At 39.7% G+C, this 144,179-nt stretch overlaps 3 protein-coding genes across 4 annotated transcripts in view; all 3 read right to left on the bottom strand.

Moving 5' to 3' along the window:
* Window positions 1-44,416: 44,416 nt before the first annotated feature.
* Window positions 44,417-121,689, bottom strand: elfn2b (extracellular leucine-rich repeat and fibronectin type III domain containing 2b). Of its 2 annotated transcripts, XM_004558474.4 has the most exons (4): window positions 121,595-121,689; window positions 98,734-98,904; window positions 56,556-57,210; window positions 44,417-55,573 (listed from the first exon to the last, which is right to left on the bottom strand). In XM_004558474.4, exons 3-4 carry the CDS (start codon window positions 56,892-56,894, stop codon window positions 53,045-53,047), a joined length of 2,868 nt encoding a protein of 955 aa, XP_004558531.1. In that variant the 5' UTR covers window positions 56,895-57,210; window positions 98,734-98,904; window positions 121,595-121,689; the 3' UTR covers window positions 44,417-53,044. The 2 variants fall into 2 exon arrangements, with proteins under 2 accessions (XP_004558531.1, XP_004558532.1); XM_004558475.4 differs by lacking the exon at window positions 98,734-98,904 and having other exon boundaries at window positions 121,595-121,682.
* Window positions 121,690-132,916: 11,227 nt separating this feature from the next.
* Window positions 132,917-142,608, bottom strand: LOC101488134 (adhesion G protein-coupled receptor E3). Its single transcript, XM_076883588.1, has 23 exons — window positions 142,548-142,608; window positions 142,184-142,222; window positions 141,718-142,077; window positions 139,482-139,613; window positions 139,085-139,231; window positions 138,880-139,005; window positions 138,535-138,678; window positions 137,746-137,907; window positions 137,459-137,608; window positions 137,327-137,364; window positions 137,068-137,148; window positions 136,882-136,911; window positions 136,625-136,787; window positions 136,426-136,539; window positions 136,155-136,327; window positions 135,898-136,074; window positions 135,201-135,404; window positions 134,866-135,107; window positions 134,691-134,757; window positions 134,273-134,364; window positions 133,863-134,022; window positions 133,528-133,584; window positions 132,917-133,433 (listed from the first exon to the last, which is right to left on the bottom strand). Exons 1-23 carry the CDS (start codon window positions 142,573-142,575, stop codon window positions 133,356-133,358), a joined length of 2,964 nt encoding a protein of 987 aa, XP_076739703.1. The 5' UTR covers window positions 142,576-142,608; the 3' UTR covers window positions 132,917-133,355.
* Window positions 142,609-143,500: 892 nt separating this feature from the next.
* Window positions 143,501-144,179, bottom strand: part of LOC101463852 (adhesion G protein-coupled receptor E1) — a 6,006-nt gene continuing 5,327 nt past the window's right edge. The window contains exon 10 of the mRNA XM_076882789.1: window positions 143,501-144,168. Within this exon, the coding sequence (XP_076738904.1) occupies window positions 144,112-144,168 (57 nt within the window). The 3' untranslated portion in view covers window positions 143,501-144,111. The remainder of the gene's footprint in view (window positions 144,169-144,179) is intronic.

The following is a 144,179-nucleotide window of genomic DNA, read 5'->3' as shown; positions in this document are numbered from 1 at the left end:
TGTAATTGGACTGTTACCTCAGGTTATAAGAAGTCCCACATGCATGAAATTTCACAGTGATTTAATTTGTGAATGGGACAGTCCTTGTGGCCATTTACTTTGTTATGGTAGATTTAACATGAGCATATTTGTTCAGGCAATATTTCATTTTTTTAAATAATAACTACTATAACTATTCCATTTCAAACAATGAAATCATAACTAATACTGTTTATTAACCCATTAAAAACCTACTTTGTAATCCATCCAAAAAATGTTACTCAATGGGTTTTTTTTAAAGTTGTACCTGACTGTTTTAAACAGTAGGCAGGTGATTCTTCGCCCTCAAGAAAAATTAAGCAGTAATTTTATAGTAAAATCCAACTGAGGTTTGTTGTATTCAAATTAAATATTAATCATTAAGTAAAATGTGCTTGGTATAAACTCAGAGTATAACAATAAAGTAAATTTCATTTGACCAAATCTCATTAAATGTAGCATGTTTACATTTTGTACCTAAACAAAATTACATGTAAAATTGTTAAAGTCAGGTTGTTAAAGTTTTTCATCATTATTTGTTTAGGTCATCATTTGGATTAACCAGTCTCAGAATTATTGACAAAGGGCATTTCCTGTTGCAAATATGCAGTAGATTACAAATAGATATCCTTAGAATGAGGACAGGCTCACTGACCAGTGGCGAAACCTTGCTAAAAAAAACACAAAAAATGCAATGGCTCAGGAATACAGTTTGTTGCGCCATCCACACATGCGAGTTAAAACCATGTTCTTCTCTGGGCCACAACTCATTTAAAATGGGCTGAGCCAAAATAGGAAGTTGTTCTGTGTTCTGTGTTGGCAACTTCGACATGTGGACAGAGACTATCAATAAGTACTCTCATCTGCAGACGAGACATTGGAGGGGTTATGAGAAGTTATCATTCAAAAGATCTGAATGACCATTACAAGTTTAACATGAGTGTCCATGTGTGCTTAACTCTCCTTAATATCTCATTTCAGTTACCTCAACAATTGTTTCTGCTCAAAGGCAACCCTGGCCTTATCATAATTTTTATAATGATCACTATCGGTCATCTCTGTCAGAATTCGTACTACTACATATTAAATATTAGTATCATTTGGCTGTTTACATTCTATGTCTTTTAGCAGTTAAATTGACAGTTTGATAAATAAAACAGCGAGAAAAAGGGAGCATTGAATATTTGTGTGTCAGTGCCTATTTGTGCGTCTATCTCAGATCCTCTTAGGCTTCCATCTAATTACAGTGAAAAGGAGTTGAAACCTTTACAATGCCCCTTGAATAGTTGGAGTCATCATAATCATGTCAGGCTTCTTTCTTCCCTCCGTTATGCTCGCTCTTTCCTCCACTCCACTCCCCTTCCCTCTCTTTTTCGACTGGTGTTTTTGCAGCAGTAAGGTAATCACAGTCTGCGTACACACACGCTAGAGGTCTCTCATGGAGAAATAGAGCACATTCAACATTTATGAGGGCACTCTGAGAGGTTATTCCTCCTTGAAATTTTAATGTTTTTTCCCTGGTAGCACCCTGAGAACATATATACATATCTCACTTCAACCTGAGGGCAGGTGAAAGGTGCTTTGAGAATATGCTTTGCGACACGCTGTCCCTTAATCTGATGCTGGGACTCGAGAGCCCAAACCACTGCAGATTGACAAAACATGCAAATACATAAAACACAAGCAAATTTGGAAAACATCCTCAATTTGACAACACAGTATACAGGTGCTGCGCTTTGGGAAAGAAAGCTCTGAAGGCAGAAACAACGTAAAAAAAGCACTAGAATAAAAACAACAGTCCAGGGGATAGTTCTATAGTAAAATGGTTGCTGAATCAAAAAGTTACAGAAATCTGTCAGTCAGATTTTCCAAAATATCAATGTTTTCTGTGTTTGCCACATTTTGTTTTCTCAATTTCCATCAGATTTGGACATTTTTTTGCTTGATTTGTCATTTAGTTGAGTATTTAGCTTTCAGAGCCACTGTAACCACATATTTCTGGCACTGACTAATCTTTGGTGTCTTTACAGTGATGGACCTCATGCCCAGATTGGCCAGGTTTAAAGTTTAAAAGATTTCAAATTTCATATCTAACTTGAAGTAGTAGAACTACAAAATTAGCCCAAATCAGAATTGTTGTTGTTTTGTTTTTTTGTTTTTTTAACTTTTAAAATACACAGAATTGACTTTTGGTTTTTGAGTTTGTTTTAGAGAACAGTGTCGAGTGAATATTAAAGTATGATAAGAATACAGATAAAATAATGAAATAAATTCATTCATTCAAACAATAACATAACAATTAAATTCAGTAAGATCTCTGTGAATGCTTCTTCATCCCACTTTGTTATTCCTGATTCATCTTTTATTTATAATACCATGTTTTAGAAAAGAAAATGCATATGAAGGACGTTGTTTAAAAAAGCTGTCATAAAAATTGTGCTATTTTTTGGTGATTTTGTGGACGTGCAGCAGAACAAATGCCTTTTTAATGAACACCTTCATGTCCCACTAGAGGGCAAAAAGATCTGCAGCCGTGACAGGCTGTCAGTTGGGGTCCGTAGCGTGATGAGCTCCAAGTGGAGCATGACAGGCCTGGCAGTAGGCTGATGGTGCACAGCCTTCTGGGAAGGTCAGTTCTACAGGCAGGGGGAGAGAAGTAAAGGTTAGTCATAATGCAACAGGAAGCATTAGGGTTAGGGAGAGAGGTTTAAGCAGCTCATGGAATGCAAATCTAGAGGACAGTGTAAAAATCCAGCATTGTAGTAAGATTATCCATCCATCCATCCATTCACTTCCGCTTATCCTTTTCAGGGTCGCAGGGGGCGCTGGAGCCTATCCCAGCTGTCATAGTGCGAGAGGCGGGGTACACCCTGGACAGGTCGCCAGTCTGTCGCAAGGCTAACACACAGGGACAAACAACCATTCGCACTCACATTCATTTGCACATTCACACCTAGTGACAATTTGGGTTATCCAATTAACCTATCCCCACAAGCTGCATGTCTTTGGACGGTGGGAGGAAGCCGGAGTACCCGGAGGGAACCCACGCAGACACGGGGAGAACATGCAAACTCCACACAGAAAGACCCCGGCCTGATGTTGGAATTGAACTCAGGACCTTCTTGCTGTGCGGCAACAGTGCTAACCACCGTGCCACCGTGCTGCCCATAGTAGTAGTAGTAGTAAGATTAGTCAAGCCAAAACAGCACGGGTAAACAACACAATAAACTAATGTTACTGTGACAAAATGTGCATATATGAGGCTGCAGGTGTTTATTGTTTATTTATAAGATGTTAAAAGGTCTGGTGTCTGATAAATGGTCACTTTATACTCATTTGAGTGCTCAAAGCTATATCTTCCTACAAATCGTATTCACCCAAACACACAGACGCTCATTCATAAAGTAGATTGAGGGCAACTCTGGCAGACTGGAGGAGTCAGAAATGAATCCACCGACCTTCCAACTGGTAGACACCACAGTCAACCACTTGTACCAGTATGGGTAGTTAGCATCACACTTTAATGTAAAGCATTTCAGATCTGTTTGACTTCCATTAAAGGAGCATTTTTACATACATGTGATAAAAAAATCTTTCTGTACTTGCACACTGCTGAGAATATTCCATCCATCTTCATCCGCTTTGTCCGGGGCCGGGTCGCGGGGGCAGCAGCCTAAGCAAAGAGGCCCAGACCTCCCTCTCCCCAGCCACCTCCTCCAGCTTATCCGGGGGAATACCAAGGCGTTCCCAGGCCAGCCGAGAGATATAATCTCTCCAGCGTGTCCTGGGTCTGCCCCGGGGCCTCCTCCCGGTGGGACATGCCTGGAACACCTCACCCAGGAGGCGCCCAGGGGGCATCCTTGTCAGATGCCCGAACCACCTCAGCTGGCTCCTTTCGATGTGGAGCAGCAGCTGCTCTACTCTGAGCCCCTCCCGGATGGCTGAACTTCTCACCCTATCTCTAAGGGAGAGGCCAGCCACCCTTCGGAGGAAGCTCATTTCTGCCGCTTGTATCCGCGATCTCGTTCTTTCGGTCACTACCCACAGCTCGTGGCCATAGGTGAGGGTAGGGACGTAGATCGACTGGTAAATTGAGAGCTTCGCTTTTACACTCAGCTCCCTCTTCACCACGACGGACCGGTGCAGCGTCCGCATTACTGCAGCTGCAGCCCCAATCCGTCTGTCGATCTCCGGCTCCCTTCTCCCATCACTCGCGAACAAGACCCCGAGATACTTGAACTCCTCCACTTGGGGCAGGAACTCATCCCCGACCCGGAGTGGGCACTCCACCCTTTTCCGGCTGAGAACCATGGCCTCAGATTTGGAGGTGCTGATCCTCATTCCCGCTGCTTCACACTCGGCTGCGAACCGTTCCAGTGCGAGCTGGAGGCCCTCACCCGATGAAGCCAACAGAACCACATCATCTGCAAAAATCAGAGATGAGATTCTGAGGCCACCAAAGCGAAAGCCCTCCGCCACTTGGCTGCGCCTAGAAATCCTGTCCATAAAAATTATGAACAGAACCGGAGACAAAGGGCAGCCCTGGCGGAGCCCATCACCCACCAGGAATGAGTCCGACTTATTGCCGGCAATGCGAACCAAGCTCTTGCAACGGTTGTATAGGGATCGAATGGCCCGTAGCAATGGGCCAGACACCCCATATTCCCGCAACACCTCCCACAGGACACGGTCGAATGCCTTCTCCAAGTCCACAAAACACATGTAGACTGGTTGGGCAAACTCCCATGCACCCTCAAGTATCCTGGAGAGGATAAAGAGCTGGTCCAGTGTTCCGCGACCAGGACGAAAACCGCATTGTTCCTCCTGTATCTGAGGTTCGACTAATGGACGAACTCTCCTTTCCAGCACCCTGGCATAGACTTTCCCAGGGAGGCTGAGGAGTGTGATCCCCCTGTAGTTGGAACACACCCTCCGGTCCCCTTTCTTAAAGATGGGGACCACCACCCCGGTCTGCCAGTCCACAGGTACTGCCCCTGATCTCCACGCAACATTGCAGAGGCGTGTCAACCAGGACAGCCCTACAACGTCCAGAGCCTTCAGGAACTCAGGGCGGACCTCATCAACACCAGGGGCTCTGCCACCAAGGAGTTGTTTAACTGCCTCAGTGACCTCGCCCCCGGAAATTGGCGGGTCATTCCCCTCATCCCCAGACTCTGCTTCCTCCTCGGAAGACGTGTCAGTGGGATTAAGGAGGTCCTCGAAGTATTCCTTCCACCACTCGACAATTTTCTCAGTCGACGTCAGCAGCGCTCCGCCAGCACTATACACAGTGCAGGTAGAGCACCGCTTTCCCCTCCTGAGACGTCTGACGGTTTGCCAGAATCTCTTCGAGGCAGTCCGAAAGTCTTTTTCCATGGCCTCTCCGAACTCCTCCCACACCCGAGTTTTTGCTTCAGCCACTGCCCGAGCCGCATTCCGCTTGGCCTGTCGATACCTGTCGGCTGCCTCCGGAGTCCCACAGGCTAACCAAGCCCGATAGGACTCCTTCTTCAGCCTGGTGGCTCCCTTCACCTCTGGTGTCCACCATTTGGTTCGGGGATTACCACCACGGCAGGCACCAACCACCTTGCGGCCGCAGCTCAATGCAGCAGCTTCGGCAATGGAGACTCTGAACATGGTCCATTCGGACTCAATGTCCCCAGTCTCCCTCGGAATGCTGTTGAAGCTCTGCCGGAGGTGTGCGTTGAAGATCTCGCGGACTGGGGCCTCTGCTAGACGTTCCCAGCACACCCTCACTACGCGTTTAGGTGCACCAGGTCTGTCCAGCGTCCTCCCCCGCCACCTGATCCAACTCACCACCAGGTGGTGATCAGTTGACAGCTCAGCCCCTCTCTTTACCCGAGTGTCCAGAACATATGGTCGCAGGTCTGCTGATACGATTACAAAATCGATCATCGACCTACGGCCTAGAGTGTCCTGGTGCCACGTGCACTTATGGGCACTCTTATGTTCGAACAGGGCGTTCGTTATGGCCAAACTGTGATTAGCACAGAAGTCCAATAACAGAGCACCGCTCGGGTTCAGATCAGGGAGGCCGTTCCTCCCAATCACGCCCCTCCAGGTCTCGCTGTCGTTACCCACGTGAGCATTGAAGTCTCCCAGCAGGACAACAGAGTCTCCAGGTGGAGCACCCTCCAGCACCCCCCCCCCCCCCCCCCAGGGACTCTAAGAAGGCTGGGTACTCTGAACTGCCACTCGGCGCATAAGCGCAGATGACAGTCAGGACCCGTTCCCCGACCCTAAGGCGCAGGGAACAAACCCTCTCGTCCACCGGGAAAAACCCCAACGTACCGGCAGCAAGCCGAGGGGATATTAGGATACCCACCCCAGCCCGCCGCCTCTCACCAGGGGCAACTCCAGACTGAGACAGAGTCCAGCCCCTCTCCAGGAGACTGGTTCCAGAGCCCAAGCCATGTGTAGAGGTGAGCCCGACCATATCTAGCCGGTACCTCTCAACCTCGCGCACTAACTCAGGCTCCTTCCCCACCTGAGAATATTTTTTTTTATTTTTTTATTTTAAACCAATTTCTGTGTAGAAATGTGACTAAAAATGTAAAACACAGCAAATGGAACAGCATCATTGTAAAAACCAACTTGGCTCCCAATAATATGAAAAGTAAACTGCATAATACAAGACACATACAAGGTCATAAGGGCTTCAGTTGACTGCAACTGGAATTCTTTTTTACGTTCTTAAAGACATTTCATCTCTCATCCAAACTGCGTATTCAAGGTCGGACAGCTGATGGGAAGTCTGTGGTATTGAACCTGTAGTGACATTGTGACCTTGTGCGCAGCCCTGAGATTCTTTCCGATGCTCCCCTTCCCTCAGACATTCCACATTCTGTTCAGTTTAAACTGAGGACCAGAAATATATGATGCTAGATGCTAAACATGCAGGGTGAGATTTCACACGGAAGCTTTGGCTCTACATACTTCAAATATTTCAAATAAATCAACTGTCCTGTTTAAAAAAAGATTTAAAAAAAGACATACTTCGTTTCAGGGTGATGTTCAGAGCAATTAAACCTTAGTAAATCTAAGTAAATTATGACAGATTGCATGACTCATTTACTCTCCTCCACAAATTCTGTGCTCTGAAAGGGAAACTCCTACAGTCACATCTGCAGTAAGGCCAGCTGCAACATAACTGTGTCACAAAATAGACAGCATCAGCATCAAAAGAGGCTTTTGTTCAGATGTGAACCAATAATAAATCTGACTCTGTGTTTTCCCATTTCCAGTAAATTAAGCAACATTCTGTGAAGTTACTGTTCAACAAAGAAGGAACAAATAACAATCAAACCAGCCTGCTATTTAAGCTCATTGTGACTCAAATCATGACTTATATTAATGATAACTTCATTTTAAATAATGCTGATAAAAGAAAAAAAATTCCTTAACCCTCTCGAGGCAGGCGTTGCTGATTTGCAACAGTTAAAAACTAACAACCTGATTACCCCACATACATATTTTATGAGTTTATTTTGCTCAGAAGTACCACTGCAGGACTTGGTTGTGAATTAGCAACAAAAAGTTCAATTTGAGCCTGAGAGGGTTAAATATTCACAAAGTGATGGCTGGATTTAACTTCTCCATTGATTCTTTCCTGCATTCTCCCCATTAGTTTCCATAAGAGTTGAATCCAGATTATTAGTTAAACTAATTTATTTTGGTGAGTGATTGGTTTACTTCATGAATAGTAATCTGAACTTTCTACTAACTTGGCTCAAATGGGCATTATACCAGGTTTCCAGCAACAAAGCAATGGGTGGTTCAGTTAATGTTATACTTGTTTATAGTTTTTATGTTTTTATGTGTATCAATGAATTATTTCTGTGTTTTGCCAAATTTAACAAAACCTGTGTTGAACGCTGTGAAAACATTCTGCAAAGAGCAAATGGACTGAAAGACTTTATATAAAAACAAGGTTATTGCTTTTAAATTTATCTGCACGAGTATAGACATAGGCTGTTATCACATCACAAATCAGAAAGTGGGCACAATTTAAGTCTGTGACTGTGAGATGCAAACACACATTTCTCAGGAAAAGGCAATAAAACTGACTGCTCAAAATAGAATTACCCATGCACAAACACAGTTCTGATACTAGCTACAGACATTAATTCTTCAGTTTTTAAGTACCTCATAGAATTCATCTTTCTGCACAGCCACCATTCAGTATTGGTATACACATTGTTGTGCTGTGACGTACATTTACATTTCACAGCAGCTTGAAATGACACTAGTGGCCTGGAGAATTGAAATTGAGAGTTTACAGCCAATGCTCCCTGCACAGTACATGTCTGTTAGGACACTGATTCTAGTGTAATTTGGGTCTCAAACTGTGTCTTCATCTGTCTGCCAGACTGTGATGTTGACTGGTTCTGTCAGGGTCCCTGTGCCTACCCGGTCGGCTCAGTACGGCTACATATGTTTTGTATTCCTTTTTTTATTTTTTTCCTGCTCTCTCCTTTCCCCTCTTTCCCTCCTCCCTCTGCCTGGGCGGAGCTCACCTGCGGGCTCCTGCCCTTGGCCCACGCACCTGTGGCTCATCACGAGTGATCCAGCCCCTTTATAAGACGGCAGCCCTGTGTTTCTCGTCGCTGGACCGTTGCCGACCCTCGTCAGTGTAACCCCAGCTCAATGACTTCAGAAGTGTTTCATAGCGATTTACCTAACTACCCATTCGTGTCTCTGTGTACAGATTCCCTGGACCTACCCCTGTGTTACCCGAGTGAGTGGAGTGTGAGGAGGAGTGGACGGAGAGTGTGCGAGTGTGAAGAGGAGTGGACGGAGAGTGTGCGTGTCTTTCCCGTTCGTGTGTGGACCCCCGGAGCCCGGCTTTCCCCTCACTTTTGTAAATAATCACCTGGTGCATCATAATAAAGACTCTTGTGCTTTCAAGACCTAGAGCCTGCACGTGAGTCCGTTCAGTCCCGTTGGGACAGAACGGTCCAGCCACAATGGACTCAGCAGGCTCGGCGTCACCCGCCCCAGCCCCGGTCTCGTTGGATGAGCTGTTGCAGCGACACGAGCATATGTTGATGCGGCTCAGTGGAGACGTTGCCGCTTTGTCTCTGGCTCTCGCCCAGCGGACCCCGTTGACTGACTCTCCGCCCCCGCCAGCCTCTCCGGCAGACAAACCCATCCCGGGCGCGAGCGCGTCTTAGCCCGCAAGCGCGGCCCAAACTACACCTGTGGTCGTCGGGCATCAGCCTCCCTCTCCTGAACTGTTTCATGGTGAGTTGGATAAGTGTGCAGGATTTCTCACACAACTCACTTATTTTTTTTGTCAGCAAATTCACTGGTACCCTGGCGATGGAGATAAGATTTCCTTCTTTGTGCAACTGTTACGTGATCGCGCTCTACAGTGGGCCCAGGCAGTGCTACGATCCCACCCCGACATCTCCTACCCCGAGTTTTTGTCTAAGTTTAAGAGCGTTTTTGACAAAGGATCCGAGGCTGCCGCCGCCGCTCAACGCCTGTTAAATCTTAAACAAGGTAGACGCAGGATGTCGGATTATTCTGTCAATTTCTGGGTTTTGGCTGAGCAAACGGGGTGGGGGCAGGAGGCGCTAAAGAGTGCCTTGCTTAATAACATCTGTGATGAATTAAAAGGCGAACTAATAATGCATGACCTGCCTGCCTCTCTTGACTCTCTAATGACTCTGTGCATTAAGTCAGATGATCGCCTTCAGGCTCGCAGAGACCTCCGGGGGCGGGCCTTTCAGGAGCCACGGGCGCTCTTGGGCCCACCAGCGGGGGAATGGAGGGCTAAACCCAGTGCTGCCCACAGTGGCGAGCTAAGCGAGGAAGGCGAGCAGCCCATGCAGCTGGGTCGCTCACGGCTAACACCCGCGGAACGTCAGCAACGCATGGTCTCTGGTGAGTGCCTGTACTGCGGCCGTAAGGGCCACTTCATTGCCACCTGTCCATCTCGACCAAAAGGGGGCGCCCGCCCGTAGTTAAGGGAGTACTGGTGGGCGACCTGTCTAGTAAAAGCTCCCTTCCGCGCTTAATGTTACCGGCCAAGTTAACAGTTCACACAAAAACCCATTCTGTGATGGCGTTAATTGACTCTGGCGCGGAACAGAGCTTTATCGATTCAGCCCTCGCGGAAAAATTAGGGGTTGGGTCTGACCCTCTACCTCATCGTTTACATGTCACCGCCTTATCTGGGCAGCGGCTGCCTGATATAACCCATGTCTCAGAGCCCGTGTCACTCACACTCTCCGGCAACCACACCGAGGTTCTAAGCCTATTCGTGTTTAAAGCTCCTCAAACACCGCTTGTCTTAGGTCACCCCTGGTTGCGACAGCATAACCCTCATATCGACTGGAAATCTGAATGCGTGGTGGGCTGGGGAGTGGATTGTCACATGAATTGCCTCCGGGCTGCAACTCCGCCCTCCGCGTCTCCTCCAAATAACCTGTCTGAGCCTCCGGATCTCACCTCTGTTCCACCTGTGTATCACGACTTGGCTGAAGTTTTTCGTAAAGATCATGCACAATCGTTACCACCTCATCAGCCGTATGACTGCGCCATTGATCTTCTCCCAGGCGCCACACTCCCCACCTGTCGCCTTTATAGTCTCTCCCAACCTGAGAGAGCGTCTATGGAGAAATACATCACGGACTCACTGGCAGCAGGCATAATCCGGCCGTCCTCTTCCCCTGTGGCAGCCGGCTTCTTCTTTGTAGAAAAGAAGGACAAGTCTCTCCGGCCTTGCATTGATTACCGCGGCCTTAATAACATTACGGTTAAGAACAAATACCCCCTACCGCTCCTTTCCTCGGCTTTTGAACTTCTGCACGAGACAACGATCTTCAGTAAATTAGACCTCCGCAATGCCTACCATCTAGTTCGGATCAGGGAAGGCGACGAATGGAAAACAGCTTTTAACACCCATCTGGGGCATTTTGAGTACCTGGTGATGCCCTTTGGGCTGACTAACGCCCCAGCAGTTTTCCAGGCCCTCGTGAATGACGTCCTCCGGGACTTTATCAATCGGTGCGCATTTGTCTACTTGGATGATATCCTTATCTTCTCTAAAACAGTGGCGGAGCACGAGACACACGTCAGACAGATTCTGCAGCGTTTGCTGGAAAACAGACTGTTTGTGAAAAGCGAAAAGTGTGACTTTCACGTGGACTCCGTGGCCTTTCTCGGATACATAATAGAGCGGGGTGATCTGAAACCCGACCCGGCGAAGGTCCAAACAGTGCTTACCTGGCCCGAACCCCCAAACCGTCGACAGCTCCAGCGCTTTTTAGGCTTTGCCAACTTCTACCGCCGCTTCATCCGAGATTTCAGTAAACTCGCTCTGCCTTTAACCAGACTCACTTCTCCTAAAGTGTCTTTTCAGTGGGACCAATCCGCGCAGGAGGCCTTCCTACGTCTCAAAGAACGGTTCGCTACAGCACCTATCCTCTGCCAACCCGACCTCCAGCAACAGTTCGTCGTTGAAGTGGACGCATCGGATTCCGGGGTCGGGGCGGTGTTGTCCCAACGGAGGGAGGGTAAGCTCCACCCATGTGCCTTTTTCTCTCACCGTCTCTCCCCAGCAGAGCGCAATTATGATGTTGGAGACTGGGAACTTCTGGCTATCAAGTTAGCACTGGAGGAATGGAGACATTGGCTAGAGGGAGCCACTCAACCATTCATCGTGTGGACAGACCACAGAAACCTTGAGTATCTCCGAGCCGCAAAGCGACTCAATCCCCGGCAAGCGAGGTGGGCTCTCTTTTTCACGAGATTCAACTTTTCAATTACGTACAGGCCCGGGAGCCGCAATGTGAAGCAGGGGCGGAGCGTGGGGGTGGCTTACGGGGCTTAAGCCCGGGTTGTTTTGTCAGAAGCCCGGGGTATTTTGGAGTGTAATTTTTTCATAGTTAGATGCCTGGCTGACAACTGTATAAAACAAAAAGTACACACAATATTCGAAGCACATAGTGCACACTGTGGGAATTTACGACTGTGCGTGAATCCCCCCCTGATATTGGTATGATCCAAGCTCAGGCACTAAGCGACTGAGCGAGGGGGCGGGGGGAGCTGCTGCCCGTGAGTGCGCTGTTGGAGAGACGGAGCCAGCCATACTAAGGAGAGCTTAAGTTTGAACAGGTACCAAAGCAAATCATTCGTACCGTACAAATAATGTAAATATGACGGTGCATCACGAAAGATTGATATGAAACTGATCACTTGACCAATATTATTTTACTTGCTCTTCAAGTGAATCAACAAATGGCGAAATGAAAAGCCGAACAAATGCTATTTTTTTAGAGAGTCTTAGCTTACGTGTGTTTATTTCATATTTTCAGTTCTTACCCTCCCCGACTAATTCGGTTTCAGTTATGTACTGAAATATAAGAATGGACATTAGAGGGTTCTTTCAAAGAAAAAACTCAGGTAAATGTTATTTTATATATTATGCTTTGTATGTTGTTCAGTATATTTCTATGCAAAACAAGAGGGGTTTCAGTACACAGCAGGATATTCACATTTGTAACCAGATATTTACACTTTAGGGAGAAAACATAAAACATTTTTACTGTACAACATCAATTTAGAGTAAACTTTTGTTTTAGATAAATATTGAAATATATTTTGAATTAGTTAAATGTCAGAATAAAGAGAGACAGAGCTGTCTATTTTTTATCACTTTCATTAAATTTAGGAGTACATGTACACTAAGTTTATTGTTAATTAATAAGAAAACTCCAGACGATTCCATTCTGAGCTGAAGAAGCTTCTGATAGGTTAGTAGAGTCCATGTGAGTAAATTGGTGGCACAGCTGTGGATGCATATAAGGCAAAACACAGAGCCTGTTTCTTTGACATGGGAAAATCAAGAGATGTCAACCAAAACACCAGGAAAAGAATCGTGGAGCTCCATAAGTGTGGCTCAGTTTGAATACAATTTGGTGCCATTTGCAATTAAAAAACTAGTTTAAGGTGTCCTGCATGTGTGATATATATATTTCCCTATATGAAGTCATTCTTTTTTGAACAAAACTCAAAACAGAGCCTATTAATCTTTCAGTCATTTCTACACCCCCCCCCCCCCCTCAAAAAAAAAAAAAAAAATCCCACATGCATACGACCCTTTAGGGCTAAGCCCCGGGTGTTTCAAATGTCTGGCTCCTCCTCTGATGTGAAGCCAGACGCCCTCTCCCGACTGTATGACTCCTCTGAAGCGGAACCCGAGCCAGGTCCGATTTATCCTGCCTCCTGCTCCATCGGCACGGTGACCTGGGAAATCGAATCTCAGATTAAAGAAGCTCAGAAAACAGAACCAGATCCCGGGACCGGGCCCCCAGGTCAGTTGTTTGTGCCCTCCTCTGTTCGTTCTCAGGTACTGCAATGGGCACACGCCGCCCGGTTCACCTGTCACCCGGGAGTACACCGCACCATACGATTCCTCCAGCGTTACTTCTGGTGGCCCACTTTGGCTCGGGATGCACGGGAATACGTCGCCGCCTGCACGACCTGCGCCCGTAACAAGTCGTCCAACCAACCTCCCTCCGGTTTGCTACAACCGCTGCCCACTCCGGGACGGCCTTGGTCCCACATAGCCTTGGATTTCGTCATTACCGGCTTCAAAAGGTAACACAGTCATTCTAACCGTTGTGGACAGGTTTTCTAAAGCTGTCCATTTCGTTGCCTTGCCCAAGCTGCCTACGGCCCTGGAAACCGCTCACCTCCTCACCACGCATGTATTCCGCCTCCATGGAATTCCGGAGGACATTGTGTCAGACCGTGGCCCCCAGTTCACTTCACAGGTCTGGAGGGAGTTTTGCTCCGCCCTCGGCGCTAAGGTTAGTCTGTCCTCTGGCTTCCACCCTCAGACCAACGGGCAGGCTGAGCGGGCGAACCAAGAACTGGAGGCTGCTCTGCGGTGTGTGGTGTCCACAAATCAAACGACCTGGAGTGACCAGCTGCCATGGATTGAGTACGCCCACAATTGCCTGACTTCCTCAGCCACTGGAGTTTCACCTTTTGAGGCGTCATTAGGATTTCAGCCTCCGCTCTTTCCGGCCGTTGAGGGTGACCTCTCTGTGCCATCCGTCCAACACCACCTGCGTAGATGTCGCCGGGTGTGGAGAGCCACCCGAGCTGCCCTCCTCCGGACGACGGCACGTAACAAACAGCTCGCAGACCGCCATCGGACACCGGCTCCTGAGTATGCGGTCGGACAAAAGGTATGGCTGTCCACCCGCTATGTGCCCCTCCGGGCGGAGTCCAAGAAACTGTCTCCTACTTTTATTGGGCCATTCGAAATCGGTGCGCTTGTGAACCCTGTGTCTGTTCGGTTGAACCTTCCGCGCAACATGCGTGTCCACGACGTTTTCCATGTCTCCCAGATTAAGCCCGTGCTCTCCAGTCCTTTGTGCCCTCCTTCCGGGCCCCCGCCTCCCGCCCGGATCGTTGATGGGCTGCCGGCGTATGGGGTCTCCCGCATTATGGACTCTCGGCGCCGGGGGCGGGGGGTCCAGTATTTGGTCGATTGGGAGGGCTACGGGCCGGAGGAGCGCTCCTGGGTGCCTCGCTCGGCTGTTTTGTGTCGGCGCCTGCTCCGTGACTTCCATCGCCGGCACCCTGGTAAGCCCGGTGGGTCGCCGGGTGGCTCCCGTTGAGGGGGGGGGGGGTACTGTCAGGGTCCCTGTGCCTACCCGGTCGGCTCAGTACGGCTACATATGTTTGTATTCCTTTTTTTATTTTTTTCCTGCTCTCTCCTTTCCCCTCTTTCCCTCCTCCCTCTGCCTGGGCGGAGCTCACCTGCGGGCTCCTGCCCTTGGCCCACGCACCTGTGGCTCATCACGAGTGATCCAGCCCCTTTATAAGACGGCAGCCCTGTGTTTCTCGTCGCTGGACCATTGCCGACCCTCGTCAGTGTAACCCCAGCTCAATGACTTCAGAAGTGTTTCATAGCGATTTACCTAACTACCCATTCGTGTCTCTGTGTACAGATTCCCTGGACCTACCCCTGTGTTACCCGAGTGAGTGGAGTGTGAGGAGGAGTGGACGGAGAGTGTGCGAGTGTGAAGAGGAGTGGACGGAGAGTGTGCGTGTCTTTCCCGTTCGTGTGTGGACCCCCGGAGCCCGGCTTTCCCCTCACTTTTGTAAATAATCACCTGGTGCATCATAATAAAGACTCTTGTGCTTTCAAGACCTAGAGCCTGCGCGTGAGTCCGTTCAGTCCCGTTGTGACAGGTTCTTGTTCTGAGAGGTTGCTGTGGTCTGCTCTCAGGTCCACCAATGACTTGGTGTTGGTATTGTGTAAGAACTTTTTCTCCCAAATGTTTTTCCAGTATTCTTGAGTCTCAGACTGGGTGGATCTGCCCATACTATTTTTTTCCCTGTAGCTGAGATTACACCTGGAATGTATCTTTGAGGAACAGATCATTTATTCTCCTGGTGTCTGCTTCTCTGGTATATCTCTTCAGCCTAGTGGCCAAAGCGGTGCACCTTTGTTTGGCAGTTTCTAGAGCCTCAGTTATGGACCTGTCACTCATGATGCCTTTCTTCACCTCTTTTGGCCAACTGCCATCCTTCAGGGCTTCCCTCCACACATATCAACCTCTTGGGTTATGCTATGGTGCTCTATCATAGGCCTGGGAGTTTGAGGGTTCTGTGCAGTACCTTAGCTGTTCCATGGACAGCACTCTTCTGGACAGACACCTCGGATGCGGTGTCTGGAATTTGCTGGAGCCACTTTTTTAGTTCCAGGGTTACAGCTCTAGATGCTTCTGTTACCACTGGGACCACTTTATCTTCCATATTTGATTCAGTTTTTCCTTCAGCCCCTATCTATTTTCTTGAGCTCCTCCTTCCTGATAATGTTGTCCACTGAAATTGGTACATCCATTAAAACTACAGTCTTCTGCACCTAGTCAGTCACTACTGTGTCTGCTTGGTTGGTCAGCAGCTGTCTGGAGTCCAAAGTCCCGCAAGACCTTAAACACCAGTGGGACTTGGGAACTTCTACTCTGTATGCAGCACAGAGGTTCCTGGACACTATCCCAACCTCTTGATTGTTTCTTTCAGTGTATGCAGTCCTGGCTTGCATATTATATCCTGTTACTGTGTATTGGCTAGTCTCCTGGGCACCTTTGCACAGTCTGCAACTTGGGTGCTGTCAGCTGTGGTCAGTCCTGCCTTTATGGACTAGTGCTTAGAGCCTGTTCTTGTGCTGCCCAGATCAGAGCCTCTGTGGTGTCCTTTCAGCCAGCCTTCTCTAGCCACTGGTAGGGTTTCTTGATGTCAACCAGTTAGATAGCATATGCAGACACTCCGTGATAGTTCCTTTTCGTTGTGTCATATCACTTTCTTTTTTCAGCTGCACTTGCAAGTTATATCGGAGGCCCATCTCCCGGTGTATTTACGGATTTTCCACATTTCATCCTGGTCTGTTACTCAGTAATCTTCACCTTCCCTGTTTCCATTGCTCATAGAGCTTCAGATTTCTGGACTCTTGGTGGAGACCACCATCCAATGTGATGAGTGTTCATGTCTTAACATCAAATGGTGCCTATGTCTTTTGGCAATGGAAATAACACGAGAGGGCTAAGCATCAGCTCCTGGTTGATAAAGCAGTATACCAGGCAGTATGCAGGTGGATTAATCTGAACACTACAAGAAAGCCTATAACCCAATGCATAGACCTGGAATCTGGAATGCTTGACATGCTCTAAGGCTAATAGTGTACTAATAACATCCATCAGGAACTCTATGGGACTGGGACACTGGAGGCCAAAGAGGCTGTCGCACAAGTTACCAAGAGGTGCAGGATATATCAAGGTTATGCACTGTCTGCGCTGCTGTTCTTCATAAACCTCAAATCCCTAAGCCATGTCATCCTTAAGAGCAGATACAGAAAAAGATTCATGAGTGGAGTAACCATCAGCCACCTCCATGGACATAGATGACATCAACCTGTATGTTAGGAGTCCGTAAGACATCACCTGACTGATCCATCTTACCACAATATACAGCAAGGACATTGGGATGTCATTCCAACTGGATAATTGTTGCTGAATGGTTGCAAAGAGGGGGACAGTGATCCAGATTGAAGGGGTTGAGCTACCAGAAGACAGTATAGTGGATATACAGGGCAGCTACAAGTACATGGGTATTCCACAGGCCCGTGGGATCGATGATAAACATGTATGAAGGTCAGCACCAGCCAAATGACATAATGTACAGGGTGGGCCATTTATATGGATACACTGTAATAAAATGGGAATGGTTGGTGATATTAAAGTCCTGTTTGTGGCACATTAGTATATGTGAGGGGGCAAACTCCTCAAGATGGGTGGTGACCAGAGATGGGCAGTAACGCGTTACTTGTATCTTCACACCATAGACAATTGCCTTCAGATGACCCCAAAGATAAAAGTCTAAGGGGATCAGATCGGGAGACCTTGCGGGCCACTCAACTAGCCCACTGCGTTACTTGTAACGCGTTACTGTAATCTGATTACTTTTTTCAGGTAACAAGTAAAGTAAGGGATTACTATTGCAAAAATGGTAATTAGATTACGTTAGGAACGCTGCGTTACTGCGTTACTAAAACCGTGATTTTTTTGCGAGAATGTCTCATGACAGTGACGTAAGTGAGTGCGACGTTTGTGACAACAGCTGTGTGCAGATCAACAATGGATCATATGAGTGCGGGAGACAGTATGAGCGTGCAGCATTTAAAGCGTGGAAGTACTGACCTTACTTTGAGTTTGATTCCATAAAAAGTGACAAAAACATTAGTGTCCGTTGTGCGTGGGAAGAAAACTTCTTTTTACAGCGAAAAAAACCCCCTAAACTTCCAAGCAAGCACCGAGTGCGCTATGACGTAATGGGAAACTCACAGAGAAACTGGCGGATTCTTCCACTGACCGCTGCGGCACACCTGCACCAGGGTAAACCTCCGCCTACGCCACTCCTGCTTTACAGGTGAAAATAGAACAACAGGACCCCTAGTCTTTGATATTATTTATTTCCTGCTGTGTTTTACTTGCATCTATTTGAAAGAGTGAGTGTAAACACACACAAAAAAAATATTTTATGTGCTGGAATGTGCAGAAAATAAGTTTAAATGTAAACAAATTTCTTCCAGTCAGAGAATGTTGCATATAATTAAATTTTTGCTTAATGCATAAAGTTAAAAGGTTAAAACTAATAAAACAAGTTTTAAAAAGAGACTTTTCCATTTGATTACATTTTGTATGATGGATTATGTAGAAAAAGTAGAATTGGGCTGAAAGATCTATCGCTTCATCACCTCTTCAGGTTGTAAATCGTGTTTTTAAAAAGTAAATAAGTAATTAATTACTTTTGAAAATAAGTAATCAGTAAAGTAACGGGATTACTTTTTTAGGGAAGTAATCAGTAATTAGTTACTGATTACTTTTTTCAAGTAACTTGACCAACACTGGTGGTGACCATGGTGGCCATTTAGAAGTCGGCCATCTTGGATACAACTTTTGTTTTTTCAATAGGAAGAGGGCCATGTGACAAATCAAACTTATTGGTAATGTCACAAGAAAAACAATGGTGTGCTTGGTTTCAACATAACTTTATTCTTTCATGAGTTACTTACACGTTTCTGACCACTTATAAAATGTGTTCAATGTGCTGCCCATTGTGTTGGATTGTCAATGCAACCCTCTTCTCCCACTCTTCACACACTGATAGCAACACGGCAGGAGAAATGCCAGCACAGACATCCAGTATCCATAATTTCAGGTGCTGCACATCTCGTATCTTCACACCATAGACAATTGCCTTCAGATGACCCCAAAGATAAAGGTCTAAGGGGATCAGATCGGGAGACCTTGCGGGCCACTCAACTAGCCCATGACGACCAATCCACTTTCCAGCAAACTGTTCATCTAGGAATGCTCAGACCTGGCACCCATAATGTGGTGGTGCACCATCTTGCTGGAAAAAGTCAGGGAATGTGCCAGCTTCAGTGCATAAAGAAGGAAACACATCATCATGTAGCAATTTCAAATATCCAGTGGCCTTGAGGTCTCCATTGATGAAGAATGGACCCACTATCGTTGTACCCCATATACCACACCAAACCATCACTTTTGTTGTTCCAACAGTTTTGGAGGGATCCATCCAATGTGGGTTAGTGTCAGACCAATAGCGGTGGTTTTGTTTGTTAACTTCACCATTCACATAAAAGTTGGCCTCATCACTGAACAAAATCTTCTGCGTGAACTGAGGGTCCTGTTCCAATTTTTGTTTTGCCCATTCTGCAAATTCTGTGCGCTGATCTGGGTCATCCTCGTTGAGATGCTGCAGTAGCTGGAGTTTGTAAGGGTGCCATTTGTGAGTAGCTAATATCTGCCAAAGGGATGTTCGACTAATGCCACTCTCCAGTGACATGCGGCGAGTGCTACGCTGTGAGCTCTCGCTGAATGAAGCTAGGACAGCCACTGATATTTCTTCATTAGTAACAGTTTTCTTGTGTCCACATTTTGGCAAATCCAACACTGAAAGAATAAAGCTACGTTGAAACCAAGCACACCATTGCTTTTCTTGTGACATTACCAATAAGTTTGATGTGTCACATGGCCCTCTTCCTATTGAAAAAACAAAAGTTGTATACAAGATGGCCGACTTCTAAATGGCCACCATGGTCACCACCCATCTTGAGGAGTTTGCCCCCTCACATATACTAATGTGCCACAAACAGGACTTTAATATCACCAACCATTCCCATTTTATTATGGTGTATCCATATAAATGGCCCACTCTGTATTAGTAATTTAAAGTACAAAGATACAGCTTGCACATAAAGCTTTTGTAAGATAAAAGTAATAGTCAATACAATTTTAACAATAACAGCAATCTTTTAAAAATATAATAAAGTTTGAAACTAAATCAGCAACAGATCAAGAAAATCGGAAGGCACTGGAGAGCTGAAGAGCTTCCCCTCTGAAATAAATAATTTTTTAGTTGGTTTAGACTTGTTACTCAGTGCCTCCTGGGTGGTGTCTGCATGCTGAAAACATGAAAAATGATGAATGGAAAAAGGAGGAAAGCAACAAGGCGTGAAGCCAGAAGAGTTTGAGAAAAAGTTATGTAGATCCCATTGCTGTAGCAGCAGATAATTTGGTCCCACTGCCTCTTCCACAGGCTCAGGTTGGTAAAGAAGAAGGTTCTGTGTATAGCTTGCTAGTCCAGCTCAGTGGTCTAGTTTTGTCACATGGCACATCTTTACATCTGATTATAGTGGGGCTTCAAAAACAAAAAAAAAAAAAAAATTTAAGGTAAGGTTTGATGTGTTTTTAAAAAATTGGTTCTATTTATGTATAAAAGAAATTCAGAAATATGTATTACTGTTTGTATCATTTATCAACATGAGAGAAAGAGCAACTGCAGAGGTGAAGATTAGGATTATGTACATATAAAGAAAAAGAACATATACATATTTCAGTACCACAATGTCTCAGATGTATTTTGAAAAACTGAAATATTTTGAAAAATTATTAGGTGTTATCTGATGTCTTGATCATCAGCCCTTCCACTAATCTCTAATAACTAATATGCATTCTGATATGCGGCTTATGTGTGAGCAACCAGGAATCATGGCAGACAAAGAATTGCCATTAAAACCTCAAAGAGAATACATGTGAAGGTTTAGTAACACAGTAACAAACTGTCACGGACCCAGCTCTGGAGGACTCGGGGTCCGTGAGCAGTTTTGACTGTTGATGTTGTTGTTGTTGTTATTATTGTTATTATTATTATTTTGGTGATGTGTGTGTTTTTCTGCACTGTGCTGTGTTAGTCTGTGTCCCACTCATATGTATAGGCTGGGTATGGGTGTGTGTGGCTGGAGGATGGAGCTCAGCCACCTGCAGGCCTGAGGGGTGTGGCCCTGCGGAAGGACTGGCCACACCTGAAGTTCATGCCACACCTGTTGGTGATCAGGGCTCGTCGGGGGAGCTACTTAGGAGAGAGTTGGAGCTCCCACCGGCGCAGGATCATTGAGTTATCTTACCAAGTCAATGTGTGTTAGCTTAGGTCTGTGCTGTGCGTATATGCCCGCCGAGGGTTAGTGTTGACGGCTGCGTCTCTGGTTTCCCTGCAGGAGGAGGAGTGGTCCGGAGAGGCAGCACGCACGGGGGTGCGGAAACACAACAGCGGGGAGCACGAGCACAGATATCGGAGGGAAGCACGCACACGGGGTTCGAGGGAGCAACGGGGAGTTATTGTATTTACAGCCTTTTCACTGTAAATAAAGAGCACTGTTTGCATCGCAGAGTCTGCGTTTTGGGTCCTCCTTTCCCCACATCCCCACGGTCTGCCAGCCAGACCGTGACACAAACACTGTATACCAGGGGTCGGCAACCCTAGGCACGGGGTTAACCCAAGGGTTAACTGATGGCACGGCCATAGCTGTGTTTTATTTATTTATTTATTTATTTTTGTAATGGTATAAACAATGAAAGGTGTTGGATTGGCCAGATGCTGGCCGGTGTGTAAAGACAACTCAGTTGTTTGGTGGTGGCATCGCGGAGCTTCCACAGATTCAGTTAAATTAGCAAGTGGTGGAGGCCAGCAGGTGGATGAGGGAGATCGGAGGCAGGACGAGGAGAGACCCGAGGCGGCCGCCGGTCCGAGTGTCAGGTGAACTGAACTTCAGGTAAGACGTTATGACCTGCAGTCTCTCTGGGTCAGATATAAACCAAGTTTAGGTGTAGTTTATTTTCGTTGTCCCGACTTTTTACAGCCAGTTACAATAACTCGTACTGCGTACTAGCTAGCATGATGGAGTTTCTATACAGCTGGGTGGGTGGTTTGATGTTACTGATGTTGAAATTTATTTAATTCATAAGGTTAGTTAGTAGAGTTGCCAACCGTCCCGTAAAAAGACGGAATCCTTCCGCATTCAGAGAAATTATTACGCGTTTCGTGTTGAGCTGAGAGGGGACGCAGTTTGTCCCGGACTTCAGCTAGAATGAAAAAAGACACAAAGGTGGAGTTATGCTTTGTCTTTGCTGCACAGCTGCCTCTTCTTCTCTCATTCTTTCCCCTCCCTCTCCTGTTGCTATTTTAATCATGAAACTAATCAATGATCGGCTTTTCTCTCTTGTTTGTTTATCGCCCACTTTGCGCCAGAAAGAGGAAACCGCCGGATGTCGCGCTAAACAACAGCAGTACATTTAAGCTTGATCAGCTGTTGTTAGAATTTTTTTAATATTACTTTCTATTATCAGCTGATGTTTGCTGGAGTCACAGCTGTAAAAGCTGTTGGTCATGATATCGGTTTGTATATCTGGTGAGAGGGAAACATAAAGATGAAACCAGGAGATGTCCTTACTGAATCATCAGAGCTGAACAGGTGATGGAGAAACAGGTTTACCCTTTAGGTGACATGAATGAGTTGAAGGGAAGTTATGAAATGTTTCTGAGGGACAAATAACACCAGGATCCTTTTCTAAGTAGCTGACAGCTGGTAACTGTTCAGGGGCGGGTCTAGCAAACTTTTGCCACGGGGGCCAAGTGAGGCATTAACAGGGAGAGGGGGGCACAAAGAAATGCTTTCTTATTTTCATTTAAAATGTCATGCTGTTATTAAATAATTATCTGAAGCTTACAACCAAAGTTTTTATCTGATGTAAAATGTATAGAAATCATACATATACCAACAAGACTGTACATCACTGTCACAACAGCGTTTGTTTTCATTCAAAGGCTTTATGGCTTTAATACCTGGTGGGCCGGTCTCTAGTCAAAATGCCCGGGCTGTTTTTTTCCCCCCAGTCCAGCCCTGGGCACGACACGCAGTGAATTAATCTGAGAGGGTGCATTAAAAAATAAATGGCCGCGCCAGCGGTGCACATCACAAATCAGCTCGCATAGACACATTAGTTGTGCCTCTTCTTAATAAAAGTATCTTAGCTAACAACCCCAACTAACAGATTCAACTTGTAATTGGATAAAAATAACTTAGCTTGCTGGTGAGAGCGACGTTGTTAGCTTTCCACATTCTGACACTTCAAAAGCTTCAGGAGGTTTCCACTCAGGACAGCATCAGCACCACGGAGATACACGGATACATCCGTAGACTCGAGGCACAATGCGTTTTTGGAACTTTCAGGCGTATGGACCAATGTTTTATTTTCTGATCAAACCAGAAAACTTTAATGAACAGCTGGATTGAGTTAATGCCAGTTAATGCAACATCGAAGCAGCTGGAATCCACAGCTTTGCGTGTTCATGGAGCTGCATTTTCACCTACTGGACATCACTACCTGACAAGTTTAACTGTCTTCAGAACATTGCAGAGGCCTTATTGACAGTATTTGGCTCTAATATCTGTGTGAGCATATTTTCTCTCACATGAGTCCTCAGGTAGCCGTCTGAATGCTGGACACTCGGAGACCTGTGTCTCTGAGTGGGAGACCAGAGATCACATTAACAGGTGTGTCTCTGTATTAACAGACATGCCATATTGGCTTGGTTTATTTTTCTTATCATTGTTGTGAGGAGACCATAAATAGCATTTGTATTTTCTGTTGTACAGTCCATTTGCTGTTATGGAGTTCTTGTTATGGATAAAAAGTGTCTTCTTTTGTTTCAAAATAGCTGATAACTATTCGCTGATAGCTGCCAACATCTGCGAACAAATATAATTCTATAAGGTGGTTCTATATAGTGTGTAACTGTTTATATAGAGCGTTATTAAATTTATTGCTAATGCAATCATATGGCACACTGACTTCTGAGGAAATTTTAAATGGCACTCGCCATCAGAAAGGTTGCCTACCCCTGCTGTATACACACAGTTATCACACAATGTTAGCCCAAGGAGTTTCTTCAAAACAATAAACCTCTATTTTAATGGTGTGACATACTATAGTCTACCAAATGTGATGAGGAATAAGCATTACTATTCTCTTGTGAGTGAATTAATTTAACATATTACACATTAAAATGTTTCATTAATATGATTTAATGAGTCCTAAGAATATTCATTAAAGGCTAAATAATAAAGTTCCAAAGGAAAAGCTCATGTAGGTATTCTGACTGTCTTTAGCAACAGCATCTTCACCTGTATTTCACTTGTATTATAAACTGGGTGAGGGAATCCCCTCTGTGCTCATTTATTTGGTATCTCTGCTGGAGACAAAGGGTATCTTCTCCATTTAGTGATTTTCAGTACTGCCACTTGAAACAGTCAATAGTGTAAACGGCAATGAACTCAGAAATGGATTTTGTGCTCCTGTGAAACTACAGTTCACACCGTTTTGATGGGATAATCCTTGTCCCTGGAAAAATCTGCATTTTATCCAAGCACATGCTAAATAAAAGAAACATGAAACAGATTCAGAGCAGTAAATGGTCATATTTTACAAAGCCTACACCTTTTTTTGTGTAAAAATATTTCACATCTGAGTTCTCTCAAAGCTTCAATCATCCGTTTTGTTTGTGTAGCTTTTCCTTCCACAGTTTTCCCTACCAATCAACTTTCCATTAATATCCTTTGCTAAAAGCCAGCTCCCTAAGCAAACTTTCTGTGACTTCCTCGCCTCATGGGGTGTGTTATGTCATCTGGGTGTAATCAAGTGAACAGTGTTTCCCCTTTTTGTGGTTGCGTGTAACATACAGTGATGAACAGCCATTTACTTGGACTCAAAATGAAACAATGCTATAATCTGATATTCTATATTTCCCATTCTTCATGCTCTTTGCACCAGAATCATTAAAATTTAAACACAAAAGGCTTGAACTCAACTTTATGAATGAACATAGTGTAGAAAAACAAATTTTAGACTTTTTATTTAAATTACGAAAAAAGTAAAGTTTTTCACTATATTACCACTGAACTTGTACAGTAAAATGCTCTACAAAGTTGCAACTTATTTCAGGATGTTGAACAGGAGTCATTCACTGGGGCTATTTGTTACTTTTCTTCAAAGAACCTTGATATGCTAGGCATCTCTGAAGAAATATGACTCTCACTTTTTGTTGTATTTCAGCTGATGACACAGCTTCTGTAATGGGTGGACATGGAGAATACAGACATGCAGGCACATCCTTACGCAAACCTATCAGGCCTTTATGCTGTAAAACATATTATGGAAGTGAGTCATTTTCAGATGTCTAGACCCTCTGTACTTAGTTCTTCAGAAAGTCCAAAAGTCTGCTGTTCATGTCACTAAATGGAAGAGGGGCCGCCTCCTTTTCTGTGTGAAGATTCGCAAAAATGTGGGAAGGCAAAAAGAGGAGAGAAATCTATCAACTTAATATTTTTTTTAGTCTAAGAAGAAGCTGTCTACTTATAGTTCAGTAGAGCTGAAAGGCTGTTCGGATTCAAACTTATATTATTAAAGTTTATTTATTGGTTTAATTGACTGACTGAATGTTGCAGCTTTGCATATTAATTTCTGATTTTATCCTAAAATTGCAAATCTCTGATGTGATTTCTGCTGAAGCCACTCTCTGAGTTTGGATGTCACTGCCCCAGGTGTTCTGGACCAATGTCGCCTCCACCCTCCTCTCTCAGGCCTTGGTATTTTTAGAGCTTCTCGTGTTTCTTCTTCCTGATTTTCTATCTCTTCATATAGCTACATCCAGAGGTGTGGACTCGAGTCACATGACTTGGACTCGAGTCAGACTCGAGTCATTAATTTTATGACTTTAGACTTGACTTGAAAAAATGTTCTAAGACTTGTGACTTGACTTGGACTTTTACACCAATGACTTGGGACTTGAATTGGACTTGAACCGGTTTACTTGAAAAGACTTGATATTTTACCCCAAATATAAAATTTAACATGCATATTATATAGAGATTGAAAATGTGACGTCATTCACGGGTAGAACCGCAAAGGATTCTGGGAACTCGTGGCAAGCGGTACTAGCGCACGCAGGCTTTCAATTAAAATCAGTTACACAGCGATAAAAAGAAACACAAAAATGGCAAGAAGCTGTTGTATCATTAACTGCAATAGCCGGTCGCATGACAGCCACGGGAAGCCGACGGGTAAAGAGATCGGTTGTTATCGGATTACGTCGTTGAAGAGAAATTGTTCGAGCCATGTTTCCGAAGTAACAAAGACGCGACTGGATTGCAGCCATTCTAAGACCAAATATAACGTCCCAGAACACTCCAGCTCACAGGTTAGTCTGCTCCAAGCATTTACACGAAGGTCAGTGTTTTTTAGTAGTTAATACGTCATTTTCATAACATAATTAGTGATATAGGTTACAAGCAAGTCTGGCGCTGAACAGAAATTGTCGCGCTATGCTCCTTTGTTTATTGTGCATAAATAGTGAATTGTCCTGACACAATATTGCGTTTCGCTTCTGTTATTATGGTACATTGACAAAAACATATACTTTTATTCACAGGATAAAACAGGTTTTTTGTATCACTAATTGTCCAGTACGATTACAGCATACAGTATTATTGTCACTGCTACATTTCTGTGATGCTACCAGAAATTATTTCCACTGCTAATTAATTACCGTTGAGCTCAAAGGTCCTATTAATAAACGGTTAATGAATGTGTATTTATGACGACAATTTGTGAGACTGGTAAACTTATGATACGTACGATGGTCTTTCGTTCTACACGGTGCATTTCAAGGTCCTGCACCCATCCGTCGGTAAACTGTACCTGGGCTTGTTGCAGTGACCTGAAGTTACTAAACTTCATGAGTGTATGCACTCACTCCAAGAAGCGTATAATTATAAATATGCATATAAATATGCTACGATGAGATAGCTGACTTCATCTAACTAGCAAATGTTGTCCAGGCTACGTTGGTGATACAGTTTTTTTTAATGTGTATGATATTTTTGTCATGCGATTTTAAAGCCGGTCCTACAACCGCATCCAAGAATAACATGCAGCTTATCTCAGAACTGTCGGTGAAAATTATTCTTGGAGCTAGGTTTAATTGAGCTGCATTTTAAAGAGGTGCAATTTCACAATTTGTGTATATTTTCTACGTTCACTTTTGTCATGTGTTGAGAAAAACACAGATTTAAAATTACATGGTCTAATATTTACATTTAGCATATAACTGCAACATTATTTTTTCTTTTTTTTTTTTTTTAAAGACTCGAAAGGACTTGAAATTCAAAGTTTCAGACTTGTGACTTGACTCGGACTTTTACATCAGTGACTTGAGACTCGACTCTGACTTGCCTGACATTACTTGAGACTTGACTTGAGACTTGAGGATAAAGACTTGAGACTTACTTGAGACTTGCAAAACAATGACTTGGTCCCACCTCTGGCTACATCTATCACTATGATCTGGGCTCTCCTTTCAGCTGCAGGCAAACCTTTACAGATCCACAATAGAAAACATCCCCTGTCTCCGAATGACAGTTTGGGATAGCAGCTGCACAAAACGAGACAGAAAGGACTTGGGTAGTAAGAACAAGACAGGTGACTGAAGAAATCCTCTCCCAGATGTAGTGGCCATGTCCATAAGAAGGCCAGCTGCATTGCTGCAGACTTCCCTCTCCTGGGTAATAAAATTTTTTTGCCCCTTTGCCTTGCCTGAAGGTATATAGACCCATAAAAACAAGACTAAGGGACCATAAAAACAAGACCATGCACCCGCCTTTAAGCTGAGGACTGCAGCACAGAATTTTGTTATGTATAATGACCATATATAATCTTTGAATACACCGGGGTAAGTGACCTTGGATGTATCTGGTAACTATTTGCTTTTTGGCTGGAAAGTATGAATCTCCAAGGGCAACCATGATCCGCCTCAGCTGCGCTGCTGGGTCTGGACGAGCCACTAATCACAAATGAAAGAACTCCTTTTCCTGTGCTTTGTGGGTTACTGCAGAAGTATCTGCAGGAACTTTTCCACAAAAGTAGCCTCACTTTGCTCAGAGAAGAGCTTGTTTGGTCCCGCATCTGCGTAAAAGTTTAAACAGGTAAACCACTCTGCACTGCTTTGCACATTCATCCTCCAGGCTATAGTGTTCACTCATCTACTCACATACCCTCTTTAATGACGATACTTACTTTCACACATGATGGCTTTTCAAAAATTAGTTTTATGTTAATTTCATGTTTTTCTTTAAAATAGATTGGTACCTTGTGAAAGCTGCTGAGCTTTTCAAGAACATGTAAACACTTGTAAAAAACCTGGGTGTTCACAAGCTTTTTTCTGGTGGTATTTCTTTACCTCCTCACATAATGATATCATAGACTTTAATAACAACATTTAGATGTCAGAGATTTAAATACAACAGGTTCTACTTGTTATTTTATGAGTTGAAGACATGGGTAACTGTCTGTTATTTTATTAAATTTGTTTAAGAATTACTAAAAAAACGTTTTGAGACAGTTTGAGTAATTTTTTGTAGTTCACTGGCATTATTAGCAGAGTCTCATAAATTTCATTGGATGTACTTGCAATTTTTTTTTTTCTTTAACAACTATAATGAATAGTGCCAGCTGTAGTATTGGTGCTTTGTTTTCTTTGATACAGCATCAAGGGATACCACCTGTTTGTGAAGGGTCTCATAGGTACATTTATATGCTTGCCTTTGGTAATCGCCTCTGTGTGCAAAGCCGTGACAAGAACACCTGCTCTGCTGGATAAACATACACAAGGATTCAAGCAAAGCTCCAGGTTATGTGCATGTTGGTGATTACTTAGGGGCTGGTGTTCATAAGCTGTGTTTCTGTAGAGGCTTAGCTGAGTTCTAACTTTTGCATACTTGAGTTAAAAACTATGAATCTCTAACACATGTTTGTGTGTTTTTTTATATGTTAATATTCTGTGGCTACAGTAAAATATGTGTTTTGCCACTGCAAAACACATGCCAAATGTCCTTGGGCAAGATACTAACCCCATGTTTGCCTACTGGTGGTGGTCAGAGGGCCCGGTGGCGCCAGTGTCCGGCAGCCTCGCCTCTGTCAGTGCGCCCCAGGGCAGCTGTGGCTACAATGTAGCTTGCCATCGCCAGTGTGTGTGAATGGGTGAATGACTGAATGTAGTGTGAAGCGCTTTGGGGTCCTTAGGAACTAGAAAAGTGCTATACAAATGCAGGCCATTTACCATTACTCATCAGTTCAGTTTAATTCAAACTTTTAATTAAGTTTCACTGATTTTAATGAATGATTAAGTCATCGTTTATCCTTTTATTTCTTTTTTTCAATTCTGTATTTTTTTGTTTTTCAGGGCCATGCTGCTTTGCATTGTCTTGCTTAAGTAAGCAAGGTCTACCCTGAAATACTAATGAGAATGAGTGCCAGAACATGTTGCTCTGAATCATCACCCTCATCCCCACAATCTGTTTTCCCTACAAAAGTTGGGTCAAAAGTTGGGTCAAAAGTCCTTGAAATATTCTTTCCACTGCCCAGCTATATTCTCAGTTACCGCTTTCACCTCCTGAATTGCTTGAAGACGTCTTTCTCACCCGAATGGTTCCTTTAACCTCCAATGTCCACTTTTTGGTTTGGGGATTAGCACTGCAACAGGCACAAACCATTGTTCCTGTTGTGCAGAAACTGACTATTCTACATTTGCCATCAAGGTGCAGAATACGGGCCATTCTGACTCTGCTCCCTTGGAACCCTTCTGAAATTCTGCAGGAGGTCAGAATGCAAGATCTCATGTTTAACAGTAGAGATGCTCTAATCCAGGAGTTACAGTTACAGCCTTCATAAACCCAATGGTTTATTCTCAGATGAATTAGGAACAATTCCTCATTTATTACAGAACCCTGAATACCTAAATTGTGTTTCAATTTAATACTTTGAAGAAACCGTCAAGATATTGTGGGAATATTGTGGGATAAGTATTGTCAGAATATGGCTTTTTATTATTATTAAGCAATTAAGACTGCTGGCACACTTCCATTTAAAAATCATTTATTGACTCTAGGTAGTATTTAAAAAATATTTTGATTAGTTAGCCTACAGTATTTTACCTGAAAACAAGTACAAAATACAACTCCCCCTGTATAATTTAGAAAAACGGAGTATAGCAAATGTTTGTTTAGACTGACGCAGCTACAACTGGATGTGTCAAGGTTTGAGAAAATCATGTTTGGTGTTAACAAAATGTAAAGAATACACTGATATTTAATGATTATTTGCATATGTGCTCCACTGACCATTGAACAGTTCTGCATATTGGATTTAATGTTTCTAGTGCATCCAATCGAGAAATACTGCAATAAAGTTATTCGACTGGTCTTTAGTTGATCTGCCCAGCTTTGGAATTCAGCTGCTTTGAATAGTCAATGATTTCCAATATCAAAGCAGATTTTAGTAAAATAAAGATCTAATGCTGAAAAAGATTTAGCAGACATATTATATCATCAGGCTGACTACTGAAAAGAAAGCTTTGAATATGTCAAAGAAATTCTATGAAAGTCTTGCTACCAAACGGATAAGGATTACAAATAAGAACACCAGTGCAATAGTTCACACTGTGAATAGCAGTCAGCTCTCGTGGAAATATGAAAATATACACATATACGCACACATTTACACACCTGAAATAATCATCGACGTTATTAACAAATACATCTAAAAAAAACATTCGTTGCGTGCCATTCATGTTCAGCCAGAATGAATTAAACATCAGGCAGAATCCTGAATGCTCACTGTACATTAAAAATGCAGAGGATCTTTCTAACAGGTATTAATGAGCCTGATTGGCAGAATGAGCCATGTGAGTGAATGCTCATTTGGGCCATGTTGTTTGGATGCCTCTGCTCTGTGAAGCGCTACCTGGATCGCACAATTAATATCTTTGTAGCATTATTGTCAGCAGAAGCAGGATGATTACCCCCCGAGAATAGACATCTAATTGTCAATATAGTGGATCACCATAAAACTGAAGCTGCTGTTCTCTTTTCTAATTGCAAGACAGAAAAAAATAGCAGGGCAACATGTGGGAGACCCTGTGGATCAGGGAAGCGCTTCAGATTTATTCCACTGATGATCACTGGTCATTACTTCAATAATATTTAATCCTTACTAAGCCTCATGGTTGTCTCAGATCACACTTCATCGAGTATGAGGTACGATCAAAAGGTTCTGAGAATAAGTTCATAAAAATTGAAAGCCTTACCTATAAATTTACTAATAAAAGTCAATAAAAATCCACTGCTACGCAGCTAATATTTTTAGATCTCTCCCTGGAAGGCCTGTTTTTACTACTGTGTTCTGCACCACAAACTTGCAGTAAATCTCTCTTTCAAACCGGCTTAAATTTCATATGAAGAGCATCATCACTGTTGATGAGAGATGGGGCTCTGGCTATGGATATGATGAGCAATTTTAACCAGGTTTCAGATGAAGAGTCCACAGTTTCCAAGACCGATGGCTGTGCGTCATGTGAGGAGTAAGTCCAGGAGCATGCGCATCATGTTTTGAATATTCATTGTGTTGTACAGTGTGAACTGGTACCCCAGGTTGAGACTGTCAACACTGTTCTGCTGTAATGTCCTGACAACTTTCCTCTGAATATCAGCGTGTCATCTATTACCAGGTCAGAGCACACTATTAAAGCAGGAATTTTCTGGTCACATCAGTGCAATAATTTCTCACTGCAGGCTCACTCATTAGATTTGCCTCCCCACAACTTCATCCACTTCTGAAAATGAAAATCAATTTGAAGGATCACCATTTTCACACACTGAAGGAGACACAGCAGCCAGGGATCCATAACAGGCCTTCTACACAGAGATTTTAATCTTAGTAGCTGCACTCTCTTTAAAGACAAGAACTTAAATATAAAGGTGGTCACACCATATACTGGCTTTCAAGCTTGTTAGAATGGTAAAATTCTGTCTTATATTCTTATACAGAATAAGATTATATTCTGTATGTGCATGCATTAATGCATGTTTTGACAAACTGAGTTCCTGGCGCAATATAAAGTTGCAGTATGAATGTTTTCATCTAACCTCCATCACTCTGCTTGTTTATGTGCTTGGTTAGGCAACTTGACCTTGTCTGCTCCTGACCTGTGTCCTGCACAGTCCTCTACGTATGTTTCAGTTCACTTATGGAAGAGCTATTTCATTCATATTTCTGTTTCAGAGGAAAAGACTTGATGAGTAAAAGACCATGCCTATGACCATGTAAATATAATATGACGGAATGGCCAATATTTACTAATTAGCAGTATATACTAAAGGCAGTTACTTTCTGGAGCTATTTTTTTTTAATGTATTGAATACAGTATATAATGTAAATAAAAAAATAAATGGATACAGCCACTTAAAATTGCCAGCTGATTCTCAGTCACTAATGTTGACACCACAGTCCTGACTAGTAACGGCCCTAAGCAGCATGTAATTATATACAAACAGCATGTTACACTGAACCGCTGTTTTGTCTGCTCATTGCTGTAGTACAATAATAATAATAATAATAATAATGATAATAATAATAAAGGGAAAAAAGGAAGGTGAAGAAAATAGGAGAAAATATTATAAAAGAAGCACAAGGAGAGCACAAATAAAAAAGTACGATGTATCACCAACTGCTGCACCTGCACCACCAAAGTCAGATGCCTCAAGTGCCCAAGAATTGTAACCTTGTAGAGCCCCTCCCCCAAAGGAAATAGTCAGCAAGAAAATGACCAATGTGGGAGTGTTTACCTGCTCTTTACTGTGTTGGCACATGGTAATGATGAGCGTATCAGTGGAGGAAATATTCCCTTACATTTAGTTACAGTACTTTTCCAAAGATGACGAGTTTAATGAAACACATTCCCCACTCCTGTGTAATCCATTATTAAATGTAAATGATATTAATAAATAATCAGACAAAAGAGGTTATTTTAGGGGGCACTATTAAATGTCAGAACAAGATCCAGAGTTTGAGTGAAGTGGACTCAGCCAATTGAGTCTAATAGTAGATTAAATGCCATGTTGAGGCTGTCATTTCCAGTATTTATATGGATGTTAAGATCACCCACAATAATAATTTTATGTGAAATGAATACTAAATCATTTAAAAAGTCTGAGAAATGAGATAGAGACTCTGAATAAGGGCCAGGTGGAGTAAGCAACAGCAAATAAAATAGTTTTTTGAGTTTTCCTGCTAGGGTGGAAAAGGTTAAGAGTCAGGCTTCTAAATGAATGAAAACTCTGTCTGGGTCTATGGTTGATTAATAAGCTGGACTGGAAGATTGCTGCCAGTCATCCTCCTCGGCCTGCACTTTGGGAAATCTGATAGTTTGTATTTACTAACCATCCTGCTGTAACCAGGTTTCTGTAAGGCAGACTAAATCAACATGTTTAAATCAATTATTAAATTATACACTAACAGGGACTTAAAAGAGAGAGACCTAATGTTTAATAAATCACATTTAACTGATTTTTACTCTTTGGTGCAGCTGAGGGTAGCTGCTATATTGTTCTTTATATTTAAATTGTGTTTTTAAATTGGCCCTGCGACAGACTGGCGACCTGTCCAGGGTGTACCCTGCCTCTCGCCCTATGACAGCTGGGATAGGCTCCAGCGCCCCCCGCGACCCTGAAAAGGATAAGCGGAAGCGAATGGATGGATGGATGGATGGATTGTGTTTTTCTGATTTTTGGCTTGGTCTGGGAGAAGACAGTTTCACTGGGGATGGGGTGCTAATAGGAGGAGAGAAGCTGTAGAGAGGCTTACATGCAAAACTGGCTGCATGCAAACCCAGTGAGGGAGCAAGTAATCTATTATTCACCATAATTTCCTGTATGCCTGTGTTTCTTGCTAGAAACATATGGAAATCATAATTCAGATCAAGGACAGACAGATGAAGTAGAATTAATATGTTTTGATTTTGGTGATAAATCTTCCATTAGGCATTGCCTGAAACAGTTTGTAGTATAGTATAGAGCAGATGTGCTGTGGATAACTTTGGATCATGTGGAATTCACCATTTTTAAGACATGACCAATTTGCAGGATTTAATAAAGTTAAACAAAGAAATTTGTTTGTCGCCCATCTGTTTGCAACAGTTTCTGCAAAATCTCAAATTACATTCAGTGATACCTCAGTGACTTATAGACATTATACATATTATATTATATCTCAGTAATGCGACTCTGGCGCTTCACATTACATCTAGACAGACAGACAGACAGACAGATAGATAGATAGATAGATAGATAGATAGATAGATAGATAGATAGATAGATAGATAGATAGATAGATAGATAGATAGATAGATAGATAGATAGATAGATAGATAGATAGATAGATAGATAGATAGATAGATAGATAGATAGATAGATAGATAGATTGATTGATTGATTGATTTACCACAATTACCACTGGGACCACTGTTGCCTTCATCCTCCACATCTTCTCAAGTTCTTATCTGAGCACTTGGTATTTCTTCACCTTCTCGTGTTCCTTCTTACTGATGCTGCTATCACTCGGTATCGCTATGTCTATCACTACGGCTATATTCTTCTGCTTGTTTGTTTCACCACTTTGACTTGGCTTGGTCATTCTCGACCACCCTGTCTCCCATTTTGACCAGACCATACTCGTCACAGATGTTTCTGTATACTATGCTGGCTGAACCCCCCCCCCCCCCCCCCCCCCCCCCCCACTGGGATCATGTCATGTTTTGGCTTTAAATTAGATTTAACACAGATTCAATAAACTGACAGCAGTTTTAAAGCATTTATTAAAAGGCTTGAGTTAAGTGAGAACAGGCGAGTGACTTGGAGAGTGGTCTTGCAATAGGAAGGCTACCGGGAACACTGCCAGAGACGGAGTTAAGCGCAGCCAAGGCGAGTTCAAAAGGATTTTGTAATTGTTGTGATCAGTTTCAATGGCCTCACTTGTTTGTTTCCTGAACAGGAGTTTTGGAGGGGTAACTGGCAGGCAGGCAGAAATCCAAAGCAGCTGGGTGAGTGGCATTGGAGAGTGAGTGGTGATGCAGAGTGAGCTGGCAGGTGAGCTTCTAGTAAATACTTCCTTTTGAATATATGTGGGGGAAAAGCTTGAGACAGAATGTCTGGCCATGATTGCAGAATTCCTAAGGAACACATGGATCCAGGAAAAAGGTTTTATAGTACTGATTTTTGTACAGGCAAATAAGAGGCAGACAGGGAAAAAGAGTTAACAGATGAAGACCACAAAAGCTAGCAGTTATTATGGAGAACCTGATTGCCACAATATGGATATTAATGACTTGACAGAGTTACAGCAGAACCATCCAGATGCAGGAAAGGCAGCCGAGAGGAAGAAACTTTGCCAAAGGACAGGCCAGTCAGGATGTGCCAACCCTCAACACCACCTAAGACTTACAATGAGAGGGACAAAAAGAGACACTAAACGTAAGCCAGGCTGGACCATAACAAACATATGTAATTTTAATTATATTGTGACACTGGGCACAATTCTCACATTGGTCATTTCCATTTGTGAGAGAGTTTAGTGCAACTGGTCAAATTGGTGCTGCACAACCAATCAAAAATGATAATGACTTTGGAATAAAAATAAAAAGGAGGTAAAAAAGGACTGCACTTTGTTTAACTGCTGAATACAAGAAAAGACCATGTAAGGAGCGATAAACTAAAGAGAGATATGAAAGGATTAAGGGATGGGAAGGTTTAAAGAAGTGAAAAGAGGGTGGAAAGGAGGGATGATGAGACATTCAAATGAGGGTTAATAGTTTTATAATCGCACAGGGTGATTCCTGACATGCTTTTAATGTAGGAGCTTGGATGACACACAATATTCAGGGTAATTACATGGTGCCATGGAAGGCTTTTAAATCCTTACCAGCAGAAGCTCGTGCTGTGCTATACTTGTTTGTCAGATAGAAAGAACATCGCAGCCTGATACTGTTCATCAAATCGCTGCCGCAAAGAAGGTGTAGCAAAGATTTTAAGAGCTGCATTACTTCAGACAGATTATTTCCGGCATTAATCAAGATATTTTATTTAAGAGATTAAATTGGCCGCCAGCGTTTCTCAGAAATCTGCCATACAAACTGCGTACAACAAATGAAACAAGTGCATTTGTATGCATTTGTGTCTTATAAATCATTCTAATAATACTCTAGGACTTTAAGTGCACTGAAGAAATTCTAGACAACATAACAAAAAAATTCTGTATGTGTTGATTAGTTTCAGAAATGTCCTTCCCACAGTCAGATAAGAGGTGTTGTGTCAGTCATTATCTTACTGTAACGTTGAGAAACTGACAAACTTTCACACCCGTTTAACACTATAATTTGCCAACTGTGTGGAGGTGAGAGAGAAGCCAGGCATTGCATTTCTCATGGACAACACACTGTAACACTATCAGTGTCGCTTTACACACTGATTGTTAAATGGCGAAGCCCCTTCGCCGTCTGTAAGCGAAACACTGGATTTTTCACATAGTCAGAAAAATGTATATCTAAAACTAGGCAAGAAGACAGAAGGGATCACGTTGTGATGTTGATAGCAGAGTTCCTGTCGAAGGTTCAGACATTTGCATCCTCAGCTAGGTTACACCCTTAAGCGGTTACTTTTAACCACCACGTGTCTTTTGAAGTTGCTTGAATTACACTTTTGGGGAAAAGCAGGGGCGATTTTAGGCCATTTTGGGGGGTGCTGAAGGACCCCCAAAATGAATCAAAGCACCCCCAAAGATTTCTTACTTTTTTTGACAATATTTGCTGTTTGTGTGACACACTACTAAAAATATAAAAAACATACAGTACTTGGTTGAGATGGAACATTTTAACAACAAAAGTATAGATACCCCCCCCCCCCCCCCAAATGGTTTGTTCCAGCTCACCTCTCCCCTGCTCTGGCTCTAGCACTGTTGCTGCCAGAGCGGTGGTGGCTGAGACGCAGCAGAGCAGAGGTGTAAGTGCCTGGCTTAAAACAGGAAATGTTTACTGCATTTAACCTTCAGTTACTCTTTATGTAGTTAGGTAGGAGTCAGACCATGTTTCTTTTTAGCTGAAAAACATTACACCCAGGTAACCTGCAGTGTTGAAAACGTGTTTTGCGACAATGTTTGCGACCCTACAATCCGTCCTACTGTGTAGTAAAATCAGCAACATTTGACTGTCTTGTTGCTCCCATTGAAATTTATACAGCCTATTTAAAATCTAAAACTTAAAATTGTCCGTAGCCTGCTGTTGTTACCACTGTCCTGTTTGAAATGGAATGAGAGAAGCTGCTTATTTTGTCACATGTGCATGTGCCGATATTGAACCCAGGAGCAACATTCAGGTAAGTGTAAGAACAAATGATCTCAATATTTATATATTTTATTAGATGTTCATGTGGTTTGGTTATTTGACTTTTGGTTGAAAGTAAACTGAGAGAGGACTTTTTTTTATTAGTGATCTTAATAATATGTTTTTTAATGAATGTAATTTTTTCATCTAATTGAATACAATCTATTTGTGTATGATTATCAGTCCAAAGAGGGAGAGAGGAAAGAGGGGAACATGAGGAGAAAGTGCAAGGTCAGGAAGAACCAGGTAAGAAAACAGACAAGGAACAGTGACAGGCAAAACAGAAACCGTTTAACTGCTTGAGAGAGTTGACTACCAAAAGTATTTGCCAACTTCAAGGTGGGGCGACACAGGTTAGAATGAAAGGAATAAATCTGCAGAGCCATAGTACAGGGTGGGCCATTTATATGGATACACTGTAATAAAATGGGAATGGTTGGTGATATTAAAGTCCTGTTTGTGGTAAATTACTATATGTGAGGGGGCAAACTCCTCAAGATGGGTGGTGACCATGGTGGCCATTTAGAAGTCGGCCATCTTGGATACAACTTTTGTTTTTTCAATAGGAAGAGGGCCATGTGACACATCAAACTTATTGGTAATGTCACAAGAAAAGCAATGGTGTGCTTGGTTTCAACGTAGCTTTATTCTTTCAGTGTTGGATTTGCCAAAATGTGGACGCAAGAAAACTGTTACTAATGAAGAAACAGCAGTGGCTGTCCTAGCTTCATTCAGCGAGAGCTCACAGCGTAGCACTCGCCGCATGTCACTGGAGAGTGGCATTAGTCGAACATCCCTTTGGCAGATATTAGCTACTCACAAATGGCACCCTTACAAACTCCAGCTACTGCAGCATCTCAACGAGGATGACCCAGATCAGCGCACAGAATTTGCAGAATGGGCAAAACAAAAATTGGAACAGGACCCTCAGTTCACGCAGAAGATTTTGTTCAGTGATGAGGTAAACTTTTATGTGAATGGTGAAGTTAACAAACAAAACCACTGCTATTGGTCTGACACTAACCCACATTGGATGGATCCCTCCAAGACTGTTGGAACAACAAAAGTGATGGTTTAGTGTGGTATATGGGGTACAACGATAGTGGGTCCGTTCTTCATCAATGGAGACCTCAAGGCCACTGGATATTTGAAATTGCTACATGATGATGTGTTTCCTTCTTTATGCACTGAAGCTGGCACGTTCCCTGAGTTTTTCCAGCAAGATGGTGCACCACCACATTATGGGTGCCAGGTCTGAGCATTCCTAGATGAACAGTTTGCTGGAAAGTGGATTGGTCATCGTGGGCCAGTTGAATGCCCCCCAAGGTCTCCCGATCTGATCCCCTTAGACCTTTATCTTTGGGGTCATCTGAAGGCAATTGTCTATGGTGTGAAGATACGAGATGTGCAGCACCTGAAACTACGGATACTGGATGTCTGTGCTGGCATTTCTCCTGCCGTGTTGCTATCAGTGTGTGAAGAGTGGGAGAAGAGGGTTGCATTGACAATCCAACACAATGGGCAGCACATTGAACACATTTTATAAGTGGTCAGAAACTTGTAAATAACTCATGAAAGAATAAAGTTACGTTGAAACCAAGCACACCATTGTTTTTCTTGTGACATTACCAATAAGTTTGATGTGTCACATGGCCCTCTTCCTATTGAAAAAACAAAAGTTGTATCCAAGATGGCCAACTTCTAAATGGCCACCATGGTCACCACCCATCTTGAGGAGTTTGCCCCCTCACATATAGTAATTTACCACAAACAGGACTTTAATATCACCAACCATTCCCATTTTATTACAGTGCATCCATATAAATGGCCCACCCTGTAGTATCTGCAGTAAAGATATTTTCATACATTGTACCATAGGCAAAGTTGCCTCCATTTATATATATTTTTTCAATAATGTGTACATTTCAAGGACTCTATTTTTGGAGTGTATTTTCATATATCTGTATTATATTATAAATACACATTAAAAGTGAATCTCTGTCCAAAAAATGCACTCAGTTTACTTCTTACTCACTATGATCACCATTCATCATTTTCCCCCAGTAAAGTAATTAAGGTTAGGATGTGTGTGTGTGTTTTTTAAATTCCAATCCATTCTTCTTTAGCAACATTTAAATAACCTTGATCAGATTTGATGGTTTTGTTACAGACTTTAAAAAAGTGTTTTGCTTTTCTTTCACAGATGTGGGGATTAAATTGTGTTAAAATGTACAAAACAATGATGTCATGTTTTGTGACGAGGACCCAGGCATTTAAGGATGCAGGGACTGACAGAGACAGGGAAGAAGTCTCATCGTGACGAGTAAAGTTTATCTTGCCTGGCTGAGCAGCTCTGGGTGCTCAGCACCCCCAAAGCTCTGATCCTAGAATCGCCCCTGGAGAAAAGCCTCTTTTAAGTCCAGGGTTGCTGACATAGACGGTAACCGTGGTTGCAAGGACCCTGCAAGGGTTCCTTAGTTAGCTGTCACCAACCGCAACTGGAAGATTTCTCTGTGCTGGCCATCTCGACTAAAATAACTCTCCTAAAACATGAAGATAGACGTGTGTTGATAAGCAAACCTAATCTGCAGTCTCCTCGTGCTGATTTTAAGCATTTTTCCTTCACATGTTTTATTGCATTGCACCTTTTTTTACTCACACCAGAAAGCAAAATAAATAAATGCATAAATAAATAAATAAATAAAAGATAAAAAGAAAAGAAAATGCTCCTTTCATCTCCTGAGAGAAATCTTTGTTGCAAATTACATATCAAATCTAACTTTGGGACTGGATGTTTGGTAATGGCGCTACACTAAAATAGCCTATCTATATTCAACTTTTTTGAAGGAAGCAACCATTTATGAGTCAAAATACAGGAATGTTCCCAGGGAGAATGGAGATGATTCATTATTAATAGGATGCTTTCCCCTCCTGGCTTTTTTTTTTGCTTGTTTTCTCTGGATACACTTCATGTCTTCTTTACATGTGCAATGCATAAAAGTTTTAATGGCAGTTGAACTGTTTCAGCAGGGGGTCTTTGCACGGTGAGAGCTGGTTTTAGTTCTCAAAGCTCGGACTATCAGATTCTTATGCTTAGTCTTCCTGTAAAAACCAAGCCCGATTCTCACAGGTTTTCATAAATGTGACCTGAATAACTGCTCTTGGTTGCTGTGCTGTTATGCAGTAAATGCAGCTTTCTACTGCTTTGAGCTTCTCAGAATGGCAGCCAATCAATGAACAGCCTTATTCAGTCCAGGCAGGACTGACAAATCAATGCGTTTTGGACTGTGTGATACTAATTATTTGAAGCATTCACGCTTTCTTTTCTGTACTTATTTAAATACAGTAGATGTGGTCACTGTAATTGACCAGGCATTAAATTGGCCTTAAAGAAAACATTTAAGAGATTGTTTATGCTAAGTACAGCCATATTGATCATTTTCTGATAAACTTTGGTTTTTGGGAAAACGGGGTGGACTCCACTGCCCAGATACCTCTGCAGCTGACACAGTCTTTTAAGGTACTCTAGTCAGTTTAGTCTGTTTATGTAATTATCCTTTGATTAATGTTAATGCAATACTGTGCTAAGGTTTTAATCCACCCCTCATTTCTTTATACTTTGCTTCCAGTTAGCCAGATTTTTTTGCTATTGGGCAATTGATTGTCACTTTCTGAAGATCTTTTAAAATTTTCCTTTGGATGTTTGTTATTATGATTTCAGAGGAAATGTTTTTAACTGTTAATCCACTTAACACTGACCTATGAATCATTCAAACTTAAGATAGGGCACCTAAGTGAAGGTGTTGTGTCTAGCAACACCTCAGAATGGTGTGCAGTGCGGTTAGCGTAAATTGGTAAAGTGGAGGACAAAAGAAGAAGCAGTAAGTCTAACAAACTATCTACAGCAGACAACACTAACTAAAACTTATGTACATAAGAAAGAGGGAGAAAAATCCAGCCAAGAATTGACCTCAGAGAAACATCTAAGCCTTCAGCTATAGCTTAATTAGAAAAGCTCTCAGTCAAAAGGACATTCTTAAGCAATGGAAATAGGGAGAAAAGGCTGAGGTTGGCCAAATTACATAAGAGCTGTAAATTACAAGAACCTACGTTTCATAACATTTAGTGCCACCGATCCTTTTTTTTCCTGCATGAGGAGGCTTCTCCAGTTTCATGTGTATCCATAGACAGACAGAGAGAGAAAACATGTGAGGTTAATAAAGGAGATACAGTAACACTTTCATTTTCTCATCACTACAGGCTGCAGAGTTCTCACAAAACTTTGGAGGTTATCTTTGTTCTCTTTTGTGCTGCGTGCTTGGATAATCTGCTTTTTCAGATCTTTACTTACTTTGTGTCTGTCTTCGCAGAATCCCCCTCTACCCCCCACCCCTCCAATCCTGTGGTGATAAAGAGCTTAACATGGATGGTTCAGGGTTATGGATATTTAGAAGTATGAGATACTTTTATGGCTGCAGATTTTGGTTTAAAAAAATCCACAGCAGGGAGGTTGAGGCAACAATGAAGAGGCTGAAGTGTTGGAGTAAGAATGTGAAAAAATGGAAAGGGATGTTGTGGAAGACGGGTAGGAGAACGGTTTTCACTGATAATAGTTAGGTATTGTTAAAATAACTGCATTAAAATCGTAATAATAAATGAATAATTTAACTCTGGTTAAATAGTAAATGTGTCTTCAACCTCCAAAGTGATCTTTAGATTGCTCCAATACATAAATAAATAAATAAATAAATGAACACTTTGAAAACACATCAGATGTCAATGGAAAAAAAAACCTGTTGGCTATATACTAATATGGACTGGGTAATGTGTTAAGGATTAAAGCATGCCACATCATTTGATGGCACTCCCCGAGAATCAAAGTGAAAAAATTATGTGGCAGGCTAGTTCCTCTAGCCCAAGTTTCACTGCAACATGTCAAAATGGAACTCAGTAGTTTGCATTGCAGTCAGGGTGCCGTTCCCTAGTCTGTAGTCTTTGTGTCCCTCTATTGAAATGCCTCTCTAGACCTTCATTTACTCACTTTAAGCTAGTCATGCTGAATGATGTTACAGGCATATCATGTTCTCCACATCTTCTCCAGACCCGTTCGTGTCTGTCACATGTACCCAGGTTGACCTTGGGCACATGTGTGAACACCACAGGGTGCCAGTGATGACAAAAGCCAGTTGGGTCCCACAGTGCCAAGCAGTGAACATAGGGCCTATTAGAAAATGTTGACTAAAAGCTGTTCCCTTAATTTTTTAAGCTGAGTATTATGAATGGTAAAACATTGGTTTTGGCCTTAGTGTGTTGCATTTGCATTGCATTTAAGTGTTCTCCTTGCTCTTGTGTGGGTTTGCATGTTAGTTTAACTGGTCATAGGTATGGATGTGAGAGTGTGTCATTACAAAAAAACAGAAAAAAAAGGAAACAAAGAAAAAAAAAAGAGAGTGTGTCATTGCACCGTAATGGATTGGTGACCTATTCAGCATATGTTGCACCTTTCAAAATATATCAGCTGGAATAGGCCCCACTGAAGTACTCTTCAGTGGTACTCTGATTGTAAATACTCTTGTACTCACTTGCTGCTACACTATCTGAACAATATACATTAAACAACAATATCTATAGACAGTTTTACACGGCTTGTGTTTGCAAAAACTACATCTAATATTATGTTTCACAATAAATAGGTAATGAGGCTAATATTTATCAAACATCCCGCTATAATTCTTGTTGCTGTTAATATTTTTGCTATCCTCCTTCAAATACTGGATCCTATTTAGGCTATAAACTGTGAAGATGAATTTAAAAAAAAATAATTGTGCCACACTGGTAAGTAGTGGGAGGTGGTGCACAAGAACCAGAGGCTGTTTGCAGAAACCAGGCAGTGGCCAGTCAGAAATGGCCTTTCATCACCTCTAAAAGTTTGTTTCAGACAGTGAATGAACCAAGTCTGCATCAATCCCCAGTATAAAAAATGAGGGTTTTATAGTGTGAATCACTATAATTAGTGATTCACACTATATTAAGTAGTTTTCAGGAACAGATTTCTTGAAGGACATTCAAAGCTCCTCTGTGGATCTTTGATGCTTTTTGTTCCTCTGTCTGTTAAGATAATCCCACACTGCTTCAGTAATTTTGAGGTCCAGGCTCTGAAGAGACCAATCCATGACTGATAGTCTCCCCCTGTCCGTTTTTCTATCCAGATGTGCTTCTACTGCAGTGAGCTCGTTGTCATACTGATAAATGAACCCTTTGTCAATTACAGTTTCCAGGTATAATTGACAATGGATTAAAATCTAACCGGACTTTTCTGTGTTCATAATTCCATCATTTTTGACAAGATCTTCTAAACCACTGACTGAAATGCCAGAGCCTCCACGTTTTTACAGATGGCTTTAGACACTAAGTGTTGTACCTTTCTCCTGATTTCATACAACTGAATCACTGAACTCAGTGTGATTTGAACCAGAAATGTTACACTTGTATGCCTCACTGTATTCATTCATAAGACCTGTTCACACTGATTTTCATACCAGTTCTTATGTCATTTGGAATACCACAGTCACGAGTGGCAAAGAAAAACTTGGAGGACTATTGCTCAAGATCACTTTGAAAATTTCTTTGAAGTTGTAGCTCTTTGGAAGTAAAATATCACGAAATGAGCATTGACTCAAGACCTTTTCACAGTACTGCAATCCTTAAGATTAGCACAGAGAATAAATAACTCCTCTGTGTTCCAAACCCAGCATTTTAAATGCTACTAGCAAACTCCCAAATCCCTGTCATTTTCTGCCTTCAGGCTCAGAAACCTCTCTGGCCGTTTTTCTCATTAAATTTATATCTTCACCTAAGTGTTGACTCACATTGGACTTAAAAATCCAACTCTCAATGGAACAGTGACTGAGGCGGACATTTTTGTTGTTTTCATGAGTCATCAGCTTTCAATTTTTTCAACACTTTGAGTGCTTATGTGTGCCAGTGGGTCCTCTAAACAAAGGACTCCACTTTTAATGGAGAGTACAAGAGGCTACTGGTGTGTATTGGTAGGGGAAATGATTTGTATTTAAAGAAAAAAAATATAATAATAAAGCTACAGAAGAATGTTACGCAATCAGTGTAACCATGAGGTAATTCAGCGAATTAAAGAGATCTCTCACAAGTGTTTCTTTTTAAATTACAAATTTATTGCAAATATAGAAATAGATCTTTTGTACAGAAATTGCAAAGGGAAATGTTAATATCAGCAACAAATATTTAAAGAAAGCGGAAAGCCAAGATTTGCTGCCATCAGTCAAAAAAATTCCAACCACAGGAAGTGGATCCTGCTGTGGCCATTTTCAACTCTTCATTTTAGACAAAGACCTCCTGATGCTGTCAGCTAGGCAAGACTCACATTTCGACATAAATTTTACACACATTTCCAAACAGGAACTAAAACCATATGATAATTGTGAGAATTTGCCTTAGACCTTGGCCTTACAGAAATCACACAGATGGTGGTCGCGCCTCAGCTCAGTAATTAAACTACATATTACATAGTTGTGACCACAAATACTGACACTTTTAGGGGGCTTTTCATGCTGCTTTACACTTATTTTCAGCTGGTACAACCTGCAAGAAAGCCAAATGCTTCTAATTTTTCTTTTGAGAGTTTAAAAAAATGAATGAAAAATGCTTCTGTAAAAAACAAAAAATATTTTATATACAGTAAACGAAAATAAAACATCACCATAACAAATGAAAAGCAATGATTTAAGGACTGAAAAATTACTGTACATCAGAAACCTGCACTGTACTTTTCTAAAACATGGCTTTATTGGTCACAGTGTGCATGTGGAATGTGGTATTGGTGCTCAGCAGAATTTCAATAATTGATCAGCAATTTTGATATTGCTAGTCGTCTTTTTCAATAGTAATTTCTATATATGGGTTCTTTCTCATTTCTCTCTAACACTAGATGTTTCGAAATTGTGTTTACTTGACGGCAAATATGAACAATTAATGCTTTTGTTGCTGTAAGGCAAGAATGGCACTATTAGCATTTGAACAGTCCACATTTATTTCCTCAGTGATTTGAGGAGGGCCCTTGATTCTGTGGACAACGGGCCATTTTTGCTGTAGAGTTTTCAATCTCTGGCACTGACAAGGCCAATCATTCTGGATTGGGGATTATTATAGCACTGGGCTGTGTGACGCAGCCTCTGCTGTTTGTGAGTACAGAAAACATTTCCACTGATCCTAATCATTGGCTCCAAGTACTGAACAGCATTTGGTCTCACCACATTGCAACCTTTTTTGCAATTTTCACAGCTTTTGGATCAGGGGTTAGAGAAATGGGAGCTCTGAGTTACAGATTACCCTCCAGTACCAATATAGAACTGATCTGATTACAGTGCCATTTCACCCAATTAAAACCAATCTCTATAAATTGGCTACCCAACATAGCCTGGGCCCTTTTGAAAAGCAGAGGACCCAACTTAGTCCTGGGTTAATGCATTCAATGTTCTCTGTGTAATTGACACAAGCAGCCCTCTTAAAGTTTTGGCAAAGACTGGGCCACAAAATGGGCAATGAATATCTCTGCGGGAGGCGCTCAGCGTTATCGCTGCAGAAAGTAAACATGGCTATGATTTATGGCTTGCTGCCATGCACAAACCCTATAGCAATAACTAACATAGCAGGAGAGCCACAGTGAGTGTTACTAACATGTTACAGGATGGGTAAGAAAATAAAATGCACCAGAGTCTTTGTGGTTTTCTTTTCTAAGCGTGCGCTCTGTTTTTTAAGTGCTGCAGAAGAATAAGTACAAGAACCTCAGTTTCAGTTTCAGCTCCTATAATGGCACAGCTATGTCTTTTCTTTGATTCAACTTCAGACCACCTGTTTTGCACATTCAAGAAGTTTTCCAGCAGAAGAACTACTTAATTAAATAGTCTATTATTCAAGGATGATGATAAATGGCTGATTTACAACTGGCCGGATACAGGGTGAATTTAATAAACTAGTTGGATAGAAAGCCAGCAGGCTCTCAGACCAGAGCAGGAGGAATGAAAATCATTCATTTGCCTAACAGCAAGGGGGCTGAGGCTGAGGGAGAAGCTGCTGAGGCTGCATTAATTTGCCAGTGAATGCTAACTGAATGATTGAGATTAGGTTAAGAATATCCACAGTGTGCTTGCATCACTACAAAAAGAAAAAAGAAAAAAAGGAAAACATTTTTTTTTTGCCATGGCTGACAGACAGAGTATGATCGGGTAACTCTCAAGCTTGAAAGATAGCTTTGCATGGAGAAGAAAGAAGAAGAACCGAGAGCAGATGGATGTAAACAACCAGCAGCTTATTATATATTTACCCTCTTTTTATACACCTGTTGCTAAAGATTAGCATATCTGCAGAGGTAACTGTCAGTACACTTTATAATACAACCACCCAAATGAAAACCAGTAGGCAAGAATCAAAAATGTAAGTATAACATCACCATTGTTTTAGAAAAAAAAAAACTAAGGCTAAAACCTAGATGTTCAAATCAAAGGTACTTGACAATATTTGAGCCCCTACAGTTTTTGTTTTCGATGTACGTCCACTCATTGTACACAACAATATATTTTGTCTCTCAAAAAATACAGGGAATCATGCAAATATAACAACTTTTTCTTTTATGTAGTACACTATGTTAAGTTTTCTCTGTTCTTAAACCTTTATAACATAAATCATCGCAAGTACTAAAAGTCAGTCTCTTTGTCCCCAATAATTTCCCAATAACCTCCCCCCTACACCAAGAAAAAACAAACAAACAAACAAAAAAGAAACTAAAAAAAGAAAAGAAGACAACTAAACTGAAAAATAGGTACACATAGACATATCAATAGATCAGGCTGAGTTATAAAAAACATCCATAGAAGCATTTTTAACCTTACTATATATTTTTTTCTTTTATCTAGTGTACAAAATTCACAGATATTTCACAGATTCTATTAGTCCTTTGTCCCTCTTTGGAAACTGGGTCCGATCAGCCCATTTGGGCTTACTGTTATAGGATAGAAATAGGATTTTCAAATGCTCTTCTGCTCAGAAACCACATTAGGGGTAACTTGTACATTCAGGTGAAGGATAGTAGTTGTCACTGAATGCTTTCCGCTTACAGATTTTTACAGTTAGATTTTCCAGAGAGCTTGGCAGATGGAAAGGAAGGGCTGGCGGTTCTCAGCCTGTCAGTTCTGTGTGAAGAGTGAGCAAGAAATTAGTCACACAAAGCCAGGTTTCATTTGTTTTTGCCGAATTCCTTTCACCGTTTTACGAAAATACAATTTCACATTAGGCTAACACACACACACACACACACACACACACAATGGCATGCATTCAGAAGCCCTTCTGCGGCTATCATGAGAAGACACACAGGGCAGTTTTTCATTTATCAACTGACTAACTGACTTGGTAGACTATTGGACAGAAGGTCTGAGGATACCAAAAGAAAGGATTTGTCAATGCAGATGCCTGCCTTCCTTGATGCTTTTGAAAGCTGAGAGCTGGTCTTAGCTGCCATCAATTTGGAATATTTAGTAATAACTGTTCCCACAAGAATCCCTGTTATAGATGTGCTATTGTTTGTTCCTGTAGCCATGTTTCCACACATGCCTTCTGCTCTCATCCAGCCTAGTGCCTTATTCTTTCAGGACCGTGTCTATTACCTGCCTTTCAAGAAAATACTCATTTAAGTTTCATCTCACTGTGACCCATCCTGACTCATGTGTTTCCTGGTGAGGGAAGGTAAAAGGAGAAGAAAGGGGAGGGAGAAAATGCTTAATAAACACACATAATAAACAAGTTGAAAAATTCAGTTTGATGATGGTCGTATGACACCATGTATTATTAAACATATATATATTAAACGTATTGCTAAACTTACTCAATATTTATCATTCAGTGTTGTGATTAGGTAATGATTATTATATCTTATACATATAGATATCCTCTATATTACAGTAGGAATGTATAAATTATGATGATTGCCAATTATGACAACCAATAGAGTGCATCAAGGATTAATTGTCTGGGTATAAAATTCAATTTTATGCAGTTCTCAAACAAAATTATTTATTTATTATTATTATTACCATTGATCATTGAATGAGACTAAGACATAAGGCATCAGAACTGAACCTAATTCAAGCCTGACTTGGAGAAAGTGTAAATCATAAAAGCCAGACTCTAAGAAAAGGTTCAAACATTAATAGTACACTGCATGGTTTTCTCATGTCTGACTTGCCGGTTGCTTTGAGACAAACAACATCGATGGAACTACAAAAACAACCATCCATCTCCAAGTGAGTCACCCTCCAGGGTTTCAGTGAGGACATGGGCAGGGAAGGAAGATTTTTTTCCTTTTTTTTTTTTTCCTTACTCTGTGAGACAAACAAAAAAGTAAAATCTCATTGCTAATGTTCTGAAAAATATTTAAAGTTTTGTCTCAATTTTGAATGAATAACCTAAAGGATTCTTTGACCAAATGGTTAGTCTCTATTGCATTGAATTGAAATCCTATGTATTTTATGGATTGAATTTGATAGACTACCATTCAATGTAGAGATCATGCCACAGTTGTCCTGAATTAACAGTACTGCCAATCACTAAAATCATTTTTTATGTTTCTGCAATGGTTAATCCACTAGTATGCAGAAGCTCTTTAAGTGAAATTATATTTTAATGCTTGTATTTTAGCATTTCATAATTACAATATTGTTCTTATCCATGAATTTTCAAATGTACTGTTTTACAAAAAAGTAGAAAAAACACTAACAAACATTTTTTATTTTGTTATTGAGACATCAAATTGCTTTACTTTCCTGAAAATGAAAAAAATAGTTTTAGTGGTTGATGGTGCAGCTGATCAATTTGTAACTTCCCAGAGAAGTCCAGCATGTTGCCTCAAATTTGGACATTTATGATTTGCAAAATAAAGACCAATATATATTTTTAGTTTGAAACAAATTTTGACAGATTTCTAAAATATTTGTTTTCTTGTTTTCATGACAGGTGGTCTAATCAATTTGTTAAGTATCTAATAAGTTTAAAACACCATCTGGTGCGTTTCAAACAAAAATAGACGGCAGACATTTATTTGAGAGGGCAAAAGTGGTTGCTCACCTTCTTCTGTTCACAATCATGCTCAATATTATCTGTGGCTGTGTTTTTTTGTGTTTTCTGAAAGCTGCTTCCAAGTTTTACTGTCTCACGATTCAAATTTAAATGTTAATTTTAATTATGCGTTTTAACTACATTTTTGGTAAAATGTAGTTTGTATTTTGGCAACAACTTAAAATTAACTGTAATGGTAAAACTCTGCTCAACTATAATAATAACAGTCATTTGAGGTTTAGTGAAGCTACTCAGAAATCATTAGAAATGTTGGCACTTCTCTCAAATGCAGTGAAAACTGAGATCTAAGCAAATGTTTCAAAATTGAGCAGAAGAGCACTTGACAACAGAAAGTTTATCTCCTGAAAATCACTGATGTATTAAAAGTGTTAAATAAAACAGAAAATGTATAGGGGAAAAGTCAGTGACAACATTAATAAAATCAAATTACTTATATAGTTTTCAGTGCCAAGCCACATAAGTTGAATGCTCAGGCCTTTTTATACATCTAAATGCAAATAGGATTGGGTTTTGCCATATTGGGCAAGCTATTCAGCTTGCTTGCAAGCCACTTTGCAACCTCACAGACTTTCTATCATTGATGTCTGTACTGTTCTGCCATGTTCTCTGGTCTTGCTGCCACCAGCTTTTCATGAATTCATGTGGAAAGGCACGGAAAACCCAGCACATAGCCCTATCACCAAATACAACTTCCTGCACACAATACTAAGAGCTACAGTGGTCCTTTTCACTGAACAGTAATGTCAAATGTTATTTTGTCAGGTAGATTAACAAAAACGGCAACTGAAATGAAAACCGTCCTGATATTCCTTAACATATGTTGCTTATGCTTAACCTTGCTGTCTATTTCTGTAAACTTGTTATGGCAGATGAAGAATGCACCAAGTTCTTTCTGTAGGATTAGATACTCTTAGTACATACAAGTAAACAAACTGGTAAAACTAAGTCAGTTACAGTAACATGTTACTTAGAAAAAAGCAGAAAAGACTTCCAGGACTGTATTATATGTTCATCACACGGTGCTTCATTGTAAAAACAAGGCAGATGAGGTGGTGCATCCCCGATACACTGTTGCTAAACGATTACAGTGGACCCAGACGCACATAGCTATGCACTGATCCAACGATTATGACCTCTGAATCTGACTCTATCCAAACATCTTGATAAACAAGAAGAAAAGAGAGGAAGAAGGAAATACAAAGATCAGTGTGGAAATACATTATAGTTTGCATATCATTCCTGTTCAACCTGCAGTTTTTTTAATAGAATCAATCCACTACTAAAAAGCAACATCACAAAGAAAAAAGAACAGAAAAGCAGCAGTGTTGGTACACGGTGCACCCCTCCTCCAAGTTCTGCCTGCAACAAACCTCATTTAATGAAACGGAGCAGGCCGTGTTCGGTACCCTGCTCACATCACACCTACTGTGTACATCATTAAACCTGTGGGAGCAGGGAAGGTGGTGGGAGGCGGACCAAGCGAACACTACTTGCAATATACAAGTGAGCGTAAGAAGAAAGAAAATATATACCTGACAGTAAACTTGTCATTAAAACTTACTGAAGGTAGCTGTGAACAAAGATATGGAGCGGTAACCGCTGATTTAGTTTTCACATTTTTAGGGTATTATGTCTCTGATTGTGTATGTTAGCTGATGATATGAAAATTTAACTGTTACACAGCACTTAAGGTAAGCAGGATGCCTTTTTGAGTCCCACGAAACAAAGGTGTCATTATTACAAGCAAGTCATTTCGGTAGAAAATTCAAGAAAAGGCCCGATAATCCTGTTTATGATTAGAGATTATGGGATGGCTGAGTTAGCAAGGGGAGAAAGATACCCTGGACATGTTTGACATCTCTACACTTACACATGCCGTTAATAATCTAGTTCAGACTCAGACAACCAGCCACGGGGCGAAATATTGACGAATATTAATTTTAATTAGTTGGGGAATATACAATATAATCGAACAAGGCATGCCAACACCTGCTTACAATGACCACTGTGTACCACACAGCCACACACACACAATCATGAGGCATAGAGTGCAAGCAGACATGCCTGTAACAAGATTTTTTTGTTTGTTTTTGTGGGTTTTTTTGTTTTTTTAATTATCAGTTATATACAACAGTAACATTAATTCCCAGAAAAGAACAGATACATTGGCAGTAATTAGAAGTGTCCTTTCCCTCTCTGCCTCAATGAGTTTTAATGTAAGAGAAAGGATTTGGAATGTACGGTCGTGCTAACACTAAATGATGAAAATAGATTTCCCCATAACCTGCCTGCTTGTCTACTTACATTCACTGTGGCTGCGGAAAAGGATTTGTAACCTGGGTTGAACCCTTCATTTCTTTTTTTGGCCTCTGCCATTAATGGATCACACGTCTTGTGACCCATATGATTAAAGTGATATCTATCGCTTTAATCAACCTATGTGTTACATGGTAAAGTTCCCTCATTGTACACCACATCCTACACCGTCAGGTAAGTAGTATTTAAGGGGATGTTAATGTGTCCTCTGTATTGCTTCAGACAAACACCATAATTCAGATCATTGCTCAGCGAAGTACGATTTAGGTCAGTGAGGATATTTTAGGGAACACGTTCTTTACTCATTAAACAATGCAAGATTGTTACTCGGAAGGATGTGGGTTTTAGATATCACCCTGGGTCAACACACCTGAATCAAATGATTAGTTCATCACCAGGCCTCTGAAGAACTTCAAGACATGTTAAAGCGGTCATTTAACCATTTAAATCAGCTGTGTTGGATCATCTAAAACCTGCAGGACACCGGCCCTTGAGCGTTCCCGCACCCTTGCTTTAGACGCATCCATGGCACTGTTTCCGGCCAATGTGCCAGTCTATCTTTTTCCTATGATTTTCCTAGAACCCACTTCACTATATTTTATCTTCATATGTTCATTTCTTTACAATTATTCCTTTTTTTAGTGTGCCAGATGCTTTTTGAAATGCAAATACCTCGGCCTCAAGAAGGATCTAAGAGAATAAAGTCAGAGCCTGAATTTGACATCTCTGTTCACTAATCTGCATGTTGTCAGTTGTACCACAGCACAGATCACACCCTATCAGATTCACCATTACTTAGAACGTCTAAATAATCCCAGGTGGAATGCTAAAAACGTATGCAGCACCCAATAAAAAAAAACAACTCAAAACATCTTGGATCACACTAAGCAGAAAATGAAGGGAATCAGCATTTACTCTGTGACAACCCACAGATGAAAACATGGCACTGTTAAAGATGGTCCTTTGCATCACAAAATGTGATCAGTCAAATAGAGTACTAAATTACACAGTTGGCATTTGCTCCCTGTACTATAAATGAAACCCACAAACACTGAATAAGAATGAACCATAGAAGTTGCTACAATGATGTGTAAAAAAAAAATGACTCAGATCCCAGGCACAGTTTTGCAGTCCTTGCTCTTAGCGCAATATTTATACACCTAGCATGCCAAAAGGAGAAAAAAAAACCTAAAGGCAAAATTTTGTCCTACATTTTTCTCCCTATGAAGTAAAACTGATTTCTCTGGCCCAGGGGTGCATCAGTAAAAGCAGTATCTGAACTCTATATCCTCCAGTGGTTAACTCTGGCCCCCAGTCACAGCTTTTGCTGTGCTGACACACCCTTCCAGTAATCAAGAATGTCATGCAGGTCCTCGCCTTTAGCAAACTGCACCTTTTTTCGAAGGGCATTTCCAGCGGTCACATAACAGGACTCATCACGTGGGCCTTTCCTGTAGGGACGAAAACGCTCCCAGATCCGCAGTGAGCTCTCTGAGCAGTACTCGGGGCTGGAGGAGTAGCCTGAGTAACTGGAATGATGGCGGGCAGGCGAAAGCTGGGAGTAAGAAGCTGCGTCCCTGCGGGACCGTGTCAGGGGCTTTAGGAATGAAACTCTTTGGGCTGGGGAACCCTGGTGGGAGCCTTCATAGTAGAGAGCGGGGACAGAGTGGCGGTGCTCCGAGCAGTGGTAGTCCTGCTGCACCTCCAACTGCTGCTGCTGCTGCTTCTGCTGCTGTTGATGTTGTATCTGTTGCTGCTGATGGTAATGGTGGGATTTTTGGTTGTCCTGATGTTGGGCACCAACACCACCACTGTCGCAACCACCACCACTCCCTCCACCACAGCTCCCACTTCCCACTAAAGGGAGTCTCTCCAGGGGCTCCCCACAGCCCACAGGACTGGCCCGGTCTGGGTACTGCTGCTGCTGTTGATTACAGGCATCTGGGCTCCTTGGCTCAGGGACATCCAGGCTGTACACCCTGGCTCCTCCGCGCTCCCTGTCTCGACCCATGGAGCCACAAGATGTGGTACTGCACTGTTTCTTGACAGAATTTACAATAACGACAGCTGCATCTGCACTCATTTGCCGCTGAATGGGACGTACAGCATTGGCTGGAGGAGGGGGCCTGTAGGGGGGAGTGACAACAAATCCCCCACCACTGATTCCAGGGCGCTCAGAGAGAGGGGCATTCAAGGCAGGGAGTGGAGGTGGAGGGGGTACTTTGTTGGGAGCGATGACCTGGCATGTCTCTGTCATCCCTTGAGAGAGTGGGATTAGGCCACGTGTTAGGGAGGACGTGCTGGTGGGCGGTGGGGAGGTGGGATTGGAGGAAGAAGGGTTTGTAGAGGCCCCTGAAGCAGCAACTGCAGCTGCATCCAGTTTCAGGGCATCAATGCAATTGTTAATGATCTGATTAACCTTGTCCACCTCCATGGCAATAGTTGAGATCTCAGATGCAGAACCATGCCCATCATCATCCGAGTCATCGCCAATATCAGTTCCATCATCGTCCCTCAAGTCTTCTCCCCTCATCACTCCATGCATACCATCTCCCATCCGCTCCACCCCTGCCCCTCCAGTTCTGATATCCATATAGTTCCCTTTGTTTGTAGCCATGGCCTCCGAAAAGGCAGTGGCCATCTTTTCCACTTGTGGGATAGAAGAAAGTCTTGAGGAAGTGGTGTTGGCTGAGTGGAGCATTCCCGAGCTTGAGGATGTCGACATGGGAAGTTTCCCTCCATGGTGATGCTGATACTGGTGATGTTCTCTGGACTGTTCCTGGAGTTTGTGGACTGCTGATGGATCATTTGCTACTGCTGCTGCCACCTCTGGTCCATAGCGCATTTCTAGTATAGTTTTCTTGACACAGATAGATTTCCTCTTCTCATCATGCATCCGTTTTTTACGAAGACAATAGTAGACAAGGCCTAAAATGATTAGCATGCCAAAAAGGCAGCCCACAATAGTCATTATATAGTGAGTAGTGGTGGAAGGTGTGGGGAGCATATCATCTTGACTTTGCCCCCGAGTGGAAAACTGGAGGCAGGTGTGGTTGTAACGTTGGGAGTTGCGGATGGATACCACACAGAAGGTGTAATTACTGCGTGGTTTTAGTTTGTTAAGGGTGATCATCTCCTTCTTGTTCTTCAAGTTCATGACATCAGACACAAATGTGTTGTTGTATTGTGTTAGAATATACATTTTACTGAAGGGCTTTGGAATCTTCACAAGGAGAGATGCTGATGACAAAGAGACATGATGGAGCTTTATGCTGGGACTGAAGCTGTCTTCAGTAGACGAGGAAGAGGTTGTAGGCTGGTGGTATGGTCCTATACCACCAAACATCTCTGGTCCGATCCCAGAAGGACCATCTAAATCTGGCGGTAGAGAGGTCATTCCTGGAATCATTACACCGTCTCGGCAGTGATGGTACAAAATGTTTTTAGCATTCCGACCAGAATGTCCAGCTGCAATAGGACTCAGTAAAGGATAGCCAAACATCTCCCGCGGCGTCTCGCATAGGAGGCGGTCATAAGTATGTGAGACATTGTTGAAGAACTCCAACCAGGTTAGAAAACTATAAAGATCGCAGCCACAATGGAATGGATTTGCTGCCAGTTCACAAACCATAAGCCGACTAAGAACTGTGAAAGTGGATGGGTCAATGCGGGCAAGTTTGTTGGATGACAGGTCAATGCTGCTCAGGCTCGGGCACTCCCAGAATGCATTGCTGGCAACAACCTCAATCAGGTTGTGCTGCAGGAACAGGCACTGCATACGGCCGAGCCCTCTCAGCATACCCTCAGTCAAATTTGTCAGTTTGTTGTAACCCAACTGAAGAACCTGAGAAAAACAAGAGCATTTTTAAAATGATGTATTTTTAAGCTGGGGTCCCAAACAAATTACCAAATAACTGTGATGCTGTAGCATATTCTACAATTTGCATAACAATTCTAAAATATGTCTGTAATAACTAAGCCACCAGTATATGCTTTAATAAAAATGATATTTTAAATGTAAACACATTATTATCTTTTTTTGACTAAGATATGAAATTACAGTTATTTACTTGCTTTCCTAAATAGAAAAATTTGTTTCAGCAGTTGAATATTGTTCTTGAATAAGAACGAAGACTAGAGCTCAATTTTGGGCATCAAAACATGAGGTCACTTTGTTATTTGCCTAATAAATACTGTAAGAGTATAATTAGTAATTAATTAGTAGTATAATTTGTAGCTGTAAAAAAATCCTTAAAATCCTTAAAAATTTAGTACTAAATATAGTCTGCTTGAATAAGGTACAACAAACAATTAATACAACCTAAATCCTATGCATGCACTTGTCAATTTGAAAATGTTATGGTCAAATTAAGATCTAATGCACAGGTGTCAAACCTCGAGGGCCAGTGTCCTTTTACATGTGTCCCTGCTGCAACACACCTGATAGAATTTAGTAGGTCATTAGCAAGACTATACAGAACTTGCCTGCATGCTGAGGTAGCAATTTAGCCATTTGATTCATGTTACAGAAGCTCAAGAGTGAATGAACATGTTGCAATAAAAGTAGATTTTAGAAGTAGATTTTTTTTAAACTTACACTTTTATTTAAATGTACTTAAGTAGGGTTACGGTTAGGGGTTGACACCTCAGCATGCAGTCAAGTCTTGCTAAAAGACTTGACTGCATGCTGAGGTCCTACAAATTTTATTAGGGTGTGTTGCAGCAGGGACACATGTAAAACTTTCAGAATACAGGACCTCGCGGACTGGAGTTCAACACCCGTGAACTAATGCATCGTGTGCATTTAACACCCATCTTCTTGTTACCTGTAAATTGGCCTGTCCTGCAAAGGCTCCATCCTCAATGTAGTTGATTTCATTCTTGGTGAGGTTGAGGTCAGTCAAGTTGGTAAATCGATACATGGAACTGAAGAGCACGGCTTTCAGCTTGTTCTCATTCAATCTCAAGTCATGCACTGTGTTGTTGATGTGCTGGGGGATAGTCTCATATGGAGGCTGATTCTGGCTACATATAGCTAGCCACACATAGCCTTTGTCCCCCTCAATGAGCCAGCAGTCCCCATTAGCCGTGTTAGGGAAATAAGAGAAAAATAGGAGGGAAGGAAGAATAAGAAGGAAAGCGGAGGTGGTAGAAGCACCCTGCATTATTCCAATATAAATCAAAGGGAAAAAATGAAACTATAATCAGGGAAATAGAGGGAAATGGGAAAGAAAGGTGTGTTTACAGGTAAAGGAAAGCAACAAAAGCTGCTGGTAGGGTTTCCAAAGAGGAGATGGGTCTGGGTTGGGAGCGGTAAAAGGGGAGAAGCCTTCACGATACCAGTCTCTGCTTCATGGGGATTAGCAGGGGACCCATGTTATGTCATATTTTGTTGGATAAAAGTTTGAGGTAACACAGTTTGTCTTCAGTTTTAGTTGTGACAGAGCCAAATAGATAAACCTTTGGAATGATCAGTGGGATCTGTAAATGAGAAGAGAAAAAGGAGAAACATTAGAAAAGGAACATTTCTGAATGATAGACATGATGAAAACAAAACTATTTGGTTTTGGTTTATTTTGGCTTTTTTTAAAAGAAATGTTGCTTGGAAGGGTTGTCAAAGAACACATGCTTAACAAAGAATGAAGGCTTTATTTGTGGACTTTAAAAGATTGAACTGAATTCAAACTTCACTAAATTCCTAATGTGGGCATCACAAAATCAGTCTGCTTTCAACTGGGCTTGTTCCAAGTTTTTTTTTCTTGTGCTGGCTTTTCTTTCTTATATATGTATTATATATTCATGCTGCACTCAAATGATGTTCTCTTAGCCAACTGCCTCTGCACTTAGTCATTACCTGCTGCTCCCCTCCCCAATTCATGAGGCTATGAGGTCATCAAGCTTTGGCTGATACCTACACTATGTGAACCTGCCAGTCTTTGTTGAGTCCTGAGAGGGCCTGTTTCAAACATGAAGTACAGCATTAATCATCCAAATGCTGACAGCACATTGTCTTCACAGACATTCCTTGTTATGACACTATCCTGCCAAAACCTAAGCTCTCTAACCCATCTGCATGTCATTTGAATAGCAGTCAAGCGTTTACATAAGGAGAGGATTAGCCGCCTGTTGCATCATGACAGACATTGTCCTCTTGCCGGCTCAGCAGCTGGGAAAAACATACTTACAATTACACATACGTTGCATATGCACACTAAAATGGACACGGAAAAATGTGGATGAGTACATGTGCACCCCGAAGCACATAGATGCCCTCATATAACAGCTCGCATGTATGCACACAGGATATCTAAAGGCAAACAAGTCAGGACAGATTCTGTACAGCGTTGAACGGTACAGTTTGTCTTTGTACTTGCCATTCTCCCTAAAAATCATCTCACATTCCCTCAGTTTTATATTCTCTTGATTCCCATCATCGTTTCATGAAAACAACAAGGAAAATCTCTCCCTGCTCCTCTGAGAAACAGACCAAATTTATTTCTTATGCTCTAAATTCTGCTTCTTTCTAAATCCGGCAAAGAATTGAACTCATTACAATTTATTCTGGTCCATGCTCCCCAGAGGTGTGAGCAGAATCAGGTCCATCTTCTCTTTTAATCTACTTATTACTGCAGAGAATGGTAACCCTGCAGTTCTTTGCATAATACTGCATTATCATGTATCTGATGACCTCGGGTACCTGTTAGGTATCTGGTCTTAAGATTTTATGGAGACACGGCACAAAGAAGACATTAAACATGTACTGGATAATGGATAAGACAAATAGATATGAAGACTAAATGTATGTTGTCTGTTTACAATTAATGCATTTAGTTCTGAATACTCAATTTATCAAATGTATACACAAGATTGTTGGTGAGGAGATTCAAATAAGTGCTTGACTTTCTGGCAAACTACAGAACAGTAAACATAACAAGAATATTACATTATTTTACTTGAACAGTGACTGAATGTGCAACATTTTTATGCCAGACTGGTCCAAAAGTCAGTTGTGAGAAACACCCAGGTATAAATAAATGCTCCTAAACTTAATTGATAATGTAAAATGAATAATCTCTTTTTTTATGTTTGATGATATCATTCCCGATGGCGGTTCAGTGCTTAGCACTGTCACGTCACTGCTCGATGGTACTAGGTTTGAACTGGCTGGGTTCTTGCTGTGTGGATTTTCTCCGTGTAACTGCATGAAGTTCTCTCCAGGTAGTCTGGCTTCCTCTCACAATCCAAAGGCATGCATGTTAAGTTAAATGGTAATTCAAAATTGCATCGGTAACCTGTTCAGAGTGTACCCCACCTCTCACCATATGACAGCTGGAATAGGCTCAGACCCCCTACGACCCTGAACTGGATAAAAGGAATAAAATGAATGGATGGATAGATGGAACCTTAAATCACTGAATGGGTCCTTTACACTCACACCTACACATAACATTTGTATACCTTATAAGCAATATATTGCAGTCTTCTTTTCATCTCTTTACATTCTGTCTAGTGGCACAAATATATTCTCTGTTGAACTCATGAGCACGCACTGGGACACTCCCTTGCAACTGAGTGTCTTGCTCTTCGTCTGAGGTTTATCCCCTCCACAGGAGACGTGATCTCATTTGGCGCTCCACATACTGAAACCCAGAGGGTTCATACAAGAGAGGCAGGAAACACAGTACGTCTGCATGTGTGTGGTATGGGATATGATTACATAATTAGGAATACGGGACACGCAGAACACCTGTCTCAAAGGGAAAATGCATGACTCATATCATCGATCCATTTGTAACTATAAAAATGTAGGACACGGGATTCAACTTTTTTTTCTGCCAGTATTGCACACTGGTGTTGTACATTGTAAACTTTGCTTCCGCGACAAATATAAGAGCATACTTTTTAGATTTTGGTCTATATTAAGCATGCATTTTATTACAGACCAAATTCAAATGAAGCTCAGCAGAGGGGTTTGTTAATAAGCTATACACATTACACCGCACAGTATTAATAGCACTGGAAACTGACAGAATCAGTTTCTTGCTTCTTTTCATGAAAGCTATCTTTGACCTGCATATGTGCTCTTAGTAGGTCATGGCATCAGAAAAGTTCAAAGCTAGAAACTAAAAAGTGAACAGGTAGCTGTAAGCTTTTACCTCAAATATGTCTGGAAGCACAAACACCTCAGCCATAAACTGCTTAAATAAAAAAGAATAAAACATTATTTAGGTTTTGCACAATTAAAGCAATCCAAGATTTTAAACAAAGCAAATCTGAGCAATGTGTGAGCTGAAATTAGACACTTTAGATTTAGATTAAAAATGTGGATAAAGTGGCTACCTTAGCTTAAAGAATCCCAACACTATTAAACACAACTAAATGCTGTCTTTACTGAATATTGCATGCTGTGTAATCACATTTACTGGGAGGTATCCTCTTTAAGACAATGTAATTTTCTCTGCATCGTTTCAAGTGAAAAATCTGGATTTAGAAAAGCTCATATTTAATCATAGTCTGAAAACAAAAACAAAAGAAATATTTCAACTTCATAGAATTTCTAAAACCTTAAGGTTATAATGAGCTCGAACCCTTATAATATATATATATATACTTATTTATATACATATATATATTTAATGGTATACCTTGTGTTGTGTGTGTGTGTGTGTGTGGGGGGGGGGGGGGGGGGGGGGGGAGTTGTGTGTGTGTGTTTCTTGTCTTGTTTTTATGGACATGTAGTCTGCCAATAAAGATTGAATTGAATTGAATTGAATAATGTTACACACTAAAAGGATAGAGTTCATAGAAAAAAGTGCTTGTATGAATGGGTGAATGAGGCAAATTGTATAAAGTGCTTTGAGTGCTCAGACAGAGTAGAAAAGTGCTATATAGGAACCGTTCCATTTACTATTCCATTACCATTTTTCTCAGTGGCAGGTGTCACCAGGACAAAATTTTGCCGTAATGAGACACACACACATGCACACATGAACAACGTTAAGATGCTGTTGCCACACTGCTGCAGCTGGTGATAAATGGAAGGATCGGGGAAGCTTTTATTCTTTTATGCTTTCGTTTAAACCTTTGTGACAGACAAAGTGTCCATAACACAAAACCAGAATCCATCAAACAAACAAAATAAACTCCAACTCCAAACTTTTGGGGAATTTCATATTTGGTTGTTATTGATTGCCTACTTTGTAAATCTTTGTAATATATGTAATATATGTATTTATTATATATAATTCTTCGATCTTGTATGGTGCCTACACATACATACACAAACACACTATCACATTTCACATTGCTTCTAGAACACATCTGGGTTACTTGGTGCAAAAGCTTATATTGATACTTGTGATTGCCATGGAAACACATTTATGACGGACAGTGGCAATTAAGTTCAATGTTGAGAAAATAAGATGTCGTTGGCATTTGCATCAAATCACTGTGTGTTCTGCCTTGTTAATCATAATGATGTAACTCTCCTGCCTCAATTCTAACAACACCCAGTGAACATTGGCTTTGACAGGTGTTAGACTTGGAGAGGGTCCATGTCTATTCTGCGCTATCACCGACATTACTCGTGGACACAGGTCACCGTCATTCCAAACGTAAATATATTTGCTGGGACTCGTTGTGCTTCTGGCTGCATATGCTGCTGTCATTTTCAATTGTGTCACCTGTGAATTATACGCGCTCATTGAGTTGACGTGTTAAAACAAAGAGACCTTTATTCGTAACAAAGTGCTGGGCAAATCTGAACTCCACATCGTGCTCACCGTCCATGTGTAATTAGCATTTGATTTACGCAGTCAGCTGCTCATTACACAATCAGCAAATGAACCTGTGACCTCTAGTTGCTTTCTGAGAGCTAAGAAGAGCGCTACAGATTTAACTGGGACCAAATATGAAATTGGGGCGATGGTGACTCAGCCTGAGCGGCTATCACTGCGATGTCTTGTCGGGAGGATGATTCAAATAAGGTCTGACACTCATTGGACAAAAATCTGTTGAAGTTGTAGCAGTTGCTAATCTGTGCCAATACACCATGCTCTATTATTTTGGCAGGTACTAAAAATTCAGGCTCCCAGCAGCTTATTTTCTAAGCCTTTCTGACTGACTGTCTTTGGTTTATACAAACTATGATTATCTACACCAAACACAGCTATTCTCACAGTGGTGTTTGATGAGATCACAACACAGTGAAGAACATAAGCAGAATAGATCCTACTACACTGTAAAATGTAATTTTCCGTTACATGTTTGTTTGTTTGTTTTTTAACCTCTATGATGAAAACCTTTTGTGAAGGCATGATGGGCTTGGTAGTTTTAACAAACACCGGTTTGAGTAATACTGCCATGAGTCAGAATACATTAAATAACCATAAACTAAAGTGATGTGATCTGAACTATCAACTCAAGTGGTGCTTTTAAGCAAAGGAAGCCAAAAAGATTTTTAAAAAATTAACTGCACTCAATAGTCATGCAAATCTTTTAGTATGGACAAAGTTATCTACACCGATCTATTCTTATTCCAGTGTTGTAACTGTTATGCAAAGATTGCTCAATAGGTCATTTAGCAGATGACTCAATTCCTTTTTTATATATCAGAAGAAGAATACTGTCAATTAGCTTTATGTAAACCACACACACACATATCCACAAACTTTGACCTTCATTTTCATTGAGTTAATCCCTGTTATTCAGAATCTCTTACAACGACATGATCAAGTAAACTCTTTTTCAGCCCTTCAGGCGCAGATTTAGTGGCAAGTGCCAAAAACTACAGTGCCTCAACTGCTCCCTTGAGTCTGGCTCCAAAAGCATGTTAATTTCTGTTCATCCCCAATGTTAAAATTCCAAACTGTACAGGATTTCATAGCTTATATTCTCTGCAAACTGCACAGTGGTGATCATTTGTATACATCTATTTAAGGTTTAGAGTTTGCATGACAGGGACACTGCAATAAGATGCCTATACTGGCGAAAGTAGATCTGTTGTTGGTGCCTTTTGGCACATCTGCAATGCAATTTTCAAATTTGCTACCAATAATATGACTTGAGGAGTGGCATATGTGCTAATAGATGCTCAGGAAGTTTATGCTACAGTTTTGAGGAGTGAAATATTCAAGCAAGCATTGTCTGTGCAATACATGCAATCAGTGCAGCTTGGTAAACACGCTTCCTAATGTGGTCACACCTAGTTACAAAAAGTTAAGATGGCAATGGAAATTGCTGAAAGTGTGTGTGTGTGTGTTAGTCCCAAACGTCCTACATTTGCAAACTGTTTATCATAATCTACTCTCTAGATTCTTTGTAGTCCTCCTTGCGTTTGTCGTTCTCAGTTTAGTTTTATAGATCCTTTTTAGTTTTCTGTTGCTTCTCTTACTCAGCTTCATTCTGTCTTTCAACTCCTCTAATCCCCTGCAAGCTTTTGTAATTGTTCTTGTCTCACAATTTCCTTCAATTTTTTTTCTGTCCTCGCTTCTCCCTGTATCAGTCTTCTTCTCTGATGCTACGCTTCCCTCTCGTCCAGGTGTGCTCCCTGGAGTACAGTCAGTGCAGTGTAGAAAGGTTGAGGCTGTGAGCAAAACTTTTTCCTCTCCACTTCACACGGGGCTTATGGATGAGACAAACACAACTACAGACGGAGCAGGCTCCTCAGAGAGCTTCCCAGTGTGTATGCGGAACAGATGATTTCTCAGTGGTCATAACAGGAACTTACTAAAAGCAGTATTGCTACTTCGTTAAATACAGTTGAAGCAAAATGTTGCCTGTTCATGGGTTTTAAAGCTGGATGGATTATTGTTTAGATAATCTCCCATGCTTTGAGAAGCTATTTGTTGCTCAAGCAGGACAGAAAAATGTAGAAAGATATAAATAAATTTGAAAGGCAGAAAGAAGAAGAGAGAAAAGACAGCCAAGACAGGACCTATGAGAAGGTGTGTTTGATCTGTGGTTCTTCCACAAACTTCTTATTCACCACCAAAAAGAACAATGACAATGTCGTGGATGTTGAAACACCCCTGATGATCATGATTCAGATACAAAAAACCCAATATTTGAGAGTAAGCAGCACATGCACAAAGAAAGAAATGAAAGTGATAGCGGTGAAGGAGTGTTTCAAACTACCTCTCTCAGGTTTGATCTATAATTCATATTTTATCATTGTGCACTCCTTGAGATCTGTCCAACTTCTCTCTCTTCTTTTTTTAAAGTGCCTCACTCTTCTCTGTCCTTTCTGACCTTCTCTATGTTTTTGTGTCTATATCTGTTTGCCAGTGTGTGATGTTTAGACCGTTGTCATCTGTGGCTTCTCATGCATGACATCATATCCATTTCTTGGATGCCTCAAAGGGAAGAAGAAGTGATGCAGTGGAGCGTGACAGACGGGCCCAAAGGTCTAGGGCTAAATGGAGCAGAGCACCTACGGCCTCCAACTGACCGCTACATCACTACTACTAACATGCTTTCTTTTCTGTGCCCCAAATGACCGGACTGAGGGCCAGGAGACACGGCTCCGTGGAGTAACGTGGGCCTGTAAGGTAATTGAGTGATCAGGGATTTTCTAGTAGTATGATAAGGCTAGATTCCAAACAAGGTCTGGGTTAAATTTAGAGATGAAATTGAAGCATGCTGATGGAAAACATGGAAAGAAGAGCGATTTCACCCTTACATACTATAAGGTCAAATTTGACCCATTTTGCAGTAGCAAATATATTCTAAATATCATTCATTTAGCCCGGAGTTTGATCAGTTTTAATACTAAAGTGAACTAAAATACTTATACTAGGAGGTACAGGTGCTAGAAATGTAAGGTGTTATGGATCAAATTAGATTGTTATCTGTTCAGATGAGTTTTAGCTCTGAAATATAAATTAATAATTATTCCTCCATTTCCTAATGTCAGACAAGCTATTCATACTGTTATTTTCACTTTATGGAAATGACTTGCCCAATGTGTGCACAAATGTGGACACGATTATGTATGCTGATGATACGGTAATTTTTACACAAGCCAAAACTGCTGTTGATGCAGCCCATCAGCTTTCATTGGCATCACATGATTTACAAAAATGGCTGAATGACTCATGCCTGTGCCTTAATGTTAAAAAGACCGTATCAATGTTTTTTAGTAAACCTAAAACAACCGTGGCTGCAGTAAAAATTTTCTTGGGTGCACAAGAATTAATTAATGTTGAGGAATTTAAGTATTTGGGAGTGCTACTAGACTCTAAATTATCCTTTAAAAAACACGTTAAAAAAGTAGTGAAAACTTTAAATGTTAATATACAGAACTTTAGACATATCCGCACATCATTAACAGACACAGCAGCCATTACATTCCTGCACTCAATGATACTGGCTCATATTGAATTCTGCATTACAAATTGGTCCTATAGGAGCTTTGCTGCTATTGGGCCAATTGAAGTATGCTACAAAAGAGCATTGAAAGTATTTTTCATGTCACCGTTGTCAAATTTTAGATAAATACAAGTTTCTAAATTTTACTAATTTCAAATTATTTAAATCTGCCTGTCTAATATACAAAGTTATACATGGTCTGGCGCCTCCACCAATGAGTGATTTTATTAAACAAAAGTCTAGCAGTGTTGCCGGGTCACAACTGGCTCGAGCCACTGTTAGAGGTGATTGTGAACTGGCATTCAGGCGGACCACCTGAATGCAGAATGCTTTGTCATATCAGGGAGTGAGCTTCTGGAATAGTCTTCCACTGTCAGTTGTTCAGAGATTGCAACCTAAGCAATAACAGTGTACAGGAAACAATAAAAATATTCTCTATCTACGTATGTATGTGTCAGCAAAAGTGGGTTATAGTACGTAAAGGTCTATTAAGGGTTCCTGCCAGCTCTCAAGCCTCTTAAATGTTAGGGGAAAAATTGCAAATTGTACAAACAACATTGAAGTGTGTTATTGAGAAACACCCACATGTAGAAAATAAGCATTCCCTAATGGACTAGAGATCCACCGATAACAGAATACATATCATCAGCTACTCCTTCTAGTCCTCCGTTGCCTCAGAGGCTCCATCTGCCTCATGTCTAAAATGTTCAGACACGAGCAGCCTGTGAGAAATGTTCTGATATAAGGTCACAGAAATAGTCACAGGATCAAAATAAAACATTCAGTATGTATCTACAGCAACCAAAGCAAAGACACTGTAACCAAAGACACGATTTATTTTAGATATCCAAAAACAGCTCATCTATACTATATGTACCAATCGTTGCAATTTATGCGGTTGAACTGAGTAAACACTCGTATAGATAATTTTAAAAGACAGCTCAAATGACTAATTAACTTATATAGACAATGACCTGACATATTTTTTTCAGAAATTTGGAGAAGGACCTAATGAGTAGGAGTCAAAATTTTCTAAAGCTCTGGATCAACACACACACACACCAAAATCAGCTGCCTGGTAAAGAGGGTGGTACTTAAATTACAGCTCAAGATATCTGATTGTGGCTAATGAAAATGACTAATAAATAAAATAAAACTGCAATTAGAAAGGATTTATTTCACTCAGGAAGCATAGGTAATTTCAATCTTGTCTGTGGTGATGACTAATTTTATTCCGATACAAGTTCAAATTGTGTGTGATTTCCTCTTTCCTGGTATTAATGATGTAAAAAATAAAATCCATCTGTTTTATATTAGTTTGTTGGCTCTCTCATGATTTAAACAAAACATCATCCACTGGTCTGTCACTACTGGTGACAAGAATGGTAATTACTCCTCCCATTGGGTCATCCACAGATGGGGTAAGCTAACATTTCATTATTCAGTTTAACCTCCTAAGACCCAAACTCTTCCATGGCATGTGTTTTTAATTTCTCTTTGATACTTGGGCTGATTGGGACCTGATAAATGTAAAAACAAAGAATTACCAGATTATTTTTTTTACCTGATTTTTGTTTCTAAGAAAAATGTTAGCCACATTGAGGATATTCCTTTCAAATTTCGATAGAACAGTGGCAGTATAATGTCCCCGTAAGTGGATATCAGGCCCTTGTAGAGCAAAATTAAGTATTTTGGTCTAAATAACCCAAAATGTGATGTCCACATATGTGGACGTCAGGTCCTAGGAGGTTAAATAAGAGGAGCATGTGTGATACAAGGCCGGGGTTATAGTGAGATTTTGCAGGTGGGGAAAAATAATTACTTAGAAATACGTCACATAATCATTTTATTCTGAGCTCTGGCAGATTTTTCCTCATGTACAAACTGCAATCAGCTGTATTATATTTAATGGATTTAGTCAGCTAAATTCTTTAAGATATAAGATGATGTTACATGAATTATATGGCTGATTTCCAATCACTCGACAAAATGAAACTAGAATAAAAGGTAGACTTCACTGAGTGCCACCCACTGTACTGGTATGCTGAAATGTAGTAGGATAGAAAAAAACAAAAAAATTGTCATCACTGGCATAGTTTTAACACATTGTTTAGCTAGTTGTAGCAGCATGGTAGTTTGAAATTAGCATAGATTAAACAACTCACAAATTTACCTAACAGGCAACTCACATATTCATATAATTCCAATTTCAGCAGTATCAGGACTAATCAAAAATTTGTTTCTAAGTCAGAAATCAGAAATCTTTGTGTAAATATATAAAAGATAGTTTTGCAATTTCACCTGCAAGGTCAGGCTGTCATACATGGAGCTAATTACGGTCTTATTCTTTCTTTTGCCCCATCCAGGATGTAATGTAGAAAAAAAACAACAAAGTTGCAGTTTGAAAGCGAATAAATGTCAAAATGACTGAGTTCTGTAATGTGTTCTGCAGCATCTCAGACATCGGGATCTAACCTGTGATTGATGCAGTGAATGAGGGTCAGGTAATGTCTGTTCTTTTCACATAGGACTGTGGCCCCTGTTTATCAGCCCATAACAACAGCTGCACCATCACTTGCATAGTCAACAAACCGCAAGCGCAATTTCTTCAAAGATAAACTTTCTAACTGTAGGATGTTGCCCACAGCTGCCCTGGTGCATAGATGCAATTTAACAAGTTGAAAGAAAGAGCTGGAGTACTCAGCTTTGTGGCAAATTCTGATGTCAATGATCAGTCAAGTGTTTGGCACACAGTAGGAATATTTCCAGGATTCTTTGTGAAACTCTCCCGATGCTCTGGATCCACTTCATTTCAGTTTTATTTAGTTAATGATGGTTTTTACTCTGAAACAGTGGTGCTTAGAAACTTAATGAAAAGTTAAAATGGAACGGGATCCAGTCACCGTCCCCCGAAGCAGTGTAATCTCTGTTGTCACGCATCGCAAGTGCTGAAATTAAAAGTCAGTTTCTAATTTTATTGTTGTTTGTGCTGTAAACTGTTTCAAGTTGCCGCACTAAAAAGTTGGGAATACATTTTTATATCGCCATTGGGGATGAAAAATAATTAAGGAACATGGAGACCAGGAGAAGGGGGGAAGCTCCCCTCAAGATCTCCTGGCAAATCACATCCTGGTAACATCCATCTCTTTGTCTCCATATAGATCCAATATCTCATTTAAAAAAACTGTAAAATGAAAGAGAACATAATGTACAAGATTTAAATTTAACCTGCTGATCAATGCTTACCTTTGAAAATAATCCTGCATCCTCCTCTTATGTCTCTTTCTTAAATCTTTTGCCATCTATCAGAACCACACATTAATGTTTTATTCTCTCTCTGGGAAATACAGCAGACACATTTTGTGACAGACTGTAGAGAAACACTTTGTATTTTTCGTAATATTTGTTTGTTCAGAAATTATGTCATAATTTAAAAAATGCTCCTCTTTTCATGCTCGCTCCTGTTCTGCAGCTTGCTCTGTGCTTAAGTGCCCCAACCTCAACTTTACATCAGCACAATGAACGCTTCACAGGGAAGAGCAAGGAAAAAGGAAATGCTGAAGATGTAAGTGGACGGTGGAACATTATTATTTTCTTATTACTGAGGAAGTAGTTCTATATTACTGGAAGCAACTCCAAGCTGTGGCACATGAAAAATTAACTCATTCAACAGTAATATGCATTTACTTGCCCATCAGAATGAATCACAGAGTTCAGGTACCTTCAATTGTTCATTAATTGAAGGTACCTGAACTCTGTTCCCAATTATTCTGATTTACTTTAACCCTGATACAAGGATACCATTCATACAGCAGATTTGATCAGATAATATCCATAACTTACCCTAATGCTGGCAATGATCAAAACTAACTTGAACGTCTTTCCACGGCCACATAATTTTAGTCACTGTGTCTTCGGCCAAAGCAAAGACGATTCTTGTTTGGTGTAAGCAGAAGTACATACTCAGCATCGTGCAGATGACATACCACTAAAGTGCAATTCCAGTGACAAAGACAACAGGCAAAATGGATTTGTGTGAATGGAGTAGACATAGAGCATGCTGTGTGATTTCCATCTAGGCCAAAGAGCTTTGAATTTTTTATACCTCTTGCAATTTGTGGCAGAACAGGCATGAAAAGTGTATTTTTCCCACCAGCGGGTTGACAATAACATGTTTGGTGTTTGCATACAAAACGCAATGGACATGAGGTATGGAGGTATGAAGTCAGCTCTTGTGACTGGATTACCCAAGACAGATCTCAATGCCGGTAAGATCATAGCCTTAGTCTGCTGATTTTGGAGGTCTTTCATTTACAGAGACTTTATAGATTCAGATTTATATGCGTCATCTCAAAAGAAGAAACACCTCAAATTTACTATAAGAAAAACACAAACACACGTGCATGCGTAAACAGCAGGGGATGCGTGAGTTAAATTACAGTTTCTAACTTACCACAGGTGAGAAACACATTACACCATCAACATATCTGATATTCTATAGCCATTGGCGCAAGTGCTTCCATGGCAACACTGTATGAACGCTCAAACTGCTAAAGTACATTGGCTTTTTGATCGCAGAGGAGCAAAAGAACTAGCAATACGCCAAGCATGTCAGAGTAGAGGCAGAGAGACAAAGACTCAGATATAGGAGCCAGACAGAAATATATAAAGTTCAAACTCAAAGCCTTTTATTAGAAGAAGATGAGTAATAGAAATGACGAGAATGAAATGGAGACCACAGGAAAGACTTATTTATGTATAGAAAAAAGGGGAATTGATAATAAGCACTGGGCAACGAGTGGATGGATAGAGATTTACAGGTTATGATGTAACAATCAATAAACTGAATGAATGAATTATGGTGCTACCAGTGAATCAGCAGTAACATGTATACTGTGCTAGGCTGGCTGGATGGATGGATGGAGTGAGGGAGACTAGTTTTCCATAATTCTAGGATTAAAATCTAGGACTCTAGGAAGTGTTATTAAGCCATAAAGTTACACTGCACTGTTTGTACATCAAATTGAGTCGATGGGTATACAGGAAAAATGTTTTACTGGAAATGTTTGACTAGAACACCCCATGAGGATACGCTTGTCATAGGTTTCAAAAGTCTTTTCCCCAACAGTCTACACTATTGGTATGGTTAATGGATCGCAACTCTAACTTGGAATGTTGAGATCTATGTGCATCCCTGTAGGTAAAAACATAATTCTGCAGCTGGCAGATCTAAGTTTTATTTTTTATGAAAAATAAAACTTGCTTTTTAATGACATCTCCTTTCCTAATGTGCCACTTTACGTTATGTGTTGATTTAATAAGGTCTGTCGGCTGAAAATGTCGCACTTACAAATAGAGTTTCGGAAAATTGGATGCCCTTAGCGAGCAATGAAACTGGATGAGTACATACACGAAGTGGCACACTCTGGTGTCTGTTAATGTGATATGTGAGATAAGAGGCACAAACAAATTTTATCCCCAGTGACTCTCTCCGATCACTCTGGCATAGTTTAGTCAGGGACAGGATTATGTGAAGGAACGAAACACAGCCTGCGAATGGTTAAAGTTATAGATAGAGCGGAAAAGGCTTCGGTCTGAAATAATCCATGCAACAACGAGGATTCTGCTGGGAACACTAATCTCCAGGAATAATAAGCACATTAGCTGTGGTAAGCAGAAATCAGACATTGCTGCAAACAGATAACGAATCTTAACAAAATCAACAATATTAGAAAACCATAACACAATAAGGAAGAAGAGGTTGGGCTGATGCAGGTGTCGGTATGAGACAAATGAATGAGAAATGACCCAAAAACCTAACCCAAAATTACTCTAAATTCAATTACAGGTACACGGAAGCATCCTTTAACAGTCATACAGCTTATTATATCCAGTGCTGCTTGGGCAATTACTACTTTATAAATTGTCAAACCACATTTACTTGCTGCTATGTGAATATTACTGCAAAAACCACGAAGTAAGCAACAGACTACCACAGTATGCTCATTAATGTGTAAACATAAAAGGAGAAGCATGGCTGGTGGAGTTAAAACGCAAACGCTTTCACAATCCTGATCAAAATAGGAAAAGAAAAAGAGCAATGCAAATAAAATAAGAGCGAATAGCCATGTTTTACAGAATAACGGAGCTTGACATTGCTCTACAAAAATATACATGTGTTACTTCTAAGAGCAATAACAAACTGGTTGTCATGGTCCTGGGCCATGTGGGCCCAGTATTCTTAGTTTTCATGTATTTTTGTATTTTGTTCTTTATTTAGGCCATGCTTCCTGGGTTGATCTGTTACGTTGTTCCTTATGTGTTTTCCCTTCGTGACTCTTACCCCCTGTGTGCCCCTCTGTGTATTTATGAGCCATCGTCTCTCTTTGTGTTTTATTCTATGTTTTCCCCAGCCCGTTATGTCTGCGTTCTCCCCGTGCTCTCTCTCCTCCTGTTTGAACCTCTGTGTACTTCCTGTTTTACTTTGCCCATCTCCCATCAGTGTTACGTTCACTCCTGCCTTGTTATGATTATCAGTGTCACCTGTGTTCCCCGTGTGCATCCACTTCCCCTGATCATCCCTCATGTGTATTTAGTCTCTGTGTTTCATACAGTCTGTGTCGCGTCGTCTGTGTTCCCACCCCCTGTGTTCCGTATTTCCAGCCATAGCCTTTCCATAGTTTGTCCAGTTTAGGTTTCTGTTGAGCTACTACTCATATGCTGCCTTCACTCTGTTTTGTTCCTTTCATCAGCCATAATAAAAGGCTCGCTTTTGTTTAAATCCACTCCTGCATCCTCGCTTGTGTTCGCACCTGGGTCCACCATACACATTCCCGCACGGTCTGCCTCCGCAGACCGTGACACTGGTGAGATGTTATGAAGCCTCTCTAATGAAGCCTTCATTTTTATGTTTAACTGTTGTTTTAAATAATTTATTTTTCAATACCACAGCAGTTAAATATCTAATGGCACAGTGGAGGGGCAAAACGGCTTTACTGTAAGTCACTGTATGAGTTTTAACCATCTCTAAGGCTGCCTGAGGGACACTGAGAACACAAAGCAGTTACTTTCATCAAATATTGTATGCTGTGAACAGCACTTTGTCTCATTTGTCTCCATTAATGGTAAACTTGACAGGCTCAGTAACAACAAAGTTTTAGCAGTTTTGGTTTTACAGAAAAAAAGAGAAAAAATAATGCCCCATTTTCTCACTTTAATCTCTTGAGGAGCTGGCTTCGTTACTGAGATAAAAGGAGACTAGAGGGATAGCAGTTTCACATCTCTATGGCAAATACAAGGATACTGATTTCAGTGGTTAGCCCATAAAATTCACTTATTAATTAATTACTAGTGAGCAAGAGCCATCATTTGTCCTTCTGGCCCATATGGAAAAATAAAAGGAAGTTTAATATTTGCATCTACAATTTCTAGATACTTCAATAATCTCTTCCATACACTTCAGCACTTTAAGTTTTCCTACAGAAAATTAAAGCAGATAGAAAACATATATAAATAAATGTGTTAAAACGTGTTACAATTGTCTTGTCAGAACCACGGACATGCAGATGAGCATCTCTGATTACCTAACACATTTGACCTTGAAGCAGATGGGCTACAGCAGCAGAAGATTGCACTGGGTGCTGCTCCTGTCAGCTAAGAACATGAAACCAAGGCTACAATTCATCACTTTGGACAATAGAAAATTGGAAAAACATTGTCTGGTCTGATGAGTCTCAATTTCCGCTGTGACATTTGGAAGACAGGGTCAGATTTTGATGCAAACAGCACAAAAGCATGGTTCCATCCTGCTTTTTATCAGCGATTGAAGTTGGTGGTGGCATAATGGCACGGGGGATATTTTGGCACACATTGGGCCCCTTTGTACCACTCAGTATTTTTTTTGCAATGTGCTGTTGCTGACTGTGCTCATCCCTTTATAACTTAGAATATCTGTCATCTATAAAACAAATCATTTAGGTGTCCCGTATAAACAATAATAAACCTCCTTGGTCATTTGTGTAACTTGAGGAAAATGTTGTTTTAGAGATTGTTTCACTGGTGTTACTATAAAATGGATAGAAAAATGTTTTGTCAAGAATGGGAATATAATAAAATAATACTAGATGAGGAAACAAATAAGCACATTTCACAAGCTGTCACTGTGTTCCTTCCAGAAGTTCTGAATTTGGTAAATATTAAGAGCGTTACGGGACAGCCCAGTACTTCACTCACACTATTATACATTTCCACTACTCTGGATTCAAAACCAGGAAACAAAAAAACATTCTCTCTAATATGAGCCAAATTTCATTGCTGGTGAGCAAACAAATATTTTGAAACATTTATTTTACTGCTTTAACTTGCCAACCACTACTCTACCGAGTACTAGAGGTGAACAATATATTATTCCCTGTGTATATCGATTCATTTCATCAGCAGTGAGTCAGCAGTGAATCCAGGCAATGAGTCATAGTTAATAATAACGGAGATGGCAATGACTGTCTCGGGGCCCCAGATGGATGGCTTCTCTTACAGCCTGAGGGACAGCATTGTATATACAGACTGCAGCATGGTCACTAAAATCCATGGTTATAACACTGGTTAGAAGAACTGAAGTGCACACACTAACACGTGACTTTATTTCAGATACTCACATTTTTACCAGCCTCAAAAGCATAGTTAGTATGATAGTAAGGTCTTGATAATACCTGATAATATAAAGCGCCTCGAGGCAACTGTTGCTGTGATTTATCGCAATATAAATACAACTGAACTGAGCTTCTGAGTCTGTGTATGCGTGTATACCACAAAGACAGTTTTGAGGACTTTGATCAGCCAAATTGCCACAGACTCAAAACCACACAAGTTACAGCAGCAACAACTTTACAGTAGCGCAGTCGAGATCAAAATTAAGGTTCAGTTCACAAGATTTTTTAAAGCCAAACTGAAGAATACTGAGTAAACAATGCTGGAAGAAAACATTCATCCTGTTCATATTTCTCGGCAAATCTGGCCCCTAAACCCTGACGTCCTGTTCAGTAATAATGTGGTAATAGTGGGATAACAAAATGGAAACAGAAAGGTAATAATATGAAAATTTGCACATTATTACTACTTAGTTACCAAAGTAATACACAAGTAATATAAGTGTAGCAACAATGGTTACAGCTGAGTAATTTTACACTGAAATTCATTTAATTGGACCAAAAACACAGGGTAATAATATGGAAACAAGGCTATGTTAATGAAGAAAACCAGTTATTAATAGTAGTATAATACCTTGACAACAACATGATAAACTGCTAGCAAGAAGAAGATAATGTATGAATTTTCTTTTTTTCTTAACTTGCAAATTTCCATATTAATATCTTTGTTTCCACCTTGTCACCCCATTATTACCACATTATTACCAAGCTGTAATAGAAAGTTGTATGTGTTTGTGCCTCTGCTAACATTCCTACTTCCCAGTTCAGACATTCAGATATGTGGCCTTCCTCCTACATATCATTACTGGAATGCGTGCTGAAGTGTGTACGTGGGTCACGTAGTATAGGAATAAGTGGCAGCGATGATGATTTAGTTGGAGGGCTTGATAAACCTAATGTGAGGGGCTATATTTTACAGAAATAGCGTAATTAATGTATGACAGTGTATAAATAATTAATATATTTAAATGTTCTGATCCTGTCGTTTCCTTCGTAACAGGGTGCAGGTGTGCTTTTCTCAAAGCAAACCGTTATATGCTTCAACAAGATTAAATTGGCAGCATTGCAACCAAAGAGTGTGTATGTATGTGGGGGCGTGTTTACATTGCTTTTATTTTTTTTCCACATGCAAATGCTTTTATTGTGCGCTTGGATAATTATAGCGTGTTTCCCTCGACTAGGAAGCCACGATTACAGTATATGTGTCCATGTATATATGTGCAATTTTACATGCACAGATTGTGAACGAGCCTGTATTCTCACATGAATCCAAATTGCAATTGTTGTGTTTGGGGGTGATACTAACAAACCTTCTGCACTGCTAAACTAGGCCACTGCCTTGCTGCTGGCAAAAGAGAGAGAGCGCGGCAGAGAAGAAGCAGACAGAATCAGATGGAGGGAAGAAAAATGAGGTAATGAAGAAATTACATAATAGTGTTAAATACCACAGAGGTGCACTTCATGTCACTGTGAACCATAAATTGCTAGTATTATCACATCACGTCAGACAAAAAAAAAAGCAGGTAGTTCAGAAACATTCACTGTATAACATTTGGCTTTGCCGAGAAGAAAACAATGACATGAGTGGTACTATCTTTGTGCTTGTAAGCTGCTCAAAGTTAAGACCATCGGCTCAGTGTCTAAGAATCTGAAATGTAATGATCTTAATTCAAAGAGGCCTAAAAGACTATAATGCTCATCCGCGGTATATTGTTTCATCTTAGTAGTGCAGATTGAACTAAAAGTCTTCTTTATCATGTGAACCCAAGTACCAATTAAAAGAATTGTGCTCTGAGACTGTGGACTTACAAGCCCAACAAAAAAAACTCTCACGACATATTCTCATACAAAACTTTTGGTTCCTGCTGCAATGTTAGAGTAGCACAGATGGTACGCAAAAAATGTCCATTATTGGCTTTGATGGGGCTTCAGTCCCTGACAGCGCTTCCTGTCAGCCTTGTTGATAACAAGGACAGCAGAGGGACAACCTAATCCTTAATATTTTAATATTTGCTTTGGTTGCACTCATGAAACACCAAATTTCCTAATGTAGTATTACTAGGTACCACTGTGAGATACCCGGTGGGATGTTAATGACTCATGTTTGTTGGATGGTAGCAGGCTGTTTTCTTTTTCACTGCTGAATGATAAATGGTGGTGGTAGACAAATATGAATCAGCAGTATATAAAAAAAAAAGTGACTTACTGTAAAGAAAGTAGGTTAGACATAGATAGATAGATAGATAGATAGATAGATAGATAGATAGATAGATAGATAGATAGATAGATAGATAGATAGATAGATAGATAGATAGATAGATAGATAGATAGAACAAATTGGAACTGGTTGTAAACTAGAACTGGAAAAGCATTCATGATCTCTAGTGTTATTAAGCTGTAGCTCTTAGGGTCAGCACATGCAAACATTTATCCATTTTCTAAATCAGGGAGGAGGGGTTAGACCCTATCGCATGGGGGCAAAAGGTGAGGTACATCCTAGATGACACCAACTTGTAATTTAACAAGCAGGTTAAAGGGTGCCAGAGTACCCAGAGAGAAGACACACAGGCATAATGAGCCAGTAGATTCAAACCCAGAACCTTCATGCTGGGCGGTAAGAGTCCTAGCTGCTGCTCCACCATGCTGTCAAGATGCAATAATAACTATTCGCAGAAGTATTTACTGATAGGAAAGGAGGCAGAGATGTGACGGATGTTGCAAGAAATGCAGAAAGGAAAAAAAAGTGGAGGCATGGGAAAGGGAAGATGCATGAGAGCAGAGGAACAGGGTTGATAGAGAGAACAAAGAGCACCAGATTTAAAATGAACTGAGACACATCACATTATGAAACTCTCCCTGGCCAGTTAAATCTCAGCAACAAGGAATGTGTCACAGAGAAAGAGAGAGGCGAAGAATTACAATGTGTTCAAAAACATGGACAGTGAAAAAGAACCCCCTTTTCTGGGGTCAAGAACATCAAGCAAGAGACTGAGATAATAAAAGAGAAATAGAAAAAAGATCACATTAGAGGAAAAAAAGAAAGATATACAAGCAACAGACACCAGAGTAGAAAGAGTGGTGAGGTTATTACACAATTACGTCAAAAGAAAGAGACATAAGAGGGAGCTCTGGGTCACCCCACCGGATCTTTTTATTTACTTACAAAAAACTCCTCTTTCATAAATTGAATCTTGGTTTACACAAACCGAGGGGGCAAAGGAGACAAGGAAAAAGCTACAGAAAGACAAAGTAATGAAAAACAAATGGTTGAATGGGACGACTCGGCTTGAAAAGATAAAGACATGCCAAAGCACACTCTTGATTCACCATGAAAGCTTCTTTTAACTGGCTTTTGTGTTCACCTAAAGGTGGGAGGATGCAATGTGTGAAATGAGACACAAACAACACTTAGATATAAGGCAGTAGGATAGTTCTAACTACAACGAGTACTGTGGTGTGTTAACACGAACACAAAAAGATTTGAAGACAGTACACACTTCAACACCCTCTGCCAGGTTATTAACTGGCACTTTGTGCTCCAGCAGAGTACAGAAGCACTGCATAACAACTGGTCTATTTGCACACAGCATCACAATTATTTTAGAAAAACCTAAAATTGCCAGCGTTTATATTATTAGCCCCCTGAAAATCTGACCTTTATATTGAACTGCAGCACAAACCACTTCTCTGCAATGACGTGCTTTAATTTTGAAAGCTCAAAGCTTGTAAAATCAAGTTAGAATTGAGGGTTATCTTCTAATTTCAACACAGTGGAGATGGAAATATATAAAGTTATAACAGCACCGTCTCTACAGTGAAACACAGTAGTGGGAGTATCATACTCTGGGGATGCTTTAGTGCATCTGGAACTGGGAATCTTGTCAAGATGGAAGGAACCATGAAGAAAGAAGGATATGTGAAGATTTTGAAAGACAGCAACAGCTTTGTCTCCCAACACAACAACAATCCAAAACATGGTGAAGAACTACTTCCAATGTAGTTTTTGTTTTTTTTGTGAACTACTTGCACTTAGGAAATACATATTTTTTCAAGTGAAATTTTCACGAGGTTCAATAATGAGGGACAGTGATGACAGTAAAAGTCAACCCAGTGTTGATGGGGGTGGTCGAAGGTGCAGATGAAGCACCCTCATGGGATGCAAGTGCTGCAAGAAAAAAAAAATGCTACGCCATATGCTAAAACTGTTATTGAGAGGCAAGCTGTGAAGCTTAATAGTCACCCATTTCCTCCATTTCTTTTATATCTTCTTCCTTCTTTTTGTGCCACGGGAGTCCATGACAGCTCCTAGAAGTGTAAAGTAAGGAGTCGTGAAACTGACAGAAAGTAGCTGCCTTATTATCGAGTACCTGGGTGCCACTAATGTCTTAAGAGGTGCTTTTATGACACTGACTTTTGAATCATTTGCTTGATTTAAAAAATAACAAAGACATGATTTGGACTTCTTGGATACTCAATAACTTAATACTCATACTTAATAACCCTGCAATACAATATATATTATACAGTTGGTACAATGGGTACCCCTTTGACATGTTACCAATTTCATCTTTCAAGTGAGGAATCTTTTCCAAAACCAGATGCCCCACTTGCTATTTCTCCTGCTGTCCCTGAATCACAACCCCCTACAGTGAAATGCATTATCTCACACTAGGGGTTTTAACTAACTGTGACTCCCTCCAATTAGCTTTTTTTTTTAACGCTAGAAGATTTGTCAACTACAATTGCAGTGCTGAGAAGACTAGACTGGAAAGAGACCACGATTAAATGTACTTGAGCCTCTGCATGCATCAGTGCTCTTTAAGCACCTGTCGCCCCTCCCTCTCCCAACAAGCAGCACCGCTTCATTTGCTCTTCCATGTTACGAGCTGAACATTTTCATGCATTCAATGTGGACAGCCTTAGCTTCAACCAGACAGTACTTGACAGTTTTAATCATGTCTTTATTCAGCGCATGTCAAGAAAACGCCTGAATTCTTTCGTTCACGCTTAGATTGAGAACACAAAGTGCGTAGCCCTGAGGTGTTTGCCATTTTTCAAAATTGCCTAACACAGATACATAATATGGTCACACCCAGAAACTCTCCCTACTCCCATATTTGGTGTCACTTTTCGCTGTTAAGTTAATTAGAGGTTATTACAATGAACCAATTTTGTATCTTAAATATTAATGCTGAGGAAATTTGATCCCAGGGTAGGAAATGAGTTTAAGATAGATAGATAGATAGATAGATAGATAGATAGATAGATAGATAGATAGATAGATAGATAGATAGATAGATAGATAGATAGATAGATAGATAGATAGATAGATAGATAGATACACAGCCCTTACATGTCTTTCCATGTCTCACAGATATCTTTTACACTTAAATCATACAACTGCTATGCAAAAAAGGGTGTTAAATGAAAACTAAAAAAGAGGAAGGGATGTATTTAATTTATAGATGTAACAAGGGTTGATTTACTTAAATTATTATTTTTTAATTATATAAGGCTATAATATTATATAGGTAAATATCCTATTTCCTTGCGACAACACATTTGCAAAGAAGTGTGGATCAACAAAATGAAAAAGCTGATAAAATCATATAGAAAAAAAACTACTTGATGCTATTGATGCTAAAGGTTGTTCTACAAGTTATTAAATCAGTGGTTGTACTTCGTTCTTCACAGGACTCTTTAACTCTAGAATAAAACAAAAAAATATGCACACACATAAACTTAGGTCTAACATTTCAGAGTTCCCTGTTCGTGTTTGCATTTCTTGCTCTAAACCTGTGTTTTACCACAAGTGTCGCAACCAAGCTTAATGGCTGAGACATCGCCAACATTTGTAAATCAACATATTATGAATTCTACTAAGCCAAAACATCCAGTAACCTAACTAGCGATTTTTGAGCCTATTATTTATGCATTAAGTAGGTATTAATTTAGTGATTTACTTAATGAAAAATAGATGCAGAGTTTTGTTTTTTGTGTTTTTTTCAAATGAAGTTGGCGTTTAGTTGCACTCCACACCATGAGTGTCTTGGTTTGACAACCATTAGAGGCTCTGCACCAGCCTTAACACTTAGCTGCAGAGGCAGTAGATATTCCAGCTTGTAGCTTGTAATAAATCAAGCGTTATAGTCAGTAATGGGGGTGGTTAAGCTCTTCACTGCAGCAGTTTTTATTTTTATTTTTTTTCTTTATAAATGCCTTTCTTGAAATGAACAATCGTCCCCATAAAGTAAATGACTTGCTGGATTTGTAGACAATGCTGCCCTGCTGACTGTTTCTTTCGTACCCTGTGCTTAACTCAAATATGAACTATGGCGTGCAGCTTTGCAGAGGAAGAAGAAGGTGGATGCTGTAGCATGTAAGCATGTAAAGCTTGGTTTTGTTTGTTTGCTGTAATTATTGTGATGTCTCTGTTTTCTTGTAAAGAATGTCACAAGACTTGGCTTTAATCAAGTCTAATGTGGTTCTGTAATTACAGCTCAAGCCTGACACATATTTGCGTTACATCAAAATAAATATTTTGTGCACAAAAAAACCCACCTCCTCACTCGCCGTGCATGCAGAAATACGTGCACACAGATACAACTGGAATTTAAATAGAAGAGTATGCTTCGGGGATCAAACAGTAACACCAGATGTGAGTGGATGTGATAATGAACACACGGCTGCTTAGCTGGAAACATTCAGTTCACAAGATCAGATGAGATTCCAAGCTGTCAAAAGAATGTGAGCCAAATATGTTTAAAAAAAAAAAGAAGCATATACATAGCATTAGAAGCAGATTTGATATGAGCGATATGAGCGATGGATGCTTAGCAGATCTGATACATCCAAATTTGACAAATCCATGAAAATGTGGCTGTGCATTCAAAAAAACTGAGGGATTTTCACAGAAACATGAAATGATAATCCATCTTCTCCTGTTTATCCAATTCAGGGTCACAGAGGTGGATGGAGGGGTGCAAGGTTCTTCCTGGAATGTTAGTCAGTCTGTCAGAGAAACACACAACGATTCACATCTACAGCCAATTTAGAATCACCAGTTAAGCTAACATGCATGTCTTTGGACTGTGGAAGAAAACCAGAATACCCAGCATGAACCCACACTGACACAGGAAGAACATGCAAACTCCACATGGAAAAGTCTCAGCTAGGGCTGCTCAATTAATCGAATTTTAATCACGATTACGATCTGGGCTTTCAACGATCGTTAAAAATGACTGAGCCGATTATTAGCCCCTCCCTAATTTATCCGCGACACCTTAAAGGCCGGTCCGTGAAAATATTGTCGGGCATAAACCGGTCCGTGGCGCAAAAAAGGTTGGAGACCGCTGATTAAGAGGACCCGAGGGAAGCTCGGAAAGCTAAGCAGAAGTTATTTGGAGAGTGACTGCCGTTGGTTGAAAAGAGAGTTTAAAAAAAAAAACTTCAGTGGTGTTGCACACTATTTTATATTATTTTTTAAAGTCATTGTTAACCCTTTAAAGCCGGTCAGAGCAGCACGCTCCGTTTTGCTTAACTATTTTTAAATCCCTGTAGAACCTGAACCGTGTAAGCTAGCGCAATAATTTGTTTTGCATATGAAACCGGAGGAGTTGTACTTACATCTGATGCCATCAGCTTGTCCTCGGTCACGGTTTCGTTCCACATATAGCTTTGCAAAAATTGCATAAAAAGCGCTTGCAGGAACAAAAACATAATATTCCAGAAACACGCTTTGCCGTTCCTATCAGCTGTTCGTAACACTTCCCACAGTAAAATGATGCACATGCTGTTTTCTTTGCAAATTTGCATCATAGGATTGTTTTTTGTTTTTCCTGCAGTATATAAAAATTGCTGTATCTCCAAAATAAAACTATGAAGACACTCAAAATAAATTTCCTGTGGTGGGAAACTATTTTTTGCAACTTTATTGTATTTAAAGTTTTGAGGGATAAGCCTCTTAAATTTCTCCAAGTAGAAATATATGTAAACAAAACAGAAGCGATTTTCAATTTTTTTTGTAGTTTATTGCACTTTTTTGCAATTTATGTAATTACTATGGACTTAATGCATACATATTATTAAAATATGGGCTATAACAGTTGTATTGATGTATAGCAACTTGAAATGCTCCCACAAATGGCACTACAGCATGTAAAAAAAATAATATAAGCTCTGGTGGACTTGGTTCTATAGTAGGTCTTAAAGGGTTAAATAAATATCGTCAAATAATCGTGATCTCAATTTCAGTGAAAATAATCGTGATTATCATTTTTGCCATAATCGAGCAGCCCTAGTCTCAGCCTGGATTTGAACCAAGAATGTTTCTGCTGCAAAGCGACAATCACCACACTCCCGTGCTGCTTTTCCTCTCATATTCCAGTTTATTTCTTTACATTTGAATTTCTGTAACATCTGTAAAATAAGGCGAACCTAATTTTGGTCAACCAATTATAAGAAAACGTACAATATCTGCTTTGCATGCACCCAGCTTGCAAGTATCAAGTTCTGAGTTAAGTGGTACAGATTCTTTTGATTCTTGATTTCTATCTCTCACTCCATCATGTTTTTACTCACTCCTCCCTTCTAGCTGTCACACGGCTTTGCACTATTTTGCATTCACTTGCTACTGAATTTCTCTTCCATTCCCACCATACTTACAATTTGCCTGTTACTTGCGATTTCTTCTCACAATATCTGTCTTCAATCTTTACTAAAAGGGTGTTTGTAGAATCTTTTAATCACAAGAAAAAAAAACGCTATAGCAACGACATACATCTAATTATCTAATACCACACATTTGGAGCTTATAAGCTGTTAAATATTTTAAAAGGTACGTTTTTATGATACATACAGGCTTGGACTGCCCATTGGGAGCACTGGCTGTGGCTCTTGTTTTTAGCTTGCTGTGAATAGCCCTACTTGGCAAATAGGGACACTTATGGATCTCTCTGTAAAAAAAAACGCTAAGAAGAAAGGCAGGGGAAGCCAGAGGGAGAGACTGAAAAAATAAAAGCTTTATTTTTATTTGTTATGCGTCATTATTTATGAGTCCTTACTAAGATAACATGACAATGCAGTTTAAAAATAATCTTTTTTTCCACAGCAGGTCTTGGATTACTCATTTACACCCTGCCTGAGTCAGGTGGTTGTTGTGTTTGTGTCGCTCCCCACATGTCTTTCAACAGAAAAGTTGCCTTCTGGTGAACAAAGTATGCAACACTGATAGACATAATGATTAACTTTTTTCCTGTTTGTCCTTTAGTTAAATTTTTTTTCATTTACTGGCTGTTATAAATGCTTATATAGATATATTAGAAAATATTTAACATCGGTGAGGCCGATGTGTTGGCTGGGATCCAGCAGAAATTAAGAAATATATATAAAACATTTATATTATATGCATAATAAATGTATAATATAATACAGCATATAACTAAAGCCCATTAAGGCAGCAAACAGATAATAATTGTAATAAAAATATTATTATATAGCAACGTTGCCTTAAATTTAACTTTCCAAAACTGCCACTGAAAAGATTTAAAGGGTTTATATTTCTTTCCAATTGTCTTTTATCTTTCAGAAGACTTATCAGTCTCAGAAAAAAGGAGGAGGGTGAAAGAAAGCACGAGAAGAGATGTAACTGTACCGTATCCAAGTTGTGTACACCCACTCATTTAAAGTGGATGGAAGGCAGTTGAAAACCTGCCGTGTATCAGTAAGGTGATGAGGTCAAAAGTATACCGTAGGTGGGGGAGGAGGCAGAATTGAAGCTCTGAACGAAGTGTTGGATGAAAGGAAAAAAACAACAAGAAGAAGGAAAAAGGAATCGAAAGCAAATAGGGCGAAATAGCTTGTGATACAAAGGGGGGACAACTGCCAGAAGATAGAAAGAATGTGAGAAAGTGATAAAGAGAGGGAGAAACACAGAGGCAACAGGACTGACAGGGAGAGCAAGATGATACAGAAGAATGGTGAGGAAAGTAAACAGCTGTTTTGGGGTTCGTTTTTTTTTTAGATGACACTCTAAGACAGATAACAAAAACAAGCCTCATTATAACTTCTATTGTCCCTAGGCTGCTTTAGAAATGTTCGAAGCCATCATTATTGGTTTTCGTGCTTTCCCCTGTCTCTGCCAACCTCTCTCTCACCTTTTTGACAGCTCGGTGAGGGTAAGACTATATTCCAATAATTATGCTGGCTTTTTCTTCTTTCTTTCTCTTTTCTAGCTGTCACCCTCCAGTAAGCCCCAGCAGGAGATCAGATTTTTAAAAAGCCCAAGTGGCTCTACCTATCTCTGAGTGGTAATCATGTCCAGCAATGGCTGATGGTGGACTGATTTACACAGTAACGGATGCAAGTAAACACACATCTATATATATTTATAGCTTGTTTTTTGTCCTCGTTCTGTCGTGGGCATCATTATTTCTTTATATGTGTACGTGGGCATATCTTCAACATATGGTGTGTGATCATACAGAAACAGAAGCTGGTTGGAAGAACAATGGCTTTGGTTGTTAGAACAATGGTTTCATAGACTGCTGGCTGCTACACTGCATTCTCACTTTTCTGTAAGCCAAACATGTCTCACTTTCATACACATAAATAGAAGTGAATATCACAACTTTAGCAAAAGTGCACAGTAATGATAAGAAGCTCATTTGGACACATTCATCTTGGTGAATAATTTCATATTTCAGATATATGTGTGCCTATAGGTTTTTCTCAGCGTTCCCTAAACTAGAAGTCATGTAAGTTATGGCATATCGGGTAAATGAGGCCTAATATAGCATGAAGGTATAATTATCCTGAAGGTGGAGAACTTACTGGCTTGATTGCCACTTGGAAGGGCTGTAATTTCTGTTACAAATCACAACCAACTCCCATTCATTGCCATGCATAGCAGTGAAAACACTAAAAGTCAGTCAGTATGGTTTCAGAGAAGAGGTGGTGTAAATCTGCCATGAATATGACAAACTGAATAATGACTCCAAAATAAACATTCCCAAGGAGGAAAATGAACATTCAGAGCAACATTCAGGTGTGTCAATCAGTAGGGATGGGTATCGAAAACCGGTTCTTGTTGAGAACCAGTTCCCACTGTTTCCATTCCTTGGAATTGTTTGCCATTGTAGCAGGAGACTTTAATAAAGCAAACCTCAGACAACCTCAACTTCTACCAGCATGTCTTGTGTCCGATGAGGGGGGATCAAATTTTGGACCACTGCTACATGCCATACAAGCAGGGCTACAAAGCTGTCTCACACCCGGCTTTTGGGAAGTCTGACCACAACGCCATCTTCCTCATTCCCCAGTATAAACAAAACATATGGAGGGAAGAAGTAACCACAAGGGAGGTGAAACATTGGTCTGCCCAATCAGAAGCTACGGTTCAGGACGCACTCAACGACGTCGACTGGGACATGTTCAGAGCATGCGCAGTTGACATCAACGAGTTTACAGAAGTAGCAATATGCTTCGTCAATATGCTAGTGGAGGAGATTATCCCCACTGCGTGAGTCACCACATTCCCAAACCAGAAACCGTGGGTGGACAGATCGGCTCCAACACCATTGTGAAGTTTGCTGACGACACAGTGGTGTTGGGTGCCATCTCCAACAACGATGAGACGGCCTACATGGATGAAGTGAAGAATCTGGCATCATTGTGCCAGGACAACCATCTCCAGTTGAACGTTGGCAAGACCAAGGAGCTGGTGGTGGACTTCAGAAGGAGTCAGCACAGAGACTACAAGCCCATTATCATCAATGGAGCTCCAGTGGAGAGGATGTAGTCCTTCAAGTATCTCGGTGTCCACATCTCCTCAGACCTGACATGGTCTGCCCACATTCAGGTCCAGACCAAAAAGGCTAGGCAGCGCCTGTACCACCTACGACAACTGAGGAAGTTCAGGGTCTCTCCAGAGATCCTCAGGATTTTCTATACAGGCGCTGTGGAGAGCATCCTCACACAGAACATCACATCCTGGTTTCAGAACAGCTGTGTTAAAGACTAAAAAGCTCTTCAGAGAGTGATCCGTACAACAGAACGCTGCTGCAGGATTGCTCTCCCCCCGCTTCAGGACACTTACACCAGGAGATGCTGGACTAGAGCAGCGCAGATACTGAAGGACATGTCCCATTGTCTATTCTTATTTAATTCACTAAATGTGCAGAATTCACCTGCTTGCTGCATACATGCCACTACTGCACATTCACCTGCTGGAAGCACCCATCGGAAGAGGATACACTGTGATCATAAAGGGAAGGACATGGTCGGCAACTTAAGCAGGCTGTGGCATTTAAACAATCCTCAGTTGGTACTATATTTATTATATATATATTGGGCCTTAAGTGACAGTGAGCCTATGTGTGAGTTGGATTGTCTTTGAAACAACCTTTACAGCTATTTACCAACTCATTCAGTATCTGCTAGGTGGCTAACAGATCACTCCTATTCTGGGCTACCTAGATAGTATAACCCTGACATGCTTCCCAGGTTTAAAATAACGCGGGGCTAAGTCTCAGACGACATACTGTTCCTCATTTGCTGCTCTAGTTTCATCTTCTTAGCACTGTATGTGTGCGCAGCGATAGGTGTATGTGTGCGTGCATCTTAATTGAGACTTTGCCACACACAAATGATGACCCAGTAAAAACTTCCTGTGACTAAAAATGACGGTATACCCAAATTTTTTTAGTGACACATTTGCTTACTGGAGGAGAAGGCTGCAGCACAGAGTGACATGAGAAACGGCACAGAAAAAAAAGGCTGAATAAAACACACCATTGCTTAGGAGATAAACTCCGACTCACTATGCTGTGTCTTAGTTCAGTTATTCCTGGAAGTTGCTACTTTTTGGGCAGTACTGAGCACATTAGTGCACCACTCCTTCATGAATTATTTGTTATAAAATTTTCATCCAGAGTATGTTAACAAGCTCATACAGTTCTCTTAGTGCAAGCAGGAGACTTGGTTGGTGTTTATTTCTTAAAAAATAACTGGATCAAAACAATAGAGGAAAATCCCAGAATCTACCGGGCCAGATAAAAATAGAATGTGTAGCAATACATCATTTAAGCTTCATATGCATGTCATTCACAGCAACAGTCATCACAAGACCCTATCATATAGGAGAGACTCTCTCAGCAATCAGACAATCCACTTGGCAACAGTGGGGAGGAAGAACCCCTGTTTAATAAGAAGAGATCTCTTGCAGGGAATAAAAAAAGGGACATAAAAGCACCAAGAACAGCAAACAGAATAAAACCCTACAGAAAACTACAGGACTGGATGAGAAGTGATAACTTCATAACATAATGTTCCAGGTCAGCCTGAGACTAGAGCATGGTAACTAATGGCTAACTCATTACTAGCTTTATCACAAAGCAAAGTTTTAAACCTCATCATAAAAGCCGAGATGACTTGTATATCTGTCTGTTCAGTGAGGGCTGATGCAGTACCCAGTACTCACTTTAAAACACATTCTTATTTTAAGATAGAAATAAAGGTTGTAGAGAGGCAAAAGAACAAGCTCAATTAGCTTACAAGAACTATGGCTTGTTCACAGTCATCATTATGCAAATTTCAAAGCTACTACAACTGCTATTACTTATCCATGCAATCAGTATCCAGGGGCTCCTCTAATCAGCCACCTAGAAAAAACAGAATAATCCTGAGAAGGAGGCGAAGGCTATTAGAAGAAGATAGCACAGGGCTTCCAGGTGGTCCCATTTAGTAGTATAAGTAAGAAATTGCAGTTACCAGTATAACCGGAGGTCAAGATGAGGTCTTAAAGTCCAAGAAATCTTTCAGAGCAAACTGCTTGCTCTCAAAAACCAATGACGTAAAAAAAGGGAAATCTGTGGACAGCGCTGGGTTCAAGAACCTTGTAAAAGCTGGTCTGAACCATCCCGCAACTGCTCGTGAAAACCTTTTTATCAGTGTTCTGTATGAACGAGGAGTCATAGTGGACATAGTGTATATGGTGATTCACTTATCTCCAAGGGCACACCTACATCCATCCCACCACGTCCCTCTTACGCTGACAGGACTGAACATTAAAGATCGCAAAGACCTTACAATATCAAAGCACTCATAAAACATACATGGTACACAGTAAAAACACACTCACACACACAGACACACAAATACAGTACTTTTTTAAGCTGTATCTGCCCATGAAAAAAAATGTAGCCAAAGAAAACCCCAAGCTGGTTACGGATGCATGAAATCTCCACGGGATGGTTCTCTGAATGATGTGAATGATATTTTCTTTGATGATATTTCTCTTTCTTCCTCTGCCTCAAACTCTCATTGTCATTTATCATACCCTTTTTGCTGAACGGCTGTTGTTGCTACTGGATCAAGTTTTTTCAAGCATACTGATCTGATTATAGTTGCTTCAAGATAGGTCAGCTTATGCAACATGTATGGCTCACTGCATATGGAGGATGTCTCTTCTACATTTTCTCCTACTGTGTCTTCCCACTCTCTAGGTTTGGTGGTCATACCTCTGGGAAATCATAAGCCTAAACTATGTTTGTTATTTTGCAGGCATTATTTTATAGAACAATACTTTATACATCCATCCATCCATTCTGAATTCTCTTTTCCCTCTTCCACCTATTTTGTAAATATTAATAATCATCTGTTTGGTGTCTGTGCTCAACTGTTAGACACTAAATTAATCTTGCTTGGTTATGAGAAACAGCAACCCCCTGCAGAGGTTACTGTAGGGGTTGCATAATTACTAGGAGTTCTTAGAAGAGCATCCATTAAATTGTGCATGCAAAAAAAAAAGAAAAAAAAGATTACACAATAATATACAATAGTATACAACCAAAAGCTATTTTTCTTGTATCCTGCAGAGATTAGGAACATTTCTCCTCGTCTGGTGGAGTGCACCACCATAATGTGAATGTCAGCATAGATTAGCATAAATGAAATAAGGCTCATGTAAACTCATTCTCTCCTTCTAGATAAATACTCAAAGCCTTGCCCTTGCTTTCTCAAATTTAAACGTTCTCCATTTCGATGCAACAGAAAAAAATATACTATAAGCCATAATGTCTATTTAAGGTTTGTCTTCTCCCATAATCTGTATGTCTCCTATTAGATCGGCTTCATTTAAAGATTGGCCCATCCATCAAAATGTCTCATGTCTTCTCTTCTTCTAATGGAGAGGATGCCTCAAGAAATATGTGAGCATATGCAACTGATACATGGGCCATTTTTGCAATGGCAGAGTTTACCTCATATGTTGTCAGAGAACACAAAGTACAGTTTTACGCGTGCACGTGCCTGTGTTTTCAGTGATGGATGCGCTGTAACACTACAGATTGTTGGCATGGCTATTGCTAGCGCTAGAGCTAGTGCTAGGTTCAGACAACACATCTATCGACACAAAAGCTGAAGACAGTCAGTATGAACATTTGCAGGAGTTTTAGGAACCAATTAGTAAAGATTCTCAGAAGGTCACTCATGTCGGCAGCTAATTAAAAAGTCAAAGTATATTTATTTTGTCAGTCTAAGCACCTACATGTATCTATAAACTGATGATAACAAGGAATTATTACCAAAAGAGCAAGACAATGAACCAGCAAAAGTCATTGCAAAGGTGTATTACATTAGTTTATAAAACACAACTCAATTTCCATAGGAAACGTATGGCTCAAAAAGAAATGTGCTGATCTATTGGTGCATTCCTACTGAAAATGATTACTAGAAACACTTCACTGATTTAACAGTTATTGCAAGTAAAAAGAAAATAGTGTATAAATAAATACATGTAAAAAGACTATCACTGTATAAAACTCTCACAACTTATTGAATGTCAGTTTATACTAGACAGACAGACAGATAGACAGATAGATAGATAGATGACAAAAATAAAACATTTCTTCACAATCGACTGTCTCCCGCACAGATGCAAAAAATGTTCAAAACTAAAATTGCATTTACAGCAATAATTGCAATTTCTACTCAGTTCTTTTTCTGTCACTGGCACTCTTACAAGCACAAGGTACTGATAATTACTTCAAGGCTTCAGCTTCATTAGCCAGCAGACCTGGCACCCAGATTAACACTTCAAAGAGCTGAGCTGAGAGAAAGAATGAAGGATGTTGGCAGCTATAAAAATATGAGGTACTGTTAAAAAGTTTTTCCTTTGCAAGAGAGAGATAGGACGAGTGAGAGAAGAACTTACATCGGGACGAGTCATGACTTGATATGTGAATTTTCTTTCCTTTTTTCACTTTATCAGGTTTGATCCCTCTCTTTAATTTGTTGTGGACTAGATTCTGTGTTGCTAGGCACATGTGTGCAACACACCTGTGTTAATTGCCTGTTCTGTTTTTGAGTGCACTGATGCAGGCATAAATGAGTTACATGAGGGAATGAAACAGCACAGAAATATCTATGCATGCACAGGCAAAGCAAGGCAAACAGCTCATGAGCAATGCTGATCATCATTTAGCCTTTTTTCTGCGTGCCATATATATTAAAAATATACAGGAAGCTGCACCAATGATGCAACCTAAAGAGAGCAGTATTATTGAATGGTAGATGCAGTACACTGAGAGTATACTGTCTACTACACTACTACGCAAGAAAAGAGTAGAAGAGGCCAGGACACAGTGAAAGGACTATAACTCCTACCAACTTATTTCATTTCTTTGTTTTATGTTATATGTAAATTTGGCAGGTTATATTAAACACAGCCAGTGTTTCAAATAATTTGGAACTTGGAAACTAAACTATGTTCTGCTTTCTAAGTATATATCAAAGTTCTCACATTACAGTCTATTTAAGCTGTATTTTAATCATACAAATAACCAAAGGTGCAGAAAGGAGAGACACTATAACATAATTTGGTGGCAGCAGAATAACATTTACATAATTACATTTCCTGACAGCAGATGTTTTCCACTTGCGTCACCTTATTAACACATTTTCCACACGTACCACTATGCAATTTCCATGTAAATACAGCGAAAAGTCTGTGCACCGTTACATCACACAATAAACAGTTAAGAAGTGTGATATTTACTAAAAAGAGAGTCCTGTAATAATATTTATTGGGCCGTATGTTTGCTCTATCCATTCTCATGTACTGGATTAGAATCTGGATTGAGAATGTGCAGATGGATGGACAGAAGAAGAAGCTACTAATCAAAAAATATTAAATATGCTTCCTTGTCAGTTTACAATGTGCTTTTCGAACACACAACACAAGCAAAGGCGTATCTCCTCACTGGTGCTACACATCTGCTAGTTGTTATATCAAGTAAAAACAACCAGGCCGGTCAATAAAAACAACATTCACATTTCTCAGTACGAAATGATATAATTAATATTTACGCTGTTGTATAATTCACATAGCCCACTGTTATACTGCATAGACTGATGCCTGCTTAACCCAAATTAGTCAGCATAGCAATTACTAATAACAATTACATGCTTCTGGTTATTGCATGCACAAACTGTGCACCACTCCACTGTTAAAAGGTGATGCACAGACTATTGAGGCATATGCAGGCAGCTTTTCAGCTGCAGTGATTTTAATTTAATCCATCATTTCTGTAAATACTTTTGGCAAACGTAGCTAAATGTTAGCAACATTTTCTAGCTTCACAAGCTGTCTTTAAAAAAAACTGCTTGTGCCTTTATAAGAACAAGGTTGAGGTAAGTGTTGGATAAATATAATACTCGTATATGAGGACTTCTTGGGGCCATTTGTGTCAATTTTGTCTCAGTTCAATTCAATTCAATTTGAGCAAGCACATGGCAACAGTGGGAAGGAAAAACTCCCTTTTAACAGGAAGAAACCTCAGGCAGAACCAGAAAAAAAATAAAGAGTTACTTTCAGCTGGTCCCTTGTCACAAGTGGTTATGTCGCATGTTTGACTTGGCAGAGCTTTACACAGGATGGCTTTCCAGACGCAAACCAAGCTAGAACCTTTCACAGACCAAGCTAATGCATTTCTCACTACACTATGGAAGTATACACATCTAAATGTAAAAAATAAAAAGAGGCCAAAAGTATTTCACTGTTGTCGCGGTTCGAATTTTGAGGAAGAGACATACGACTGAAAGTCCATAGTGGGTCAACACAAATGATTTTATTAAAACACATTTATGTGGTGAAGATAGGGTCTGCAAAACATCAGGCTCCATCTCCCGCCTGACAATAGGTGGTTGTAATATTTATACTTATGATGACCAGTAACTCGCGTCACTAAAACAGAACAGTTCCTCTTTCAGTTCCTCCACCGCCTCCCAGATGCATCCTGTTATTACACTTTTCTAGACTTAAACAACACTTGCAATCAGTTTACCCAGACAGGCTATGTGTCTGTGTCGTTAATCTAAGTGCATGACCCCCCTCTACATCATCTGTTACCAGGCAAACTCCACAGCACAGGGCACACAGCCTTTATTTCCTTTCTTAAACAATCTTAGAAAATATATGTTAAATTGTATATATATAAGCAATCCTTCCAGCTTGAACTTTGCTCCACTGATCGGCCAGACATCGCGCTGCCCGTAGCTTCAAACCATTAATTAACTTAACCGAGCTTCAACCCTTTAATTATGCAATATGTGTATAACATGATTACAGTTGCACCTGCAATGAAAGATTATGTGCTTATACTAACACCTGAAATACAGACTTTAATATAACCTCACCAGTTTCAATAAATGTGTCAATGAAATGACAATAATGATAAATCATAAATGATACAACAGTAATAATAAGGATTATGAATAGTAACATAGATTATGAATGTAAAATAATATTTCATCTCGACACTGTGCAGCATAGCCTTGCAGGTCAGTGTATGCAGATAAGCAAATGCATCACTTAACACCCTTGACCGCATTCGGTGTGTTGCATGTGTGCATAGCAAAGTGTTGGTGGGCAAAAGTTGAAAAAGCTCAGAACTCATCAGTAAAACCTGTCACACACTCGATGAGACTCAAACTGCGAGGTAATTTAATGCTTCATTCCTTCAGCCCTTCACTGACAGCACCCATATACATGGACAAGACTCCAGACAGCACTGACACACATACACACACACACACACCCCAAATGTCTTTCAATTTATCTGTTTCAAACTGCTCTACACCCACAGATACACAATAACACATTCACACATGGCTTAGTTTTCTCACGCGCACATAGCCAGACACAAACATACACAAAGTCTCAGGCTGCCACCCGATCGATAATCCCATTATAGCTGAAAAGGCTCTTTTATTTGTTCTGATTGAGTTTAGGGGAGGAAAAGGCATGGCTCATAATTAAAGCAGGATTTGCTAGATTGATGGTTAAATGGGATGAAAGCGGAATTTAAACAGACAATTGCTGTCGCACATGTGAAAACGGTATGATAAAATATCCCTTCCCCAAAGACAAAGGCTCAAATTTGCCGTCCATCCGACTTCGCGAGCTGCATATTTACTCCTTCTCAAAGTGGCAAAGGTGTAGGTGTGAGTACAACGGAGCGGGTGAGGGCCACACCTCTCTCAGTGAAAACGAGGACTTGAACAAGAGTCATTATGTTGTATTTGCCTCCAAATAGAGTTTATGCAAATGCTCTTGGCCACAGTCCATCATAAGAGCCGTGAAAAGCATGCAGAGCTTACACATTTGTTCACAAATATGTCTGCAGGTGTGAACATGCCAAATCCCTGTTTATTAGGATATTCTCACACTATGTAAACATGCAGAAAAATAAAGTGAATGCCCCAAACACATTATATAAGAACTAATTTGCTCATACAGGGCAACTCTTAGAAAAATATGGTATAGTGTGCCCTTGTGAATCTGCTCCCTTTGGCTTTAACAACACCTTCATTAGTGGCAATTACTGCCCATGTATTACTGTTTTACTGCCCATGGAGTAAACAATAAAAACAGTGAAAACAGACCAACAATATCAGTTAAAGTTAAAATACTTCATGGACTTTAATTGCTTTCATAGTCAACTTACTTGGCAAAGAATTATTGCATTGCAAGCACAAAAATTTGCACTGTGCTGTAAGATGAACAGTAGAAGCCGCAAATGTTAAATCTTTTGAATATGAATCACTTCACCGATGTATTCCTAAGTGGCAGGTTCCTTGTAATCATTAGATTAGACTTCAGACTGAACTCATTATTTTGGGCTAAAACTACGGCGAGAAATCAAATGTCATAATAATGTGAAGCTGCAATATCCTGCAAAGCCCTTCACCCTTGACTATGTCTTTAAAACTTCAATCACTAGCACCTCCAACCGAGAAGACTTTACCATGAAGTTCCCAAGTTTGACACATTTTTTTTGTTTTACAGAAATTTGATGTTTCTCAATATTAACACAAAGTTGAAAGGCTTCGGAATGTAAGAAAGTCAGCTACCATGTGGCCAAATAAGTTAGTCATCAAAAGCAAGGAAACAAAAAGGAAAATCACTGGTTGCACAATGTATTTGAACCTCAAAACATTTGATCCTCTTTGATATACAGCCTACAGACAAAAATGATATACCTGAACACACAGAAATAATATTCTTCTGTTCCCTTCAAAGTGAGTATTCCCTAGTTTAGCAGAAACTAGAAACTTCTGTAGGCATTTTGCATGAATTTCAAACAGTCTGTGATGCTGGTTTGGTGATAGTTTTCATCTATAATTCCTGTGTTTCTTCCAGAGATTTCCCCATTTAAAACCCTCCCACAAGCTGGCTTTCAAATCTGGTCTTTGTCTATGTCAATCCTTGGTGGGTTTGATAGTGTTTTTAGAAGAACTTTTAGTGGTGAAGCTATAAACAAATTCTTTTTTTGGAGTCATAGTTCAGATGAATTTCTATCAACCTGAGGCTTCAAAAGCACAAAACACACACGTGTTCTATATTTTGTCAGCACATATAAACACATCTCTTTTAAAAATTGCCTTAAAAATCAAGCCAGTTCACTTTCTCCACAATATTAATGTGCCCATTATGAATTATAACCATGAGTGGCATTTCAGATGAGCACTGAGGATACAGGTCGTCAAACAAATCAGTGGGAAAACCAAAGAAGACAAAAGTCCTCTGTAACTGTAAAAAGCAACAATTTTAGGCATAATTTATTGGAGTATCTCACCTTTGTAGGTTTTCAAAAGGAATTAAATGTTCACTTCTGCAAATATGACAATTAATTGGTATGACGCTATATGGAAAAACCTGAAATGTTAATGATTTAGATCTTTGACTTGCAGGCATAAATCTTCCACAGTTTCACGGCAAGTAGGTCAGGAACTGAATTTGGCCTTGATATTTATGATTAGCACTTCCCCTTTAAATAGAGATTTGTATGCAAAAAGGGCACATTTCATCCTGCAAGCCAATTAGGTCGTTAAATATACAAGTAAGGCAGCAATGCTTGTCACTGTGTCCTGGGCAGCGCTATCAGTTATATTTTGCACCCACTGTGGTTGATTTTTTTAAATCAAACACAAACAAATGTTTATTTATTTATTAATTTTAGGTGTGGCTTTCTTAAGATAAATATCCTCTTTTTTTACATTAAAATCTAAAGGGTTGTTTCTGGGTTTTCCTTTTTGTTTTAATCAATGAGCTCTTTTGCAATTTTTAAAAACATATCGGTAAATCTGCATTAAGGTAACACTAGGAATGATGTCTTTCTCAGATTAAACATTTTCAACTTTATTTGACTGATTCTAGATTGATTTGCAGATTTTTTGCAGTCCCTGCATACATCATTATTTTTTATTTAAGCGAGAAGTACCTGCTGCTGTGAATAAAGGGTTTCCTTGTGATGAGACAGGACTTCTAGCTCCAGCAGAGAGGCTTGAGCTCATAGTGACTGGTAGCGCATATAAAGGCACATATAAAGGCACTGCAGTCATGCTGAGAGCATGCGTATGCTGGAATCTATGTGGATGACACACAATCTTTGCTTGAAACCATGTCTGTCTTTGAGGAATAGGGGTCAACATTTGCAAATCCCACTGCACAAAAAAGGAATAAACTACCACTGTTTTTCTAGCAGCTATTGCTTTTCATTAATAATTCTTACAGGGTAGGTGACACTAGTATGCTGGTACTCAGAAAAAAGGGGTAACGTCTTTTGGGACACATTAGTACCATCCACCTCTTGAACAAATCTCTACTTCTGGGCCTCTAAGATATTAAAATTAGGGCCAAATAGATATTTAATGAGTGAACTGAATGTTCACTCATGAATGAAACCAAAACAAATATTGGTATGAAAAAGTCAAAATCATTATACTGCTAACAGCCAGATTTACTAAGTTGCCCCAATTACAATAATGTGCAAACGGTAATGGCAAGTTCTGCGCGTATCTACTAACAATGTGTTAATTCCTAAACAATAGTGACCAGCAAGCTATTTCTGCCTAAGGACACCTTGTGGGTATCAATGTGACACCTGTCTAACAGAATTGCAGCATTTGACGCACTGAGAGGAGAACAGGTTGGGGCATTGTCACATTAATTTGATTATGCAATTCCTGCCAGAGCACAGGGATGCCAAAGAAGTCCAATGTTGTTTGAGCTTGTAAGCCATACAGTCAGAACATGTTATTTAAAGCAATCACTTAATGGGGGACAATGAATGCAACATTTCCCCCAGTTACTAACCCTTTCCATGAGACTATACTTATATCACTGGACGTCTCTATTGCTAAAAGTGAACACCAAAATTCAGAACAATCTTGTGCCCTCGAATACGAATTCCCAGGCAGAAAGCTAAAGAAGGTCGGACTTATACATTGAACCCCTTCAAGAAACGTTATCTTAAAATCCGCAGCTGCACTACGCCTTTTTACTGTGGAACTGGTGCTTATTTTAAATAATTAGAAAATTAGGAAAAAACTAAACAGGCCTTTGTCTCCTTAAAAAGCCTTTTGGAAATACTTCAACATCAAGAAATGACGGTCTAACCAAAAACAAACACAAAGGTCATACTAAGAAAGTTAGGAGAACAAAAGCCTCAAGGCATTCATTTTTAGCAGTGATTATGCAACTGGTGACAAACACTGTTGGGCTGGTAAAAAAAAGACCCAATAAAGACAGAGAACCTACTCTGTCTTATAATTTAATACTTACAGTATGTGGCCCACACACACATTATTGTTATGATCTGATTTTATCTTCCGTTGTTTTATGGATCCAAAGTCTCATTTTTATGTTAAACCCACTACATATGATGAGGCTGTAGCTCTAAGGGGAACTGGCAGGTTCACAACTGTAACTACAAACCTCCCCTTCTCTATCACAGTCAGGACAAATCACACAGCACTTTTCGTTTCACATAAAAGTTGAGGTCTTAAATCACTGTTGTATAAGGTAAGCATATCGCAGCTAATAACAACAGTCAAAACTTCACATAGCACATAATTCTAAAAGAGAGAGCTACGTTTCAGGTGTATTTCCTCACATCCTTGCTCCTGCATGGCCAATCAGTGTTTATGCAATAAGAGAAAGATAACATCCAATAACTACATCTCTGCTCGCCATGGTCAGTCTACGTTATTTCATCACTTAGCTCTGATTAGTCGTAGGTCTATCCAAGGCACTTTACTCTGCATTCATTGGTAATGGCCGAAACTAAAACCTGATCTAAGAGGTTCAGACGCTCATCCATCTGCCATTGCCAAGCTATAAGGACTTTAAGCAGCGAAGAAAGGAAGAAAAAAGAAAGATCAATCCTAAACATCTGGCAGTCATTATGAGGAAGACTAAAGTCAAACTGAAGGACATTAATTGTGTTGAAATGCTCAGGTTTCAATTCTTTATTTTACAGATGCTTTGTGGGATGCAGTCTGTTAGCATCAGACAGTCACAAATAAAACAGAACTGAACGGCCTGTATTTACATATATCTTGTTATAAGGAAACACATCCCTCCTCTAATCCCCCGTTGCTCATGAGAAATAACATTTTGGCAAAAAAAGCCCAGAAAGTGTGACCATACACTGAAGCTGTTCCAGAAATGGTTGAAAGAACAAACACTGCATTTCTGGCTGATTTCCAGGAGCATACACTCAGCTCACTTTTTAACTACTTGAAGCTTAGAAGAAGGTACGCGACATCTACGCGCACACTTTGAGCAGAAATTGTCGCCTCTCATAATTACACATGTGAAAACATTGTTTGATTTGATTTTCTTTGGTTTGCTTCCAAAAACAAAAACTCAAATCTTTTAACAATGATGTATAACTGCTGTTTTCTTTTGTCTTTTCTTTTCTTTTCTTTTTGCGGCACTGTTGTCAGAAGCGCCGAGTCTCTTCCTGACAATAGTAATTAACTTAATGACATATGAGCACCATAAAATGGCGCGGATATGTCACTTCGTGAATAGAAAGGTGGTTGAACTGAGCGCCGTTACTCTGCATTACATCTGTCTCAAGAGTCTCAGGAATTTCACTAACATTAACACAGTCGGGAAGGGGTGATCGGAAAAGAAATAATTACAACAATTACTTCTTTGACTTTATCTGTGCCTGACATGTACATACACACAGTACACTCACGTATGCACATGCAGAATATAATAACTGTGGTAAGTGAAACACTGCCAACGTTAATTACAGTGTTGCCAGTAAAATAAGTGCAATAAAAGTGGAAAAAGATGGCATAATATATGCTTGTTAAGACACTAAAGAATGCTTTCGCCCTAATGCCAAGTTGTATGCCACACACAAACACACACACACGCACAGAAACACACAACTGGGCAGAAGCTTGTGACAGGTTGGTTTTATTTCTTAAGATTGCAGCATGTATGTAATTCACTATGTAGGCATATTTTCATATACATGTGACAAATGGTTTGAAAAATGAAAAGCAACGTCATCTTTATGATGTCTTTCTCTGCCTGAACACACTATGCTTAAGATAGATTTTTATCACCTACCTGTTTCCAGTATGTGTTGTCCACTCTTTAAGTGTTTATTTCAACACAAAGATGGAAAGCTCCTCTTCTTGATTTGCATTTATGAAGATCTTCTTACGCGCTTTGCTCTTCGTTCTGCGGATCCTCAGCAGTTCTGCCAGGATTTTTCTAGTGAAGACTCTTGACCTGGAGCTGCATTCAAAAGAAATACAAATAAAAAAACTGGGGTTAAACACGACTATCATCTCTAACAGCATTTTACAATAAAAAAAACCTCTTATTGCAAAATTCTTTACCTTTTTATAGCCATTTTTACATCACGCTCCTTAACAGGTGAATTAAAAGCAGAGTGCATTGCTGTTACTTCATTAAATTCATTGTGCACTGTCACTACTTCATTAATTTACTAATGATGTTTATTACAATTTATTCATTATGCTAAGTAAAGATGAATGCTGATATGAATCGCAATAAACTGCACAGGATTAAACAGATTGAAATGGCGTTATAAAGAAATATCTTCTGGTAAACTATATCCATCCTTAAAAAGAAAGATTGGAAAAATATACATAAACACTGGATCACTCAGCACTGATGGATTTTAAAATACATTTTAAAAGAAAGGGGTTGGCAACTATGATGATTAGACTTAATGTGAAACTCAAGTGAGACAGATAGAATAAGGTCATCTATCCATCCATCCATTTTCCACCATGTATCTGGGTGTGGTTTGTGATGTCAGCAGACCGCCCTCGACCTGATCACACTAGACCAAGGCTACGTCCACACGTACCCGGGTATTTTTGAAAACGCAGATTTTTCTATGCGTTTGCACCTTTCGTCCACACGTAAACGGCGTTTTTGGTCACTGAAAACGGAGATTTTTAAAAACTCCGGCCAGGGTGGATATTTTTGAAAACTCCATCTTTGCATTTAGGTGTGGATGAGAAAAACGCAGAAAACGCAGCCTCAAAGGTGTGCGCATTTTTTGACGTCACACTGTGCGCCACGTTATTGTTTCGGTGAAATGAATTTCTACAATACTGTTACTGTTAATTCTACTCTCTGCAGTGTTTAAATGCTTACATATAAACACACAGTTACTGTCCCTCCACACATACCACTCAGTTCTGCTTCTATGCCCCAGCTTTGTTTACTTTTTCCCACCGAGGCTTCTAGACTTCTGATTGGCCAACATTTCTGCACAGTTAGGAATATATATCGCCACCTGTTGCTTTGGCAAGTTCCTAGCAGCGTTTTCCTTCATTTCTGCCTTTACGTGTGGATGGGATTAATTTTTAAAACGAAAACGGAAAATCTCCGTTTTCAAAAATACCCGTGTACGTGTGGACGTAGCCCAAGACAGTGTGTCCTGGGTTTGCCCCGGGCCTCCTCCCATCATGATATGCCGAAAGCACATCACCATTTATAGAAAGTTCATCCACGATCTTATTCTTTTAGTCACTACCCAAACCTGAGGTGGGTGTCCAAGGTGAGGGTAGGAATGCAGACTGACCAGTAAACAAACATCTTCACTTTTATGCTGCACTTTCTATTCACCACAACATATCTCTCAATTTCACTTCTCACTCTGCCCTTACTTGTGAACAAGTTGCATAAACTCCTAAATTTGCAGCAGTAGGGCCCCCATTTTCCAGCTGAAAACCATTTCCTCAGACTTGGAGAGGATAATTCTCATCCCAGTTGATTCACACTAGGTGGAAAAATGAAGCCAACAGAATCACATCTACACATAGCAGAGATGTGTACCTGCTACCCTTGTACATGTACTTGGGCAAATTCCCAAACTCCCTCAAATATCCTTGAGATGATAAAGAACTGGTCCAGTGTTCCACAACCCTCAGGTTTCACTGTTATTGTCCAAGTGCATATAGATGTCCCCTGGCAGGACAATGGCAAGAAGGTGTGGCTGTGTGGTGCTCATTTCGTTGCATAGACTCAAACAACATACAGGACCAGTTCCCAAATCCAAAGGCACATGGGAAAAAAATATTAAAGTTCTGATCGTCCAGGGAAATCCCCAACATACAGAAACAGAGCTAGGGGCAATCCCAGATTGCAGTAGAGTCCAGCCTCTTTCTAGGAGACTTGTTCCAGAACATAAGCCATGTGTTGAAGTGAGCCAGACTATATCTAGCCAGAGAGGTGGCATTCCATATAGCAGGAGCCAGTTTTTACATCCAAGGATTGGAACGCCAGACAGTTGCTCATTTCACATTGCTCAAACCCCTATGACATATGGTGGGCCCATTGGAAGACTATGCACTGCTGAGCACGGCTAAGTCCTAGGCGTCAAGTGCCTGCTCTCAAGCCCCTACCCCAGGTATGAGTCAAGGGTGTGAGCCCTGTTAACCCTGGTAACTTAGTCCCCTAGTCTTGCCGTCTTAGTCTGGCTCTTCACTGATAAGTTTGCCTTGGGAGATCTTCCCAGGGGCAAAATGTCATGAACAAAATAGTAGCTCCTGGGATCACTCAAGCACACAAACCCTTCCATCATGAGGCTATGGAAAAAGAGGCCAACAGAGGAGGAATCTATGTCACTGCTCTATCGCACTCTCATTCTTTCACTATTTGTCTTCCTCTCCCTCTTTCTCTCCTATTGACCTTTGCTTACTATTTCAGCTGCTGTGGTTTACTCTAATTAGCATCACCAGGGCAGACAACTGGAGTGACAATAATGATGGCAATAATAGCTGATGGCTACAAGGTGGCAGATGGCTCCATCTGTAAGTATTACTATATATATATAATGAGATGCTACCTATCTTCTGTTTCAGTCACAGTGCAGGACACCTGTCACAACATACCTCCAGTCATCAATACACAACACCTATCTATGAACAATTTGTGCAAATAACTGTCAGAGAAACTGACATACTTCTTTTCCTCTCTCCGAGGCCTCTCTCTTTGCTTCTGTGCCTTTCTTTATCTCTCTCTCCTTCACTCTCTCTCTCTCTCCCTTCGGCACTGTCACCCTTTCCCTGACAAACACAAGCACAGACATCCACACAGACAGTCTAAATCAGTTAGGGAGAGTCTGTGCTAGCTGCCCCACAGTGAGCAGAGCAGGGCATCTCATTTTTAGCAATAATACTCGACTGATCCTGTTTCTCCGTTTCAACTTGAATGGAGAAATATCACCAGATTAGACATGAACATTACTGGGCACAGTAAGTAGGGATGGGCATGAGATAAGGCAGGAGCTCATGCCTCATGAAAATGCATGCATGCTGAGGACAACACATCCTATTAGCTCTCACTCTGCACATGATATACTTGCAAGGGGCATGAGTGCAGTCACAGAGCAACAAACACATAAACACATGGACAACATTTTGACTTTAACAACTGGTGCAAATTTCTGAAGAGCAAGTCAGGAATGATTGAGGACAGAAATTATCATTATTTAATTAACAAGGAATTCCTAAACTATGGTGTGTCAAAGACTTTACAGAAGATAATGAGCTGGACTGGAAAGAAAAAGCTATGTTAATTAAGCAGCTCAGTGATGCAAACCTTTAAACTTAGTTGTATTTTATTGTTAGTTATTCTGTTTGTGTGCAGAGTATGGAGTCAATTCAATTCCTTCATCATTTTTTCATTATCTTCATTTATCTAAACTAAAGTAAGCACAAAAAGAGTGACAAATATTATGAAAGTAAGTGATCTCCTTCTGTTTCACAGATTATGTTTTGAGATGCTGCAACAGTATATAGACCCACGTTATCAGATTCTGATTTGTCTGTCACTAAGTAGCATTTCTATGAAAAGTGTTATTTATTTGATGTGCTAAAAAAATAAGGCCCAAAAAACACACTGGAAATGTCATGTTCTGTTTGCAATACTAAAACACAGATTACAACATTTTCCAAGTGGCACGCCAGATTTCTGCTTTCATGTCAAATATTATCCATATGTACTAAACCACTTCTGTTTTATAAACGACAACTTTTTCTAGTGAAACGCCCTCTAGTGAGACTTTCAGGTTACTGTCCAAGTTGTCAGAGACTAATAGCCATAAATGCCTGAAACTCTGAGTTTGTCTCTATGTTTGTAGAGGCAGAAATTGGTAGATGTTTACAATGCCATTACAATGTTATTCTCTGGGGGGGGGGGAAGCCCCCCCAGAGAATAACACTTTTCAGTTGTGCTTTCATTGAACAGCCTTCCATGTTGCAGTCAGTAACAACTTTAACTGTTAACCACAAAGCAAAGCATGAAGTAAAGTAAAGACACTTACAGAAAAAAGAAAGTTTCCACAGGACTCAATGCAATACTGTAAACAAGTAAATCTACCCTTACTGCTTCCATAGCAATTAAGAGCGTGAGCGGCAACCAGGCGCTGCTAATCAAATGGATTGAATAATTGATCATGAGCAACTGTGAGCACCTCTATAAAAGCAGAAGGCTTAGCAGGAGCACTGAGCTGTGTTTTAGCACAATGCCAAGAAAGAAAGACATAAGGACTTAGACTTAGGGCATCAGTGGTCTTAGAGAAGCAAACGCTGCTTGTAATCTTGGAACCAATAAACAAATTTTCAAATAATTTTAAGTTTGTCATTCTAGGGCAAGAAAGGATAATCACAAATGGAAAAGATTCAATACGGTCTTTGAAACGTCCACGAAAATTTGCTCCAAAGTCAGGCCATGGTCAAAGAAACAGCAAAAACTAAATTAAAATCCAAGAGCTACATCTTAGTTAGTTAGTTAGTTGGTTAGCATATTAAACCAACTAACTTAAGTCCTTTTATAAAATTATAAAAGGACTGAAGAAATATGGCTCGTTTGTAAGGGTTGCCGGGTGAAAGCCTGTTTTCTTTAAAAAGAACATGGCAGCACAAATTAAGTTTGCAAAGTTGCATCTGAGCAAACCAAAACTTCTGGAGCTCCTTTGGAAAGCTGAGACCAAAGTGGATATGTTTGGCCTTAATGCAATGTTTTTCAGGTTTCACTGTTTAGAACTTCACTGATTGTAAAATGTTTTCCAACATATCAGGTTTATTGCACATGTTTTGATGCATAAATTGCAAATAAACATAGCACTATCTTGCCCTTGGTTTTCATCCGGGGAACCACTGTGAGCGGGGAACCACTGTGAGCGGGGAACCACTGTGAGCGGGGAACCACTGTGAGCGGGGAACCACTGTTCACAGCGACACATCTCAGTGGTGCGACCTGCTCAGTCAGCCAGTGAAATGTGGCCTTGTGGTGATGCTGGTGATCAACAGTGGAGTTTTTATTAGAAATGTAATTATCAATAAATGTAGTAAAAGTGAGTTTATCTATTGGTAGTGTTACTAAACCATTATAATTGAATGGGCGAAGTCTAACGCCTTCAAGTTCAAAATTCTTATAAAATAAGCAAAGACATTTAACCCAAATCCATTATTTTCATGTGAACAACAAATGATGTAATAGAGTTAGTGTAAACTAAGCATGTACTTGTCTCTCAGCATCAGTTATATATTTTGATGTATTTTCATTTATTAATTTACTTCAACAGGTTTGTACTGTCAATATGCTTACACACCAAATCTGGGATATTTTCTTTAGTGATTTGAGCCCGTTCCAAATGTTGTGAACAACTGGTGGTATTACCTTTGGTTCAGTTTTCGGCTTTCTTGTCTGTGTTGTGTGTACTAAAGCCAAAAATGTGCCAAAACAACAGACACGGCGTTTCTATTTGCTACAAGCTGCTGGAGTTGCACAGTTGCCTCAGGATTGGAGTTTTCCTTCACAATGTGGATTGGATAGTCATGTGACAATAAACATGGTAGTGCGTTTTAAAGGCACAGTACATAAAGTACAGGGTGGCTTGGTGGGTGCAGCGTATTAATGACTTTAAAAACAAAAAAAAATGAAACAATTAATTAATTCATTGCCCAGCTCTAATACTTAATACACATTACTGTGTCAAAAATATCATTTATACTAGTTCAGCGAGCTAGACACAAGGTCAGAAAGAGAATTGGAGCTATTTGGCTAAGATTACTGCAGAGTTGGCTCTTTTCCTTACATACCAGTGTCTCTTCTTGTCTCCCACCCATAATCACATCAAAGAAAAGCAGCTGCTGACACACTGAGAAGGTTGGAAATGAAGCCGTCCAAAGCACAGATGTAAACTAAACTATATTCATAGCTGTGTGCAGTCAGCATTTTTATAGCTCCCACTGCCTCTCATGGGTCCATGGGTGGGTTACACAAATGGGTTACAGAATCTGTGGGAGGCTATGTCTCTGTGTTTGCCCATGTGTTACTCAGTTCTTTGCATTAACAGTAATTAACCAGCAAGTAGACAAAGAGTATAACAATGATGATGGGAAAGGACCAATGAGGTGCCGGGGGATAAGAAGAGGGGGGAAAAGGAGTTTAGAAGTTAAGAGGTTAGGAGAATGACACAAACGGTAGCGAACGGTGGGGGGGAAGAGTAGTGATCAAAGGTGTGTGGTTGTTCTGGGTAAGTGCGGTGTAATATAAATACATTATATGGTGTGTTGTTGTGTCAAGATCATTTGAAATTGTTCTGTGTGTAAGAGATGGCAAATTAAATCACTTACAGTTGTCAAAGCAACTTTTTCGTGTTTTGGTTTTTTGGTTTGTTTTTATTTTTTAAAGTTGGAATAGAAGAAAATCATTTTATCTATCTATTTATTTCTTGTTTATTTCTTATTTTATTGTTTCTTGTTTGGTTTTCACCACTGAATTGCACGCTCATTTGAATGAGCTCAGGTGTCAGACTCATCCAATGCAGAATTTTCCATTTCCACCTGAGGCGCTTTCATGGAATGCTTTTGCTCATTGTCTGCATTATACTGAGAAGCTCTATCAAATATACCTACTGTAATTGGTTAAACCTGAGGAGAAAGAATCCATACAAATTGTAGAATTTATCCTAGTTCTAGTTTTCTTCTTTTCAAATCATTTATAAATACCAGAGGCCCAGTGTCACTGGAAACCGAGCATGCCATGCACTTTTTTTCTCAGATCTTACCGTTATGTTACATATATCTGCACACCCACATTTTGGTTCATCTTTGCATCATCTGTTGAAAGAATATAGTTTCATAGCTGGGGTGCACAGGAAGGACCCTGCAATTATCTATGACTGTTTCTTCACTGAACACTCAGGCCTTTTGTGTTCCTGAGATCACCAGTGCTTTCTTTCTCAGAATGTAAGAACTGGCCACATTTAATGTTCCCAATGTTCTCTCTATGATGGTTTATATTGTGTTGCAGTCTGAGTATGTTTCACTTGCATTAAGAGCTCCTTGCTTCCAAATTATACCCTTTGACTCATCTCCAATTGAGTTTGCTTGCAATGAAAATAAAATTGCCATTGACATCTCCAGACCTTTTAACCACTTCATTAATTAAGAAACAACAAAAGAATTTCCCACATCTCTCCGTGAAACAGCTTTCGAGTGAATTAGTCAGTTACATTTGATGTGAATTTATGCTGTAAGTCTGCTCTTCAATTGCTCTTCTTTATTTAAAATATGTTGAATTAAAATAGATTTGAATCCTTTGTTAATTAATTTTTGGGGTCTAACTTGCTCGTCACTGTTACGTGAGCATAAAGAAACTGTAAAGTGTTAACCAACCATAGCTGCTCCGAAGACTTCACATAAAGTTTCATCCATGAACTCTACAAAGGATTTAATGCTGTCTTTGTCTTTGACAAGGTTTCATTAATCTTATGAGTCAGCCGTTACAGTGAGTTATTTCTGTAAATGTTGCTGTTACAATACTTTGGTTTGTCTAAATTCAGACAAAAGTGTCGACCTCTCTATCACCATCTTAGCATAAAGACATGTCTTAATTAACTTGACACAGCGTCTTGATGATGTGAGATATGCCAGATTATGATCTATGTAATTTTTTGGTGGTTGCAAGCAATAAAAGAATGTCTAATTATGCTTGAAATTCATCCAAGTACTTTGCTGCATTTAAATGTGTAACACAGCCACCGAGCAGATAAATGAGAATACAATATTTTTATACAGAATAAATACAGTATGAGAGAGGTATGTGGTCTTCTGCTGCTGCTGCATGTGCTTCAAGGATCATTGTGCTTTCAGAGGTGCTCTTCCGCATGCCTTGGTTGTGATAAGTGGTTATTTGAATTATTTTTCCCTTCCTATCAGCTTGAAGCAGTCTGGCCATTCTACTCTGACCTTTTGCAGCAACCAGGCATTTTCTGGCAAAAGAACTGCTGCTCACAGCATAGTATTTCTTTTTTTGACATTCTCTGGTTTTGTGGGAAAATCCCAGCTCAGTTTGAACTTCAATAGGTCATCTTGATTGTGTCTACATGCCACTACCCTAAGCTGCTGTTGTGTCATTGGCTGATTACATATTTATACTAATGAGCCGTTGGACAGGTGTACCTAATGAAGTGGAAGCTGAATATGAAAACAACTATTTGACCTAAAAGTATCAAAATCTTCACTCTGCCAGTATTTAGGTCGTTTGCTGTTTGATGATAATAAGCACCCTGCAAGGCAAGAAATTGAGGCTGTAAACAAAGACTGGGTTCAGCATCGAATGACTCCCAACAAAGGTCATAAACTTGGGGGAAGCAGGTGAGCTAACTGAGCTGAAGGTGTGAAGGAGGCCACATCTGGTAAATGTGTCACAAATGGTTAGATAATGATGTGAAAGTCAGGCATAACTTTTAGCCTTCTTGTTTCAAGATTAATTATCCCACAGTGTACATACAACGTTTTAATGCAAAGTAAATGGGGGAAAAAGAAAAAAGAGAAATAAAACATGCATGAGTACCACATAGTATTTTTGCTGTAAGAACAGAATTATCAAAGAACATTTAATTTAATCATAACTACAAAAGCCCAGTAAATGAATACTGTTCCCACGTCTTCCTAGACTACACCACGAATGGGACTGACTGAGAATGAGAAAAGACTGAAACTAAGCTTCAAACAAACACTGTCTATCCTCACGTCCCACCCATCTGCGTGTTTGTCTGTCTTTCCTTCAAGGCACATGTGTCCTTAGTACTGCTGGGCAAAATCTGCCAAAGAGGCCTCTGACTGCAGAGCTAAAGGCAGGGGAGAAAAATGAGAGGAAAGGAGAGACAGAGTGATGAAAGGATGACAACGAGTGACATACTGTGTCAAAAGATTGAATAAAGCCTTGATATCAGAAAACACACTACTTCATTCTTTGCATGCCAATTACACACTCAGTACTTTTCGTACCTATTGAGATGTGTTGGATATTTTGCATGAGTGTTTTATTTCCCCTTCTGAGAATCTTGGGAACTCTAATATGCTGTATGTCATCCATGTCTATCAGCAGCTTATATGTATATGTGTACTGTATATATATATATACAGTACACATATAGTTTGTCTGTAAAGCATTAGGAGTGTTGATCTGTGATATACTGAGGTCATAATTATAATTATTGTAAAAATAAATCAATTTATATATTTTTTTAAAAAGCACTCATTAAACCTGTCTAAGGTGGAAGAATGAATAAACTTATCCACCTGACTAGCCTTCACCCTTTTCCTAGGCCTTTTCCTGAGCTAGCCTCTAGCCTGCTATCCTGCTGCTTTTTCCAATTCCTCCTCCAGGCCAACCACCTGCCAATCTGCTACACCAATGCCTCAAGTCTGCTACCCATGAATTTCCTACCTATATTCAGCATTAGACAAATCCTGATAGCTGCCTTTCTGGGAAACTAAGAAAACTCATAAGAGGGCCAGAAAAAAGCAATACTCCTTATTGGCTACTAGATCTACCCCTTGGAATCTCTCTAAATTCCAATTAGGCTTTGCAACAATATGCAAGATGTGTCCTATGCATGTGCTCTTTCTGTCCGAAGCTATTCACAATAAAACCCCTAAACATATACACAATACAATTACTCATCTTTGAGTAGTAGAGGTTACTCTTATTGATAATAAATAGTTGCAGTAGCATGTGGAATCAATTTACAGCAAAATGTAAGAAGAAAGAAAACCTTTTTTTTTTTTTTTTAAACTAACTTAGTAGTATAATGTCAGCACATTTTTGCACCTGCATAGAATAATCAGATTTTTCATTACACATTGAGCAGTGTTGCAACCAAGCAGAAGTGCATTTCTCTATTTACTTTATATAGGAATCAGTTCTTCACACAACTCATTACATTACTTTGCAGCATTAGGATCACCTAACATGACCTACATTTCAACACAAATCTACTTTTAAGGAGTGTGTACAATCCACCAACAGCAAAACTGCTGAAAACCTGCCCAAAGAGCACCTGACATAAAAATGTGTTAACCGCAGCTCTGCTGTGCAAACTGAAATTGTATGTATCATATTTCTTTGGCCAGTGCTTGTATTGAGTTGATATTTTGTTTGCAACAGAGGATAGCTATTCCTGGTCACGTTCTTGTTTTTCATGCAACAATCAGACAAAGTGATGTGCATATGTCTACTCCTGAGCATATTTTGCTTGTTTTGCCATTTCTGTCATAGCTGATGTGCAGACTAATGTTTGGCAGTTGTTGAAAAGCAGCATTTGATGGCTAATGGCAGTATAGAAGAAACAAAGACAACTGAAAAATGTATGGGATACAAATAACGGCATAATTGTTTGATAAGTAACTGTAGTGTTATCACTGATAGTTTTCCGCTTTACCAATAGCTGCGTCCACAGCATTATAGAAAAGTATGAGGTAAGGCAGGTAAGAATTATTAACTCAAATACATATGAAGTATCATGAAAACATCCTTTATTGATGAAAACTGGACTTAAGTTTAATTTAAGAAAGGTGGTTGGCATCAGTGTGAATTGTGACATTTTACAATCATGGATATTTTGCGTGGTTGCGATATATATTATGTAATATAATACTAAAAGACAAGGCTTTCAGACATATACACTGACTCACTCACTCTCTCAGGCAACTATAACAAACTGCAGGAACAGATATGTAGTCATTGTCATCATCAGCTCCAGCAGCTAGTGGATTTCTATCTGAATAAAAACAAAAACATTTAGATTTTAAGAAAAAAATCTATTTATGCTTCAGATCTTTGGTATCCAAATCATGAAGGTTTGCCTACTACTTCATAACTTTTATTATGTAAGCTGTTTAGAAAAGTATGAGACTGTATAAACGACATGACTGTGCCATGCATATAAACCATGGCACAGTACAGTGTCACATACACAACACACACACACACACACACACACACACACACACACGCACACACGCACACACACACCTAAGCCTGGATTAAGTGTGAGCATTTGTGAAATGATTTGAAACCCTAGGAGAGCAAAGAGGATGCATATGCATTGTGTTTATGTGATGTGCATTTGGCTTAGCTTTGTGCACATTTTACAGCCTATGTCTGCTTGTATTCAGGGCCTGCAGTGCGTCTGTGTGGGTTTCTGTGACTACAGACCAGCAAAACAAAACAAAACAGCTTTAGACTCTGGAAAATGAAAAAGAAGAACAAAGGAACTTTCCCTGGCTTGTTTTAACTGAGGATGTACCGCAATCAATATTATTATTGACTAAAGGAAAGGTAGTGTTTGACTATTGATTACTTATTTCTGCATTAGTCCACAGCTGAAGACTCTCAGCCAGAAAACATAACTGTAAATCTGAAAGCATGTGAACATGAGTCTTTTTTATGAATGAAGGCACAAAGATATACAGAGTTGTTTTTTTTTTTTTCATGTCTGGAAATCTGTAAGCTAAAAGCTAAAAGCAGCCACAAGTACCTACAGGTTTTTGCAGGCTGCAGGTTAGTGGGGGATGATCTAATCTCTAATCCGCTGGAACAATTTAGAAGTGGTCTTCCCAGAATCATCAAAGGGTGATCCGTCCAAACAGAGCTTTTCGTGTTTCAGTATTTTTTTCATAAAATACAGTCACTTTGGAAGTTTTCCACAGCTTCCGACTCATCCGAAAATCAATTTAATTTGTTGTTTTTCTCACTAATCCACAAATAGTGCCCACAATGAAAATGCAAAAGCCAAGTTTTTCATGTAAATGTTTTGTTTTTTTTTAAAGGAAAAATCTCAGACTCTGCCTTCATGGAAATGATTATCATTAACAACAACTACCAGGAAAGGATTCGCTTCTGCTGGAGTTTTACTCCTGTTAAAAGCCAGTTTCTCCTTCCCACCGTTGCAAAGTGCTAGCTCATATGGGGTCTTTTGATTATTGGGTGTTTCTCCAGAATACTGTAGCTTATTTACCTTACAGTAGAAAGGACTTTGAGGTGACTGTTGTTGTGATTTGGAGCTGCATAATCAAACCTGAATTCACCCTTCTGTCTAAGCCCAGTGGAAGTGCATTAAGTGAGGCGGAAGACCAAATGCATTCTCAAGTTTTTCCACAGACTGCCAGTGCTGAGCTTTACTGCAACTTTTGTGCCATCTGAACTAGAGAACATTTGTCAAAAACATCCTGAACTAAGGCATGTGCCACATTGTGTCTGCTAACAGACTGTTTTTAAATCCATCAACATAGTAGTTCCTCAAAACATTGCCTATTTGCCAGATCGTGTTGATTTAAATTTCTTCCTCATCCCCAAAACAAATTTCATTTTGAACGGTTGTCATTTTGACATAGTGGAGGAAATCCAGTGCATGTCACAAATGGAAATCTGAAAGAACAGCAGCAATCCAAAGCACAGCAGAATTGCTGGGAACAGTTTATAATTACACAAGGATGCTACTTTAAAAGGGGATATCAGCCAAATTTAAATCATATAGGATTTTTCCTTTAAAAGTACAGTATCTGAACTCTATTGCTGCCCTCATATTCAGGCCCTTGAATTGGGTTCTCTGCCACTGTGTTTTTATAGGTTTCCTCTTTTTTCATGACCATCCAGGAAGCTGAACTGAAATTTAGTTTTTAGATATAGCTAAGTATTTCTTTTCTTTTCTGAGTGGGGATTTATGATTCTTGTCTTGGTCTTAGAGACCCTGACGTCTACTTGCTACATTTTATATATATATATTGTTGCACATTTTGCTACAGTTTGCTATACAGTTTATATATTATATATATTATATATAATTTTTCATATATTATGCTCGTTCCATAATCTTGTTCCAGATTTCTGGTTGGGTTGTCCCCCCTAGACTTTTAGATGAGGGGTTGTAAGAGTAATGCAAACCAGAAACAGAGATAATTCATCTTCATCCTTTACTTTGAATGCCTGACCCTGCAACCAAATAAGTTTCAAAAATGCAGCTTTCACTTTGAAAGTGAAAGTCTCCATTGCACCGACCACATTTTCACTACTGCTCGGGAAGTACCTTTCTAATGTTTGCATATAGAACAGCATCTTTAATGCAAAAAAAGATGTTTCCCCAGCAGGGTCTCCTACTGATCGCAAGGCCCATGAAACTGAGATCTTATGCAGATAAGGTTCAGTGAATTCAGTTAGGAACAGGTGTACTCCAATTAGTTTGTAGAAGCAGCAAGGCATACACATTTATAGCATATCTGTATTTAAAAAAAACTGCTTTTTGCTTTTTTAATGTCTTTAGACTGAAGGGCAAAAAGAATCAAGTCTAAATCATGACAAAATATAGAAGACCTAAACATGTTTTCAAACTTTATAAAAGCATTGCAAACTTACTGATTTGTCAGTGCTTGGCTTTTTCCATTAAATCAGCCATGAGGCCTCCAGCGTCTGTCTTCACCTTTTTCCCACAACAAAATGCAGCTTCAGTGAATCATAAAGCCCAATAAATGCCTCTTTTCTTTAGAAAATTGCTTAAAACAAAAATGCTCAACAGATGAAACAATTGCCACTGTATTCAGGTGTTCAGTGCTCTCTGGATGCCGTTTTGTTTTCAGTACCAGAATGCTCTTAACTTTTGCGTATGTAAGAGGAAAACAAATAACACATTTCACAAACTGGGTTCTAGACCAACTCTGTGACCAAGACATTGCAACAGTCAGCTTCTGTAGGCAAAAATCACACTAATTAGAATGCAAACAGATGCTTCAGTAGAACATGCCACCAAATACTCATCCAAATCAACAGTGCCTAGGCATGCACACAGGCACACACACACACAAGCAGGCTGACTAGAGATACAGTCTCTCTGTGAAACTGCAGTTGCAGAATGGGTGACAGAGCTAAAATATTTATACCCAGATCTTAGCAGTCAGTACTAACAGAGGAGGGAAGATGGGGGAAAGATGGATAACGACAGGGAAAGAGGAAGATATCCAAGAGAGGCAGGCTACAAGAAAAGGGGCGATGGAAAGTGTCGCTGTCTGTGGGTAAGAGGAAAAGCAGAGTGATAACAACAGAGAGAGAGAGAGAGAGATGAGTGTGCAGCACAGATGCCAAATGAATCTAGGGCAGTTCAGAAAAACAAGGCATTATTCCAAAATCCACTTGCTATGTGTGTGCAAGTATGTGCATGTAACTGTATTTCATTATTTGTGTGTACGTGTTTGTGTGTGTAATCTACAAGAAAATATGCTAAGCATCCATTCAAAGTCAAAGTAGCATACCAGAGGTTAAATATCAAGCAGAAATACCACAAGTTTCTCTTGCGATTAATCTCTGTGCTTTTATTCATCACCCTTGAACAATTGCACTGCTCTACACATCCCTCCCACTCTACTTTCTGCCTCCCCTTCTCACACACACACACACACACTTCCACAGCAGGCAAGCGAGTTTTTTTTCCCGCTCCTTCATGAAACTCAAACGCCGAGGGATTTTGTATATATGAGCATGGGTGTGAGTTAAAAAGGGGGGGGGGGGGGTTGGCACAAACCAAAGATGATGGCAGATGGCGTCCTTACTTAACACACATACAGTACACACAAACACTAAACACTAAGCAGATACAGTACATCTTCATGCCATGAAAAAAAGAGCACATGCATAACATTCATGGATCATAGTAAGCGTCCATCCAGACATGCAAAAGCTTCATCAACCTTCTGTTGAGGTCTGTGCAGATATGGTGGAAAATTTAAAAAGAATCACCAATCACAGCATTTAAAATAGCTCCAATATACTTTTTTTCTCTGACACTGATTTTGATTGACACTTACAAGGTAAACAGTTTCATATTGTGTGCGCTTAACATATGAGTAAGTCCATTTTCTAAGACTCTAAAAATATTGCTCTTATGATTCACATCAGTAACAGCTGCATATTGGATGAGTCATGTCAAAACGCCTTCATCCTCTGGAGATTATTAAATTTAGAAAGCCTCCAAACACTTCATAAAGTTTAAACTAGTTGAACTAATTTCCATTCACTTTTGAAACACTGTGGACTTATTGGTCCAGATCACCACCTTACAGTAAATACACAGATCTGGAACCTTGACTCTTATATGATGATATGTTTTTTTTTCCCTCTCTCTGACCATTTCAGTCAGACAACTCACATTTGGAGTACTTACGTAAGGCAGAGAATAGAGTTCTGACCTCATCACTCCTGGCAGAAAACACTTGCGTAGAGGTATTGGGGAATGATGGGTAAAAATACCTCCAGTCAGTCTGCAGGTCTGCAGGTGGGTGACGTGGTAGTTGAAGCTGAGCAGGGGAAATGTGCACTGGCAGAGTGCAGGGAGAGACGGCAAAATTTGCAGCTTGAATAGTTTCGAAGCACGCATTTGGTGCACGATGTCAAGAAGAAGGTTTATCGCGTGTGCAGCAGTGCAGCTCTGCTGATTGCTTGAACTTTGCCCCTTTAAATGCATTACCATTGCAATGCTGAAAAATTTTCTCACAGTGTAGCCAATTTGTGATGTTCTATTCTGAAGCGAGGCGTGACCGTCCATACACACATCAAAACACTCGCGCACGTGTTGCTTGAGTTTGTCACCAACACCTACCATCAGACAGACACGCATCAGTGCATCCTCCTCTTTGTGTGCGACAGCCATTCTCCGTCAGAATCATTTTGTCAGTGTCAGGTCATATTGCACCACTTTGTCACTCCAATTACAGTCATAAAGCTCAGAGTTGCAAATCTATTACTGCGAGAACCGAAATCAGACTGGCCCTGAAATAAAGGCTCATGTGAGTTTACTGAGGAGATGTGGAGCTGAGTCCTTACTTAAAAGTGCTTGTCAATTCCCACACTGTTTAAAGCCCGCTGGCTTTCAGCGGATCTGCATGTGGCTATGAAAGTAATGAGAAAAGAACGCCTATGCCTCTAGCTGATTCAGCTAAAATGACTTCAGCATTGTTTTTAAAGTCACACTGTAGCTGAGTTCAGGTAGCACATAACGGGTCTGTGCCACTCGGCAGCGTGGGACTTTACGCTCAGCACTGGGTTGAAAATACTTGGTGACAAGGATTTCTGCAGATTTTCCATCAACTCTTTCCTGAATTTATGGTTAGCTTGACAGGTATGAGATGTGCTTGAACCCTCCTGTGAGAGTTCCTGTCATTCAGCGGGTTAGGTGGTGTTGAAGAGCTGGTTCACCAGCTTCTCATTCCTCCCTGTTTTTTCCCGTTCTTCTTGCCCTTACTCCTCATACTGTAACATTCTTATTTCCCATCTCTACCTGTTACATGCATTGCTTTCCATCATTTCTCCCACTCCCTGGCACCGTTCTGTGTAAACCCTCTGTATTCCTTTCACGTCTCATCCTCCGACACAGGGAAACACAGATTTCCCCCCTATCAACACATTCCCGCCTAGTTGAAGTACAGCTAATGAAACTGACTCTAAATCTCTCAAATCTGTCACTGGATGTTACATTTCTGAAACCCCGTCACAGATTCACTGTCTACTATGTGTCTCAGTTTCTTGCCCAAGGGGACCTCCCACAGGTTCTTGGCAGTGAAGGAGTGACAGTTGTTGTGAAACATGACTGTTGTATTGATTGCACACAGCACCGCAACAGCTGGTAGGCTGAAAAGGGAGCACAGTGTGCTGTGGCCAAGAATTTTGATGTGGAGGAGTAAGCAAGTGTGGATGTTTCCCTGGGGTTATCCCTCTCAGGATCTTTGCATAATCTTTTCTGGTGGATCCAGACATTGATTTGGAGGGGTGTGGCTGGGAAAAGGGGACGCTACGAGAGGTAAATCTGGTGGGGAGTAACAATTGTGGGCCAGTGAGCTGAGAAACCTGCTTTCCAGGAATATAAACTTTAGGTAAGTCATTATGAGCACAGTGCTCAAAATGAACTGGCCCATAATGGACTGCAACTTAGTAAATCAACCCTGCATTTAGGAAGGCACGATACTGACATTTACATCTTTATTTACTGTAAAGGTTTACAGAAGTCTACAATTTTACAGTGTGGCAGATTTTTCATGGTCTCTATCTTCAGATAGAGAAGGTATGAATAGGAAAGGAAAAAAAATCATTTTTATATTATTCTAATAGTTTATCAGTTAAAAAGCTAGTTGAAGACCCCGTTGTAAATATACAGTACTGTGCAAAAGTCTTGATCCAGCTCACCTTTTCATTTCTTTTTTGCTTCCAAGAGGCCAGACTTTTGTTGTAATTTTTAGAAGGTCTTCAGTTAACCAGGCTTTCTGAAGGTCTTTCAAAGTTTGGTCCCCTGCAAGTTACTTAACACTGACCTATGATTAGAAAAGGTACCTAACTCAAAAGATTAATTACTGCTGTGTCTACACATGCCAGAAAACATTTAAATGCATTTTAAATTGTATCTTTAAGGCACTTATTACTAACTAGCTGAATCCATAAAAATGCCAATGATACCAAGGTTTGACAGGGATAAAATAATATTACTTCACCAACCAAGGGGATCCCCAAAGAGGTATTATCCAAAAACTTTGCATTTTTCAGAATGCCTTTGGGAAAAAACTGAAGAAACTGGACAAATGAAAGATAAAAGAAAAAGAGGCAAACCTAAAAATGTATCTACAGCAGATGAACAGTATCTGACAAGCCATCTCTTTAAGAAATAAAAACAAATCCTGCAAAGACCTCACACACGACCAAAGATGGTGCATCTGGCCCTTCAGTTGATTCATGCACTGTTCACTGAAGTGTCATCAAAAACTCAGGGGAATAGTGGCTGTCAACAAGTCATTATTAAGGAAGGGAAGCAGGGAAAGAAGGCTGAGATACGCTAAACTACACAAGAACCTGACTGAAAATCAGGGGCAACAGGTCTGATGGAGTAATGGATCCAAATTAATTTATTTTCTAACTCAAATCATCAGCAGTATGTATAGAAGAGGCCAGGAGAACGGTACCAAAGTGACTATCTACAGCCATCTGAAAGACATGGTGGAGTCATGGTTTGGTGCATTTTAGCCAGCACTGTTGGGGATCCTCGTGAAAGTCAGTGGAAGTATGAACCACAGAAAAGTATCATCAGGTGCTGATCCGCCATGCAGTACAAATTGGCAACAACTTCATTTTTCAGCATGACAACGATCCCAAAAACACTGCCAATGGAGTAAAAGTGTACCTGGGAAATACACAATGGAAAACTATCAGTCATGGACTGGCCTCCCCAGAACCTGGACCTCAACATCACTGAAGCAGAATGGGATCATGATCACACTGAACTGAACAAAAGACAGTCAGTATCCAAAGAAGAGCTTCTAATTTCCTTAAACAAGGCTGATAACTACTAGTGATCATATAAAATACTGACTTTTAAGCCCATTAGTCTCGGTCCCATATGTCTCCTTGTCATAGGAGGTTTCAGTCCTGTGTTTTAAATCCTACATTTCTTGTATACTGTTATCAATAAGGCTGAATTTGTATCTACAGCTTGGAGTCTAGAGTTGCAAAATGGCAACATCTCAACAAGTCGGCTGTGAGATGTAGCAGTAGTGATTTAGTAGCAAGGCAGCTAAGCAGTCAGTCACGCTCCCAGCCATCTGGGTTTATATCCCATCAGTAATCAGAAGTGCACACTATACATGTCGTCAGATATGTACAACATTTTTTATGCATTTAATCTCCACATTAGTTTGTGCTATTATACTGGCCATATGGAATAGAAAGAGAAAAAAGAATGTCCTTTCTCTCTGATAGCAAATATTGTGTTTTACATCTAGACTCCTTCACCAAACCACCATCGTTTGACCTGGATCCTAGGACAAGATGCCTAAATTAGGCTAGCTGAGCTCTAACTATCTTGGTCTCTAAGTGCTCTGAGGTTAAGACCATAAAATTGCACTAATGGCTCAAGTCATTAACTTTTCAATAACTACTGAAGCTCCCACCCATCTGGCACCAGTCCAGTCCTCCACTCACCTATCTTTCTTTCCTCCGTTTTATGCACAGTGAACTCTACAGTGTCAATTTATAGTGTTTTCATTCATAAAAACTGAAATCAAAGTTTTTGCTAGTATTATATTTGTCAGCTCTTGAGATCTAACCTAACAGTCAGCAGCACAGATTTTTTATGAGTAACACAGTTCAATAGCATCCTGATGAAGTGAAGATTATATTGCAGCAAGCCAAAGGCTTTTGGTTGGTAGGTGGTCATTATTTAGGTCTCCCAGGCACACCTCCCCTACTGATTTTCTCTCCCCCTTCTTCCTTGGTGCACCACTGATCTGTGATTGCAATTGATTGGAGACTGCTCATCATTCCTCCAGGGGCAACAAAAGGAATCATGGGACAAATGAATGCAGCAGGTAGAGAGAAAATTAAGAAATGTGTGGAAGGCAAACTGATACTATTAAGGGAAGATATGGGGCTCTCTATAGTTTGACATGTAGCTCTTATGTATTTTTTATTTATGCAAGTAGGTGACGACAGTGATTGAATGAGCCAAGGTAAAAAAGGCCAGTAAAGGCTTTCACTTTAGTGAAAGCTAATTTACTATATGGCATACGAAGGAACCCCCTGCTTAGGAAATTGACATGTGACAAATGAAAGGAAAATAATCACAATAACAAAATTATAGCAGGATTCTGGATCCTGATTCTGATAAATAATAGGGTTGGGAGAGAAAAAAGATTCAGTATTGTATTGCGATATTTTGTGAGACAATATTGTATTGATGAAGAGACACTAAATATGTGTGTTTTGTTAAAAAGTTAAAATTCTCTGGGAATAGTAGAAACAAGAGGCCTTATCTCACTTGATAGGAAGCAACCTTTCTGCAAACAGTCGCAGTCTGACTTGGACAGTCACCAATAGAGAGGCTGCAGAAGGTTTGCAAGTTCTATCTAATTTATAAATGCAGACAGATTGCCAACATATTGATATCAGTCTGAGTCTTTATGAATAAGCATAACTTGTGGGGACTTGACTTAGCTGACTACTAGCTGGTTGTATTCTGGATATATTCATATGGAACAGGGCAAGGTTGCTGAGTACAGATGTAATAGTTAAATGTGATTTTCTGTCCATGTAGACAGAAACACGCAATGTTCACTGATTCATCAGTTAACTGCTGTATTATCAGAAATATATTGCATATATTTGTGAACTTCACCCCATATAATGGCATACTGATGACTACTGACTTCGGTATTAGGGCAATAATTGATGAAGTGAGATAACTTTGGATAAAACAGATAATGTCAGAGTTAAACTTTAAGGATAATTTGCAGTTGAAAAAGGTGATAATTCACAATATATGTTATTGCAATTGTCACAAAATGTAAAATAAAAAATCATGAGTGAAGTATCGTGGTAATAATCGTATCTTGGGATATCTGATGATTCCCACCTCTCATATGTAATACATATATAATAAAATATAATAATGTATTCCCCAGCTTTGTGTTTTGGTGATGGTGTCGAGCATCATCGTTAGGCTATTTGTTAATTATGTGCAAGTAATTATGATTTAGGTGTAGCGAAAGCAGCAGTTAATGAGTCATAGTATTTTCATAGTCATCATACCATTTAGTGAACCACTGTGCCCTATGGATGGAGGCCCTATAATCCTGGAAGAGACCATTCTAGTCAGGATGTAGAAAAACAGGATGTCAGAGCAAGCCTCCACAAATTTGGTCCAATGCATTCATCTAAGTGGACCAAAACCATCAGCAAAATAACCCCACAGGCATAACAGAGCCAACGGGGGTCTCCTCACTGCCGGGTCAACCGTTTATGTTTTCTCTTTTAATTTGTCACCTGTCCAAGCCTGCCACTATAAGGAGAAACCAATGGCACCATTTCAGGAAGCATCCTCATTTGTTGATTATATGCATTCCCTCTTTCATTATCTAAGTGAACACAAGTCCTTCCTTTGTTATACTGTCTATTTACATGATGTATGCAGATCATTTTCAAAGACACACATGCACGCGTACACACGCACACACACGCACACCAGCTTGGACACCCACTACTGCATCAGTGTCTCCAGACACTGTCAATTAATTAGGGCTGCAACGATATGTCGACATAATCGATGACGTCGACTATAAAATTTCATTGACGCAGGATTTTATTGTATAGATGTGTTTGTCCTGTAAAAAGGCTTGAGCACCTCTCAGATGGCTGAAGTCACAACAGAGAGCATCTTTAGCATGGTTATCAGCAAGCGTCACTCCAGAGCACGTCCACTGCAATCGTGAATTCATGAACTGAATCATCTGAAAACTTCGGAAACTTTGTTAATTTGGACTGGAAACTAAAAATATTTTGATTTAATTGGAAGCTTGTTTTGAACGTAGGGACAGAAGTCTTTTTCCAGTTCCTATTTGCACATTATTATTTGTTTAAATACTACTAGCGCTATAATGTGTATTGCCTAATACCTAATTCATATGTTTCCTGGGTCATTATTTTAATTTGCTGTGGGATGAGACAAAAGGGTGATATTCGCAGGTGGGCAGACTTGAGCAGGTGAGGTACTGGAGCCTAGAACAGGACGTTTCTCCACAGGACACGGAGATAATTAGAGTTATTGAAATAATCCCTGACTAATCGACTAATGAGCGAAAAATTGTTTGTTAGTCGACTACCCAAAAAATCTTTAGTTGCAGCCCTACAATTAATATAATCAAGTTAGTGATTACAACAAAAAAGATAAGTGTTGTTCACATTTGCTAACTGTTATCTCGTGCCTAGCAGCCTAAAAATGTGTGGGCGAAAGAATCTGTGCGGTCCATCGGTCAGTAGTCGGACACTGTTGCTGCTGCCGGCAGACTATCTCTCTCTCTGTGTCTCTCCCTCAATCGCTAACTCACACACGCGCGAGCACAGTGAAACTAAAGGCAGCTTAAGCCAAAGCCCTGACTGCAGGTAGAAGAACAGAGAGGTGTCTGTAGCGCAACAGAGTAGCTGGTCCATCCATTCACCCTCCAAAAAGAAAAAAAAAGAAAAAAAGAAAAACCCACAAGCTAGAGCACACGCGCGCGCGCACGCACAGTCAGTTTTATGCCCTGAGCGATTCCCTCCCTCGACACTAAATCCCCTCGCGCACATCTGTCCATGGCGCGTACTCTGCCCGGCCATCCTATCTCCGCAGAATCCAGCATAAATACCAGCCAAGCTTCATGTGACACTCTAAATCTACCGCCACAGATTTTAATCACTTCTAAAGCCAGTCGCGCAGGAATACCACCTTATGAACGACAACTGTACCAAAAAGAAAAGAAAAAAAACCCGAAGAAAATGCGCGCTAATACCCAGCAATAAAATTCTCCCGATTGCACGTACATATTTCTAAAACCTAACTTTGCTCCTCATCGCGGATAATTCAAACCACAAACAGGGAAAAGCGTGCTTCCATGACCTCATGAAATCTGCCATATGGGGCTTCTGTTGCACCAAGAGGACTCAACCTAGCAAAGCGTTGGGAGTCTGTGGTGCAGGTGCGTCCTCCCGTTGCCGTCGCGTGCATATATTTTATCATACCAGGTTGGGTTAAAATAAATAAATAATTAAAAAATATAAAAGATGAAAAGGGGCAATTTTTGTACAGTACCTTCACTCATTTTTCCTCCAAATCGTGCGTCGAGGGAACAAAAAGGGAGCTTTTTTTCCATCCAACGTCGCAGGCTCACCACCACGGCGGGAGTGGATAAGTGAGAGAGAGAGAGGGGGGGAGAGATAGAGAGGGAGGGAGGATGCATAGCCTAGACCTCTGCGTAGACTAATATAGTCCAACTGCAGTGGGCATCTACAACTGGCTTCATTTTCACTACAGTATAACCTACCTGCGGATTGGGTCACCACTTAACCTCTTTTAATTGCTGGTGTTTGGTGTTTAATATTCATAAAATCTTCAAGTCATCACACCTAGGATTATCCAGCGTTGATTGCCATAACTCTGCATGCACACACAGGAGGCTGACACAGACATGCAGTCACTGCATCAGTGATTCCTTCCACCTCACATTCAAGACGTGAATAGGCGCACAAGCAATCTGACTGCCCTCGTAAAACTTGATTGAACAGATGCAAAAAAAAAGAAAGAAAGAAAGAAAGAAAGGAAAAAGAAACCAATGAAAGACCTTTTAATAAGTACAGTTTCTTGAAATATGTTAATTATTTACTCCTTCCAAAAACACAATAATGCTAAAAGCAGCATCTGACCCCAAGCACAATTCAATAATTTGCAGCATTTTTTTTCTAGGTTATGGTGAGGGGACAATAAAAAATGCATTGTTGTGTTCAAATGAGAGCCTACGTTTTTGACAGTTCCTCCTCCTCCTCTTCCTTCTCTTCCCTCTCATTTTAACCGCAAACACATTTGAAGCTCTAAGATGGAGTAGGATGGGAGCGATGAATTTTCCCAGCAGTTTGTGAATCAGGCTATTGCAGGAAAAATCTAGAGGTATGAGAAACCCCTGAGGATGTTCTGCCTGTGTGGACAGTGGGGAGGATGATTCTGTTTTTTTCACGGCAAGAAATATGTTGAAGGTGTAATCATACTCAATTAACACTCTTCCCCTCCTCATTTCACACTTCATTTTTTCCATCACAGAAGGCAGCACGCCCATACACATGCAAACACACATGTTTACCTCAGCTTATTAACTCACACACTCTCAATCTCTGTCTTTTTTTCTCTGCCAGCAGAGGACTATTAGCTCAAGAGAGTGCTGTGGCATTGAGACTTATTCATTTTTATTCATATCAGTAGGTCCACTGTTGAGCCAACGCAATGGTTTGTCGTAGCATGATGCACAACAAATTTAATTTCGCTGCATCTGCCTTCATATGTGGTGACCTCTTTAAATGTTTATGCTTGCATGCACAATAGGCTGTGTTGTACTGTCTACGCTAAAATGGACCTGTTCCAAAAATAATGGGGATTTCTTGCATCAAAAATCATCATGCAAAAGGTTTTTGTTTTGTTCTTGTTTTGTTTTCCAATACCCACACACATAAATCAGATATATGGTGACCCTGGTGAAATTCAATTCAATTCAATTCAGTTTTATTTATATAAAACCAAATCACAACAACAGTTTCCTTTACATCGCAAGGTAAAGAAGGTAAAGAAAGAAAACGACAAAACCCCAACTATCATATCACTATGAGCAAGCACTTGGACGACAATGGAATAGAAAAACTCCCTTTTAACAGGAAGAAACCTAAAGCAGAACCAGGGTCAGCGAGGGCGCGGCCCCATCAGGGAGCAACTTAAGAGGCTTTTGTGACATTTTTTCTACTTCTACTGTGTTTTATTCAGTTTCCAGTGTATTCTGTGTGCTTTTGCAGCATTTTTCTGTTTGCTGGTGTTTTCTTAAGTTGTAGTGTGTTTGACCTCTCTTACTTATCCCTTTTTTCCACACAAGTATCTAAGGAAATTCTCTAATATTCTTCTGTCGCCTGCATTTGTTCAGTTCTGGTCTACTATTAGCCAAGAATTTAGAACAGGAGTCAAAAAGTGTTTGTTGACCTACCTTCTTAGGTTATTAAGGTTTTTTTTTTTTTATCTGTATCTACACATATCCAATAAAGATCCTCGAGCAAACTGGGTGAGCCGTAGACTATAATTAAACTGATGGAAAACCATGACTGAGGATAAATTTGACCAATATTGATGACAAAGTTATCGAAATGAAGTTATTTGCTTAAGTTAAAAAGTATTTACGTCACCGGTTTATGGAGTAACGTCATGTAATCATGAAAAAAAAAATCTACAGGAGTTTGTCTATCAGACATATTTGAACAGACTGGTTAGCCATTTAAAAGTTCACATGAAGCTAAAAAGATAGGTCATCTCTCAAAAGCATAATTTTGTCAGACTAGAAAATGTCGAGCTTCAGGCTAGAGCTTTTGCTCTCATGGGACCCAAAATTGCTGGCCTGCATGCTCGCATTCATAACTAACCTCAACCAGCTGTCTAGTCATAAATACTTCTTTCCTATATTCACTCTCACTTTGATGCATGCAAACGTTTTCCTAGCAGCCAAACAATTAATGACTCCTCTTTTATTACCGAATTACTGTCAGGACCTTTAATTCCTGATACTTCTTGTGATCACTATGTTGGAAAGAAATGGGGATGTTATTATATCACTAATAAGGTTCTGGGATTATGACACTGGCTACTCCAATAATGAATCAGTTGAAATCTTTCCAGATGGGTGCATCCATTTTCTGCTTGCTTTATTTATGTGTGTTTGGTGTTGCCTTGATTTTTGCAGGCTTTTATTTTGGAAAGTCAACAGCTGAATGTGTTTTTTGTTCCCAGCAATCATTTATATATCAACATGGTTAACTTTGAAACATTGTCAGCAAGCATTAGCTTCAGTTTAAGTATATTTTCTTATTTTTACTGCTATGCTAAATAGAAGATCATCTCTTTCATATGGTTATTTGCAGCATCTGCTGTTTTTTTCCTTCAATATGATAATGTTTATCACTACAATTTATCCATGGCTTTGTCTGTAATTGTGCTTGCTGGGTGATAAATGGCTCGTGCACTTACCTCCTCCTGAATGGAATAATTTTATTGGCATTAAGGGCAGGTCTGATGCGAATGTAATCGTATGCCAGGTTTCTGTGCTGATGAGGTGACTCATTGTGCATACATCATAGTGTTTTCACACATTACATCAGGTTTTCTCAATAGGCAATCAAGATCATTAGACTGCCCTTCATTTTATGTCGTTATGACAGATCCGTGCTAATGTGCAACATAGGATTGACTGGCCAGTAGTTCCCACTATACATATCATGGAACAGAAATAGAAGATCAGGCCAGTATATCACATTGTGATATGGCCTTTCCACCTATGTCCTTATTCTTAAATTAAAGGGAGTGCCATAAAACCCAACACAACTCAAGAGTTGGGCCAATTCGAGCTGCCAGGGGCGAGTGGTGGGGCACACCCTAAACAGGTCACCAGTCTGTTCCAGGGATAACAGCTCTAACTGCATTGCTTTGGGAAGAAGCCAGAGTACCTGGAGAGATTCCTGGTGGATTCTAACCTATACGAGCAAACTATACAATCTGTAAAAAAAATAATTTTAAAAAAGTGTGTTGTACATGTTCGGTAAACCTACTTAAAGAATCAAGTAAGTCAGCAGAAGTAACCAAGGTTATTTACGAGGATTGTTGGAGTTTTCCTTTGATACTCTTTGTAGGAGCTTCAGTAAATGCCCACAAAAGGGCTGAATGATGTCTGCTGGAGCCTTGTCATTCATTCACTTACAAAGGCCAGCATTTCAAAGCTAGGCCTATAAATAGGGTTATTCCGAGATTTATGAAATGATAGATATAATTACAGGTATTCAGTGCATGCTCTACAAACAGAGTATGCAGGAGGCATGACACATGAGGTTTTGTACTATATAAATAAATATTGAAAGTTCTTTGGACAGTAAAACGATTAACCACCTTCTTTGTGGAGACCTTTAAAAGTGTCTCAAAGCACATTTAGAAAAACCCAGCAACAGTGATGTGAGAAAATTAGGACACCCTATGAAAGCCTGTATACTTTAAAATGTATTTGGACACATGGATATTTAATATAAATTTCAATGATACTGAGGGATCCAAATAACATAACTAAACAACTGAAAAATAAGAAAAACCTTTTTTAAAACTTTATGTGAAACATAATTTAAAAAGAATGCAAATTCGGGTGAGGAATAAATTAGGACAGCCCCACATGTCATCCCACTTAAAACGGTTAAAATCACACACAGTTGTATCTTGTCAGGTGCACATGATCAGTACATTGTTACCCAGCATTTTAAAGGAGACTTGCCCTATTTAAACCTCAGATTTAGTTTGGTGTGCTCCTGACTGTTGAAGTGTTGAAGTGAGCGCCATGGTGAGATCTAAAGAGCTGTCTGGTGCCCTCAGAAAGAAGATTGTGGCTGCTTATGAGTCTGGTAAGAGATTCAAAAAGATCTCAAAGGAATTTGACATCAGCCATTCCACCATCTCGAAAATTGTTTACAACTGGTGGACATTCAAAACAACTGCCACCACGCCCAGGTCTGGCTGTCCAAGCATATTCACCCCTAGAGCAGACCACAAATTGCTCAAAGAAGTCATCAAAAATCCTAAAATGTCATCACAGGAACTACAGCAGGCTCTGGCTAGTGTCGATGTTAAAGTGCATGACTCTACTATCAGAGACTACACAAGTTTGAGGTGTGCAAGGAGAAAATATTTGCTCTCTGAGAGAAACATTAAGGCCAGACATTAAGGCCAAGTGAAAGCCCTGATCTTAATCCCACTGAGATGCTGTTGGGTGACTTGACAGACTGTACATGCAAGAAAACCCTCAAACATCTCACAGCTGTAAGAATTATGCATTGAGGAGTGGCCCAAACTTGCTGTCGATGTCAGAGACTAGTAAAAGGTTACAAAAGGTGTCTCACTGAAGTTATATAAGCCAAAGGGGGCAACACTAGTTATTAAGGGGTAGGGTGTGCTAACTTTTTCCTCCATTAAAATACACATTTTTGTTCATATCTTTTTTTTTATGTGTATTTTTTTTTGTTTAATTGCAATTAAGTCACTTTCTTTTCCAGTAATACATGAAAACATGATTAGATATTGATATTTGAACATTTATTAATACAGAGCCGATTATTTTATGGGGTGTCCGAATTTTCTCACATGACTGTAAGTGTGTCAACACCAAGTGAATTTAAACCTACAGCTCAGGGACCAGATCAGGATTACAATCTTTATTTGGCAAGAGTCTTTATCCAGGTGATTGGTCCGACGAGTCGGGCCAGAACTGAACAGGGGATAGACGAATCAAAAAGACAAGCAAACCCTTTATTAACGACACAAAGAAACACAAGGCCGAGACTGTTGCAGCTGTGCAAAGATGAACTTGCAGAGGGAAGGGAAAAGTGAGATTAAATACACTGTAGAGGGAGGGTATACAAGAAACAAATGATAAAAGGGCACCGATGGTACAAAAAGCAAAGGAAAGCATGAAAACAAGAATAAAAAAAACATGGACCAGGAGAAGAGTTGAAGAATAACAAGTATAACATGACCATATGATGATAAACTATACCCATGTTTGCTTGTTGCATTGTTTTTTCTGAATTTTTACCAGTAGATTATATTATTTTAATATATTCAATTTCTCAGTCCGTTTGTTCAATTCCACCTATGTATTTCTATTAATGGAATTATTTGCCATAGGTCCTAAGTTAAAGCATCACATACAGTATATCATACCAGGGGCGTGGGACAGAAGAAGAAAGTCTCCTTTGCTGCATTCATCATCTGAATGGGCAACTTCTGATAATTCGAATTCATCAAGTGTTGGAGGTGGATATACCTGAGACAGCTGGGGCATGCTCTGCTTATGCAACACATGAAAAGAACAGCTGATACTGGTCCACTATCACAATGCTCCACCTGCTGATGTGACTGTCCAGCGCTTGGCTGGAAAATCCACTTGCAAAACCTTTGCTCTCTCTGTCACATGCCACAGCACAAGGCAAATGCTGTGCAGTGCCTGCAGTGTGTATTTAGCTTTAGTTGTTTCCATCCAACCACAGTAGAGTGTTTAGCGTGCATTGCCATCAATAAGTCAGACTTGTTCCCAGTGGCTGCTGGTCCCTGTCTGGGCTGCCCTTTGTCACAGACTTTGTTCATCACATTTCTAAGTACTGCAGCAGGTTAGGTGGTCTCAGGATCTGGTCTCTGCTTTTCTCAGATGGTGTGGTTCTGTTGACCTCCAGCTTTCACTGGGGCAGTTAGTTGCTGCCCCAAGTGTAGGTGTTCGGGTATCTTGGGGTCTTGTTGCCACTTAGGTGGTTTGAACAGATGAGGTATTTTGAGCATGTAAATGAGGCCTATTGGCAGACCCAGGATACGTCGAAGTGATTACATGGCTTCGTTGTGTGTTTAGTTTTATTATTTTTGTAACTGAGTCAAAATAGCCCATTATAGTTGCATCGTGTAAATACAAATGAGGTTTAACTGAACTTACCAAAAACTGACACCAGAGTCAAAGGATGGTGAATAAGCTTTTAAGTCATAAAAATTGATACAATGTAATAATGTAATCTTTAAGCTTTAACATTGCATAGCTAATAATGCTTTGAGAAGAAATAAACCTTGTTATAGATATTATTCTGCTATTAAATGCTTTTTTTAGAGTACCCAGGAAACTCAGTTATAGTCCATGTATGTTCAATATGTTGGCAGAATGAGAGTTTATACACTTGTGAATGTGCTCTTTCACATTTTACATTTCCTTGTCTAATTCATGTGTTTGTTGTTTGGGGGTCTACTTTGTTTTGCATTTGTATTAGTTTAGTAATGAAAAAAAATAACATAGAGCTTTAGCTGCACTTAGAAATCCGTGTCTCTCCCAGTCATGTTCCTATTATAGTGGATTAAAGAGGATTACATGCCATTCAAATGTCTGTTAAATAAAACATGCAGTAGGAAAAGTTTAGCACTGTCACATTAGCTGTCTCAGTTTGAACCCCTGCTCCGGCCACCTTTCTGGCACTTATGACCTTTGGCTGATGCCTTCATGTTTTGACAAACTCTGACACACACCCAGCAGTTCAGATTGCGGATTTGTTTACCAGACGTGGTATCTCAGCTGACTGGCCTCACGACTCGAGAGCTGCAAGTGTGTTTCCATGGTAACCATGTATAGTATTGAGAAGAGCAGCAAAGAGAGTGGAAGAGAAGCAGGGAAAGAGAGAGAATGAAGCAAACCCTGGGAACCATATCTTGTTATATTTATCCCTATTTTGTCAGTTATTCCAGCTGTGTGTTAAACATGATGCAGGATTGTCGTTTGCGGCATAAAAAAATTAATAAATAAACAAACAGGCTTCTACTAATTTGTTAATAAGCATTTGCAGTAACTGAGTTAGTGAGTCCCAGCTGAAGCTGGAGCGTAAAATAAAAGCTTTTGGAATGAACGTCTAAAAACTGCAGGAAACATGACATACTGAGTTTTAGATGCTACAGAAATTTAGAAAAAATTAAAATTGGAACACCTGTCTAATGTCACAGTAATAGATATTTAAGCAGTTTGGTGCATTTGCAAAATGTGGAACTAACTTATCTTACATTTATGACAGTTATATTGTCTTAAAACCTTGTAAAGCATAGTAGTCTGCCATTTTGATATAATTCGCAGTGATTGAATCTGAATTCTCCTAGGATGATCTCTGAGCTGCAATATTTTTAGTAACATAAAGAGAAAAAAAAACCCTATTTGTATTTCTCAGTTGTGCTGCAGGCTTGTGGAAAAACTGTCATATTTAATATTACATTAATTCAGTGTTTATCACATAGAAATGTTTATGCAGAGGGAAGAGGGGTTTAGAGTGTGAATGCAGGCCGTGTCATCAGTGGCCTCGTGCCTGGACAGAGATGAGGGCAGCATCACTAGATTCAAATGGGATCCAATCAGCAGTCAAGCAGACAGAACGCAGAGTTCCAGCTGATCCTGACTGACACTATGCATCATTAAACAGGAATCAGAAACAGGCATTTGAATGCATAAATTTTCAATGATATAGTCAAACGAGCATGCAAACAACATCACGCCAACAATTTTGAATATCAGCAGGCAAAATAAATATTTTTTTCTCTACGTATATTTACGTTGTGCCCCAAATATGATGCTCATTCAACCACCTTGTATGTCTGTGTAATATATGTGGATAGTTTAAATTGATAAATCATACACAAAAGGCCTGAAAGCTGTAGGTGAGCTAGCACCTAGCTCACCTACAGCTAGCACATCTCACCTTCCGTTTCCCTACTACTGCACTGTTTATTTTCTAGTATTAGTACAATGCAGGTTAATACTCAATACCAGCAAACATATCTGCACGTGCACACACACAAACAGATAGATAGTAACTTGGTAACAGATGGTAGCATCTAGTGGCAGTTGACAAAACTGCATCACTCAGTGTGTCACATGCTCAGTATGTAGCTTTCAGTAACTGATACAGTCCATTGAAGACTTTACAGAAAACACTGGTAGCAGCAGTGTTATTAACTGTTAACCCCTTCATATCAAACACCACCAATCTGTTTATGGTTAGTATAGGGTTAGTTAGCAGCCATTACTTTATTTAAGAGAATTAAGCTATGTAAGGTAGACTTTCAAAATATCATCACCACTACTTTGCTTTGACTAACAGATGGTGTCAGAATGGCACAGATACTTGTTTTTTTTCTGCTTTATCTTTATTTATATTAATAATATCATTATCATTTAACATGGACTCCTAGACATATCATCATTTAATTTTTATACCATTTTAATTAGACGCTTCAGAATGAAATGTTGGATTTCATGTTACACATATGATTTAAATTAAACAATGTCTTCTTGGTCGGAGTCAGGAAGCACAAAAGCTGCAATCTCATAATGTGGTTGAACACTGCAGCCTTCAGGAAGACATTTGTATTGCATATGCATTACAGTAAACTTGATGATATCTGTGTACTGTAAAAGTTTTAGTCTACAAGTGCAGGTATAATCAGATATTAGATTTCCTGGGAACCCAAATTATCCAAGAGTGAATCCTGAGTGTTGTAATTTACCACAAAAAGTAAGGTATGTTGTTGTAAATCTCCAATGCAAGGAATATCATCAGCACTTTATTTTTTCCCAATTATGATAAGAGGCAAACAGCAACAAATGCAATCATCTACAATAAATGTGAATCCCAAATAAATAACTGACGATCTGGGTAACATGGCCCTAATGTTACAAATTAATGGTTATTCTCCCTAAAGAAAGGAAGCACTAATGATGAACCAAGGATGTGATACCTTATCTATCCTAAGGAAACTGAAGGGTAGTAAAAGTTACTTTCTTTCAGGGTTACATGCATGTTCTGATAAATGACAGACATTACAGCAAACCATATTAAACACGATTTATCCCTGCACTCCTTTTATTTCTTTTTTTTTAAATTTCTTAATTCAAGTTTAATAGTTTGTTTCTGTCCTGTAAGGGATTTTTTCTGAAATAGTGTGCAAGCTAAATGCTGATGTAAATCACAAAGTATGCTTGGCTTTGTACAGCCCTCGAATTTGTCTTGTAAAGTTTAAGCTACGTCAAAGTGTCTCATATGCCACGTAAATAAAATGCAAATAACACAAGAAAGAATAAACTGAGAAGCACATGTTTTTATTTGTAGGAGGTTTTGTTTTTTCAAGCCTGACTCTCTGAGGGTGTGAGTAGCAAGATGTTTGCGAAAGCTCCCAGACCCAAGCAAATTAGGTACAGAGATGGTCTGTTTAGTCAGTGAGTGAGAAAATCAGTATGGCTGTCAGACTTATGGTATTCTACCGCTACGTTAGCTACGTTAGCTACATTAGCTACATTTCAAATTTATACAGCATAATAATAATAACAGGCCTAACTGATGGTGTTAACATGACATGTACTGTTGTAATATAGCACAGCTAGTACAGTAACATACAACTAATAAAACTTAAACACACCTAGAAATAATTGCTTGTGAAAGAGCATTACTTTAGCAGTCACTGCATTCAGGTTTAATTAGTGTGAATGCTTGAAAAGCATTCACAGTATTGTTATTCGAATCTTTATTATTATTCTATTTTATTATTATCTATTCCGTACGTTTTTTGAAAGCCTACTCCTTCAAAACCATTCAACTTAGAAAAACCATTCAAACACCGTTAGATTCCTATTCTTTTGGACATGATTGCTTGTATTTTTCTCATTTTTAACATTTATATTTTTAATTTTATTCAACTTTATTCAACAAAAATTTCCCATGTATTTCAATGGGGAGACCCTTCAAATTCTCATTCAACTTACTCATTTTTAAACTCTTACTACTTCAACATACGTTCCCATAGAGCCACCATTCAAACTTTAAAACGAAGACAAGACATTCAACTATTCAACTTGTATTTATCTTTTCAATATCTATTATACTTTTTCTTCAGTTCCAGTTTAAGTTTCATGATGTTTTTTCACCCGTTTCAGAGTTTATAATGGGTGTGTATGGGACGGAATGTTGGGGCTAGAGTGAGGCAGCTCAACTGCTAGAGTGAGAGGAGCAAAAAAATTAATCTTAAAATCTTTTTTAAAACTGCTGCTGTGTCCACAGCGTTTGCTCTACAGGTATGATTTTACCCTCAAAACGTAGCCATGGCTGTCCTCTTTCATCCAATGTGTTTACTATTGTACTAGGTGTTATGGTTCTTTCATAAATGTCACCAATGCACAGCCTCCTCCCTCCAACTCTTCCATAGACTCTAATGTTAAAACGGCTCAGAAGGTTGGTTTGAAAATCAGAAGAGCATGGTGTTTTTACACTGTCACCACGTCCATATAATAAACTCCACAGGCATGAAAACTGAGAATTAGGTAGACTAGACATTGCTGCCGCTCACGGTGAAAGAATTTCGTCAATACGACCTATACTTTTCATTTGGGAGCGATTTGTTTCGGCCTGACTTTTCTGTTCATTTTAAGCAGCAAAAGTGAGGCGCATGTCTGTGTACGTGTGTATGGAGCCATTGGGTGCGGTCACTATAGCAACCAGGCTCACACCTGCCTGCTTAACGAGCTCTGCCTGCCACTGTACCAAGATTCATCTTTAGCACTTCTCTTTCAACTGCTGCTGTGTCCACAGTGTTACAGCCATCATTTTACCCTCAAATTGTCGCCATTATTGTTCTCTTTCCAACACCGTATCTTTCAAAGCTCAGGCATTTAAACTTTTTAAACTGTGTGGGTCCAAGTGGAGGGATCACATTTTAGTCATTCAGTGATTCAAAGAATATGACCTTTTAATATTCTTTCAGATGTTTTCTGACTCTAAATGTTCTTTTCTCATTTCTTAGGTTTTTCTAATTTACAATTAAAACATTTTCAGCTTTTTTTCCAACTTCTTCTTCTGTGTAACCTTCAGCTTTTAGCAGTTCAGCACTTTTGTTTTCAGGTTAAATTCGGGTTTTTTTTTTATCTCATTCAAGATTTTTAACTTAAATTCAGTAATTAATTCATTTCAGTGCATACATTCAGATTCAAGCATTCACACTGCAGTTTCTTCAGAAAATGCACTTTCTAGTTAAAATATATTTTTCTTTAGCAGTTAAAATAGCAAGCTAGGGCCCTAAAAGACACAATGATACAGATCAATATGCTAAGCTAATAAGCTAATATGCTATGCTACCGTTAACTTTCTAGACACAATAAAATGGAATTAAGAAAAAGCACGGATAATAACTCGATACATATAGCGTTGTCTGTTTTAGCGTTGCTCACTTCATTGGATCAGTGGTCCTTCTTCCCTTCATTGTTTTGGTTCTCAGGCTTGTCGAAATCTTCGGTGACCGAACCCACATCTTTTTCCTGAAATACATTCATTTGTTAGAAACAGCTGGGCTAAGAGCTGATCTGACTGAGATTAAAAGTGACAGGACTCGATGTTTTTCACAAGACTTACCTCAGCTGCCTCTTTTCCAATAGAGCATGTCAGCCATTTAATGTATTCCTCTCGCACCTGGTAAAGACAGTTTCAGTACAGTATAATAGCTCCATACTGAAGAGTCCATGTAAAGCTTTACAACCATAATCATTGTTACACTGTGAACATTGTACTTCTTAAAATTTGTAAAACACAGTAAAGGAGAAACCAGCAGATCATTTTTTTTTAGTGAATAACCACAAACTTACTTTATGCTCCCTTCATTGTGTTACTATTGGCCTAGTGTGAACATTTAAATGAGAGGTTGTGAAAGAGCAAAATGTAATAAGAGCATAGCTCAAGATAAGGTCTACCTCCTTGTTTAGCAGACAGTGTACGATGTACAGGAATGTGCCCTGCTGGGAGTTGAGGATGATGAAGAGGACCTGGAAGAAAAGGTTTGACTGGTACAGGCCCAGAATCCATGTACAGCCCAGTATGACAAACTGTGCCACGATTTTGAAAATAATCAACCTGAAAAACAAAGAGCACAATATATTTTTTTACCATTATTTGTGTTTACATTCATACACAGAAAACATGTCCTTATTTTCTGTGTTTCATCTTATTTCAGCTCATTTATCCAAAGCCATCCTTCACCTTAACATTACAATGAGTTCCACTATAAAGACATGTACGTAAGTCACAAATTGTGCATTAGCACTTACATGCAGGTGCCACTTTCATTGTCACCTCAGTGAAAACAGTACATGAATGTTCAAACCTGGTGTCTTTGGATTGAGAAACATCACTCTTCATGTTGGCCAAAGTGGGTCTCAGACTCCAGAGAGTAGCAAGGAACAATAACCAGTTGATCTTTGAAAAATAAACAAACAGCAATATTTGCTAGGTGTACAAAGTAAAAAGAACCCTGCCACAGACTAGATAACACAGACTTTTAATTATAGATTATTGCTTCAGTTCCATTACAATAAGTTGTCAATCCAATTTGGCACGGCAGTGCTTTAAATATAATCCTATACCCAATCCTACATTTCATGGGCCAAATACAAACCATTTGTCCAACAGAAGTTAAATGTCCAAGGCCTAACATGACAGCTAACTACAGTCATGTAGTTATACATATACACATGAGGATGTTAAACACTCAATACGCAGCTGCAAATACTCAATGTACTCACTGCTAGGACAGCAATAATAGGTCCCGTTAAAGCCCAGTTGAAATTCCGCTTTGTAGAGAGAAAGCATCTGCAAAAGAATCATGTAAACAAGTAAATAAATAATCAATCAAGCAAACCTGTTCTAGAAAAACATTGATCACATGGGAAAATGTGAAAATAATTATGTGTTACGCACACATTTGAGGAGGTAACACCATATCCATCAGAGTAAATTAGTGCAGAAACACCCACTATTACAAATGGAATACCATAGCCAACAAGGTAGAGAATTGGCCTGGGGAGGCCATCTCGTCGGATGACTTGCACCTGGGAGAGCTTCCGTACTAACAAGTGGAGCTGTAGTGCCTCCAGCAACATCCACACAAAACTGGCAACAATTAAGAAGTGGAGAAGCCCTGCCATGACAGTGCAGGCCAGCTGTAGAGACAGATAAATACATTTAAGCTTTATGGACAATTGGAACACAATAGATAATCTTTTGATAATTCTTGGAGTTTAGCCACATTGTACCTTATTATCAGTGTATTTGTCATTCCACAACAAGAGCAGTTGTGAAAAAAACAGGTTGAGGCAGAGGTGGAGACGGGCTGTGTTGTTAATTTTGGGATTCCAGCTGCACAGAAGGAAGGTAAAGATGGCCAAAGCCAAGAAGAATAGTCCAATAATCACACATACCCGGTTCAGCCACTCTAAAAAAGGATTTGATGGTGTAGGCTGAAAATGAGACATATGAAGATTGTGATTAAAATGACCTTACTGCATATTTTTCTTAGTATGCAAGTAACTATTCAGGTCCCTTCACAGTTGGCTTTGGGACAAACCGCTGACAACCCTTTAGCTCCCAGACACACAGATTTACTAGACCACAATTACTTCTGGAAAGAATGTTATAAACTGGCTAAATCAACCTGTACCAAGTTTTTATACACTAGCTAAGGAGATTGTTTGTGGCCAAGGGAGTTTCCACAAAGTACCGTATTCAATTTCTAAAATTTTTATAACAGTTTTTGGGTTTACAAGAATTTTTCCCTACGTATTGCCATTCTGAGTCACTCAGTGTTTGCTAATAGAAAAAAAGAGTTATTTTATCAAATTAAATTACTTCTACAACACAATGAAGTGAAGAAAAGACAAAGTCTGTGCATCCACCACTCAAAATCAAATTAATAATAAGTTCATCAAAAAAGAAGAAGAAAAAAATATATACCTCCCCAATCTGCATGATCAGGGCGAATGTAGAAAGGTGAGAACAGCTGCAGATTGTATAGTTTTCATTAGAGAATGCAACCCAGCAGCCTTCCTCTGACCAGCTCATAGACTTTCCTTCTACAGTTTCTGTGGTTTTCCAGTAAACACAACTGACTGTTCCTGTTTCTGGTACTTCCTGAAAAAGCAAAGAAGAAACATTAAAAGTCTGTATCCCTCTGCATTAATAGATGTAGAGTTGAGATTCTGCAGCTGTACCTTCCTATGGTAGATAGTAAAGTTGACAGGCTCTGTGAGGTTAGTGTTATTAACTGGTATTATGGCTGTGATAACATCCGAACACATATCTGTCTTTTTCTCTGTTTGGAAATACTGATGACTGAGAAGACTCTCCATCCCATTCAGTGTCATAAAAGCAGCTGTTGCAGATCCTGGGAGTTTTCGCATCACAAAAGAAATTGAAAACCATTTGTTAAATAAAAACAGTTTGGATTTGTCAATATATTTAATTTTTAAAATACTCTCTCACCATTGTTAGCACGAGCTATAGCCTGCAAGTTGAAGTCCATGGTATTTCCATTAGCAGAGAGGGAGGTATTCCAGTTATCCTTACTCCCTGGACCAATGGCCAGCAGGCTCAGATCTTACAAATAGATAACAATCAGTCAATTCATACCAACAGTAATTTTAAATATAGTCAAGCTACAAAATATTAGAATTTAACTTACCCACTGTCGAAGAGTGCACTTCCTTTTTGGTTTGGTTTTCGGTATGTGGAGTCATTGCAACAACGATATACTCTGAAAGGTCAAGAATTGCGCTGCCCGTCTCCCGATCTCCTTCACTACTCACCTTGCTTTGTGTGGCTCGTGGTCCAACACCGGACACGGCCTGCAAAAATGTAAATCATTTTAATCAGTGAAACACATAAATGTAAATACAGACATGGAATATGGTATGTTTTCTTTGGCTGGACATTAAGTACCATAGATGCAGCAAAGCTGTTGGCTACCGTCTGCAAACACATTATGAAGAAAAGAGAGAAAGGCGTTAGATAAAATGTACTGTGGTTTACTCAGTACATCACATAACATATTATTTTTAGTTACAAATATCTGAATATATAACAAAGCACACTCTGGCTTACAAGCATTACTTTTGAACTACATACCGCTTCTGGTATGAAGGCACCTGTATTGTTTTTCAGGTCATCTTGCATATTGCTGATGAACGATATTTCTTTTGTCAGACCCTGCATTGAATGTGCAGTATTAGTATTCATTTATTACAAAGCACTGTCTGGTAATTGTCATGGTTTAATTTCCTGTTGCTTTATTTGAATGGAGCTAAACATTGGTTTAAACATTGTTATGCATTGGTGACAAAAAAATAAGGCACCTTTAAAAGGTAAATATTTCGATGGGTCTCACCTCTTTGACTGGAACTTTATTTAGAGCATCTTCAACGCCTGTCAGTAAATTAAAAATGTGAACATCAAATGCTCCCTCAAACCAAATAAATAACCTTAAAACAATTCAAAATTATGGTTGAAACTGACTCACTTTGACAATATGTGACATTCAATATCCAGGCAACGATTCCAGTTGTGGGGAACAATCCATCGGGGCAGGAACAGTAAAAGGTACCCGGTACATTAGTGCACACAGTCATTTTACCACATATACCGGGTGTCTCAGTGCATTCGTCAATATCTGCAGTATAGAGAGCACACACACACACACACACACACATGCAAGGCAATCTGTTTTTAATTGATCATTTGATCAAACTGCTGCATTTAATCATATTTGAGCTGCTATATGTCAAAACACCAAACAAGAGCACAAACCTCTGCATGGGTTATCATAGCTGGCTATAAAGTCTGGGTTGTTAATCCGATAACCAGGGATACAGGTGCACAAGTAAGATCCAATTGAATTTGAGCAGTTACAATCTGGTCCGCAGATGTCTATACATGTACTACACACTGGTAGGATACACTCATTAATATCTGTTGAAGTACATGAATTAAAAAAATATATGTTATCAACAAAAGAAGCCATATATTCTTTTCTGAGAAACAAAAATTACATCAGCGGATGCCTGGACATGTTTCTATGACAACAATAAACGCATATTTGGAGGAATCTTGGCTAGTCTGTCCGATTAGGTAATAATGGAAAAGAGGCTATTCTGTTAGTTTCAAATCTAACAAGGACAGGTTGTGCAGTTAAATTGTGCTAGCAATGCCAAATCTGGATAGTATGTTTTCATGTTTTATTTATAATAGATTAAATTTAATCTTTGCATAGTTTCCACATTTTGTGACAATGTGTTCCGTCTTTCCTTTTTTTTTTAAAAAAAAAAGTCTGTATGATTTTAGCCAAGCCATGACATTGCCAGTGCTTCATTGAACACTTTGATAATTCATCATTAATTCATCCTTCTGACACTAAAACAGCAATGACCCTGTGATTTAATGTATTTTGTCAGCCTAGGCCTTTCTTTACTCAGTATAACAATCTTGTGACATTGTAGTGGTCACATAAATACTTTTGAAATAGCAGGGAGACACAGAGACAGAGAGAGAGAGCAAACACAAGTGACTTCAAATATAAATAAATCAATTTTCACATACCAATACAGACGTTGGTCTCATTGGGTTGCTTAGTTTTATCCATTGGTTCAAAACCCACCTTACAGCTACAGGAGTAATTTCCAGGCAGGTTTTCGCAGATAGAATATGGACCACATATCGTTGAGTTGTAACACTCATCAACATCTGAAGTTAGAAAGTTACAGCTAGTTCTTATCACACTGCATTTTAAAGTTGTAAAAGTACAAACCACCCTTTCACAGAAACTCATACAACTCTTAATATATTATGCATACAAATATTCTGTTGTCACACTCAGTAATTAACAGTAATATGAACAGTCCAATGAAGTTCACTTGATAGAATATTGTAACGTGCAATACAGACCTTGGCAAATAGGGGACATCTTATAATCAGCCCTAAATCCTTTAGAGCAGTTGCACACAAAACTTCCTATGGTGTTGTAGCAGGTCCCGTATGGCCCACAGACACCACTAAGACATTCATCAATATCTACACAAAGAACAATTAAAAAGTGAATATAAAACAAACTAAACAGGATTATTTCTGTGTTTGTTTGTTTGATTTGTACCTTCACAGCCAGGGGTCAGTTTAAGTTTTGGTATTGGCTTTGGTAGATGAAATCCTTCCCAACAGTTACAACTGTATGACCCAACTGTATTGTAACAGTTGGTATTATGACCACAAATTCCTTTAGTCCTTGTGCACTCATCGATATCTGGTAAGATGATATACAATTAGCAAATTGCAAACTTTAAAAACATATTAGTCCAGATGATGCACTTGCTTCTGAGTGTCTGTTTATAAATAACAGCTTTTACAATTACTGGTGTAAACATTATAGGTCTAGATTCCTGTAACGATCTTGAAAATTATGTATTTTCATATTGATCGTAATATAAAAAATATATATAAATATTGCTGTTTTGAAAATAACATCTTGTTTTTAATGTACTATAATTTCTTACCAATACAGCCATATGATTTTGAAGTAGGCGGGTTGTCTGGAGGCATTTCATATCCATCATTGCAAATGCATCCCCCACCTGCTGTGCAATTACCCAATGGTCCACAAGACTTTTCAGTACACATACTATGATCTAAATAGATATAAAATCATGGTACATGTTCAATATTATGAATAACATAATATTCCCAATAAATAATATATTTTTTATTTTATATATTAGGATAAATAATAATATTATATATATTATTTATATTAAGAAAAAAATCATGAATGCAGCATGCATTGCTCATAAAAATGAATGAGTATGATATTGTAACAGACATGTTACTTGCTTGTGCGAAGCACAAAACAGTTCATAGCTGGCAAGTTGTTTCACATCTTTACTAGTTTTCAAAATACTGCGGCCTAATCAAATGAAGTTTAGTGTAGCCATCTTTTTAAGAATGCAAATGATGTTTTTTCCCATACAGCACCAATACAAACACCTACATCAAAGAATACGTCTGTTTTAATCTAATATTTGATTTTTCTGTTCTATTCTGTGTAACTTGTTTTTTTTTTTATTGTTATTTCAGTATTATATTTGCTTAAAAAATATTGTGTAACTGCATCTCAGTGGAAAGATGCCTATTACTTTGTCAATGTAGTTTACTCCCAGACTCTTTTAGGTTGTATCCATCACAAAATATTTTTTGTGAGTGAAGAAATTCATCAACACAAGGCATACACTCACAAGACAAAGATAATAAGTAATTGAATAAGTCTTTGAAAATGCTTAAATCTTTTTGGAGCATCAAACAAGTTAATAAAAGTAAAAACTTATTTTAACACAGATTAATAAAATATAAAATTCTGAAATAATCAGTTAATTTATTAAGAGAAAAAAAAGTAATCCAAACCTTCCTGGCCCTATTTGAAGCATTTCCTCCCTTTATTAAGTCATGAATTCACAGGTATTAACAGTTAACCGGATCTTTTGTAAAAGCTAAGTTCAGTTCCATTAGCTATGCCTGGATCCAATTACTGCCAGAACTCTTGAACCATAAAATCACTTGTCTTACAAAGTGAAATAGGCTAAAAACTCTCTAAAAGCTACATATCATGCAGCTAAGAAACAATGTAATTGACATGTATCAGCCTGGAAAGGTTTACAAAGACATTTCTAAGACTTTGGAACTTAAGTGACAGCCATTATCTAGAAACCTTCCCTGGAAAAATCCAGGGTGCCAAAATTACTCCAAGAGAGCATCAACAGCTCATCGTGGGGTTCACAAGTGAAAACACAACAACATCTAAAGACCTGCACTACACACTTAATTTCAGTTAAGGTCCCAGTCATGATCCAACAATAAGAAAGAGACTGAGCAAAAATGTGAGAGTTTCAAGGAGAAAACCACTACTGAGCAAAACAGAAAGGTTCGTCTTACATTTGTTAAAAACATTTTTGATTAACCCTCGAAGTCTTTGAGGAAATATTCTGTTGACTGATGAGACAAATGTTGAACGTTTTGTAAGGTTTGAGGCTTATTCTAGCATAAAACTAACACAGAATTCAGAAAATGTGATCCTAGTTTGAGTCAAATACAGTGGTGGTAGTGTGGTGGTCCGGGAGTTGCAGCAGGACAATAATCCAAAAAACACCACCAAAATCACCTCTGAATGGCTCAAAACATACCAAAACCAATGGAATGGGTGAATCAAAGTCCAGAATCAGACTGAGATGCTTTTGGTGACCTAAACAGGTTTTAGCTGAAAACCATCTACAGTGTAGCTGAATTAAAACTTGCGGTTCTTGATGCCAAAGGGGGCAAAACCAGTTATTACATTTAGGAGGCATTGGCTTTTTTACACACGGCCATGCTGGTTTTGACAGCATTTTTTTGTAATTTAAATCATCATCATCATTTTCAGATGCATTTTGGGCTTATATTATCATTATTATTATTATTATTATTATTATTATTATAAAGACGTTTTGCATTATTTGCCTATCAAATATCACTAATGGCAGTTCTGGCGTTACATAAAGTTTGAAAATGTTTCTTAATTGTCCAAATGAGAATTGATGTTTCGAAACTTTTATTTCGTATTTTGTGTATTTTGTAAGTAACGTTTGCTCGTAAGATGTTGCCTTTAAAATACAAATTTAAACACATCATGTACATTTCACACAATTCTTTAAACCAATAAAACTTCAAATTAAAATTATACACACAAAAAATGTTTATACTCACAAGTTACATATACCATGTTGGGAGCTGGGAGTTTATCCTCTGGTTTATACACATAGAATTCTCCTGGACAGAGGGCCACACTCACTAAAAAACTTTTTTCATTACACCCTTTTGCAGTCCCATTTGTCGGATACAGAGACAAATTAGTTGGTAAGGAAAATGGTATAAAAATGGGGACAAGTGTAGCACCAGTTTGGACTGTTAGACAGGATGTAATAACTGTGTCTCCACCGATCCCCGTAAAGCGCAACCATTTGCCAAGAAAATCGGTATCATTTTGGGAATAACCAGTAAAAGGGGTAGATGCAAAGGCTCGGTTCCGCCATGGTTCATTTATCTCAATGTATCCATCACAAGAACCTGCAAATAACAAGCAAGCATTGGTATCATAGTAGTTATTTTACATGTTTTTGGAGGATTTGCTGTGGGTTTTTTAGTATTTGCTGTAGCAGAAAATCTTACATACCAGGAGGAAAATCACAAGAGACAGGTATGATAAACAAACCTACCAAAGGGAAAAATACTGGTGAATGAACTAGTTTTCATTGCTTTAAAAGGTGATTTTTCAACAGCTAAAACCAAAAACTAAAACTTTTGCGATTAAAGTATTGTAAACATTGACTGAAATTTACACATATCTTTGTGAAATGCTACCTAAAGTCATAGTAACTGTTTATAATTTACCATTATTTGATTAGAAATATGTGTCTTTGAATCCAGAATCTAAACTAAAAATTTGTTCCATCTTAATAATCTAGTTTTCTCATTAAAATTAGCACTGACATCAATTTAATACCTTTAAAATTATTTTCTCTGTCAAATTCACTTACCCAGAAAAAGTGACAAGACACAGTCCATAGTGACAAGTCAAGTCTCCAGATCTGTTCTGAATGTTCACATTGTAAAACATGAACAACACCCAAATATTGCTTTTAAAAGCATTATGTGAATGCAAAAACCAATGCAAATTCACCAACTTGTGTTGACTATGTTAAGGACCTAGGAAAGAAACATACACTGTTGACTGCGGGATTTTTATGTTGTCTTTTTCACGTTTGTGAAAAAGTGTTTTCAGGTTTGTGAAGCATTTATTCTTTTCTTTAGTTCCTTTCTCAGATCTCAAAGACAATGAACACAGTTATACTTAAAATTCCCAAAACGAATCCTGTAAAATCTGGACCAAATCAATTTAGAGACTAAGGACTTTTAAAGGACACTTCAAAATTGATCAAATAGCTATTTCATTTGTGAAATTAAAAAAATAGGGGCTGTCCTGCTTGTCCTACTTTTTTTTCTGTAGGCCATCTCGTATTTCTGATCTATTGAATATTTGTCCTTTCACACAAAAAAAAACATTTCAAGCTTTCAGTCAAAACCTGCATCAGAGCTCACTCCTACTTCGAAACGAACCGTTTCAGTGTTTTGTGTATTCTAATTCATATGTACACGATCAGTGCCTGCATTTGCTTTACATTACCAACTACTCCTCCTTCAGGCTGCCCTCCACCAGTGCCCTACTGTCTGCTCTCATCAAGCTGCAGTAATCATGGCACCTGCATGAAAAATGTAGCCATACTGTGCTTCAGGGGGGCTGTATTTCAGGCCTGTAAAAAGGGCAAGACTCCTTCCTTTCCTCATGCCAAAAAGGCACCCATTTGTAAACCTTATTATGAGACATTGATAATTAGTGACCAACTTTCTTCCTCCTAAATTCTAAATTAAAGTAAATAATGTATTTACTTTAAAGTCATTTAAACAGTGACAAAAAAACAGAACTTTGGGTGTCAGGTGACTTTATTGAGTCAAATTAAGCAGTATGTAAATCCCACAAGCAACCACTTTAAAGCATTAACAGCAGTTTATTGTGTCTTGTAAAACTGTGCATTACAAGCCACTTGTACAATAGTTGACTCCAACCACTGAATCAATCATTGGTCAATTGCTGATCAATCGTCATCAAGCAACTTTAAATAAGCAAAACTAAAACTTAAGTAAGCAAATGTTTTCTTAACAACTAGATTTATTAAGGAAAAAATGCTGTCCTGACCCTGTGTGGAAAAAGTTATTGTCCTCTAGCCCTAATAACTGGTTGTGAAACCCAAGATCTGATGTATGATTTGGGCGCACCTATATCTGGTCATAACCTTTTCAAAGTAAAGTTGAAAATTTGGGAGAAACACTTGGGACATTTAATCAGCAAGTAGTAGTTTAAAACACTTTCTAAATAAGTTTAAACAAGTATTACATAAAATGCACTAATTTTTCATGACAGAAAGAACTTATAAGGTTGATTCACAGTACAAATTCAAATATTTGACAAGAAAGTAAACAGTTGCCAGCAGAAAAGTATATAAATCTTCCATTTCCATCTTTTCCTTCACTTATTTATCAACATCACCCTCTGTGCTCTTGAGGGATGTCCAAGTCCTCGGACACTGATGGTGCATTTCTCTGTCAAAAAG

This window comes from Maylandia zebra, linkage group LG4 (assembly GCF_041146795.1).
Source record: "Maylandia zebra isolate NMK-2024a linkage group LG4, Mzebra_GT3a, whole genome shotgun sequence".
Taxonomy (NCBI): Eukaryota; Metazoa; Chordata; class Actinopteri; order Cichliformes; family Cichlidae; genus Maylandia; species Maylandia zebra.
Note: the sequence above shows the minus strand (reverse complement) of the source record. Positions and strands in the feature narration are given on the sequence as shown.

What these genes read in the sequence shown, in the direction of transcription:
- elfn2b (XM_004558474.4), bottom strand. Translation starts at nt 56,894, where the DNA reads ATGCAGGGTGCTTCTACCACCTCCGCTTTCCTTCTTATTCTTCCTTCC. An exon ending in CAGGACAGGCCAATTTACAG is followed by an intron (nt 55,574 to 56,555) that starts GTAACAAGAAGA and finishes TGTTTTTCTCAG; the next exon opens with GTTCTTCAGTTGGGTTACAA.
- LOC101488134 (XM_076883588.1), bottom strand. Translation starts at nt 142,575, where the DNA reads ATGGACTGTGTCTTGTCACTTTTTCTGG. An exon ending in TATAGCTCGTGCTAACAATG is followed by an intron (nt 136,328 to 136,425) that starts GTGAGAGAGTAT and finishes GAAAACTCCCAG; the next exon opens with GATCTGCAACAGCTGCTTTT. An exon ending in TGATCATGCAGATTGGGGAG is followed by an intron (nt 135,405 to 135,897) that starts GTATATATTTTT and finishes TCTCATTTTCAG; the next exon opens with CCTACACCATCAAATCCTTT.